General features: G+C 41.0%; 6 protein-coding genes across 9 annotated transcripts; 3 read left to right on the forward strand and 3 right to left on the reverse strand.

Moving 5' to 3' along the window:
- Window positions 1-5,414: 5,414 nt before the first annotated feature.
- Window positions 5,415-50,032, forward strand: phactr3b (phosphatase and actin regulator 3b). 2 transcript variants are annotated; one of them, XM_029502146.1, is made up of 14 exons: window positions 5,415-5,505; window positions 16,570-16,575; window positions 22,365-22,523; window positions 22,693-22,767; window positions 22,881-23,021; window positions 24,841-25,071; window positions 25,149-25,356; window positions 26,424-26,614; window positions 28,277-28,430; window positions 45,994-46,049; window positions 47,709-47,770; window positions 47,980-48,120; window positions 48,783-48,859; window positions 49,286-50,032. In XM_029502146.1, the coding sequence occupies exons 1-14, from the start codon at window positions 5,415-5,417 to the stop codon at window positions 49,299-49,301; spliced, it is 1,608 nt and encodes a 535-aa protein (XP_029358006.1). In that variant the 3' UTR covers window positions 49,302-50,032. The 2 variants fall into 2 exon arrangements, with proteins under 2 accessions (XP_029358006.1, XP_029358007.1); XM_029502147.1 differs by lacking the exons at window positions 5,415-5,505; window positions 16,570-16,575 and adding an exon at window positions 19,039-19,173 and having other exon boundaries at window positions 49,286-50,030.
- A 435-nt stretch (window positions 50,033-50,467) lies between these two features.
- ppp1r3db (protein phosphatase 1, regulatory subunit 3Db) lies at window positions 50,468-56,236 on the reverse strand. Its single transcript, XM_029502167.1, has 2 exons — window positions 55,970-56,236; window positions 50,468-55,789 (listed from the first exon to the last, which is right to left on the reverse strand). The coding sequence occupies exon 2, from the start codon at window positions 55,768-55,770 to the stop codon at window positions 54,856-54,858; it is 915 nt and encodes a 304-aa protein (XP_029358027.1). The 5' UTR covers window positions 55,771-55,789; window positions 55,970-56,236; the 3' UTR covers window positions 50,468-54,855.
- A 306-nt stretch (window positions 56,237-56,542) lies between these two features.
- LOC115043524 (solute carrier family 41 member 3-like) lies at window positions 56,543-73,500 on the forward strand. Its single transcript, XM_029502076.1, has 13 exons — window positions 56,543-56,743; window positions 58,149-58,262; window positions 59,935-60,003; window positions 62,468-62,748; window positions 64,262-64,369; window positions 64,679-64,750; window positions 67,386-67,530; window positions 67,636-67,782; window positions 68,100-68,244; window positions 68,327-68,406; window positions 70,865-70,999; window positions 71,291-71,439; window positions 71,531-73,500. The coding sequence occupies exons 4-13, from the start codon at window positions 62,554-62,556 to the stop codon at window positions 71,702-71,704; spliced, it is 1,350 nt and encodes a 449-aa protein (XP_029357936.1). The 5' UTR covers window positions 56,543-56,743; window positions 58,149-58,262; window positions 59,935-60,003; window positions 62,468-62,553; the 3' UTR covers window positions 71,705-73,500.
- A 6-nt stretch (window positions 73,501-73,506) lies between these two features.
- LOC115043525 (carbohydrate sulfotransferase 11-like) lies at window positions 73,507-96,550 on the reverse strand. The gene is made up of 3 exons (XM_029502077.1): window positions 96,093-96,550; window positions 85,662-85,738; window positions 73,507-74,967 (listed from the first exon to the last, which is right to left on the reverse strand). Exons 1-3 carry the CDS (start codon window positions 96,184-96,186, stop codon window positions 74,122-74,124), a joined length of 1,017 nt encoding a protein of 338 aa, XP_029357937.1. The 5' UTR covers window positions 96,187-96,550; the 3' UTR covers window positions 73,507-74,121.
- A 9,678-nt stretch (window positions 96,551-106,228) lies between these two features.
- Window positions 106,229-118,512, reverse strand: txnrd3 (thioredoxin reductase 3). Of its 2 annotated transcripts, XM_029502498.1 has the most exons (16): window positions 118,123-118,509; window positions 117,375-117,435; window positions 116,223-116,332; window positions 114,896-115,003; window positions 114,605-114,677; window positions 114,375-114,494; window positions 114,115-114,257; window positions 113,584-113,699; window positions 113,031-113,256; window positions 112,706-112,798; window positions 111,795-111,871; window positions 110,549-110,705; window positions 110,348-110,455; window positions 109,678-109,773; window positions 109,443-109,577; window positions 106,229-107,433 (listed from the first exon to the last, which is right to left on the reverse strand). In XM_029502498.1, exons 1-16 carry the CDS (start codon window positions 118,237-118,239, stop codon window positions 107,371-107,373), a joined length of 1,803 nt encoding a protein of 600 aa, XP_029358358.1. In that variant the 5' UTR covers window positions 118,240-118,509; the 3' UTR covers window positions 106,229-107,370. The 2 variants fall into 2 exon arrangements, with proteins under 2 accessions (XP_029358358.1, XP_029358359.1); XM_029502499.1 differs by lacking the exon at window positions 110,348-110,455 and having other exon boundaries at window positions 118,123-118,512.
- A 2,195-nt stretch (window positions 118,513-120,707) lies between these two features.
- bin2b (bridging integrator 2b) lies at window positions 120,708-128,677 on the forward strand. Of its 2 annotated transcripts, none has more exons than XM_029502273.1 (12): window positions 120,708-120,926; window positions 122,005-122,085; window positions 123,345-123,399; window positions 123,840-123,934; window positions 124,933-125,028; window positions 125,113-125,220; window positions 125,307-125,392; window positions 126,259-126,334; window positions 126,414-126,496; window positions 126,652-127,318; window positions 127,468-127,560; window positions 128,210-128,677. In XM_029502273.1, exons 1-12 carry the CDS (start codon window positions 120,834-120,836, stop codon window positions 128,318-128,320), a joined length of 1,644 nt encoding a protein of 547 aa, XP_029358133.1. In that variant the 5' UTR covers window positions 120,708-120,833; the 3' UTR covers window positions 128,321-128,677. The 2 variants fall into 2 exon arrangements, with proteins under 2 accessions (XP_029358133.1, XP_029358132.1); XM_029502272.1 differs by having other exon boundaries at window positions 120,709-120,926; window positions 128,207-128,677.
- The last annotated feature ends 6,575 nt before the right edge of the window (window positions 128,678-135,252 follow it).

Raw genomic sequence — 135,252 nt, forward strand, 5'->3', positions numbered from 1 at the left:
TTCAGTTGGTTGAGTAGTTTTACAGAGAGTGAAGTGTTAGCTTCTCCAAATCTCTATCCCTTTCTTTGTCCTCTAGTCAAGCAGCCTTTGACTCCAGGCCCCTCAGCTTGTTTGCTCGTGTATTCAGACAGTGCACTCTAAACAAGTTCTCTGGCCACCTGGCAGCCGCTCACTGCTCAAGCTATTGACTGTGTGACAACATTGCATGGTATCAGGGGCCGAGTCAAGTTGGACACTTAGTGATTCTTTATTACATGACTGTTCCATAAGTCTATAGTCTTTATACATTTATAAAGTATAACATTTTTTTTTATCAAAAAAGAAATGACTATGAATGCAGACGTGAACCTCTGTGTTATTGTTTGACTCTAGATTCCACGTGTTTACTGTGATTTCCCTGCAGTCACACGTCCTCTCTTCTATTTATGAAGCGAGATTCATTTAGTTCGAAGAATTTTCACTTTTGTTTTGGGTTTTATTTTCCAGCAGCAGCAGCTGTCAGATGATTGAGCTGACGCTAGTCTGTGAGAAGTTAGCATCTTTTTGCATTTTTTCCCCTTCCTTTGACTGAACCACGTCTAAAATTCACAGTGTTCTGTCTGAACTGTCAAAGACATAACTGTAGTGACAGTAACACTATCATACTGTCTTAATCTTTTCACATTCCTTTCCACAAACATTAAGAGAAATGCTGCCAAGGTACACAAAAAAATAAAATAAAATAAAAAAACACAAAAAAGTCAGCTTGTAAATTTGCTCAGGTGTTGAGTTGTGGGTATTGCATTTCTGCAGTTGGAGCATATTTTCATTTTTCTCTAGGTCACATGTACACTACACCACATATCTTTTTGCAGTTTTTTGATTACAATTCTTAAAGACAGTACACCCATATGCTTTTCTGCACTGAGCTCAGAGATGAGATGGTTTTAATCAGGATCTTGTGAAGAGCTACCATCCACTATGCAGCCTGAACACATTTTCTTTTCTCAACAAGGAAATGGTTTAAGGAAGAGGGCCTGTGGGCCTTAAAACCAATGAGCTCCAGATGAAAGACAGTTGCTCTAACTCTCCCAGTCTCATGCCAGTTGGTTCTTAAACTCCAGATTTCTTGATTATGCAACTGACTGGTCATTATTCATCCTATTTCTTTCAGACCAACAACACCCACAGCCTCCACTCCAACTGTTTGTTTTTCTCTCCTCTGTGTAAACAGTTCCTGGTCATCCTTGACTGTTACAACAGACTTATCAGAATGACTTTGTTGGATAAATGACCTTTACTTCAGGTTTTGAACACGTCTTTCTCCAGAGGCTTTAATGTGACCTCACAGGATGACACGCCAAAGCCACACCCCCAATGTTTCTAATTCACACAGACACCCAGGAGACCGGGCCATCTTGTCGGTGTCTGTGGCTGGGAGTGGTTTTATAGCACTGCTCCACCACTCGCTCCCCAAGTTATACTGTCTCATTCAATCCAGCTCCCTGTCTCTCCTGATCACTGAAAAGGCCTGTGGACTAGAACGTAAAAACTGTGTCATGGTCCCCCTGAGTCGGTCTGACATGTTTGTGAGATTTCCTTCTGAAACTCGTTGTGTGCTCTTCCCTCTCCAGGCAGACAATCCACCCACACAACTCCCTTCACTCCCTGAGTGACAGTGTGTCTCAGTGAGTAAGACACCAATGATCTGACTTAAAGGAAAAGATCAATCAGTGATCAATGCTGAACACTGAATGTAGGTGTTAAATTAATCTGCTCCCACTTACCCATCACTCACTTCAGCTCCATCTCCTCAACCCTCACCTGTGAGTATAAAATAGAATCTGGTCCCAGGGCCGTGACAGCTCTTGTTTCCTTTTCCTTTCATCTTGCTCTTTTAGAGAAAAGTGACAGGTCCAAGGAGAGAGCTGGTTACTCATGCATAATTTGGTGACATTATTTCTGATGTTGCATGATTTATTAAATAATTTAATCAGACTGTGATCCCTGCTCCTACAGCAGTTAGATCATGCTCAGTGTTGGCTCTGGCTGCACTGCAGGTACTGAGCTGTACCCGTCGGGGGTGTCATATATTTGTATTTGGGTTGAATGTGGGTTGTGACATCAGGTGACCAAAGATAAAAACATCAGGTCATGGCTCATCAATTTGACACAGAACACAGATGACCTTGATATTTTTTCAGATTTATGTTGTGTTGCTAAGTAAATCCACAGTCTTCCAATTGCCTCACTCCATATTCAACCAAAATTTACCATGTCTCCCACTTTAAAGTCATTAGAAGCCAGCATCTTTCTGATGTAACAAAGTAACTTTGGCAAACAACGTATGCCAAAGTCATACTTTAATTTTAATATGTATTCATACTATTGCGACTTGATATAAAATTGGTTGGTTTGGTTTATTGGTTTTATTGTAAGACCAGACACAGAATATGTATTGATATTGACTTCAGTTGACTCTCTTGCACATGGATCACCAGAGAAGAGAGGCAAGTTTATTTAGTAGAGAGGGTAGTGAGCCAGCTGCTTGAGTACAGTATGTTGTTACAGGAACATTTTTGCACCCAAACATCCCAATATTGTTTCTCTAACCCACACATTTCACATAACATATTGGTTTACAACTTGTACCCTGTGTTGTGATCTGCAGGCAGTGGCAATGTCCCCAGGCAGCTGCTGGCATTTGGCACTGCTGAGCCAATAAATCAGCACATGTAACAAATCAAGCCCATTTAGTGGACTCACATACTGTTCAAACGGGGTACTAACAAAATATATGTCCTTGTCTTGTTTGATACTTGTTAATTGTTAAATTTAAATTGTCTGCATGTTATTCCTCCACATATCTGTCGAGGATAAATCTATCAAACAGAAATGGTATTTTGAATAGTGAAATGACTTCTCAAAGTTCTCTTAAATATTATTAAGGATAACTCTTACCTCCCACAATACATGTCTCCATGTCTCACCTTTTCTTTGTTTGTTATTTGGTCATTGCCATCTTGGTCTTTTTTTAAACTACTTGAAACCGTATTTGGAAGAAAAGGTGGAGCTGAGGAGACTTGAGAGCTGGATCTGACTGTAATAGTCAGATTGTACTGCCAATCACATGGTAGCCACAGCCTGATACAAACCCTCTTTTTTTTTCCTCTAAATGTGGTCATCCTTTAAAAAATGAACATCATGTTTGATTGAAGAAGACTTGAAACTAAAGATCGAGTTCATAAACTCATAAGGAAAACATTGCACTGCTCTTGTGGCATATTTTTGATACTTCTATTCTTACTCTGTTTTGGATTTTTCAAATCAAGTTTGGTTGTGCTGTATTCTGCAACATTATTCTATGTCACTGTTTGTCTATTATTATTATTGTTGCTGTGCCCGTTAACTGCAAACCAAATTTCCCCTGGAGGGACAATAAAGCTCTGAACTGAACTGAACATTGACTGAGCTAATAAATCAAGTAAGAAGCAGGAGCATTTCCACATACACTTCAATACAATCAGACTATTTCTTACAGCCAGTGAAATCGCCCCCTGATGGCCATTAGATTATGAAGGTTTATGACAATTTAGCAGCGGCTTTATTATTCAGAGCCAGAGTCAACATCCAGGCTTTCTATACGTGACTGAGTTAGTTATGTTACATGTATCATCCAACAACAACTATGAGTAGTCTTTCTCCTTTGTTGTACAGTGTGAAGCTACAGTTCTGACAAGATAAAAACAGAGACACATCTCACATGGTGCCTTGAAGGTAGTGTTCTCGGGGTCTCTCATTGAAGGCTGGATATTTTCTTACCCAGTCGTCTCCACTCCACTGTTATATAATGACTTCTGTGTTGCTCTTTGATCTAAATTGGATTAATTCTGACATTGTTGAGTCATCATTTTAATATCAGGCACTACAATATAACCATATGTCAGACCAGCAGACTGATCAGGAGCCAGATGGTAAACTTGCTCATAGGCCAACATCCTTTATTCAATGAATGTGGAAGACTCAGTGGGAAAATGACATTAACAGACTCCAACATGTCAAAATATCATCTCAAAAAGAAAACAAATCAAATGATGCTTTCAGGTGCTCTAGGACATATAGAATTTTGTAAAAACACGACTCTATTACCAGTAAACATCATTAATGTAAAACATTATGGAAGAAAGCCAAGTCGGTATTATCAGGAAAATCTACTTTGATAATCAAAAGTAAAAGCTCTCAATGCAGAAAAACACTCCCCAGCAAGCAGAGTATGTCCTTATTCATTGAGTCATTTTTAAACAGCACATAGTGCTACGGCTGGTGAAGGAGGATCTCATTTTTTTGACTGCTTGATTTCAACCCCAATCACAATTACCCAGGGATCAAAGTAATGTCTTCAAATCTCAAACATATTTAAAGAATTCATTTCAAGCAGAAGTTAATTGTCAGATTTTAGAAACTGAAATCATGCAGTGTTGCCTCTGATGTATGAAAAATCGTTCAAGGTAGTAAGCTGTTATCAAAACAGCTGGCAAAGAATTTTCGATAACTGGCCCATTTATCAATCAACTTCAATTTTATTATGTTCAAATTATCCTCAATTTGTATATGCTATTTAAGACTACAGAACACTTCATATCACACACATCTTGTACCTGTACCACTGGATTCTAGCTCTGGTTTTAGCCGCATTGAGATATTGCGCCTTATCATTTTGTGTAGAAATGCTGATGAGTGTTTAGTGGGTCCAACTTGCTGTGGACTTATCTGTTTTCAAGCAGTGCAGCTAACTGAGTGTTGGTTTCTTCAGCTTTTTTTCACCTTGGGTGGCCAAAGGTGGAAGACCAAGATCACTGTTCACCACTCGAAACAGATTTTGGGGTAGCTGTAACTCAACCCTTCACATGCAAATGATGCTAAAATGTCAAACTCATGTCTAACAGGATGAAATGGATGTGATGGCATTTTAAATCCAAAAGGTCAGCTGCGGTTTATTGAGACATGTTGATGTGTGCGCCTGCTCTTCTATGTCTTGGTTCCATAGTCTGACATGTAAGGTAAACATAAGATAAGGTACAGTATTAACGCGCCAGTGAGCCAGTAATCCAACTAAACCTCCAATGTGGAGCTTTGGTCAAAAGGCTCCTAACTCCTAACACTGAAGTGGAAATAGACCTGTAAATGAAAAAAAAAGAAAAAAAAGGAAGGTGGGTGGGGGGGGGGGGGGGGGGGGGGGGGGGGGGGGTTGTTTCCGAGCTGCACTTGAAGGCGGCATGATGCTGAGCGCGTAATGGATTTCCCCAGCACTGCTGCCTGTCTGGGAGCCGCAGCGGTCCAGCCACAGTGAGGCTGCTCCACCACTTGATGCTGGTGACCTTGGCTGACGGTGGTTCCGCCTTTCCCTCTCGCATCTTGCTGCTTCTCTGTCAGCCATGGCATCATCGGACGGGGCGGACGAGGACTGCTTGCTGCAGCGGGGCAGATCCCAGAGTGACCCGAGCAGCATCACCGAGGTCCGCCTGGGTGAAGAGCACAGGGCAGGTAAGAGGAGAGGCGGCCGGGGGAGGGGTGCAGTGGGAGGGCTTGACGCATGTTGGACATCTGTCACCTGCTGAGGTTGCGCTTTTGACAGGGGTCTGGATCAGTGTGAGCCCATCGCACCGATCACATCCACCCTCGTCCCGGTGCGTTTGTGTGCAATGAACGTAGGTTGTGCTGTAAACGCGCGTCATTTACTCTCCACTGTATTTGTGCCCACTGTATGGCTATGCCGTGCTACAGGCTCCATGTGGAACTGCTGTAAATGCTGTGCCATTTCCAATGACACACTGACTCTGGGACATTTTGTGTCATGCCACATTTCAGATGTTGTCCAACTGGTGTCTTCCCACTTTTCCAGCATATCCATTTTATTGCCACAACAGCATCTAATAACTGGCTCGTTTTTGCTCGTTTGCAGAGCAATATGCTTCACAGACCAACCAGGCTGTCTCATTGCCCAGTTTATCCTTCCTCGTGTCATCGGGCTGTCACCTACAGTCCTGAAGAGACACCATTGCTGCTCACGTCTTGCATGATGTCATTAATGCAAAGAAAACTACATGTCGTGAATGCCTGCAATTTTATAGTGCATTAACAATATCTGGGAAAAATCTTTGCAGCATAGAAGTTGCCATCACACATAGACTGCAGTATGTTGAGCTGAGAGCTGATGAGAGTGCTGGTTGTGTATTTGGCTGTTTCCATGGTGATCCAAATGGCAGAAGGTAGCACTTGGCACTCCAACTGTGAGCCGACATGGTGTTTGTCTGCTGCACTTACTGGTTGTTGTGTGTGTGTGTGTGTGTGTGTGTGTGTTGTTGTTGTTGTTTTTTTTTTTTTTTCGTTTCACACAGTGATCTACAGCAGCCGGCCATTCAAAGTGAAATGCCACTTAGTCTGTGAATCGTGTTTATCTGTGGGATGGGATTCACAGCTCCACTGGGAACTGCTGGGTTGGCTTTTCACCGCTGCTCGAGCGCTACCAAGCAGCAGTCATACGATATGCTGTTGGGAAAGCTATTGAACAGCAGATCAATATGAAAACATGATAAATCGTTCATTTTAAGTTGCAGGCCCTTGTCATCATTGTTTGACATCAATCATCACCCACCTACTGTAGACTCACAACTCTGACAACAGGGGAAGTGATGAGTTGCACAGCTGTTGTATCTGCATAAATGAAGGGCTCAGTTACTGAATCATAGTCTGATGTGTGTGTGGGCTACAGCATAATATATGAGACAGTACATACATACTTCACACTTTAGTTTCCACTTGTGTGTTTCTGAACCTCAGACCATTTCACAGGGCCAGCTATCTTTAGATATGAGGGGCCACAGCAGCACTGCAGAGAGGATCTTCAAGTTCTTTTGCCAACGGCAGATATTGTTGTGTTCCTGCCCTCACTTTCCAGCTCTTGTCACGTTGTCGTGGTTGTTATGGTTATGTAACAGCTTTGGTGTATGGGTAACTCTTGAGACCACGCTTGCAGGATTGTCTTGTGATATATGGCGTTCATTACGGTTTGAAACTGAATGTCAAATTCTATAAGGTCCTCCCTAAAGCTGACGTTTCCTGTGCAGCGTCATGCAGTAAGGGCTCGGGCAATGCAGCAGTGAAAATCCGCCTGTCTTCCTCCACCCCCCATCCCCTCTGCTCGGTGCTAACCCTTTCCTAGCCCTGGCACCCCTAATGCGGCTTTGATCCCTGGCACCTGAGGAAACTATCCCCATTAACAAGGAGAAAAGTGGGAGTGACAGATCTCTGATGGAGGCGTTATCATGGCACCCAGCTGGGCAGTGTCATATTGAATTAGCTTCAAAGCGGACTCAGCCTAACATACTGTACAAATGACTTATTCTTCCATTGTCATGCTCTAATAATGATGGAGGAAGAAAATGAAGTAGTTTTTTAATGGATTGTAGTTTCAACCAAAACAGAAGTCACTTGTCAAATAATCTGTGCTGGGACTGAGTTTTCACTTAATGCGTAATAATCAGATCTCCATGCTACTCATTTGGTTGCCATAAAAAGCACACGGAGCGCTGAGGACGTTTAACCTGAATAATGTTCCCCGTATTGCAGCCTAGTTAACAATGCATCGCTCCACCACCGAGAGTCAGAAGCCTGAGAACAAAAACACTGTGCTGCGGATTCAAATCTCTTTACATGTAGCATTTTACAGATCCGTTGAGAAGCAGGCACACAGGTTACATCACCACCTCTGATCAAGATGATACAGAGCAAGACGTGCAGCCAAAATGTTATAGCCCAAAGGTGGCATACTTTCAAATTTTGGTATTAGCAGTCACTGGTGAACTGGGTGTTTGGAGCTTTCATCTTGAGAAAGACTGTGCTGGTACAATGTGACACTTAATGTGCCTGCAGACAGAAGTTGGCTCCAGTTTACCCAACTTTTGCAGTCTTCTGGCAGGGAAAACAAGAGCAATTTGGAAAATTGAAGCATAATGGGTGTCGACACTAAAGTTGTTCACCTACCAATTCATGGCCTTTGTGTCTGGTTGACTCAAAGCTATAAACAATAAAATTTTGTGTAAGTACAATGTTGGATGTGCTTTGAAATGAAATTACAACAGCCGTAATCAAAGTTTTATAGTTTACAGGCACAAGCAGTCACTCAAAGTGACAAACTGACTGAAGCATTTTCAAATTGAAAGTGTGGTGGGCATTTGCAAGCTGCTGTAAAGCAAAGGAGCAAAGGAGACTTTGGCAGGCTTAAAATGTTGAAAGCAGCATAATGTAAATACAGATGCATTTTGAGACTAAAACACACACCACCGCAGACTTATGGAGACCTCTGGAAATGCTGTTAGCCTTTCTAGAAAATGTTTGGAAACTCTAAAGTTGCCTTTCTGTCTAGACGGGCAGAAAAGGACACTTTCAGGAACAATTAACATTGCCTTATAACAGTGAACTGCAAACATTACTGACCTTGTCTAGTAGCTCTTATGTAATTAAATTCTGCCTTTTAACACCAGTTATCTTCTGTTCTTCATTCATGGTACATTCTACGAACAAACTGCAGAATAGACAGTAAGCGTTTTAAAGTGTGTTCTCGTGAATGAAGATTGTCTCTGACATGGAGCTACACCACTTGTCTGATAGGTAGTTTTCCTATTAAAATGAAAACACAGTGTGGATGTAGTTTGCACACAAAAAAGTGTTAGCCTGTTAATTTTGTTGCGTGTGTTGTATTTACAGCTCGTTGCAGCTTTGGTTGTTGAATGAAATAAATTAATGCAAGTCCAAATGATCATTTTGATTTTAATAACATTATGCTAAGCAAGTGACCTGAGAATATCTGATAGTTATACAAGTTATAAATACCCACATTAATCAGGCTTATGGAAGAGAAAACAAATGTTAGTGGGATCATTATTACACAAAGGTCCTTGTTCAGTTGTAACCTGCTGTGCTTACGTTGGCTGAGTACAAGAGATTATGAGCAGCATTTCAGGTGTCCACACGAAGTGGTTTATAAAAACCGGCCTGTTTTCAAGCTGAATGACATTCTGCTCATGTTTTTTGTCTGTCAATCTTTGTTTAAACAATATTCTGGATCTCCGCCAATAACTTTGCACCATGAAATAAAAAAGTGATAGCCACTACACATAAAACCTGGTAGTTCCTAAATTTAAATGGAATATTACGGTACAGGAAATAGATAGGTTTTTGTTTCCCTGGTGAGCATTTTAATCAAAGGTACCAGTGAAGCAAATAATAACAAGAATTAGAGTATCGTATAGGGAGTAGTCATGCTGCCTGATGTCTTGCTGAAGTCACATTGCCGTGGCCTTAGCATCAAATTGTGTGTGTTTAAATATAAAATTGATGGTGATGGCCAGTCAGTCGCTGGTGTTGCCTCGGGCTTGCAGGACTGTCATCTCTCGCACCCTTCATCTCTCTACTTCAGCTGATGCTGTTGTACTAATCTGACATGCTGCTCTCATATCAAAGACTTTCTCCCTGAACTCCTCCGCCATTCTCCAACGACTGCCCCTCTTACCCCCACCCTCCCTTCCTCCCCACCACCCCGCCCTGCCTACACATCTCAGCTACTGGCAGGCCTCAATTTAGTCCTCACATTCGGCCGGGGGTGGAGGTGCTGGTGGGGGTCTTATGAAGAGATTAGGATTTCTTTTATCTGAATCAGGGTGTCTCATATTTTATTAATGAAGAAGCCTATGCATTAGTCAGTGTGCCTCAGAGCTGTTATTGAACAGAGAAAACAGCGAACCTGGCACCTGGCAGCTCACTCCTACATGCATGTTTATCTCCACGAGGAACATGTGCTAAACCTCTTCACAGTCACGAGTCATTTCATTAAGAGAGTCATATCAGATGAGACAGAATAAGCAGGTGCACACTGTAGTCGCTAAAACAGAAAAACAAGAAGGTACGTGAAATGGCCCGCTGTGGACCAACTGCAGTGGACCCCAGGTCTCTGAGCAAATAGGAAGAAAACAAGATCCTTAGCCATAAAAGTCGTCACTTCCATCAGTGACCAAAAGTCAGATTTTCCATGTCCTTTTCTGTAAAAGCAAGAAGGTGATAACATTTTATTTACATAAATACATTAATTTTTCATACTGTTTTTATTTTAAATGTGCAATTTTTCAAGGCAGCATAGGAACACTATAATGAATCAGCTAATTCAAGTGATGCCCCAAATGCTTTCCTGTTGTACTGGTGTACCCAGGCATGAAATTTGCAGGCAGATCTTGTTAAGCGAAGCAAATACAACACTAAATAATGGCGAACATCACATCTGCATGCTAGGAAAGGTCCAAAAATGCTACAAAGTGGGGTCAAGAGCAGTTAAAAGGTGAAACAGCGGATGAAACTGTCACCAGGGAGCTGTACCTGGCAGATGGCAAGATGTTGCATAAATGAGGTAAGCAGTCACTGTCAAAATGAGGCAAGCACTGCAGTCACCTGACCGCTCGCAAAGAATGGGGACAAACGGTTTGTCCAAGGTCGTGCTGGATATAGAGTGGACCGACACTTTCTCAGGGCTACTCAGCACTATACTGCAAGGTTAATAAGGCACAGGCTTAGACTAATAATAATGAAATAATTTTAAATCCATAATCATAGAAACTTCGGCTGCCCAATTTCATGCCCCACTGTGGGTATTTTTAGAGCTGATGCAACTCTTCATTGTCTTTTTTTTTGTTTTGTTTGGTTCTCATGTTTGTTTCAAAAGTGCAACATCTGAAAGCAGTGATAAGGAATTTAGTACGGTTGGGCAGCATGGCTATGATTAATGTGGAGCATTGCAGAAGTGATTCAACTCTATAAAATGAAAATGTGATTTTGCTGAGATGGTTCCTTCAGTGAATTTTCCTCTACCCTTGAGTTTTGGTGCAGCATTGATTCTTTTACTTTTTATTAGCGAGCCAACGTGCTGTGGCTAATTCAAAAGTACCTTTTGTGCCAAGTCATCACTCATGCCCTTATACACTACGCAGAGACGTCCCTGGGTCCCTCTGCCCACAGCGCCCCAGGGAGTAGTGGAGCAGGCAGGATAAAGCATGATGTCACCCTTCTCCATGCACTAGCATGCATTTCTAATAGAAATGCATGCTAGTGATTAGTGATTAGGTTGTCGCATTTTATTTATTCAATTAAAAGTGAATAGTAAAAAACTATAACCCAGGGTTGCCTGACGCGATGCCACTTGAGTTAGCATCTGTTGGGTTTGAAAAGATGGGATGGTGGAGAAGGAGCAGAGCTTTCTTTTGGGCCCAAAACAGTTTATGACATTCAATCCAAAAATCCATCAAATCAGCAAAAAACAAACAAACATGTAAATCTACATACATACAAAATGGTTGGCTTTAAATGAAAAACTCATATCATTAAAACTCTCCTCAGTGTCTCGTTTTAGTCATGAATGACAAAAAGAAGTAGCATATTGCCATTTGACCACTTAGCAGACGCAGCTGGAATATGCCAGAAGTTCATGCAGAAATTTGTTAGCAAACAGTATTTTGTTTATTATCAGCTCATAACAGAGATGTTAACATTCACCATGTTGTGTTTCTGGCAGCCCAACCAATTTTAGTTTGACATTTGTTTTTTATGAAGGTTCATTAGCTCATTTTAACTTTGGTTTAATAATTGCCTGATGGCAGGCAAGCAGCATAAACTGTAAAGTTTTTAATTGGTGATGAACATACCTTCTTGCTGAGGCAGGCTGATAAAAGTGGCGAGTGCTGAAGTTTTGGCCTTTGAAGAATAAAGAAGCAAGCTGAAAGATGCTCGTCGCATGTGTCGCAGTAGCTGAAGGCTGCTGCAGCATCAGGCGATAGTTGTAATTAGGAGGAGCACCCAACACATTACGCATTCGTTCACTGTTAATATAAATGTAATGTGAAAAAAATCGAACCAATAAATAAATTGGGCGTGCAGTAGAGGGAGGTTCGTGTGATGCAGCGTTTAAACCTTCGGTGCTGAAAGGATAGGTTAGCCTCATCATACATGGATGCACAATTTGCTGCCAATGTGAGAAGCCATTTATTGTTCTACAATGAGTTATCTCTTGTTTCCTTTCCTCCAAAATCTGAGAAACATTAGAAATGTTTGGCTGATGCCAGCTGGTAGTCATTTGCCAAAATATCTTCAATGTGATGTTGTTGTTGTTTTTTTCAATTTTTTTAATTAATTTATTTTTTTAAAGCTTTGTTGTGATTCGACCATCTGCACGAATCAAGAGCACATTGTCTGATATCACAGGATGTAATTACCATCAAAGCAGTATCTTACATTAATGTGCAAATTTTGTTTCAAGGCAGATTTTACCCTTTAGGTGAATGGGAAAAAAAGCAAATGAATGCAGATATTTTTGTCTCAGTGTACAGATTTGAGTGAACAGAAGGAGAATTGGTGAAGCTCTACTACCCCCACCCCTGCTACACACACACAAACACACACCCACCCACACAGTCTCCCCTCCCCCAACAACCAAACAACAAGAATGTCGCATGTACAGTATTGGACTTAAAAATGTATTCTCCTGTGTGTTAGAGTTAAATAATGATATTAAGAATTAAGCTGTGGTGGTGAATTCATAGCCAAAAACATTGAGAACTTGTGTGTATTGATCTGCATATGACCTACTGTTTTCACTCCCAACAGCTTTGCTCTTTTTCACGCCATTGTTCTCCATGAAATACAGTTGAGCATTGCTGCCTTTATGGATTTAAATTGATGTTGTTCTGCATGCGTTTTGTGTCCTAACAGGGATGGCACACACTTGGTTTAACATGCTTGAATTGCTGTGGCATATTTGCAGCAACAGAGCATGCTCCTGAGGGTGGCTGTGATATGCTATATTTCAAGAAACCGGGTTTACTATGTGTGTAGCAGAGTCTGAGATCTACCCAGCGACTGGGTCAGATGTGTTGGGGGTAGCTACTTGACTTAAGCTGTCTACCATTTACACATAATGTATCTTTTATGAATGCTTCATGTGCTGACCTAATTCCTTTCAGAGCCAAGTAAAAGCAATATGTTGCACACGAGAACACAGCACAACATCCAGCTGATCTCTTTAACATCCTCACCACACAACAAGGGGGATAGGAAGGGTCAGGCAAATGGAAACCAAGCTGCGATATGATCATTTCGATGCCCGAGAAAGGCAAGTACAGAGGCAGTAGACCACCCCAGCAGAGTTATTTTAAGCTGTTTGTTTTTACAAAATCTACATTGCATCCCACAGAGATGGTGAGTGGAATGAGCACCAGAGAGGGCTTTGTTACAAAAAGAGATACTTTGCTCTCTGTGGCACATGTAATTAAAACTACTGTGAAAGCCCAAAGTAGGAATGGAGAGACTAATCACTCCAACTGATGTGAATCTCCCAGCAGTGTGAAGGAAGCGGACAGGGGAAGTGGCAGCTGCAGAAACTGGTCTGGATTTAAATCTGGGCATCCCCCTCCAGAATTAAAGCCTGATGAGTGAAAAAGAAAGCTTCTAATCAGCATGAGCTGCTGTTCTGATGCAACTTCAGCAAACCCTGTGAAATTTAAAGGGAGACAAAGATTCCCCAAAAACATTTATGTTACAAATATGTAGCTTATTCTTAATTTTCTTTCCAACCAGCTTCACTTGTTGTAAGGACTGCAACATGACCTGCTTCGTTTCACCACACAAAATAAGAGACAAAAAAATCAAAGCATTCGTCTTGTGCTCAGGTACCTAATAGAATTTATATTTATCTGTAAAAAAAATCTGCTACGTGTATAATATTTCCTGTTGATCAGTGGTGAGAATGGAAGATTCATGTGGAGGTCAAGGTTGGTGGTATTGATCAGTCAGATGTCGGATCTACGGCCTTCTTCCAGGCCCATTCTTAAACCTTGCTGTGACAGAGAAACATGGTCATATGAATCCTTTTAACTAAACTGACAGCAGTGAGAAGGTCAAAGTGATCGGGAGAAAGCTGTTTTCACTGAAGCGTTTCAGTACTTTATGGTAATGAGGCATGACACAGCTCAGCAGCAACCAGTCACGATGTAGAGGTGAAAACTTTTGTTCGATCAAACGTTGGTCGTCAAGCACAACTGCAGAAAAAAAACTGGTTGTTGCAGTGGTTGGTTTTCAATCTCTTTATGGTGCGCTTATTCATTTACAATGAATAGATAAAAAAAAAAAACAAACAAACATAAAAGGGTTAGGGTGAGATAAGGTGTCTGACATTGTGGGTGTTCCTGGTGAGTTGTTGTCTTTAATATATTTTGGGAAAGCAAAAGGGGATTGATTGCTAACAAGAGTCATAGCATGAAAAACAACAACAAACAAACTTGCTGGTAGGTTCTTCTACATCCAAGGGCCCATGACCTTCAACAGCATCTCTGATAGAATGGATGGACTGAATGTTTACAGTTCTCAATTCATCCAGCCTGGATGTTATGAACAGCGTCGTGACATGTACTGTATATTATGAGTCATATGTAGCAATTTTGAAACACAATGTTAAAAAATGGCCTTCTGCTGATGTGTGTTAGAGAAAGCATTGGAGTCCGGGATGTCTTACGCTGAAGATGTTTATTAATGTTTGATTAATTAAGGAGAAAGGAGCATTCATCAGTATGCTGTTCATTCACAGTGCCACCTCAAATCTGAAGCAACAATCCCTGAGGATATAGTTGTATACTCTAGAGAGATGGTTAACCTCCATAATTAGTCAAATACTCCAGAAAGAGGGAGAGGACGGATATGTGACTACGCATTTGGCTCATTAAACCATAAATGAGGAAACAAGTGCTGGTTTTAAGAAGACCAAGCTACTTATTACTGACCATCTCAGGCCTACTACTATCAGGCTCCAGTAGTATCAGCAGAAACCCACAGCTTCGTCAGGAGGAGTGGCCTTAGTGTCTCAAGGCCTGGAAGATCAAGACCTCAGCCTCACAGTGACCTCTGACCCTGAGTCAGTTACTCATCAGGAGAAAACTCCCCCACAATGGGGGCTGAAAATATGATTATGTCACATAGTGGAGAGGAAAGACAGACGATTGCTGTGTACACTGGTGAACTGTTTACAGTTCTGATAATCAGTGGGTGACTTTCCGTCATCTGCTGAAGTGAGGAATATTTGCGGGTTCAAGCATTCTCTGTTTTATGTGACTGTAAACTTAATATGGGTATTGAATTGTTCACTAATCTAAGATGTCACCTTGGGCTCTTGAATGTGATGGAATTCTTCATGCTTGGTTCTGATAAATAAAGGAAAATGATCAATGAATAATCCTCTTACTAAATCTGATGAACCTGGATTCCTCCCAACCTTGAAACATCCCCTTCAGAGGAATCCCAGAGACTGCTTTGTTTGCAGCTCACATTCACTACACAGTGGAGGCTGTGTCTTCCCCTCTGCTACAGTCCCCCTATTTGTCACTGTGACACCGCATTGGCTCGCAGGCTGCACTGGCTGTGACTGTACCTGATGAATGATTCAGCAGATTTAAAGAGGGAGCTGTACTGGAGCGGAGCAGCACCAGGCTTTATGAGCATAAAATGTATGTTTTATTTCTTCAAACTGGCAACGGTGCCTGAAAGCAGCGAGCTATGCAAGTCTGTTTAGGATTTAAATGTCAAACGCATCGCACACATGCCGTATCTGATGATTCATCATGCACTACGCCTGACATATGAATCCTTAACCGTTGCAGAATATGACTGCTAGTTCCATAGCTCTGCATCAATGTTTCGAGCTTATTAAAGAACCATCTGTAAAGGAATTCATCATTAAATACTCCATCATTCTTTTTTTTTTTTTTTCAACCCTGAACATAAGGATGTCCGGACATTAATAACTGACCTCTGATACAGTTACTTTGTACCTACTCTGTGAAACAGAAACAGATTCTCTCCCATCACTCACAATGTGATTACTTTGCCCTTGAGATTTGCAATCAATTGTAAAGTGCTTTGGTGCAGAATGTCGTACAAACGGTCACTCCATAACTGTGGGTTGGAGCGGTGATATACGGCGTGTTTCTCCATTTTCCTTCATCTCTCCCTTGTGACCACAACACTTACATGCCCTTCCCGCCGTCAAACACACACACACACGTACACGCTTCCACTACGCATTACTTGGTGCACTTTCCAGGTGTCAAACAAAGACCTCATATCTCTGACAGCCCATAGACTTTTGCTTCCTCATAGGGAGAGCTGTTCGGGAAGCAGAGAGAACATCCATACTTCAGCTCAATTAATGCAGTTCTGGCCTTCATTAAGGTCTCGATTGGAAAAACACTGGAATTGCTCTAGTTTGCTACGATAACAACAACAATAATAATTAAATCAAATTAAAATACCAAGAGTGGTTGTCATTAGGTTTCGCCACCATCCTGAAAATACTGACTGCATTTCCCAGTCACTGCGATTCAACCCATGTATGTATTATACATATATCACTTGATTTGAGGATTTGATCTAAAATTTTGAATATGTATTCATAACAGCTCAGTAGAAAAAAATCACAACTTTTCAACATAGGTGTAATAAGAGTTCCCAGTTGTAGAGCCCTGATACAGACATTTTCAAAACCAACATTTTAAGTTGGTGCATTGGGACAGAGCCACAGCAACATAATGGCTTAATGTACGGATACATAGAGAGTTTAAAAATTAAGCAACTTGCTACAGAAACCAATTAAATATTGTTTGAGGGCGTGCTTGTACGTAGCTGCTGTCCTTGTCGTTTTACAATTTTTTTGCCACAAGCCTGTCTTAGCGAGTGAGAAACAGCAGCTACAATAAAGTGGGCTACACAACGTAAGCCGTATAAGCAGGGAGAAATTATGCAAAATAAAAAAATCCACAGCCAACACACACACAGACTCGCGCAAATAATATTTGCATAAACTCTTCCTGCTGTTTGACTGTTAAACAAGTGTACAAAGCCTCGTTCAGTCTGATATTACATTACAAATGTCAGCCTGCATAAAAAACCTGCTCACATTAGGCATAAAACAACCTCATGCTGATCTAGCCATAAGCTCATTTTGGTTTGTCACACGCTTGCTATCTATAAGGCATTTCATTTAGCTGTAATTGCCACTATGGTAGATCTTTAGCCATATTGACTCATGTATTATACATTTTTCGTGTGGGTGAAACTGTATCTGTCCAGACTGCACTGATGTGTCATATTCGTATAAGCTGCGATGAGCATTTATACAGTGATGAACACAGAAACAGCAGGAAAAGCACATAAAGGGCTCCGTGTGCCTGAGTACTCCAGGCCCATGGGCCAGCATGCACAAAAACTGGTCCAGGTTTCAAACATTTAAGTAGATGGCAGGCATCATTAATGTTATTAAAGTCAAAAGTGTTTTTCCTTCTGGAACAAAAAGGAGCAAGAAATTGGTTTGTTATGTTCACGGGAAGACTTTAAAACTGTGATTCTTTGCTTTTAACATGTGCACCTTTACTCTTGATAAATATTTCCCATCTGACCCTGCTGTAAGAAGACGGCATCACTGCTGCTGCTTGATTTTCCTTCATCTTCAAATTGGCAACCTTGAGGTCATTTTTCACTTTTTTATTAACTGGCCACAGTTTGTTTTCACAACCTTTTGGCATGGTGTCCATGCTTGGCCATATTAATTTAAAAAGTCTTGTAAATATTGACTAAAATTCATGTTCTTTGAGTAGCCCACACCACTGGTTTTATTCTTTGTTTACTGCTTATGTGTCCCTGAGGAGAAATCTAGCCTCTGACTTTTATCATCTCTGATGTAACTCAGCCCTTCCTGCTTTTAATGTATGAGTGGCCCTGTAGAAAATCGATCTTAAACCACAGTGGTTTTGTTTACACATCAAGTGATATTGCTTTCATAATTAATCTGTGCACATTGAGTGCATACAAGTATATAAAAAAAAAAACGTACCATATGGTATGGTATGTAAGAGATTTTGGACAATTCCATGCTCCTAACTTTGTGGAAACAGTTTGGGGATGGCCCCTTCCTGTTTCAACATGACTGTGCACCAGTGTACAAAGCAAGGTCCGTGAAGACATGGATGAGAGAGTTTGGCGTGGGTGAACTTGACTGGCCTGCACAGAGTGCTGACCTCAATCCAATGGAACACCTTTGGGATGAATTAGAGCAGAGACTGGGAGCCAGGCCTTCTTGTCCAACATCAGTGTGTGACCTCACAAATGCGCTTCAGGAAGAATGGTCAAAAATTCCCATAAACACTCCCAAACCTTGTGGAAAGCCATCCCAGAAGAGTTGAAGTTGTTATAGCTACAAAGGCTGGACTGTCATATTAAACCCTATGGATTAAGAATGGAATATCACCTCAATTCATATGCGAATCAAGGCAGGTGGGTGAATAAGTTTGGCAATATAGTGAATCCATTGTTCATTAATGAATAAGTGAATCAAGCTCATAAATCGATAGCTATAATTAAAAACTGTTTTGATAAATTATTGATTCTCTGACTTATTTTTCAAGGAACAAGTGTCAAACAATATTTGCTTCCATTATCTCAAAGATGAAGACTGGCATCTTATCTTTGATCCAACTGAGAGTAAATTGAATATACTGGTCAGACAGAAGACGCACTTTTAGTTTTCATATTTGGCGAACTAGTTTTCACCATGTTCTAATAAACTATAGACAAAGCGAAATAAAAAAAAAATGCCATACCAGATTATGTTGAATTTAACTGAGAAGTCTTTTTCAAACCTATTCCTCAGGGGTTGTGTCGTCTGTTGTCTTGGATATATTTCATGAACCATGACGTGTGTGTGTGTGTTACTGTACTGTATGTTTTGCAGTAGAGGATGACAGTGTGCCAGTTTATTTGCCCTCCTCCTCCCGGCCGGAGGGGCGGGGCTCACATGGCACATCAACAGTAGCATTTAGCTGCAGAACGAACGCGCCCTCCCGCACTTTAGTTTCTCTTCACTCCGGACACCTCGGCCGCTGTGAAACCGTCCCCCCACTCCCCCCCCCCCCTTTTTTTTTTTTATGAAGCGGATGTCCGTCGACAAAGTGTCGTTACTTCTCTGTCTACCTCCAAAGTGAGCAGTCTCAGCGGGAGCATATGATGCGGTCAGGGAGAGCCGCAGCGGGACTGAAGCTGTGTGTCCTGTGACATGTAAGTCTTACCGGAAACATCCACTTCTGGCTCAGCGTTACACTGATTTAAGGCCGGACATCTACTTTATTTGGTTTAAAAAATAACGTTCATTTAATGTGTCTGTGGGAACATATGGTACTTAGTGCTGCTGTTTCCACCCAGGACATCATTATGGCACAACTGGAATATTCATATAGTGATTTGTGGCCTGCAGAAGCAAGCCTTTTTGTGATATTTCCTTTTCTCGGTGGTGATATCACTGTGTCCAATCTATTATTTTATGGAGATGAGCTTAAATCCTAGTGATGGAAACAGCATTGAAACTGTGGCATCAGTGAGAGTGACGATTATGATGATGATGGGACTGTGTTTAGTCTTCCCCAGCTGGCTCATGATGTGTTGGTAACTCAGGAGCTTGACTTGGACAATTAACTCTCTCTTTCCTGCTTGAAAAGACGATTCCTCTCCTGCGGTTGCCAAAAAAAAAAAAAAAAAAAGACATGCTAATGTTCACCCAATGCTCTTAACACATTACCACTTTGATCAATATTTCAACATAACTTGCAAATTGCGCCCTGATTTACATTATGCATCATTACATGCTGGGCCGTGATTGGCTGCAGCTCCTCGTCTGTCCGTGTGGCAACAGCCTTCCAATCCACCCAGCAACTCCCTATTCCTCATGCCGTGGTGGTTCTCTGCCTCTGAGGGCCCTTGGTGCAGCATCCAGTGTGGTAACCATGGCAACGGGAGCCTGACCCTGGGTGTGCTGCTACTGTTACCATAGGCTTGACCTGAATTCCTCGCTGCATCCCAGAGCAGGCGCACACCGCTTGGGCAACTGACCTGCTTCTGATTGTTGATGGTCAACACTGTCGAAGCCGCCGCTGTTGATGGATCAATAAATTCAGCTGGGATTGGCCTGAGTTTGTTATTCAGTACTATTCCGTGTCTCTATATGCATCAGCCGGTATCCCAAGCCTTGTTAGCTTCTATGAAAAGTTGAGTTTTCCACAAGAAATCGCTGCCAGATGCTGGTAAATGTGCTTCATAGGAAGTTAATATTTTGTCACTATTTGCTGATGGTGCTGACACTTCAAATGCTTAACAGATTCGTCAGAAATGAAAATAGACACTGCTGCTGCAATGAATATTTGTGTTGAAGATCTGCGCAAACATAGCACCTGCTTGAAAGTGTCAAGTACTTGCACCGATTTTGGAGGCAGAGAATATTTTTCTGTTTGGATGGGTGTTATCAACACCCTCACCATAAAATCCATCAACCTGTGGAACAGCACAACATAAATGATAGACTTCCCTTACAGTGGCTGATAATGTAAGTCAGTGCATGTAATTCATTTCGTCAGGGATAAATGAGCAGATGTTGTTGGTTTAGATGTTAGTGAAATTGATTTAGAAGATGAAAGCATTCACAGCGCAATCCCTGCACAGCCCACCGCTCAGCTGTAGGCTCCCTGAGGTGTCAGCTCTTTGGTGGAGCCAGACTGTGTAGGGATGCCTATTTCTGTCCTTTCTCCAAGGAGCACCCCCCCCCCCCCCCCCCACACACACACACACACACACACACTCAATCCAGTTTTCTGTCTATCATTTTGATTCCTCCTCTACAGCTTACCTTAGAATTAACGAAGAATAGCCATTGGTGTCAAGTCTATCTATGGAGAGAAAAATCAGAAGATCTGAACATGGAAATCATCCATCAAAATCAAGTAGCTGCCATTTTCCATGGAAAATAATGCTGTTGATATCCAGTTTGAACTAGAGCCTGACAGTTACACAGAAACATTGGCTGATATTGGCCGATTTATAGCAACTCCAACAAGGTAAATAGCCATGAAGAAATGGGGAGCCAAAGGTCATTGCTTGAGCTGTTTAATTTCTGGCGCTGCTGTTGTGAAGTTTGTCAACCAGAGGATTCTTATTCCACTGCTGACAATACACTCATCTCTGTTTGAATACATCACAGTTCAGTTGTGTTTTAAATACCTCAGTTTGTTTTGTCTAACAAGCAGTCAATGATATGAAAACAGAAGACCTGCTGAAATTGCAAAGAAAGATTTCATTTTCATTTCTGCTGATATGAAGACAATGTGATAATGTCGACGGATCTCGGATTAAATTATCACCACAATTTGCTGCACACATCGCTTCCAGCTTATTCAGCTGAATTGTCCTGGTTTACTGTTCCTCTCTAAAAACCCAATGCAGCTGAAGAGACTGATATTATCCCTCAGGAACTGGTTGAGACCAAAAACAGAGACCTACAGTATAATTCATGATTGTCACACTGTAGCTGCTACATGTGTAAATACAGTAGGCAGCTGGGAGGAGTTGACATGTCAAATGATTAAAGAAAAAACAGTTTTGACTAATGAAAATTGACCAACTGATTAATCTAGTTTAGCTGCACTCTTAATAGTTCTTTATTTGCTGTGTCATTTTGTGCTGTCTGAAGATGTCTGCCATGGATACATTGCACTTTTAACTGCACACCTACGGATACAGTAATGTAACGTTGAAATATTAAGCTCTCTAAAAATACTGCAGCTGCAAGTCTTGTCAGTACATAAAAACAAAAGCAAATACAGGACAAAAACACAAAGTTAAGCAATCAGGACTTGGATTCAGGCTTTCAGGCATGTACCAGGAGTCTGTCACTATTATAAATTGTGCATTACATTTTTGAGCACAGCCTGCAAAAGTTTTAAGTCTGTTGGCCACTGATGTCTGTGCTGATCTCAGAACAGGCATTTGTGCAGAGGCTGATTTTATTTATCCTCTGTGTGTCTTTCAAGGCATTTTCTTTGTCTTTCTCCCTTTCAAAAAAAAAAAAAAAAAAAAGTGTTCCATTGTCTGCATGTTTTTGGGGCCGGGAAGGCCTGGCTGCCCCGAAACCATGTGAGTCACTCTCAAACAATGTGATTCTCTGTCTTCTCCCCACCACTTGATGCTCCTCAGAATTAGACTGGAATCAGCAAGGCATTTACAGCCAGTGACCCACATTTGTCTTTCTCACTTGATGATGGGATGTCGGAAGTATCCAGTCAATTGTGTTAGAGGGGATTTTAGAGTTCTTTAGTCCTCTCTACACTGAAGGGCTGATTGCTGTCCCTGCAGTCTGTTTCCGGGCTAGATTTTCTTGTTCCAGCTCATTTTAATGCAGCTGTGCTTGTTTTGTGTTGATGTAGATGGGATGGACCAGCAGAGGGTGCTGCACTCAGGTTGCCTGGTCTCAGGGGTTCGCACACCTCCCGTCCGCCGCAACAGCAAGCTGGCCAGCCTGGGACGCATCTTCAAGCCCTGGAAATGGAGAAAAAAGAAAAACGAGAAGCTGAAACCGTCAGCAAGTGAGTATGATGTAAAAGTCGCGCTGGGAATAAAAAACAAAAATGCAATGGATGGTTTGGGAATTACACAAGGAGTAGAAGCATGGAGAGTTTCTTTACAACACGTTCCACATGTTTTCATTCCACGTGCTGTTTGTGGACTGGTTACCTAAGTGTTTGTGTTGTTTAGCTGTGGAGAAGAAGACAGCTGTACGCCAGAAGAAAGACGACCTTGTCAGGAAGAACCCCGGGGAGACGGAGACAGGTGCAAAATGAGACATGAGCACACACAGACATACACACATTTGTCTCCAGGCTGATCATAGCTCATTTGTTTAGCCACATGATGCCCAGCTCAGTGTGTGTCTGCGTTTGCAGAGGCAGATCTTGCTTGTGGGGGTAATGGTGAAGATCCAGACACGCCGACTCAATCCGACGGTGAGGACAGAGACGAGGAGCCTCTGGCACCTCTGGCCAGCACCAGTGAAGACCTGGGCAGTGATTTGGAAGCTTCAACAGGTAGAATGTGACAGTACCAGCAAGTGGAATCAGGGCATGATCAATATTTATATATAATTAGTTTCAAATGTTTCAAATGTGAAATGTGTCACTCCCAGCGACTGACCTCTGTGGCCCTGCAGTTCTTTCCTACTTCATTTTGCTTTTTTGTGTCATTTCCTGCAGCAGCAGATGAGCAGTTTTCAATTAAAAAAAAGAAAAAATAAATAAATAAATTGAAGAATCGGTCAGAAAACAGAGGACGCAGAAACACTTAACAAATAGTTGGTGAAAATTAGCAGCTGAAGAGCCACGTATTTCCCTCAGGAGACGATAATGGGACTAAAATAGAGTCAACATTGGCCAGGAAAAAAAAAGACTAATTTTGCTACTTCACATCTGCTAGATGTGTAAACAGACTGAATTCATAAAGTGATACAATAGCACTGGCATGCTTGAAACTTGCTACAGCCCCCTCCAGTGGCCAAATGTTGAATTAAAGACGGGCGAATGACTTGAAAGATCTCTAGACTGTGACCTATATTTTTCCCTGTTGACTGTAAGATGAGTTCACCATGTGGGGAGAGGTCGGGTCGTTCTGATAGGTCCGAAGTTTATCCTAGTTCTACCACAGACTGAATATTCGCTTTATTTTAGATAGATCGAACTCTGGGAATTTGTCCACTGGTGACTAATAAGAAATCGGATTAATAACGTTCTCAACTTGAAGTTTGCGGTTGTGTCGGTGTTGTAGTTGACCCAAATTATCTACCAGAGACTTTTGTCATGTAGGTGATGTTAAATGTTGTGGTCACACATAAAATAAACAAAAAACGGCTAAAATCCAAGGGATCCATATCTATGCTATGTGCGTATATACAAAAACTGACAACATGCTGATGATGCACAGTGGGGTCCAAAGGTCTGACACCACTTTCCAAATCACCTGAAAGGGATTGGATTTATCATATACTATGATGGTATTTTCTGGGCTGTTTGCGATTAATGATTTGTTCAAGACTTTGATATGGAGTTACCCATGAAACTAAACCACGTGTGTTTAGACTGTGACAGGAACATGAGGATCCAGACCCAAGACCTCAACCCCTCCACCTCTGTACTACCAAAGGTCAACTTTGATTAATGTATAGGTGGTATACAACCATGAAGCCCTTTTTCATGTCAGTCACCATATCTGGTGCAAGTTTTGTAACCATTACCAATGTATTTAATTCCTTTTTTTAGACATATTCATTGGTGGTTTTATATTAGCGCGCTAGAAATAATCAAAGGAAATAAATTAATGTTACTAAGGTTGAAGAAAATCTCAAACATCTTGAGATGGAGCTCTGGCATAAAGTAACAATACTGTTGTGGGTATACATCATTGATTAACATCAGCATGTTGACATGCTTTATATTTGCTCCTCTGAGTGATTTAAACTTAAAAAAAAAAAAAGACTATTAAAAAATAATGATTGTTATTGATAAAATTAGGTATTCTGGTCTGTTAAAATGGCTGTTTGTTAAGAATGTTTCCTGGTGTACTTGTTTTTTCTACACTATGACTGTAATTATCCACTAAGGGGAGACATAGACTTGCTACACAAACTAAGTCTTTGTGTTACCATCGCTGATGCCATCCGTCCATCCATCGTTGACTGCTTTTCCTTTTCCAGGTCACGGGTTGCTGGTTCCTTGAATCAAATTTTCTTTATTGTCATTATTGTTGCAAAGCACAACGACGATAATAATTGATAAACTCAGGGCAGAATAACAACAACAACAAAAGAAAAAACTAAGGGAGAGGAGACACAATAAAAGCAACACTTCATTTCAGGGCATGATGTGACTGAAGATTCAAAGATAGTGGGAGACCCCAGTCAGACTGACGATGGAGGGGATGAAAGCACTTCACTGAGCAACCCCAGCGAAGAGCAGTCGATGGGGAAAGCGGACACTGTCGAAGGGAAACAGGATGTGACAGTGGTCCAGCCGCAGAGACGAGCCAGCACCCCTCCGCCACCCAACCTGCCAGTCAAACTGCTCACCAGACTGGGCAGCCTCGAAGGTAAGTGTAGCAGGATAGTGGATGATGTATAGCCCCCCGCATTGCAGCAGTCTCCTGATGGCTGGTTCCCTCCTTAGGTGCTCCGCCAGTGCCGGTGAAAAAGTCCCCAGCCACCTTGCCCAGAAATTTCACACTTCCCAAAGACCCTCATGGCTCCTTGTTGAGAGGCAGGATCGCCACTCCTACTGGGTCCCCCCACCTCGGGGCATTACACCCACAGCTGTCTCCCAGCTGTATAATTGAGGAACTGCACCGTGCCCTGGCCACCAAACACAGGCAGGACAGGTCAGTGTCTGAATGTGCAAAATTTCTTTTTTGATATATTAAGTTGTTTTTATGAGATTTAAAGGAACTTTTCAATCGCCTTTTAATGTTTTTTTTACAATTTTGAAGACCAACACAATATAGACAGTAAAAAATAAGCATCACAAAAGTGGCAACCAAAAGCGATTTATCTTCAGTCTGTTATAACGTTTTTCTTCACCACCTAATTATTTAAAGTAACAAAACATATCAAAAAAAATATTTTGATATGGTTCCTTTTGTCCCAAAACAATTCTACAAAAATTGTACAGCAGAATTGCAGTAAAGAATTGTTTTTGTGAAGACAACTGTATTTCATCGTCAAAATTGTTAAATAGCTAATAATTGACAGTTTCAGTCTCTGCTGATAATTTCTAACTAGTCAGCAAATTTTTCTGTTAGTCAGTGATTTCTCTCAATATAGATATATATACGTGAATTCAAAAATTATCATTAAATTTTTCTAATGTTGCTCAGCCCTAAAACCTAAAATAAAATCAAGATTTTTCCTTCAACAAAATAAAATTTTCAGCCCAAAATCTACTAGTAATCTACTAGCAATGCTCCAGAGCAATTTGTTCTCAACATTTCATTTAAATTGCGAAAAAATTCAGACCAGAACTATTCACAGTTTTTAATCCCACCAGGAATTAGGTTTGGACAAATAAATGTATGGGTGGTATTATGTTTATCAAAGTCACTGTCACATTCAAGCACATGTTAAGGACCATTAATAAAGTATAACCGCAGTGGCCTGGGTTTGAACCCGACCCATGGCCCATTACTTCATGTTACACACTCGCCCTCCTTATCTTTCTTGATTCTCTCTTTGTAAATATAAAGAAGGTATAAAAAGCTCCATGAAAGCCCTACATTGTTGACCTTTTCTTGGCTTTAAACTGAAATGTATGGACGTTTGTAACAGTTTAAGGTGCAAACTGACTCAGCCAATATTTCCCTGGATTTGAATATTTAGTCTTTTCTGAACCAGTCATCACACAAATGTGAGGTTGGAACTGACAGGTTTATCTCCTGCTGTGTGATCTCAGCTTCCAGACAAAGGAGGCACGTTCATCTCCCAAACGGCGGCTGGACGGCCGTTTGTCCCGCACATCCAGCACAGAGAAGGAGCCTGTGCCTGAGCCCGAGAGCAAGAAAGAGTCTGATGAGAACAAGGAGAACTGGCGTCTGGACGAATACTTGAGTGACCAGGACAGCTGGAACGAGTCTGTGATCTCTGGTAAGTCCCCGCAGACTAGCTGAAACATTTGCTTCACCGTTATCCACCTCCTAATGTATAAAAGCAACAAAATCTGGGCATTCCGTCAGTGGATAATGAAGCAGCATAATCTCTGCTGATATCTGTTTACAGTGAGAGCATGACAGGGAGATTTACAGTGATGACAAATAGCAGACTTACTGGTGTTAAATTTCAATGACTTGTCAACATCTGCTCTGGTGGCCTAATTCTTGTTCATTCATGTGGGTCATTGGTGCACTGTCACATGTCCTGTAGGGTAAAAAAGAAGGTAAACGGATAAACTAATAGACGTGGCAGATGTGCACACCACCAGCATGTGATTCAAATATCTGCTGACTAGCTAGCGAAGCATGTGGCAACAGAATGAGTGTGATGTGTAACCAAACCTTGCTTTTTACCCCCACAGTCTGACATAATAAAATCAATGAGTACTGTGTGATAGTTTTAAGTTAACCCCACATATTGACTGATACCGTAAAATGCGCTAGTTTTGCCTTAAAGAAAGAGGAGAAGAAGAAGCATAATGTTTGCATGATCAAAACATGGCAGTATATGAATCACAAAAGGTTGTAATTCTACAATTACCCTTAAAATCCTCTCCTCTTGGAATTATTTTATGATTATTCTTTTTTCTGTCGAAATAAATGTTGGGCAAAGAACTTTACGCCTCAAAAAATGTATTATGTATCTTGAGTTATTATCAAAGAAGGTTTTCTAATGCAGTTGTTAATCTTTTGGATGCATGGTGGAACCAGGAGAGTTTCACGCTAATATAAGCTTTAAAAAAGATCTAACTGTGAGTCATGTAATTGGAATTTTACTTCTTGGGCCCAGGAGGTGGGGATCTAATGAGCTGCATGGTTTCCTGTCTCAGGTGGGAGACATGACCATTGCTTCACTTGTTGAACCTTTGTTCTAGAAAGCCCCTGCCCTCGAAAAACTTGCACAATGTTAGATGTCGCAGTCTCACCAGGAAACTTAAGTGACTCACACTTAAGCGGCAGCAGCCACCCCGCTGTGTAAATTCTGCTTTGTAGCAGGCCCTTGAATGCCTGTGAATGTACTCAGAAAAACCAAATCCTGGATTAAAACCTGATGCAGTGTGCAATATTTCCCCCAAGCACAAAGCCAAAGCTACACAAGAATGGCATGACAACAAAAATGTTAATGTTGAGTAATGACAAGAGTCCAGACCTCAATTCAGTCTAGAATTTGTTGCTGGATCTAAATATAGCATTTCAGTAATGGTCCCTACCACAGCAATTTAAAACAAATGCAAAATTCAGGGTGCCAAGAGGATGAAGACCTTTATACTGATATATAATGCATTTAATGTCATTATTGTAGTTTACAAATATAACACACATTTTCAGAGCATGTAAGAAGCATGTATGTATTTCATTAATGAAGTGTTAAGTTGTTGATTACAGTTGCCTAATCATCACTATGTGGCGGTGAGCATCAGTTCATGCTGGTTGAGCTGCAAACCAATGCGGGACATTTTATTCGATTTTTATCTGACCTTTATTTTACCAGGTAGATGCTCGAGATCAGAATGATCTGTTTTAAGAGCATGGCCTTGTGTCTCCAGAAGCATTCACTTATTCTTACCGCCTGTAATATTCTGCACAACAACTCCAGGGACGCTCCCGCGCAGGATGAGGAAGGAGCTGCTGGCCGTGAAGCTTAGGAACCGGCCCAGCAAGCAGGAGCTCGAGGACCGCAACATATTCCCTGTCCGCAGCGACCAGGAGCGGCAGGAAATCCGCCAGCAGATCGAGATGAAGCTGGCCAAGTGAGTTGCTGTGGCCATCAGCCCCCCTCCCTCACATCCTCATATTTGTTTTGTTTTGTCACTTGTTGTTACCTACACTTATCTATCCCACTTCCACCATCCTTAAACACCTCTTATCCAGGGTTCAGCGGCACATGAATGAGTTTTTAGGCTCTGTTTTTTAACAGCTTGACTGGCTGACTCCTATATACAATAGGAGGCTACATTTGTGGTTTAAGTGCAGATTGTCTAGATATGGTCTTGGTTTTGATGTTGGTTTCTATAGCTTTACAACCAAACCTGGCACGTTCTAAGGGCAGAATGAAATCGAGAACCTGTTCCCAGCTTGAAATGACCCAAAGAACAAATGGTCATTTTTTCGTTTGTGTTTGTGGGGCTGAGGCAGCATGTCAAGCACTGAACTACAGAGGTTTTGGTAGACACTATGGGCCTGCTTGCCGTTTATTTACTAAACAAAGATAATAATAGGGCCAGCTCTTGGAGCCTTTCTCTCCCCATTAATGTTGAGAAATCTCTTACATTTCTAAGGTAATAATGAATTATTTAGTAAATGTGACTGTTAGACAGCCTACTCCAAATGTTTTACAAATATCCACTTGTCCAAGAGCAGACTAAAACAATGTTAAATAATGTTGCTTTCGTTGACGATTCTTATCTACTCCAATTGAGTCACTACACCATGTCCTGCTGTATATGTATATACATGGTAAACATATCTAGCATAAACTCCTTAGTTGCAAGTGGAATACACAAGAAAAGTCAGACATTATGCAGCCTCTGTAATAAACATAACAAGAGTAAGCACAAGACTTCATTGGGCCCCCAGATACTGTATAACAACACATCACAACACAAGACCTTCCAATAAGGCAGACTTGCTGGTTTGTTCCTGCAGCATAGAAAAGTGCCACATAAAAATCTAGGAAACTGCCAAGTACAGAGAGTTTTCTCAGTTTTTGACAGACTTTAACAGCACTGATTTGGCACAGAGCTTGAATGTAAGGGTATCCCACAAGCATGACAATTATGTAATTTTGGAAGCAATCTTAAGCAAATCTTAAGCTAAATTTAGTCGAACCTCTTACTACACTTTTATCACTTTATCGACTGATATGAAGCGACATTAACATGGGTTAGCATTTGTGTCCTGCAGTGGCTGGGGTATTTTCCTTTTGGTCAAGAGGCAGAGGCAGCTGCCTTTGGTGAGAGAAACAAGATGTTGCAGCCTTAATACATAAACAACAAGCTTACAGATCCTAAAATGAGCTGAAATTATGGAGTTATTTATTATTTGTTTTCATGTTACACTATTATTGACCTTTTCCACATCAAAAATAAACCTGCATTAATTGTTAATGTAGAAATATTGACTAATGCAGCTTTAGACTTTTACTTTTCACCATTTTGACCTTTAAAATTCTCATCTACATACATTTTGACACTAATGCACTTTTTTGTTTGCTGTTCACTTCCAAACCTCATCTTTATGTTGGCCTTCTCTGGGACTGGGATAGAGCTGTTGACTACCACATAATCAGGGCATGATACCCTCAGTAAACTGTGTAGTTCTTATTAGCCTTCATTAGACACCTACACCCAGCTAAATCCCATGCACTCCCAATTAATCCTACCTTTATGAACTTATTCAGCTTTGCAGTTATTAGCATATCGACAATCACGGCATGGTATAGCAGAGTAAGTAGTCAATTTTAGATATTTTAGGAGACCAAAAAGGAGAAAAAAGCGCCTCCTCATTCCAGTCAGTGTGTATTTTATTACAACCCTGCTAACTGATCATTTCTTATGAATAGCTTTTTTCCATTGAGGGTTTTCCTCCTCTTTTCTTGAATATATTTTTTCTGGGTCAAGCGGGTCTGATTTTTCGAGTGTGGAAAAGGATTTTGTGAAAAGCGGAGGCAGAACATAATCTTATTTGTTGAGTTACGTAAAAAGCAATAGGCTGTTGTTATGGTGACTTTAATAGGATTAACAGTGGAATCATGTTCGTTTTTTAAGGAGTAATACTGCAGGAGGGTGTGCTGGCAGCCTTATGCAATGCTCAGAATGGGAGAGGGAGGGTTCAATCCTCTCACAAAAACAAATGGCTTTTTTGGCTGTTTGGTGACCTCATCCTGAAGCATGTTGTTGCTTTTATCATTTAAACTTCTAAATGTCATGTGTGGGTACTGGACAGTGAAACCTGTAGCTCTCCAGGCAGCTAATGACTGTTAAGAGTTGATGCTTTCCTTGCTGTTGGCACTTTTCCCTCTGTGGACTATTAACACATTTGGTTGTCTTTCGTGCCTTTGTTAAAATAAGAAGTTGCGATAATGGCCTGTTAGCAAAATGTTCACACTTCGCTGGCTGCCAGACACTCCTGTGTACGTTCCCTTCAGGTTGACCCATTTTCAGCTATTGAGGTTTGGTTGAAACAGATGCCCTTTTACACAATGCGTGCCGATCAAATAGCAAACGTCTAATAGCATTATCAAATGCATTGTTGCACCAACAGCAGTCATCATATGAGGATCTGGTGACTTGATTTGAATCATAAGAACATCTTGAACACATTATATCTGCATTACGACATATAAGACCAATACACACTGGTGCATTTTGGATCTGGTATCTGGTAACATGTTACGATATATTTCATCCATTTATTTGAATCAGCAACTGAAATCGGATCGTGGATTGAAGCGATATTAAATCTCAGATTAACACAGTAAATGGCAGTGATGTTAGATTTGTGATAGCATTTCCTGCTGTACAAACTGCATGATGGCTGCTTATCTGCTCAAACAATAGATATAATAATTCACCAGCAGCCAGTTCATAATGCATATTGCTTGATGTTTAATACCATTTCTGTATAGACAGCATTTTAATTTTTAGCTGTTTAATATAAAGCCAGATAATAATTAGATATTATGATATGATATATTCAGATAAATAATAGTATCAGGCCCTCTTTCGCCTCTTTGCTGAGTTTGTTTTTTTTCCTTTTAGGGGCAACTTATGCTGATATATTTCTTATGTACATATTTTTTGGTGTATAGGCAGCTGTTCGGTAAATGCAGTGGAGGGGAAAAGTACTGAAATGTGGTGCAGTAGACGTTTTCAAGAATGCATTTTAAGTAAAGTACAAGTACCTTAAAACAGTGAGCAAGTTGGCGTCTCTCCACTTTGGGCTTGGGCCACATCCCCACTGATATGGTTCACTTTCACTGCTCTTATCCACATCCAGCACAACAGGAAGCTGTTTTCGATGAAGAGGCTCTGAGAAGCCCACAGTAACATACTGGTCCTACACCAGATGGCAAAATGACAGAGGTAGCATGAGTGAGATGAGCGAATGTTAGAAGTTAGGTTGGTCAGAAAGAAGGGACCATCTGATGGATGGGCAGCTTAGCCGCTGTTTGCCCACGTAATACCATATCAACATTATTATGCGACATTGCAGTGTATTGGTGATGCATCTATAACCTGTTGCACTGCTCCCAAGTGGCAAAAAAATAAATAAATCTACTCCTACAGCTTTAAGTTGGCTCAACAGTGAATACAACAACCTGCAGCCTCAGCATTGCTTTTGCACAGTAAGTAGTACTGTCAACCCAACAGTACACAAATTTCACTGTTGCATTATATTATATTATTGCATGATATGACACTGTCTCTGAGGGTTTGCTCAGATGGATAAAGTGGTAATAGTAGTCTCTTAAGATTCATATTAAATATTTATGGAACTGTAATGTTTGTTTACTTTGTACAGATTGTAGTAGAAATTAATTGCATACAGCCTTCAATCATCTCAATCAGAGGTAAGAATCACATAATTTATTATCCAATTCATGCTGTTTAACACGTGACTGAATCTCTGTTTTGTGCTATTAAAACACATGATGTCAGTCTCAGGGGTCTGTTCCTGTTTGCTGAGAAGCAGATGGTCTCGCTACAGACGTCATCACTGAGGAGTTTCACAATGAGCTGATGTTTACAGTGGAATCTGCCTGTGAACCAAACACACCCACAGACAGTGAAGAGGAGACTTTGTAGTGGTTACTCCCCCCACTGAGTGAAGCGTAGTGAACACTGTGGACCAGAGTTGTCCCTGTGAAGTTACTGAGTCGTAAGAAGTCAAACAAGCTTAAGTCAGTCTTTCATCATCATGGAGCATCTCCAGTAAGGAAAAAAAAAACAAAAACTTATCATCACAAATGACTGTATGCTATTAAACGCTCCAGATATTTTTCCATTGGCACAATCAATGGAAAACTCTTTCCATTTCATATTAAAAACTATGACGGGATAAAAAAATTTGATTTTTTTTTTCCAGTTAACCATTGTGCCCATTGTGTATGTAGATGTCAAGTTATGACAATATTCTCAAGAAGGCTATTTTGAGTTCAAAAGAAATCTAGATGATAGATGACTTTAAGTGTGTTACACAGAGCCCTCTACATCCTGCTGCTGCTGAAAGTCCACACATAGCTGCCAGGGTCAAATGTTTGGCACAGACCTTACAAAAGGTTTGGTATCCTTTTTGCAGGCAGCGTGGTGCTGCAGTGTACCTCAGGGAATGAAGGTTCTGGGTCGAAATCCCAGGTCTGGGGTCTTTCTGTGTGGAGTTCCCTCTGGAGGCCTGAGCATCCTCCCAGAGTTCAAAGACATGCAGGTCAGGGATGATGCAAATGGATGATGTAATGTGACTGATGCTGATGTGATAGACCTGCGACCTGTCCATGCCCAAAGTAGGCTGGTATTAGCATGGATAGCATGGATAAGTAATATAGAAAATTTGGCATTAAGAGGCCAAATAAAATAAATCCTTGGCCCATGGTTGAGCATTTAAGTATTTAATGTGAACTTGACAACAGATTTATATTCAAGGAAATTTTAGATCCGAGAAGAAATTCTCAGAAGCACATTGATATTTGTCTGAGTACTCGAGAGATAAATTCATCTGGATAAAATGAATTGAACTATAGTCTGTTATAGCTGTCATAATGTCCTTGAAGAAAAAGTCATCAGACAGCTTAAGTCAGTGCATCATTTTTGAAGTAGTGGACCCAGTGAATTCCAGGGGGCTTGGCTCCCTATGTACCTTGGGTGTGGTTTTCATTACATACCCAGTGCCATCACAGGTCAAAGCAGCTAATTAGAGAGAGAGATAGGTGGTTTCCACTCCTGCTGGACCATGCTGAGTGGGAAACAGGACAGCGAGGGTTTGATTAAAAACTAATTAATTGACAGCTAAGCGTTTCACTCCCTGCTTTATAACTCAAATATGAGGGATGAGGGGGGCAGGGTGACATTTACACAAGCTCAGTAATAAAGCTCTGAAGCTTCATTGAGCCTGGCCTCACGTTTTTTTCACACACCCTTTTCCAAGGCATTTCACAGATGCATGTCAATCTGGATAGCGGATGTGTTTGCTTTGGATGAATGTGACGTTATTATAAACCAGCACTGTTGTGTAACACACCTTGCTCCATTTGAGCCTCTCCGTGTGCACATGGACAACTTCCATCAAGCCACGGTGGAGTAAGAAAAGGCATGAACTTCATCGGTGAACCTGCTTGACGGGCCACAGCGAGCATAATAGCCTGCAGCCTATGTACACTACCAGTCAAAAGTTTGGACACACTTTCTCATTCAAATGAATAGGAAAGTGTGTCCAAACTTTTGGCTGGTAGTGTAAAGCGAGCTCCTGATTACTCTTGCATAATGGAAACAGGAGGTGATCAATCGTGTGTCATAATTGGAAGTGTGACAGAGGACAGCTGGGTCGTGGACAGTATGCTCACAGTGTTGGCTGAGGACAGAGGTCAGAGCAGCATGTCTGTTTCCTGCCGATGATACACTTCACTGGATGTGCAACATTTCTCACTATCTACAAATCACAAAACCAGGAAAAAAATCGCTCTGTCAAAAAAGTTCCTCTCCAGACATATTTAATCTCATCTGCTAGGAATATATTTTTTATTAATGCAGGTTTTTATATTTAGTATTATGTATTATTATTACTGACTCGGTCACCCATGCAACCTCCTGCTACTTTCAATACTACTTATTCTATCACTTAAAATAGTCCCCACCAAGCATTTTTTCCTGTTTGAATAAACCAGGATGCTTGTTTCATGAAATTACTGAGCCTTTTTTTTTTTTTTTTTTTTTTTTTAATTAAGCAGCGTATCTATTCTGAAAGATTAATGTCTTCATCTGGAACAATTTGTCTTCAACAGATAAAGAAAGGACGTCACTTAGTATTGAAAGATGTTAATAAGAAGAAATTTTTGGTCATGGTCATTTCATTTAATTTGTTTAGTGTCTGTCCAGATAATCCAGACAATCCAATAAGAAGATGTGACGCTGTGCTATGCCATTTGTTCCCAGTACTCTCTCTTACTTATCCATCCCTGTTTTTATTTCACTGTAAGGAGAGGAGTGCTTCACACAATGTTTCCTGTGTCCTGATGCGTCCTGCAGTGACAATTATGTATCTCATTTATTAACTATGAAGTGCAATGCAACAAAACATTGCAACATTGCAAAACAGCACCCAAGACGCAGACAGAAAAATCCGACGTCAAAGGTCGTTCGGAGCATGAATCTGGCTTTACAGCTATTTACAAGCGGTTTTTAGGTTTTATCCTGCACACAGAGATGCAGACTAAAGTTTTTAGACAGTCCAATCAGTTTTTGACTCTGTGCAGCAACTAAAAGCTTTGTCTCCTGTCCAGACGCTGTGTCTGCAGGCTGCCTGTGTTCTCACAGGTGCTGCAGCACTCTGCTCCAACAGTGAATGACCACAGCATTGGCTGCTCAACTAGAGTTGTCCACATGAACTGAGTCAGAGCTGTGGACAGCTGAGGCATGCCATTGTCCGGGGTGACGGCACCATGTGCTCGTCTGCCAGCGTCTCAGTCCTGCTGACCACGCGGTCTGCCGGAGGGTGTGACGAGCCCCTCCTGGCAGCTCCCACAGCAACAACAAAAGCCAAAGGGACCCTCTCCCGTAGCCGCTCTATAAACACCCATCTTACACCATTGTTTGTGTACATGCTGCGTGAATCATACTGAATCTGTCACAGTGAATGAGTCGTGCTGAAACTGAACAGAGTGGTGTTTGTGAAGGTGGCTAACATGCTGTGCCCTGTCTGAAGGACTCAAAGCAGTGTTTGTGAAAGGCCTTGGGTTGTGCAGCTATTTGTACGGAATCAGGAACAGAACAGCCTTCATTGCGGAGAGAGAACAATCAGTCTCTCTCACCTCTTGAGCAGAGCAGCGGTGATGCTGAGGCATTTATCTTGAGTTTTCCTGTGCAGAGCCAAGAGCAGATGAAAATGAATGGAGACATTATGCTCTTATTTCACAGTGAACTGTTTTAAAGCTGAGTTTTAAAGCCTAATTTATAAGACTATAAGATCCTCGGGGTTGTATTAAAGTGTCTAGTAAATATCAGCAAGAATAATCAGAGAATAAACAGTCTCAGAATACCAAATTCAGAATAAACCCCAATGACTTACTTAACTCTCGCAAAACTCATTATGCTGTTTCCATTCGTGCTGTGGTGCCACACACTTTGCATTCGGTATCGATTCACATCAGTAGAGCGCAGAGCGGCACTCTGCAGCAGAATCCAGAGCAGTGGGCTGGCCTGGGACAGCAGAAGGGAATCCTCAGTTTCTAAATTTAGCTCTCTTGGGTGAAATACTGCAGCAGCCATAATCAATGGCCCGTCTACGTCACAGCCCAGCGCGCCTCCCCTCCGCCCCAGTCCCTGCTGATGCAGAGGCTGCATTTTCTCTCTCCCCATCTCCCCCACAGCTTGAACTGTGTCCGAACTCCCCGTGAGAGCTAGTCATCAAGTTTTACAGCAACTATCTACTTCTCCATCCCTGTCCTCTGTTCCAGGCCATCGTGCAGGCATCCTCAACTTGTGCCCTCAGCTGAGGATGTCATTATGCAAAAATGTCACAGTGAGGACCTGCCTTTGTAGCACACTGCTGAGACTTTGCGGCAGGCTGCTTGATCCTCTGAAGCTGCGAGAGGGTGGTGATCTTGCATCTGATGACTGCAGTAGAAACCTCTGAAGCATCACTGCATTGAATTCCCAATAGAAATGTGTGGCTGCTATTTTAAGAAGGGAATCTTTTTACACTGCATTGTTTGTCACCTTTTTAGGTGTAATGCGATAATCCTGTTGGTGACCGTGCTAGAGCAGGCAGCAGTAATGTAAGAGTAGGATATGAGCAGATGTATTGTCTGAAATTAGCCTAAGGGAACATTAATATAACTGACGTCAAACTTTACATTTACATGAAACCAAGAGTTTTACATCATCAGTGCTTGGAAGGGTTTAACAGATAATTACACATGTAGGTGCAGCTATCCATTTTAAACTTTCAGGCATCAGGGTCATAAATGGGGACAAAATGCCGAATCAGAGTTTGGATATTAGCTTGCTGCTATAGAAAGGAAGCATTGTCCAAAAGATGATGCTACACAAACTGTGCATATGAGTCCAAAGGTTAAAGAACAGAAACCACTCTACAATACTCATGATTTATAGTTGTTTACATAAGATTTAACCAGATTAGCCTGTCTGAGCTTCAGTCTAGATAGTATGAAGTTAAAAGGCAAAGCTGTTTACAGAAGTTGACTGAGGCAACAAAACTGTGAAACTCATGCGGATGGATTTATGAAATTATATAATTTATATCAAGATATGAAGTTTCTCTCCAGGCATATTTTAACAAATCCAAACATACTCTATATGCTTCGACTAGAAGTTAAAAACTGGGGCTGTTCAGTGGGGAGCGAAGATTTTGAGACCTTTCATTTACTTTAATTGATCTCGCACTTTTGGACCCCTGACAGTGACAGGAGTGACAGAGAAAGAGGAAGGAAGAGCACGAGTGGTAGTGATGACAGGAGCCCAATCACTATTCGCCCCAATCCCTTGAGTTTGAATGAACAAATAATTGGACAGGGCAGCACGGCGGCATGGTGGATTATCAGGATGTCCCAACAATTCTCTGAAAAGCTTTCAGTTGATTCAGAAAGCTGCTGAACGAATATTAATAGGAATTAGAAAAAGAGATCACATTTTTCCTGTACTGGCTTCTCTTCATTGGCTCTCAGTAAAATTCAGAGTGGAGTTTAAAATCCTTCTCCTAACGTACAAAGCTCTCAGTGACCAAACTCCATCATATCTCAGAGAGCTCAGTTTCTTATTGTCCCAGGAGGTCGCTTCACTCTCTGGATGGACGTTTACTTTTGGTTCCTAAAGTCTCAGAGAGTAAATCAGGAGCCAGATATTTCCGCTATTCTATGGAACCAACTCCCAGTATCGGACTCTGACACAGCTTTCAGGATCAAGCTTAAAATCTTCCTTTATGACAAAAGCTACAGTAGTCTGTGTTTTGTCCCTCCTGTCCTCTCTTCCTGTCTCCATCCTGCAGGTGCTGAATTGTCTCATGCTCCTGCTCAGTACCTGCTGCTGTAATACTTACCTTTAGTTATCATTGCACACTACTACTCACTTCCTGTTATAGTTTCTTTTTCTCCCCTACTGTTAATATCTACTAGTGCAAATTTAGAACTACCAGGTTGCGATCCTGTATGTTTTGTTTGTATTTTCTATGGCCTTTTTGTCTTCTCCTGTTCTTGTACTCTCTCTATCCCTCTACCAAGTCCCGCCTTCTTCTCCTTCACGCTCCCTGTCACTGTCTCACTCTCTCACCGCCTCTGTTTCTTCTTCTCTCTCTCTCTCTCTCTCTCTCTACCCAACCAGTCGAGGCAGATGGCTGCCCCCCTTGAGCCTGGCTCTCCCAAGATTTCTGCCTCTTAAAGGAAGTTTTTCTTTGCCATTGTTGTCATTGATTGTTTTTGGAGGGACAAATTGGGTCTCTTTAATAACTCCATAAAGAGTTTGGTCTAGACCTGCTCTATGTGTAAAGTGCCTTGATTTAACTTTTTTTATGATTTGGCATGAGCTAAATAAATTTCATATGATTTGATTTGATAGTGGTTTGCGCTGTTGTCTCACAACAGGAGCGTCATGGGTTTGGTTCCCGGCCTTTCTGTGGGGAGTTCGCATGTTCTCCCCATGCCTGCATGGGTTTCCTCCAGGTACTCTTGTTTCCTCCAATCGTCCAAAGACCTCATGTTTTGGTTAAGGTGACTCTAAATTGTCTGTAGGTCTGAGTGTGAGTGGTTGTTGGTCTCTGTGTGTCTCTGTATGTTGGCCCTGTGATGGGCTCTTAACCTGTCCAGGGTGCACACTGCCCTCACCCAGTGTGAGCTGGGATTGGCTCCAGCACCCCCCCCCCCCCCCCCCCCCCCCGTGACCCGGAAACAGATAAGTGGTAGAAGATGAATGAATGAATTAAAAGAATTGAGTATTTTTGTCACATAGACCCATTTCTGCTGACACCACAACTCCCTGTGTGCACAGCTGCCGTCCATCTCTGCTTTGAATATCTATTTGTATACAGTATTTCACTGGCCACTAAGCAGCTGTCTGTGAGACAGGAGTATTAGTATTTAGACAGCTCAATGTGTAGAGGAATAGTCCAGCCCATTGCTGAACAAACTGAAAATGGATTGTACATGCTGTATTAAATTCAGCATTTTCAGCCCATTAAGTCCAGACAGAAAGTGTCATTAATCAATTTAAAAGAACACTGTCTGTAGGTGTTGTCAACCCATCCTCTTCATTCACTTTTATGTAAAATGATATCGCTATCAACTGTATTCAGCACAGTCACAGTTTCCAGGCAACCAAGGCTGTCAGATGGAGTCTGACTGCTCTTCCTTGTGGAGTTTCATAATCCCTTTCGCCAGAGATGAAATATTAATGCCTGCTCATCTCCGGCTCCCCCCACCTCTTCTTTTTTGGGGGGTTTCCTCCTGTTGCTAAGAGAACTCAGTGCCTTCTTAAAGTCCAGAAATGTGAGTGCCCCACTTTCAAAACAGTGAAGAGTGTCATTCGTTACACAACAAAGACTTGGCCTACTTGGGACAGAAAATTGTAATTGTAATTGATGCAGAAACCTGGCCCCTCTGACCAGCAGTCCAAACTGTGCTGCCTATGGTGAAACAAACAGCTTTAACCTATGATGGAAAAAAATAGCTGCTTTCATTTTTACCTTTTCCCACCTGCAGGCAATTCATCTTCACTTATCTGTTTCCGGGTTGGGGGATGAGTCTCTCTTATCTATTATATATATGTTGTATGTCGGACCTGCAAGAGGTATGGCTTTTGTTAACTGGAGCGTATTTTTAAGAGTGGGCAGGGCCATCAAGTCAAAATGATTCATCGTATTACAGCTATGGAGAGAGAAAGGAGCTGGGGTAGTCCACTATCTATGGAGGATGTTGCCCCTGTGACAGATAAAATGGCCAAGATCTGGATATCTATAATGGCGATCTCCGTTTATTTTGACAAAAGAGGTGAATAGCAAATTCATCTGGCCAGTTGTGATAAAGCTATTTAGCCTACAAATAATATGTTAATTAACTATCGATAGAGCTTGTCAATGTAATCAGAAAAGATAATACATGAAAATATTTAATATTACAATGTACAACAAAGAAGGAGAGGCAGAGGACACCCTATTGTCCAGTGTATATTGGTATACACAAATGTTCCACACGCTGACACTGGAGCGCTAAAAGTAAATATACAGACGTGCATAATTATAGCCATAACATCACTCACATTTCAGACATATTATAGCACATACATTCATATTGTACAGTGATATCAACTGTTCTGCATCTCCAAGTGCTACTGCTACAATTTTACCGTGTAAGTTTCTTTGTTTATTACCTGAACAGCTCTGCTTGTAGAGAATCTGCAGAACGATAAATGTGAAATAGGTGTTATTGTCAGTTAGTCGCAAGTTTACACTAATGAAGATCTTTTAGCTCCTGGCTTTTTCAGATTTTCAGTTTGTGTCAGAAAACCCTCCGACCATCCGCCTCAGGATACTCCCGTACTCAGGATAAAAACATGCTAGCTGAGGATTTACAAAAAAAAAAAAAAAATACAATGTGTATTTTATGTTGTCGTTGTTTTCTCATGAGAAGTGCTTCTCTCAGGATGAGCGCCTCTGATTTCCCATCCTGCCTGTATGGTGAGCAGTATCTCAGCCCGGCATCAATCCAATTATAGGACTGGAGTTGGCAGATATTGTGAGGTAGTTGGAGAGACGTAAGCAGCAGTTGAAACAGCCTGCACATATATGGCATGAAGGAAAATCCTCAAATTACATATTGCCACTACAATAGACCATCCCTGTCCCACATGCAGTAATTACCATCATACAATGTTTTTTTTTTTTTTTTTGGGTTCATCTCTAGCTGCGTTGTACCCTCTAATTGAAATGTCAGAAGTCTCAAAGCGAAGCTCGTGCTATATAGGGGTTAGAACAGAGGCGTGACTCGTGACAATTTAGTTTGTTTGTCACCCACTGATGAATTTCACAGTCTATAAATAAACAGATACAGTGGGGTACATATTTGTCCTCCCTGTCTGGCCATTGTCCGTCCTCCAGCATTGATTCTGGCTTTCCAATTGACTGTAACATAGTTCATTATGCAAACAGAATTCAAAATTGATTCTAAAGAGGTTACATCTTCTACTTTGGCTAATGGACATCCGTTGGTTTAGGGAATCAATACGTGTTAAGGCTTTTGAGGACAGTTGGTGTGTAAGACTTTCAAACTCAGATTATTAGTTTTGCCAGTAGTGGGGGACTAATGAGGCAATGTTGGCCTATTTCTGCTTGATGGATTGCTGTCTAGTTCTGTGCAGACAGTCACAGTCCCCAGAAGATGAATCCAACAGACTCACAATACCCAGAATGTTCCTCTAGCATAATTTTGTTGAAATGACAGTGGCTTCCATATAAATTGCCATTCTTTCGGCAAAGATATTCATGCTCCCCAGAGGAGAAATCCTCAATTAGCTTTGTCGATCTCTGGCCTCCATCTCTTGCACTACTGTGGGATAACATTTGCAATATTCCATTGAAATGCCTTCAAACACATTGCCTGAGTTGCCGTGTAATTTAACATAGACCTTCATGTTCCCTGAGGATGAATTGCGACGACAATCTGTATGTTAGCGTTGTTGTAAGACATTGGCTCTTTGTCTTGGCCCCTAATTTAAAACATTATTGGTTTGTGGCTTTACCACCACCTGGGGGTTCTTTATGGTTCAAGTTTATGTCCTTCTGTTTATCCTGGGATGTTTTTGTCAGTGTGAAAGTTTGTGGCTTATGTATAGTAACTTACAGCATTCAACGAAGGACCTATTTTCAGTCGCCTCCTCCACAATGTCTTCCCAGCAGGTCGTTCAAAGCTCAGACACAATTCCCTTCTTGATCTGTGGACTTGGGCTAAAGGGCAAAGCGTTGGAGAGAAACAAGTTGCAAGATATGCCATTGATTCTTGGTTTTATGTCTTTGAATGTGTCCCAGTTGTCTGTCATCAAAAGCATAGCAAGCCATTGAACAGAGAGTGTTTTAAAAAGGCACTTACTTGAAATTGAACACTATGTAATGGGTGCAGTGGAGCATCAGGTGATCCGAGCAGCATTGTCCTCAAGACAAGTCTTTCATATTCTTGGGATGTAGTAACTGTGGTAGACATCCAGGTCAACACTTAAACACAAGCAACTTACATAAACGCCAAGCTTCTGTCAGGCTAAGAGGGTTCCTTTAATTATTCCTGGCAACTAACCACCACCCGCCTCACCCTGTAACTCCCCCTCTGCACCCCGTCCCTCAGGCCGTCCTGGCCTCACTCAGACTCCAAGTCTGGCCGTGGCGCTCCTGTCCCCGGGCTCTGTCACTGAGTTAAAGGAACAGGGATTAGGACACACCTCAGTGGGCAGTAGCTGGCCGCTGCCCGGCCTGTGGCGCCTGACTCATCCCATTCTCTTCCACATTTCATGGGCTGACATTCCCATCAGCCCTTGCTCTTACAAGCAGCTCATTGCTTTGACATGCTGGTGAGTTCTACAACAAACAGGGAACTTTTACCTCTGACCAAACAGAGTGGGTGAGCACTTGTGAAGCACAATCCTCTGCGGGAGGCTGTGACTAAAGGCCCCATTAGGATCTATTGGCAATATATACACAGGCTGACTCACTCTTGGTTTTACTGTATTTTGATTTAGCATTTTTCTCCATAATTCACAGCACCTACATGTTCTAATGTGAAATACATCTGATCTCTTTTGAGTGCCGCTGCAGCAGATTTGCTTTACTTTGTGAACTGGGGCTAATGCTATTGACCTGACATGTTTTCTGCTGCCGACCACACATCCTGCCATAGCTTTGCTCCATTTAGCACATCGACTCCCCTCAGCTTTCAGTACTGCCATGCCTGTGCTGCTCTTTTTTAGACTTCAGTGCTACCAGTCACAGCTGAGGCCCCTACAGCACAGCAAGCTTATTTTAGGTGGTTATTAGTCGTCGGCCTTTGACATAGGTGATTTCCACCAATGCAGAGCTCTGTCATCCATTTCATCCTATCAGGTTGTTTGGGCTCAGATCCTCATCTGAGCTCTCTCTGAAAATTACATTTACACACAGCTGCCCATTGTGCGCTTAAGCTGTAACTTGAAAATGAGATAATTCATCCTGATTGGCATTTCTGCCCCAAAGATCCTCACTATACACAATGTAAATAACTAGCTGCAGGAGAGTGACTAAATTTGAGGCACTGAGAGAAGCAGGTCCAAATCTATGAAACCAATCATGCTGAATTTTTTGTATCATAATTACCCATGAGCATGGACACACTGACCAAAGACTCCCCATCAAGTTGCTCAATGAATTCATATCAGTTGAATAATATGATCTGCATCACTTAAACAACAGCAAGAGAAGCTGCTCTCTAAATGTTTTCTTCACAACTCCGTGCTAATGAGAAAGAGTGTTCCACTGTTGTCGGAGCTTTGCAAAACCCTAAATCCAGATGAGACAGCTCAGCAGTAGCAGCAGTGCTGTGAATCGCTTTTTAACATTTGCACACTACACACTGATCAACAATCACATATGAGATATGAAACAAATTTTATTTCACATACTGATCCATTGGCATATGTCCTGGGGCAGATCACCTTTTTGGTGCATTTTTCCCCCATGTTGTTCGCTGTGTGTGTCCGCACACACTGCCCTCGAAAGTTGTGGCCAGGAAGTAGCAAGGTTTTAAGAAAGAAACTGTCTGGATACAACATATTTGAAGAATGAAAAGTTTCCCAAGGACTAAGTGTCCTGGTGAGACACCAAATACAAAGATAAACTTTGCTTAACAGTGGCCCTGAAAGAAGAAAAGCCATACATCATTTTATGGTTGTGCTCAATCAACCAGTCAATATCTCATCTTGTTTCATACAGGGTTGATGCTGGCCTAAACTAACTATTTCTAATAGCATTTTTTATTGGTTAAATCAGTTGATCATTTTCAAGCATATGCAAGGCCTTTCGCAAGCGTAGATGATAAATAGTGATAAATATGATGAACAAGTCCCTTTTATTCTACGTGCCGTTGGTACAGGGAAGAGTAAGTCATTTTAATATACTTTAAAGATGATGTGGGCTGTGGACCTGGACTAAAAAACTGTCTGTCCACCTCAGTAATTTGGAGGATGGGGGCTAGGGGACACTTTGTTCCCAGTCAATGTAATGGCCCCTTTTTGAGTCAGCACTTTAAGATCCAGAGCTGGTTAGAGCAACATCTGATCTAATTTTCTGCTCTCTCAGTTGTAGGAAACCACTGCCGCTGCTGGTGGTGTGAATCATACCTTCACCTCTCAGCTGTGGTAGATAAATTTTATTAGGAGTTACTTATCCCTTTTCTCATGTGAGTCTAGACTGATTGCTGACATTTAACCTGTTTTTTCAGGGAACAGGTAGTTCTGTACACTCAGCAAAGGTTTGCAGCACTTTATTGGATCTATACTTGGTTGGAGGGCTTTTGTTTTTGTTCTTTTTTCTTTGCAACTGAGGGTAACCAGAAATGGCCTCAGTTCTGCCTTGCATAGAGCATAACAGGATTTTCAGGTTGGTGGGCAAACAGATATCTTTCACTTTATACCTTTTGAATTTGGCAATGGAACTTGGCAATGGCAATGGAAGTTATTATGCCAGAGATCAATGAAATCCATGTCTGTCCATCTTTACTGAAATCAAAGCAGTGAAAACATTTATGACCTAAAATAATGTCCTACTTGGGGGTTTAGTACTATTTTCTTTGCTTATATTTTGCTCATATTTTACTGCATAGGAAATTGATCCTGCTCTTAAATATCAGTTGACTAAGCATCAATTAAGTGGTATAATGGTTTTTGTGTTTTGTTTTTTTTTTGTTTGTTTGCTTGTTTTTTCAATACATAGAAATTGGTCTTCAGGAAAATGAAAATGTAAATATTAAACATATGTTGCCCATGAGCCAGTTGAAGAGTTTTCTTCCCAGTTGCTGTTACTGTCTTGTCAGCTGTGTGGTAAATGTGGTGGCCATGAGGGTGTCGGGGGTGGAGCAGGGATGCATCATGTGGAATCCTGTAATTCGGGTGATGAGGAAATCTGAGAACCGACATGAACTAAATCTGGTTTTTGCTAAAACTGCCTTGTCTTGTTAAACGTGTGGGATGAAACTTAATGCCAGGCATTTTCTGGTGTGAGGTTTCCAAATGTGAGGAATTTAGTTTTGTCCATTTGCTTTTGGCTGAATTGCCTGGTAAATTCGTGGATTTTGGACTTCTGGCCATGAGAGTTATTCAATGACAACAGGGTGCATTCTGGGAAGTTGTAATAGGTTTTATTGATATACTAAATCTGAAATAACTAATAGATGAATGAAGTAGCACTGAATATTATTAGCCTGCTCATTATCTGATGTTTATCTGTGCTTGTTTTCATCTTCATGTCCTATCACAAACTTCACGTGGGACACATGTGCTCTGATTATTCAAAGGCCCTAAAGACTCAAACATGTTAGTTTGTTTTCGTGATATAAAGATCCTACTACTCCAGCAAATCCCATGACTGCAGCGGGTTTGTGTGTGTGTGTGTGTGTGCTCGCGTTGGGAATCTCCTCCCCGTCACAGTAGTTGTGTTCATATGGTAAGAGGAGGCAGGCGCTGCTGCACCGCTCAGTCCGTTCGGCACGGCTCAGAGCGCAGCATCTTCCGCTCCGCCTCTTTGCAAACTTCTTTGGACATCCACACCGAGGAGAAAGTCTCCCTTCTTCCCTTCAGTAACCTTGGCCCTGACGCGTGCTATAAAACGCACAGCCTGACGTTTTTCCCGATGTGGAGCCTTAAATGTTGTAAAAGCAAAACAAGCCGCTTTCCGGACCCGACGTGGGACGCGGTGTTTGCGTTTTGGATGTGCGGATCTTGGCGCTGCGCACACCGGCACAAGCATCCGAAGTGCTAGTAGCGGAGAAAAAGACTTTAGAGACTTTGTGCCGAGAGGAGGACGGCGTGGCGGGGGGGCTGGAGAGATGGTCCAGAACGTAATCCTGGTATTTTTCCGCAGGAGGCTGAGCCAAAGGCCCGCGGTGGAGGAGCTGGAGAGCCGGAACATCCTGAAGCGTAAGTAGTTCATCCATCCACAGCCGTGAGTCACTCACACGGAGGTCCTCCTTTTTATTCTTTGTGCCGTTGAGCAGAGCCCATTAGTTTTCATTTCATTTAAAGCAAACAGTAATTCTTGTAATATTCATATGCAGGCAACAAAGTATAGGTGAATGGTTTACACCGACATCAAAAGGATATTTCAAAATAAGACATGTTTATTTGTCTCATTATTTACAAAATTATTCTTTCATAATATAATTTGAGAGGAATCAATACCTGTACAACATATCTCTCAACCAGTACGTTGATGGCAGAAATGGCGATATATTTACTTTCATTGAAACTAACTTGTATAGATGTTACTTTTCAACTTTTTTTTGTATCGTCTCCAATGTGGCCTTTTCCTGCTTTTGTCCTTTTGATATTATTGTAAAATGGAATATTTATTGGTAATGACCTATTGTTGAGACAAAAGAACTCAGGTAACAGTATTTTCTGACATTTTACTGAGTAATTCATGAAAAAAAATCCTTGAGCACTGGCCTTTATGAAGGAGGTTAGTACCTAGCTGTAAAAGGTGGTAGCACTCAGCGCTGTTAATGTGTCAGATTTCTGAGAAATTGACAAAAATGTTGAAAAATGATAAGGAAAGTTTTATCAGATGGACACCAAACCTGCTGTAGTGGATGGCTTTTCTGTAGCTAATTTTCTAGGCGTGTTCCCAACTTCCATTGTAATCCTGCTGATTTACTTTTATATGAGTAAAAAAAAAAATAATAATAAAAAAAAAAAAATATATATATATATATATAAGTGTGTGTGAGATATGAGTCTCTATATGGAAGAAATGCTGCAGTAGTAGTTCTGGTTATATATTCATGTTCATGTGTAGTGTAAGCTCGTGCTTGACTCCTTAAAATGACTGGAACTCATTGTTATAATTTAACTTCCTCAGGGAGGAGGTGTCAGATTATAACACATCAATCTGTGGAGCTAGTCCCACTGTCCCTGAAAGCTCAGAACAGCTATGAAGCAGCCGTGTGAGGAATGAAGTCCCACATTAGCGCTGACTGTTTTGGCCACCTGTGGGCTCTGGGCAGCTGTTCCTATCATCTCCGAGCCCATCGTGTTCCCGCTAAACACACCACATTTGGCAATAGGATTTTCACTCTGAGCCCCATCCTCTGACAAAATGAGAGTCTTTAATAAAACCCAACCAAAGAGTGAAGCAGGTGCCAATGCTCGTGTTTAAGCTGCCGAACTAGTTCAACAGCTTAAAATATTTTTTGGAATGGAATTGAGAAAGAGATTAAAAATAAACAAAGTAACATCTAGTGATTTTTATGCATCTAATAAAGATAAATCCTATTAGTGCTTTAATCTGCCTGTGAGCCACTCTTTAACTCACTCATTGCTAAACCTGACTTGAAGTCAGTCCATGAGTCCTGACCTCAGCACTGTCAGTCATGAATATTGACTGTCAGGAGGATTGGACATATTAGCGCTGTTAATCACAGACATCTTCAACTGTGCAGTTTCGTCAGAGACAGAGAGTTTACCTGATGTTCAGGATAGTGACTGAGCTCACCGGGATGATTCCTTTCTGATATCCATCACTCAAATAGTTCTTGAGCTGCATTTGGTGATGATATTTGTTTCCGCTTGTGCCATCAGAGAGAAATGACCAGACGGAGCAGGAGGAGAGGAGGGAAATCAAACAGCGGCTGAACAGAAAGGTAGGCAGTGGTGGCAGCTGCAGTGATTTTAGCTATCACCCGAAAATGTCATCACTTTAATTCCTCATTTTGTCCCCACATGATTCAGTCAACCAACCTAAACCGTAATACCCGACCTGCTTCTGTTTTTCCACATTTAGCTGCTATGGCCACTCTCTTTATCTTCATCTTTTACTGATGAGGGCTGAATAGTTATGTCTGTTTTCCAGTTGAACCAGCGGCCCACGGTGGACGAGCTGCGGGACAGAAAGATCCTGATCCGTTTCAGCGACTATGTAGAGGTGGCCAAAGCTCAGGACTACGACAGAAGAGCTGACAAGCCCTGGACCAGACTGTCAGCTGCTGATAAGGTAGTTGGAAAGATAACAAATAGTAAAATAATTATCACAGATGTCTCCATATTTTGTTATGTGTGGTCGGTCCCTCTCCTAATGGGAGGGCCATTGTGGCACAGGCTGGTGCTGTCAGACGCTGCTCACTCAGCACCCTCAGATCTGCACTCACTGCCACTGAAACTGTAGTAGCTACAGTTTAGAAATGGAAACTGTTGATTCTAGAGAATTCGTCATTTTTACTTGTTTAATCCAGGTCACATTGATTTAATTAGTTATCTTATTACAATGTACAATAGTCTGCAAAGTGAAGCCAGAGCCTTAGAGTTTTCATCCTATCTAATGACCACCAGGGATGATCAGATTGTATTGAAGTCTATGGGAAAATGGCTGTACTTCTCACTTGATTTTTCTGATTAATCATGACACAGGCATTAACTTGCATCATGACCCTCATTAAATGACTGAAATTTAGTATTTTCCAGTGAGCGGCATGTCTAATAGAACCCCCTGCCACATACTACTCTCCTACCTAAGAGGCAGTTGAGCTTATATAATCGACACCTCGGCCACAGATGCGTCTGCATTTTCATCATGCCCTCGTTCGAAGTTCACCACCTGAGTATCTGTCTATGAAGGAAAACACCTGGGCTCACAACGCACGTTGGTTTTGTTCACAGGCAGCAATACGGAAGGAGCTGAATGAGTTCAAAAGTAACGAGATGGAAGTTCATTCTTCAAGCAAGCATCTGACAAGGTGAGCGTGAGCTCGACTCGTTATATATTGTTTTGTTTTGTCCTTTTTGTCCGTGTTATTATTAGCGTGTGATGTCTAAGGGGGGCAGTGTGACATTGTGAAAAAGACTCAAATGTGCATTTCCCAGCAGTCCAAGAGCATACATCCTGCAGAGCAAAGCATAAATTTAGCTGCAATCAGGTTGCACCCCATTGCACTAGCTCTGCATTGTTATAAATGTACACCCATATTTAGTTCATTTTTTGCTTATGTCAAGCCCGTCTGTATCCTAAATTAGCTGGGGTTGAGCTTATGTAAGGCCCCGCTCTTGCAAAGGTGCCGATGGCTGCTGTTAAGAGCGCTGGCCTTCAGGCTAATAATAGAACTTCTGATTGATGAAATCCTCTGTTAGCCCTTACTCACTTTCCCTTTTTTCCCCTCCTGTAGGTTCCACCGGCCATAGCAAGGTTTCTTCTGTGAAGAGTTGCTGATACTTGGTTCTGTCAGTGAAGACCTTGCACGGAGTCTTCCAGTGCCCTGGCCCACAGTCAGTGGGTGTCCTGATATTTGGGTCCAGCAAACCTTGGAGGCTATGTCTCTAGAGATGGAGCTGCCGGTGAACGGAGACGCATGCAGCCAGCTCCACTTCTTGCTCAGAGGAACATCTCCTTAACCCTCATTTCACCTTCTCAAGAGGAGCAGGAAGGATCAAGGTCATATATTTGCCATAGATAAGCAGAGACTTCTTTTTGTAAAGAGACTTTTTTTTTTTTTTTGTCCTTTTTTGATGCCACAGGGGGAAAATGTGCATGTGACCGAGTCAATCAGTCCCACTCCAGTATCAGTAGTCACATCCCCGAGCTGTGTCTGAGTCTCACTGATTCAGTTGATGATGATTTCATATCGACAGTGTAAATGTTCTTAAAAGGAAACCCTGTCTGTGTACAAGACAAAATCCCTTTGTAAGCACTATTTATTGTCTGCACAATACAGGTTTTCAATTTGTAACAAACTTTGTTTTGTCTTGTGTATTGTGTTGTTTTTGATGTGTTTTTCAAATCACATTTTAACCTCAAGCTGAAATGTGTGAGACTTAAAGCCTGGATTTGGATGTGTCAGAATTGGGGTGATAATTACTGACTAAGCATCACGAATGGGCTTTAATCCCATCAGATTTATTTGTTATTATGCTCCAGTAAGCAGATAATAAAATTGTAGCCCAGTTCACCTTGTTGCATCACATAAAACAGCAATTAGTGCAGGCAGTGACCTGTTTCTTAGCACCGTGGTTTGTTTTTCTCTGACAAATGAGGGCAGGCATCACTCGCTTGGCATTAAGCAGGTTAGTTAGGTTAAAGTCTCTCATGAAAACAAGTTCACCTGGCTTTATTTGTTCAATTTGGAGCAAGTGGTGGATCTAATCGCTGTTTGTGCTGAAGCTTTGCACTTGCAGAGGTTAGAGGAACAGTGAGAGAAACAAGCCTTTGTGTGTGGCTTACTGAGCCTGTTATTCCCAGATAGGGACATTAAAATAATGCAGATGCATGTGAGGCCACCGTAAAGCTTATTTCATTAGGTGGAAGCCTCTTACCTGACATTATATAAAAAAAAAAAAAATCCAACCAAGCGTGACATGGTGATATCTTTGGGTTGCATTTGTAGGGCAGTTTTTAGCTTGCGCTCTGCCATCAACATGCGTGTTACGTGAGTCACAGCCTCCATCCTGGCACCTGGTGGAGGAACAGATGGCCGCTCCCGTTTAAACGTTACTGTACTCCAGGACCACTCGCTGTCTGGAGTAATAGAACGAGCTGCCACTGGGCTGACCAGAGCTGTGGCGGCTGATAGTCGGGTCCAGGACAGCCCCTGGGAACCTGTGGAGACGCGTGGGAGGAACAAATGTTGATGTCATAGGTTTGAGGGGGAAAGCCTGACTTCCGGGTGTCCCTCAGATGGACAAAGGATTGAGGATTCAGTTACACACACTCAACATATGTTCTGCAGTTTGAAGCCAAGTGCAGCCGTGATGACTCTCCTTTTAAAAATAGGCCTTGGATTAAAAAACAGGCTATAGTCCAAAAGGACTACATCTTTTTATATTCTGGAAAACAGTTGGCCAGTAATTGGCTGCATGGTATATGTATAGTAGACAGCGTCACAGTTACTCAACACTGATCACAGGAATTGTTATTCTGTATCTCGAGTTAGCAACAAATCTGTGCTTCAAAAAGTCAATATTCACACAAGGAATCATTCACATGGTTGATGAATGAATGATGAACAAACATAACAAGTGACAATTCTTTTATGCCAAACAGGCCATTATGGTGCATCAGTGATGTAACTCAATCACTGGTACTTATGCATCAGTTTTTTCCATTTCAATCGCAGCCAGTCCCTGGAGCAAACGTCACTATTGAGCATCATCTTGGCTCCTAATATGGTCTTTTATTATATAACAACTAGCGACAAACACAAGATGACAGCCCCAAATAAAGGCATGGCGCTGGGAGGCCGTGTGGATGTATACCCTGACAACACAGTGATATGACAGCCATGACTGTGAGTGAAGAACATCCATACAAACGAGCACCAGGCAGCCCTGGAGGAGCCAATAGGGGACCTTTGTTTTTGTTTGTGGTGCAACTTGATTTCATTTCAAGTGCAGAGGAGTCACACAGCATTAAGCTTGTTTTTGCTGCATTGTTGGGTCACAGTTTACATACGCACCCCTTTATCTACCATGCCACATAATAACTGCTACAGTAGAGTAAGTCACTGTCTGCGAATCCAGTAATTACAAACAGCCTACAGTATCCAAGTACACGACACAACAACAGAGTGTTTCCAGGTCATGCATCCCTTCGGAGAGATCATAATGTGCACATCTTTGGGGAGTGCCGCTGTTGGAGGTTGTATTTTACTTCTAAGATATTTTCTACTGTGATCAATAATGGTCAGTGGTTGAATGGAACTAAGGACATTCGGTCAGTTTAGGGGACATGCAAGACATGAGGGGTTTATAAAATATGGCACAGCCAGTAAAGCACTTATAATTGTTTAGAACAAGAAATTATATATGACTGTCAGAATATCACTCTTGCTTTTTCATAGTAAAACATCTGGTCCTTCATTTAACTAAGACTTTGACTTAAATTGTAACGAAGCAGCTTTTTCCCATGGTGAGTGGTTTCACCACTGGTGATGGAGGAAGGAAGGAAGATGATGTCGGCCCGTTACCCATATAGTGTAAAATACGACTATTTAACTGGCTGGTTTCAAATAGAGGGGGAAAAAGTCTAAAAACAGAGCTAACTAAAGTTGGAAGTTGTTAATAGAAGCAGTTGCATGAATAAGTACCCTACATCAAAATTGTGTTACTTTTGGCTAAGGCTCTATTACATTTCAGAGGAGATTATCAACTTTGTTTTTAATTCTACATGGCAGTTTTTATTAATTTTATAAAAGCACGTTATCAACTACTGAATGCACTTTTCAGTAGTAAATAAATTAGTCAAGAATTTACTTTAGGCGGTATTAAAATGCACTTTTTATAATAATACATGAGTAAAGGTAATCAGGTAATATAATCGATGCATAATTGCTGCCTTAGAAATATTAATGCCATCTATTGGTGCTTTTAACACGTGTCTTAGTTTATTTCATTCAAGTACAGGATCTGAGTACTTCTATTGGAAAAAAAAGTGACACACTTGCTGCAGATTTGAGCCATAGCACCATCTTTTGTCCCACAACCGTAACTGCCAGAAAGATGCACACAAATCAGCATTCCCACAGTGAGAGGTCAGTATAGCTGTTGTTTAAAGAATGTCAGTCGTCCATGTATATGCACAAAATTGTACAAAACAGAGGTTCAGTGAAATTTTCCTACAGAAATGACCACCATCACCTTTCTGTATGTGTTGGTTCCCTACAGGAAATTTTCCCATCATTGTGAATTTGAAAAGTTGACTGTTTCTGAGTGATTTTTACTCCAAATGTGAAGATGAAATTTTCTTTCTTTGTTAAAAATAAGTGCGAAAAAAATACTTAGTGAGCTTAGTCAGATCATTTTCAATGTTTTCTGACAGAAGTTAAATTTGAAAAACACAATTTGAAATTTATAAAACAAGTTGACTGAAAATGACTTTAGTTGCTTACTGTGGATTGTTATACACTAAATGCTGCCTCTAATGGAAATTTTTGTTTTTCTTAGTGGTGTGTGGCCTATAAAAGGCTTGATATGCTCAGTTAGTTATGGTGTGGACAGCTGCTCTCATGTTTTAAGTATGCCATCAGTTGCAGGAACTGATGCAGATGGAAGAACGCCTTCCAATGAGCTGAAATCTGCAGGCTGCCAAATTGTCCTCTGGAATCTGGGCTCTCATATCAGTGGAAACTTTTTGGTGAAAGGTCAGTTACTGCCACGGATCTAAAGGACCCAGTCACAGTGCAACACATGAGCTACCACTGTTTCCTTTAATTCCTCAAACGCCAAACAAGCTCCAGAAAATGAGGTCAAGCCCTGGTGGTCGTTGCAGAAAGTAAACAAGCTGCTCAGGTTTCAAACGGATCATTAAATCTTTTCCCCTTGCATGAAATCAGCAAAGAATATGGATTCATTACTTTGTTTCATCACTGTTTTCCCCTAACTTAGACTGTCAGTCATTAAATTGGGTCACCAGAGTTGACATAGCGCAAAGTAAGCAAATTCTTTTGTTGTTATTTGCAGAAGTGGCAGGGATATAGTCAGACAAGTTCAAATATTTAGGGGAGTTATTCCCTCAGTTTCACACATGAGGGTCAGTTTACTTGTCACAAGGGCATTCCTGGCTTGAGGCATACGCACACACATACACACAAACAAAGCAGTTTTAAGTTGGAGGTATGAACTTTGAAAGAAGTGGTGGTGTAATATCCGAGATCTTGCAGTTCTAAAGTGCAACATCAAATCAATGGTGTATCCTACTAAGAGTGAGCAAAAGTACAGAGTCCAGCCAGATGTTTTGTTTTACCCATATGGCGTGTTATATCAAGCTACAATTCGTCCGTTACAATCTATTTTGTAATGAAGTCAAGCATAAGCTGCTGTTGTTGAAAATGAAGTCCCACAGGTGGACAGTGTTCGTTAACTCTGAAGTCTTTGCCTTCACCAATATAAGATCTGTCTCAATTCTTATAGCTCTGGCATCTTCTCATCCGAGGTTGGAGAAAGAAATCAAATCTTGACTTCAGCAGTGGTCTCACATAGCCAGGGTAAGAGACGGCATTTCTTAAAAACTAGTCACAATTGTCATCACAGCATAGGCAGCATAACAGAATGTCGGCTGTGTGAAATTTACAGTGTGCGGGCTTGCTAGCTTGAAGATGTAGTAGAGGGGATTTCAAAAAGAGGCAAGCAGGAAGGGAGGAGAGTCCCACCCTGTGTAGACACCCATGGAAGGCCGAATGCAAACAGCCTACATCTACTGAGTCAGCCTTATTTATGCATCGCTGCACCAAGAATGAGTGTTAACCTTGCCATTTAGCTAAACGTAACAATACTGTGAAGACTGTAATCTGTCATTACAATGAAATGTCCAGAATTCAAAACACTGTCTGAATCTGATAATATCAAAGCAAAGGCAAATCAAGCAGCGGGTCAGTGCAACACCATTTACCGCCACTTCATCTTGCACAATCGTCATTAATCATGCGACAGCATGTAAGCATCGTTTGAGATCGAATGATTGCAACTTTTATCTCGATGCCTAGATGTTTCATTTGTAGCAATACCTAACCTGATTATATGCTTTGAATCTAACATTTGAATCTGAGCAACATAATGTATAAAGGGGCATAAAATAGAAATGCTTATGTAAAGTACTCAAGGTTTTTTTCAACTGCTGGAGTAAATGCTTGCATACATCACATCACCTTTAATAGTAAAGTAAGGGGAAGATTTGGCAGCAGTGAGTGTACAGTAGTTCCAGTGTGACTTCTTGTGTGCATTTGTCGACGCTCCCTCATGTGGACGCTCAGGTGAAATGCAGCATGCTGTCCTCACACTCCCTTGGCACGGCCACCTTGTAGCTGTGACATGAGAGTTTGTAATTTTGCCCATTGTTGTTGTCCCAGTAATCAGATCCCTTTACGTGGTAGCAGATGGCAAATTCCAAGATCGCTCCAGGCTCCAAAATGAAAGGTGGGACTGGCAGACGAAATCTGAAAGTATCTGTTGCTGGAGCGTTGCCCTCCCCGCACTTTGCACTCGATACCCAGACTGCCGTTGTATGTGTGTGTGCTCTCCAGTTGGTGAAAGAGTAATGCACGGTGACCTCTTTTTCATAGGCTAAATTAAGTACTTGTATAGTGCCTGTTATTCCCTGCTCTGAACACAGGACCTGCTGTAGACACACACTCTGAGCGCACAGACGCTTCAGAAAGTCCGGCAGAGCTCCCATATTTTCAGGGAAACAAGGTTTGAGGTAAGGCAGGGACAGTTCCAATGACCTCCCAAAGGCCAGCTCAGAGCTCATCAGTAGCCTGAACATAACATGATGGGGAATCAGGGGGTGGTCCTGAACTTTGAAAACTTTCACTTCCTCTAAATCCAATCCCAGTGAGTCCACGAAGCGTACCTGGAGGCTCCGGGGCTCTTTCTTCCTCTCTACAGACAAAGAAAGAGACTGAGATCGTCTCCTCATGATGGTCTTCACTGGAGGATCGCTTGGCACCTTGGGCTTTGACTTGGACTCATTTACCGAGGGAGCTCTCACACTGGGAGGACGGATCCGAACAGGAGCTTTAGGAGGTTGAGGCTTTGGATCATAAATATCCCGAAGGCGGATGGTGGTGTTTTTAGTGCTGCTGGAGCCATTTATGAAGTGAATCTGGATCCCACTCTTCTCACCACAACCTCTCTTTTGCCATTTATCACAAGCCCCGGCCATGTTCACTACATAAAATCACCTTGAAAAACAAGCAAACCAATGCACAACTGAATCACTTAGGTTTTCATGCCACTATCTGTTACAATCACTCATCTCCAGTCCAAATAGCAACCATAACACAACCACTAGTTAGATGCTTCAAAATCAAATCTTAATCAGTGCAAATGGTGAAGCAAAACATGTTCAAGACGGACCAAACCTTTGCAGCAGAGCTCTTCTGCTGTTGACCTGGCTGACTTCACTGTGTGGAAGTTTCTACGGAACCCGACTGCAACTGGATGACGGATAGGAGAAAACTGCCTTTGCCTGTGAGTGGTAATAAATCGCCACTGGAAGCCCAGCACAAAATCTTGAGCAAGAAATAATGAAGCAACTGTCATCGGATGATCTGAAGACTCACCCACCAGGATCTACTTACAAAAACTTCAGCGACGACTAGGCATGGAAAAAAACTGTGATCTGTGGCTCTCACCCTTGACACATAATGTGAGACCATAACTGGGGATGGGTGGTGGAGAGGGAATATTTATAGCAGGTGGTGTTGGGCTTGGCCTCTGTTCTTTGAAGATGCCATTCTTGCTTCTGTATAGTTACTGGGTTAAATGGCTGAACCCCACAGTCAGACTGCTATCTATTTACAGCCATGTTTAGATTTTATCCTGAAAAACACTGACTGCTCAATTCAGTGTGTGGTGGTATAACCAACCTAAAGTGGATCAGTTGTAGAAAATACTATGAAGGAAGAACAGCTGTTTTATGACAAAATATGGATTTCAACTCTCCAGCAGCTGCCAGCAAAGACCATGGTTGTAAACTGTTATCCAAGTCACACTCACCGCTAGTCATGTCTGATGAGACCCAATGAGGGAGCATCATCAGTTTGTGTCTGCGGAGGTCAAAGTCCTCAATTCCACTTGATCCAACAAGAACGGGACCAGACGTGTCTCAAACCTTGCTGTCACATGGAAGCCAGGTGAGAATATAACCTTTTGGAAATTAACTATATTTGTGTAGCTGTAGCCACAGAAGACAACAACAAGAGTACAAAAAAAAGAAAAAAGAAACAAAACCTAAAATTCGGCAGTGTCAGGGGTTGAATCGTTAGTGGGCATGTCATTGCAGCACCCCAGATTTGATTCTAGCCTGCTGCAATCATTCCCGTCTCTCTCTACCAATTATTAATTAAAATAAGAATAATAATGAGAATGAGAAAAAAAAAAATATGATTAAAAAAAACACTGCCTCTGAAACGCATTGGTTGAATTGTTTCAAAATGTGTCACTGCATGTTAATCTTTTTTAATGTTTTGCAATGTTTTGCATTTATTATAAGGGACTGTGAGATTTAGTTTGTCTCCAAGAGGACAAGGCCTCAAGAAATGAAACAGATACTTGGTAAGCTTTATTGCTCAATATCTTACTTTACTGGCATGAGGGGAACCTGAGGCAGCCAAACCTAACCTGACCCAGAATTAGACTTGGTTTGAAATGTGGTCGACTTGAAAAGAGATAGCACAAGCATCTGTAACAAACAGAAGTCCTGTCACTCGGGAGGCTTCTGATTTCCCTAAAATGAGCTTGGCTTCAGTGGCCTCGTCAAAAGGACGATATGTTTCGAAGTTTTTCTTCAAAGTTGAAATGATATGAAATGGGGATTAGACTTCTCTGGAGTTCAATACTTCTAGCTCGATGTCCACGTGACTCCATCTACCTTATGACAACAAAAATATCCTGTTAACAACAAAGCCCTGCTGGCATACCAACTCATTTTTTACATCTGGGCTGCATTGGCCTGCATTTGGGAAGATGTTGGGACACTCGGTCCACGTGTGATGGATCGGGGGTTTTAAGGGGTTATTTTGAAGCACGAAGGGCCTCCCCTTAGTTCATTTTTTAAGATTTCAAATTGAAAATGCTGTTATATTCAGCAGAAGTCTCTCTCAGGGTAAATGAATGTCTCTTTACTTTCTGCCTCCAAACTAACCCTCCTTCACTTACAACTTCTGGATCTCTGGATCCTCTGGAGGTCTAGGAACAAGTTTGTTAGCGAGGAAGGGAACTATTTGGACTGTAGACAAGAGACAACATTGACAGGAGTGCGTGAGAAGAACGTCTACTGTCACTGTAGCACACATGTGTAACTAATGGTGGAAATATGTTTTGTGTTATCCTTTTCCTAATTCAACAGCTCCAACTCTAGATGATATATATCCTCCCTGAAATTCACAGACAAACACGGACACAACATGCTCTCAGCCCAAGTGTAAATCACAAAACAACACAAAATGCAATACAAATTGTGTGGAAAAGAGTTGTTGGTATAAAAACAATAATTAAAGGCTTAAAATGTCATTGACCTGCAATTTTTATAAAACACAGTTGTTCTAAAGGCCCTGCGATGGCCTGGTGACCTGTCCAGGGTGTACCCCCGCCCTAACCGTGGGATTAGCTCCAGCAACCCCTGCAACCCAGAAACGGATAAGCCGTAAAAAGGTGAGCGAGTGAGTGAGTAAGTGGCCGTTGTTCTAGACGTGTATCCAAAAATGATTTTATATCTAGATTTTTTTTTTTTTAACAATTTCCCTCTGTTACTGAGTCAGCCAGCACCTGACCTTATCATGCAAAGCTAGTGCTATAATTTACAGCTACAATACAATATGTACTTTCTTCTTCTTCTTTTTTTTTTTTTTTGTTTGTTGAAAATTATCATTGTGTTTTTTTGTGTGCGTGTTTGGTTCCACCAGAGCTTTTTTTATATATAATTTTTAAGATCTTGGTCACCATGCACTCTCACAGGAAAGACACTCGCCCTTCTGCAGCAAATCTAACTGGATCGATGCCTCCCAATCAGTTTGTAAGGTGCACCATATAGGGTTAGGGTTAGGGTTAGGGTTAGGGTTTAGGGTTAGGGTTAGGGTTTACAAATTCTCCACACATCGCCACAAATTCTCATAGATATCAACACTTCAAATAAAACACTAAAAAAATTTGACTGATGATCAGATTCATCAGAAGAATAAAAGTGATTCTTCATCATCTGATATCATCATCTTCATTTGTAGAATTAATCAAAACCTCGAGTATAAGAGAAAATGCTGTTCTGTACTAAATCTGTAGCCCAGGAACGCTGTCATCATGCTACTGTGGCCCTAGGCTAATAAAAAAAACATGCTCCTTTATTCTTCTATCTGCTGTAACAGTGAATCAACAGCACCATCATAAGGCCAAACTGGAAAAAGGTGGTATAGCCTGGCTCATCTCCAGCATTCAGCGTTTGTGCAAAACATTTGTTTTTTTCACACACTTTGTATTATCGCTTCCTTGAATTAAATAAAAACACATAAATTTTACCAGCAGTCAATACCATATCATGGTAAGATAAAATAGACCCGTTCAGGGTGTGACCCCCACCCGCCCAGTGTGAGCTGGGATTGGATAAGCAGTAGAAGATGAATGAATGGGTGGGTAAAACTGATTTATTAAAAGGAAAAACAAAAACACAAACAGAGAGACACAGCTCATTTTGTGACTTATGATGACAGTTTCACAAATATGAAACTGTATATTAAGCATCTAGAGGATAATCTAGTCCAGTGTAAAGAGTTATGATGTGAATCAAGTCCAAACTAAACTAAACTGAATAAAGATTTCACAAATTTTAAAATGGATCCCAGTCAGTGTTGCGTCTTGACGTTACATGTCAAACACAGTCTCAACTCTCAGAGAAGAAGAACGCTCAAAAAATGAAAGAAAAAGAGGTAATCAAACGGCTGCTGCAATTAATGTACGTATGTATGTACATGTATTGCTTGATAACAGAAGAAGTAACTAAGTTAAATAATTATTTGTTGTCTTTCTCTAAAAGCTTGATAGTTGGGGTAGCCTTTTTTACACAGCATACAGTAAACTGTCACTTAATCCAGAAATGTACAAATGAATCCTGCGCTGTCATCGGTAATCATCAGTATCATGAGGACAGGTTGACAGATGGAAAGACAAACAGTGTTGTTCTCCTCTAGGCAGCACTGTTGTTTGTGCAACGCAGATGTTTGGTGGTTTGCAGCGAGGGAGAGCAGCCATGAATCTCAGCAGCAGCTGCTGTCTTTATCAGAAAGAAAAACTCCACATTTCCTCAAGAGAGTCATTCAGAGCCATCTGCTTCCAGGTGCTGCCTTCATACCTGCTGGCCGGTCTGGGCATGGTGACGGCCGGCGTGCTGCTGGACCGGGTGAAGGTCAGTGACAGCTCTGTAACACAACAGTAGTGCAAAACACACTACAAAGTCATCTGCACCTAAATTCCAATCCAAAGAAAAAAATTTGGACATCTTTGATTGCATTTTGTTGCCATCAGTGCTTGTTAGATTATATCCTAAAAGGCTGACAAAGGCCATGTTTGTAATATGATCAAATGATTATTTCACATGCAGAACATGAAAAGGTGTCTCTGTCTCTTTGACTCCTGATTAAACTGTGTCTGAGGTGGAAGGACTGAGCTGTGCTGGCAAAGGTTTTGAGGTCACAGTGGTCTGTAAAGTGACCTTGCCCCATGGGAGTTGGTAAACAGGTATCACAGATTAATGAAATAGTCCCATGCATCTATATATAAACCAAGAAACAAGGCCATTATTGCAGTTATATAAAAAAGGAGACTCACTGGCAGAATTTGGTGTGAATTTATAAACATGGTGTTCTTGTTTTGTTGTCTGACAACAGAAACAGAAGAACACATCAGTAAAAACTATTATTGCGAATTCAGCTTTGTAACAGTGTAAGTCGGTCCAGAGAGGAAGATAGAGGCAAACAGATGAAGGTCTAAAACCAGCTGTCATTGTGGTTCAGTCAGATTTCTGGTTTTAACTTTTTCACTTACACAATAGAGCTGCAATGAATCATCACTGAAATGTGTTGACAGAAGCTGAAGTTGTATGTGAACACACATTATGCAAGAAGGAACAACAGGCTCAGGAATCTGAAAAGGCTGCCTCACTGCTGTTTATTTTGCGACTGCGACAGTAATCAGGCTGTGGCCAAACATCCTACTGCTACTTTGCTGATGTCAGTCACAGTTTAGCAAAAGGGAAAGAAAACTCTGGTCGTGTCACAGAGTCATCTGTCTTCCTACTTTCTATGTGCAAGCACCTCAAAATGTTCAGTTAGGTCTCATTCTTTAGAAGTTGTTGTTTCATATGCCTAAATATCAGGCAGGAGTCGGGGGGGGCTGCAGACATGTCTCAAGGACACCTTGCAGCTGAGTCACTGTTCGTCTGTGTGTGTGTGTGTGTGTGTGTGTGTATGTGGTCTTAACTAAGTGTTATGCAAAAGCTTGTGTTCCTCCCTTATATTTGAGCAGAGAACAAACAAGAGCACAAAACTCAGAGTGAAGTGTCAGAATGGGACACAATTTTTCTGCTCCAGTTTGATTGTGCCTAAAGGCTGTAGGTTATAACTAGGAAAACATCATGAAGAATGCAGAGAGATAAAAATAACAGTGACATCACTGAGTAAATCCAGGGGACAACTGTGTCCTTTACAGGCAGCAGCATCAGTGACAGGTACAGGACCTGCTGCTGCTCAGTGTGCGTCACACACGCATGGTGAGGGGGAGGAGGAGAGCAAAACTGCAGTATCCTCTGAACTGATCTAAAGAGAAGAACACGGGATGAGGACAAGGAAAAAAGAGCCCTGATACAGTCTGGCCACCTTCTGCAGCATCAAACTCTCTCACCCACACACACGCCTCGTCCCTCCCTCCACCACAGAGCACCGTCACGTCTCATTTCCCTGTCTGGAATCAGAGGGAACCCCGCAGCAGCAACATCGCACTCGCTGTATCTCTCCCGTCAAGCCTCCAACGTCCCACATTCCATCACTGACCCCCTCGCACAGCTCACAGCCTGGACGGACATCCTGGTCTTCCCCTTATCAAAATGGGGAAAGGGCTTCCAAGTGGTCAAGCTCACACGGGCCACCAGCACAGCGGCGAAGAGCAAGAAAAGGAAGTGCGGAGGGAGAAGGATGAGAAAGACCGACAACACAGGAGGGCTGAGAAGAAGCTGCTGGCCTTCTGGATGTCCTTGTCCCACAGGACCTGGACCTTCTTCAGACCCCGTGAAAGACCGAGCTTCCAGCGCTCTGCCTCGGCAGCCCGTCTGCTGAAGAGTGAGGCATGAGCAGAGAAAGTGTGTGTGTGTGTGTGTGTGTGTGTGTGTGAGTGTGTGTTTGTGTGTGTCTGTCTGCGTCTATCAGTAGCAGAGTGTTAGAAAAGGCCTTACAGACCCTGCTGTCATGTCAGCTCGTGAGTGTGTGCCGGTGTGTGTTCTGTCTGTCGTGTGCACGATCGATTCAAGTGGATGAAAGCAGCTTCCTCCAACCACTCCACCATTTGCTGAAGTACTTTGTGTTGCTACCGTGTGGGGATGGGAGAGACCGGTACACCAAGGGGACAGCAAGCTTGTTGAGTCCTTCTTTGTAGAATTTCTCTTGCAAAAAAAAAAAAAAGATAAAAGAACAACAGCAAAAAGATAGCAACAAAAGATTTAAAGATTTAAAGACCACCTGGGCCTCTTGGAAGAGCCTAGAGTGAGAGCACAGCACAAACGAAAGGAAGCATTCTCCACCTCGCCAGTGTTTCCCTCAGTGAAGATGGATCATCACATCTTTCTCACATTAACTTGAAGAATTCTGCACAAATTTCAGGTCCAACTTTTGTGATACAGAAAAAGTCGTACCTCCCCACCGGCACAGGGCTTTTCCAGACAGGGATGGGTTAACAGGGATCAGCCATGGTGGTGACCCATCTGGCTCTGGAGCTGCGTTTCCACAGCAAGAAGCTGAGGGGCTTCACGTGCAAGCTGACCCGCTCAGCCCACGGCCTCCTCCCGGAGAGCTCATGGATCATTGCAGCCCAGGTCCTGGTGCCATACCTGGTGTCCGGTCTGGGCATGGTGGCAGCCGGGATGCTCATGGACATAGTGCAAGTAGGAAAACAGTATTGCAATGTTTGTGCATGTGAGATTACTGGTTCTATGATGAGACTTGTGCAAGCACTAACATTAGATGCTAGATGGATGTTATGATTCCAAACACCTAACGTGGCGATATTTTACATTTTTTCTTCATCACCACTGTTTCCCACAGTGGTGCTGAGTTGCTGGAAGGCAACTTCCATCTGCCTCAACAGAAGATGCGACATTTATATTATCTGTCCATCATCTGTTGGTGGTTCTAATTAACAAAAATGCACTTTGTTAAAAAATCTGTTCAGGGGTTCTTGGCAAAATTGACATTGACTGCATTTAAAGGGTGATTCCTCCAGCAGAAATTAGCTCAGAGCTTTTTGTACATTTTCACATAAATGACATCTCAGGACAACAGGACAAACAGAAGAAATAACATTATCAGAAACTGTGACTCGAGCCACCTAACCGCTCTAACCTTGTTCAAACTCTTGTAAATATCACACCAGCAGCGTGACACGACTGAATTATGCAGGAGGTCAGCCAGCAGCTTGTTGAAGCCCGACAGATCAGGTTTCATGAGAGTTTCAAGGAAATACCGCTTATGAAATCCATCAACACTCATGGATCAAAAGGTTGTAAGGCCGTACTGAGAAGTTTTGAGAAGCGTGATCAGACATGTTTTATTACACTGTATTTACACTTGCATTTAGTATGTGGCTTGAAAGGGAAAGCAATGCCTTTTAACATCTTTGGAACTCTGTGAAATCTGTCAGGCCTCAGTAACTTGCTCCTTGCATCTGCTTTAGGCAAATTTAGATTATATTAACAACTGTAACTGTTGGTAGAGTTGCTTTGTGGGTAATATAAACACCAGGTGTTGAAGATAAAAGATAACATTTGATTTTGATTCCCTGCATCATAAACCCAACAATGTTATAGGAATGAAATGGACCTATTGAAAATGTGGAGAACTCTTTTAAAGCATTTGCTTTTCTCAGTAAAAGTACAAATGTTCATGACTACATAGGCAGCAGCTGTTTAAAAAGGTAAACTTAAATGTTCTATATGAAGATTTTTTATAAATGCCCTTAATTTTCTATGAAAGCGATGTTTGAAATTGAGTACTGGCACAGGAAAGTAGTTCCTAGAGTGGAGTGTCATTTATTTCTACCTGCGGAGAAACTCTAAATAAAACCTGTACAGAAGGAAATAGCTCATGTGAAATAAGCAAAGCTGCTTTAAATAGGCTAAAGAGCTTTGCAGAGGCCTCACTAACTGTTGGAACAGAATTCAAAGGCTCCTTGTGGCACTGGTTCAACAATGGAAGTGACATTTGCAGTGAGGTAGGAAGAGGCACATTGACCTTGGAAACGTTTGGAATTTTGGTATTCTTAATCATTTTAAAATGATATATATCACTAGGTTAAATGTCCAATCAGAACAGAACATCTTGCTGTGTGTGTCTGTGTGAGTTTGTGTGTGAGCTGTGGGGACAGAGCGAGCACTAAAAGGCTGCTGTGGTGTTTTTCAGCACTGGGAGGTGTTCACAGAAATCTCAGAGGTGTTTATCTTAGTGCCAGCCCTGGTGGGGCTGAAGGGGAATCTGGAAATGACATTGGCATCCAGACTATCTACAGCGGCAAGTGGAAACACACACACATACACACACGCACACACACACACAGAAAGGGACTCAAAAAATGTAAAAGACCTTTTATTTTTTGTGTTTTTTTAATGCTCATTCAGACGCACTTTAGACAAATCAGATCATTTATCAGGGTAATTCTGACATATATCACACCAGCAATGCAAACAAGGCTTGTAAAACATGTACTGCTCATAAGTTGTTGGAATAAGACAACATTTTCACTGTCACACTTTGATAAATTGATGATAAGCAACTTTGAACTCCATGTGATATGTTACATTGAGTCATCTGCGTCCACAGGCCAACATAGGGCAGATGGATGAGGCTGAGCAGCAGTGGAGGATGGTGTTCTGTAATCTGGCTCTCATTCAGGTGACACACACATCAGCGTTATTAATAACACACTTCACTATTCTGGCTTCAGTTTAACTTGAGGAGTTCACCACTCTGACCTCTCTAATGTATTATACACACAAGATGACAGTGTGAGGCAGTAGCACTAATAACTAAAAACTGGATCTCCAAATAGAAATCCAAGTGGAAAAAACAAGTCAAAGCAGGACAGAGGTATAGAAGGAAGTCCATCGATTTACTCCCCTGTCAGAGCAGAGCGCTGATACCATACACACAAACACAGTAAAAGCAATTAAAGGGCCATACAGGGATGATTTTTCATAAGTTTTCAGAATTCAAATTAAAAGCAACTTTATAGACCAAGCATGTTCACACATGCAAGGAATTTGACCCTGGTTTCCCATTGCTGTCAGTATGCATAACATAAAAAACTAAGAGTGAGGTAAGCAAAGAAGAAAAACTGAACAAATAAGTAGAGAATGTAATTTATAAAGAAGGAAATAGTACCAACAACAATAACGGTAACAGGCAATGGATTGTCTGGAATGTACAGTATAAGTGAAATAAAGTGTAGAGGATGGATAGGCCTGTACATTCAAATCTATATACAGAAAGTATTCAATTTCATTTTTCACTCTATATTACATTGCATCCATTTGCTAAAATAATTTAAGTAGATTTTTTTTCCCCATTAATGTACACACAGCACCCCATTTTGACAGAAAAACACAGAAATGTAGACATTTTTGAAAATGTATTAAAAAACAAAAACTGAAATATCACATGGCCATAAGTTTTCAGACTCTTTGCTGTGACACTCATATATTCAACTCAGCTGCTGTCCATTTCTTCTGATCCTCCTTCAGACGGTTCTAAAGCTTTGTTAGAGCCCGGCTGGGTTTAATTACATTGATTGGACCAGATTAGGAAAGGCACACACCTGTCTATATAAGACCTTCCAGCTCACAGTGCATGTCAGAGCAAATGAGAGTTGTGAGGTCGAAGGAACTACTCGAAGAGCTCAGTGACAGACTTGTGGCAAGGCACAGCTCTGGCTGAGGTCACAAAATAATTTCTGCTGCACAACCCAGTGGCATCATAATCCTTAAATGGAAGATGTTTGGGGCTACCAGGACTCTTCCTAGAGCTGGCTGTCTGGTTGAACTGAGCAATCAGGGGAGAAGAGCCTTGGTGAGAGAAGTATAGAAGAACCTGAAGATCACTGCAGCTGAGCTCAAGAGATGCATGAAGAGATGAAGTTCTTGAAAGTCAACCATCACTGCAGCCCTCCACCACTCAGGGCTTTATGGCAGAGTGGCCCGACAGAAGCCTCTCCTCTGTGCAAGACACATGAAAACCTGCAGAGTTTGCCAAAAAACACATGAAGGACTGCCAGACTGAGAAATAAGATTCTCTGTTCTGATTAGACCAAGATTGAACTTTTTGGCCTTAATGCTAAGCAGTATGTGTGGAGAGAAACCAGGCACTGCTCATCACTTTTGCAATATAACCCCAACAGTGAAGCATGGTGGTGGCAGCATCACGCTGTGGGAGGTTTTTCAGCTGCAGGAACAGGACCACTGGTTGCAATTGAAGGAAAGATGAATGTTGCCAAGTACAGAGAAAACCTGGATGAAAAACTTTTCCAGAGTTATCAGGACCTCAGGCTGGGCCGAAGGTTCACTTTCCAACAAGACAATGACCCTAAGCACACAGCTAAAATAACAAAGGAGTGGCTTCGGAACAACTCTGACTCTGGCTGGCCCAGCCAGAATCCTGACATAAATCCAGCTGAGCATCTCTGGAGAGATCTGAAAATTGCTGTCACCAATGCTCACCATCCAACCTGACAGAATTGGAGAGAATCTGCAAGGAGGAATGGCAGGGAATCCCCAAATCCACTGACTATGTAGTGACTGTTAGCTCAAAAGGGTGCTTCTGATCAGCACTGAGGAAAGGGTCTGAAAACTTCTGGCCACGTGAAATTTCAGTTTTTGTTCTTAAATTTGCAAGAATGTCTAAATTTCTGTATTTGCTGTCAAAATGGGGTGTTGTGTGAACATTGACGGGGGGGGAATATCAACTGATCTTAGCAAATGGCTGCAAACTAACAAAGTGGAAAAAAAAAATTAAGGTGGTCTGAATTTTTTTCTGTACCCACTGTATTTCTATATATGTATAGATAACTTGGATTACCTGGTTATCCAAGCATCCTTTTGGGTGGTGGATTCTACAAACTAATGGAGCTGACCTGGACTGATTCAGTGGATTTTAATGGTGTCTGCATAGTAATATTTGAAGTTGTACCTGTTCAAACTATTGTGGTGCTGAATATGGGAGAGGGACCGGTAAATATTTCATTTACAAATAGAAACGAAAGATTGCCACGGGGTAAAGGTAATATTAAGATCCAGTAACAGTTATACGCAGGACATTATGGTGCAGAGATAATGTTGGTGTAGGATGACGAACTGTCCCCACTGAGTCATCTCCAGTCAAAGTCAAACTATTAATAGAATAGCAATAGGCCCGTAATCTACTTTTCCATGTTCTCAGTTTCTCAGTTCAGAACTTTCTGAAATTGTTAGCTAGCTTCAGAGTAGTGGAGATAAATTTTGCTGATGGAGTCCTCTGCTCTGTCCCTCATGCCAAGGTCCAGGCAACAGTTGTGGGCTTCCTGGCAGCAGTTGCAGCAGTAGGTCTCGGCAGCCTGACTAAGGGGAAAGTGGACGTCACCGAGGCTGCTATCCTGTGTGCCAGCAGCGTCACCACTGCTTTCATAGCTGCACTGTCTCTAGGTCAGACAAAGGGACAAACTGCTGCAGAGAAATAAGAACCATTGCACTGAATACAACGTGGGGTCGAGCAGCTACGTTTCTGAACCTTGTCATATGCTTTGTCAGGCCTGGTGATGGTGGCTGTAATCATTGGTTCCAGAAAAGTGGGCATCAACCCAGATAATGTGGCAACGCCCATCGCCGCCAGCCTTGGAGATGTCATCACTCTGTCGCTGCTCACTAGAATCAGCAGCTTCTTCTTCTGTTACAGAGGTCAGAGGTCACACAATGGATCTGGAAAGATCCACAAATGACTAGATTGCACTGTTTACATTCCCATTGATGATCCACTTGTGTTGATGTGATGGAGTAGTTTCTCCAGAAGAGGGAAACAAAGTCCACATTCCATCCATGTAGACGTCAACATCAGCAACACAACAACAATCTCTTCTTTAAGTCCTCCTGCTGTTTTCTTCCTAACCATCATACTCAGAGTATTACATCAATGTTTTGTGTTTTTTCTTCCAAAAACAGAAACAATTCTGCTGTCTGATTTCTCCTGTGCTGATTACTGTCATATTGTCCTGCAGACATGTGGTACTTGCCTCCTGTGGTGTGTGGCCTGTTGCTGCTCCTCATCCCAGTTTGGGTCATAGTTGCCTTTCATGCACCTTCAGTCAGGGTGGTCCTTCGGTCAGGCTGGCAGCCAGTCATTTTGGCCATGTCCATCAGCAGGTGGGTGCAGCAAGCTTAGGATTGCAGCATTTCCAAAGGTGTCCCAGTGTAACTCGTGCACTGTATGTTGACATCTTCCCAGCATTGGTGGCCTGATACTGGATAAGACGGTGAGTAATCCAGACTTTGAAGGCATGGCAGTGTTCACTCCAGTCATCAATGGTGAGTCAAATCTTCTTTTTCAAAAGCAATCCCACCCATCACACTTAGTGGTGATACTTAACTTGCTCCTGCTATTTAGGATTAAATATAAAAACTTTGTTTATGTGCCATGATATTTCGAGCAGGTGTATGGATATGCACGTAAAGCCTTTCCCCAAACATACTTGCATACTAACCCTAACCCTGTATGTCTCTAGAAAAACCTAAAAAAAACTAAACTTAACTTCATTTAATTTTCTATTATGAAATGTGAAAACATTTAGAAAATCGGCTGGAAGCACAAACATGCCTGGTAGATGCTTCAAAATGGTTAGTGTCGTTACCATAGTGTGTGTGTGTGTGTGTGTGTGCGTGTCACCTTGTTCCTGGCAGTGGCTGACTGTAAGCTCTTACCAAGCTCTCCAATTTTAAGGGACTAAAATCTTTGATATTTGGCACTTAAACAACATTAACTCAGCCACTTGGTTTTCAGAGTGAATTACTTCCCTGCTCTGCATTCAGCAGTAAATATAAATTCCAACATCATTAGATGAATGGTGAAAATGAAATCTAAAGTACTCGGTTACTTTTTAAGATTAAAATCTTCAGGGTCATTACTTGCAAATGCACATTAGAGTTTTAGTCTGTTTTAACGCCTTTTGACATGGAGATTTCTGAGGAGTTAACCCACAGGTGGCACAATAGGACAAGTCTACACGCTTATTTGATCATATATGTGACTGGTATTTGATAGAGATGTCCCAGCTGGTGTGAGCAACTGTGCAGGAATATTATTCAAAACTATGGAGATATCCCATTTTCTTTAATTGCATCCAACTCATGTTGATATTTTCCTGACATTTCACTGGTAACGTTATGAGGATACTAAAAGAAAACGGACTGCTTTTCTCTGAATCATCTCAGGTGATCTGTACTTTGACATATGTAATACATCAGGTTCTTAGCTGAATATTTTCCACGTAAAGCCTCTCAATCAAAAACTCTTATCTTGAAGAGACATGTCATTCAAGGTGGGGAGTATTTTCAGGTCACGTGCTAATAAGATAGAAATTAAGGTACAACAGAAATGGGGAGAAAATGTCGGACAGTTAAACCAAATAATTACCATTACCTCTATCTTGAACAGCTCCAACAAAAAGCTACTCGTACTGAGAGATGGATCAGTAATATAATGTATAATAGTATACTGACTGGGTTCAGTCAGTACTTTCAATGTTGATGGTTATACCACAGTAATTTTGACTCTGGAAATAAATAACACTTTTACTGAGGTAAAAGATCTAAATACGTCTTCCATTTAAAAGGGCTCCAGAGATGATGTAAGGATAATAACTGAGAACGCTTTGGTAGAAAAGCTCTCATTGTGGATGTTATCCCTTTAATTGAAGATGAAACGGTTTGTGGCTTCCTTCCTCTTTCATCTGCCCCAAGGACAAAAATGAACTGATTCATCTGGAAGAAGAGAAAGCAGAGCTGGGATTTGGGGTTATGTGTTTCAACAGTCCTAATCCGGGAAGAATGATAATTAAGTTTCATAATTAGCAACAAAAAAAGCCTTCTGGCGACTGGAAATCGTTGTATCACAAAGGACCCTGCAGTTTTCAGTGTCACCCTGACAGTGGTGAGTAGTAACAGTGCTGAGGCTAAAAGGCTTCAGAAATGAATTGTTAATCAGACATGAGGTATTGCACTTGAGCAGTCTCTCCTTCCTGTCAAAGGAAGCTCTGAGAGGCCAGATCTTAACTGACTGAAGTTCATCGCTCACAAAGCGGCATACTAAGTAGAGAGCGATAACAATGGTCTTTACATAAACCGCAAGCCTGATCAGAATGCCAACTATGCATTCACTGGCCCCCGTTTCCGCAGCATCTCTGCCAACCTCGGCGCGACCAAAGACTCCTGCATGTGTTGCCATCCCAGGACAGGAAGTACATTTGCATTCGAATTCAGCGCTCTCCCCTCCTGCCCTGTTGACCAGAAAAACTCCTCCTGTTTTGTCCAAATGATCCATGTGCTTCAAACCTCTGCAAGCCAGGAGGTTTATCCGCCTGAGGGAGAGTAATACTACAACCAATATGACACACTATCCAGACTGACTGTTCCAGACCTTAAGAGAAATAAGTCCCATGGGATCCTTTAATTTAGGAAAGACTTGATGGATTTCAAGCAAAATTACTTTTGGATGGTGAACCGTTTTTCCATGCTTGTTCCTCTACTCTTATTCCAGTGACTGCTCAGACTTTTGTATGGAAAAGAGAACAATGGTAGCTGATGATGAAGCAGTTTGTCCAGTATGGCTGTAACGTAAAAATCTGCCATATCAGTATAAAAGCAGCTTATTTCCAGACAAATCTTGAAATGCAGTTATAGATTTTATCACCTTATTACTTTGGTTAGATTTTTATTGTGGATATGATGATTACTGGTCATTAATCAGTTCTTACTTATGTTTATGCAGGTGTAGGGGGAAACCTGGCGGCAATCCAAGCCAGCCGAATGTCCACCTATCTCCACTACTGGAGTGTCCCAGGAGCACTTCCATTTAAAATGAGTGGAAATGGACTTGGACCTTGTGCTACCTTCTGCTCCTCAGGTTAGGTGGAGAAACAAATACATGACTAAAAATTTCTGAGGGTGTCTGTTGTCTGCTGTACCAGAATAATATTTTACAATCAAATAATTTTATAATAACTTGAGAAGACAACAAGATGGATGCATCAGTCATAGGTTTTAGATTTACAAAACCCCATTCACGATGCTTCAATTAATATTCCTTAACAGAAATCAGCATACAACAAAAGACCTACAAAAGCGAAAGACAAATTTTCAGAGGTTATCAGAAATTGAAAACAGAAGTAGACGCAGTTCATTTGTCTTTTCGCAGAAGTGAACTCCACATCGGCCAGAGTCCTGATCAGCCTTGTAGTGCCAGGTCACCTTGTCTTCCTGTACACCATCCAGCTTCTCCGAGCAGGCCATACCGCCATCACGCCCACCTTCATCATCTGCTATCTAGCTGCAGCTCTGCTTCAGGTCAAATTCAAGTTGTGTTCATTCATTAGATTTCTTCCAATCTGAGATGTTCTCATTTGAAACATTGAATCCAATAACTGTCATTATCCAGGTGGTTATATTGCTTTACGTGACCAGACTGATGGTGTGCTGTCTTTGGCAAAGGGGCCTGGATCCAGATAATTTCTCCATTCCCTACCTCACAGCTCTAGGCGATCTGCTGGGGACTGGCTTCTTGGCTCTGAGCTTCAGGCTGATTCTGACATTCGGTGGGACTGGAGTCTGACACAGCCATGTGGGCATGCACAGCCTGAATGTACTATTTCCTATATGCAAGTGTCAGAAGCTATATCCAGAGGTGAAGTTAAGGATATAAGGTACATAGGAGGCATTGTATTTGTGCCTAAATACACATTTGCTCTGGTTGGGACATTTGGAGCACAGAAAAGAATGTTTACAAGCACATTGATTCCTTTTTCCAAATAAATAATCATGTCTTCTATCCTCAGATATATTTCCATGTTCATAATAATCTAAGTGTACAGTTTAGACCTCACATTATTTAATTCCCCTAATCTGAACATATTAGTCCGGAACTTTTTGAATCTGTGTCATTACCTAACAGACAAATTGTGCTGCTGGCTGTCTTACACCATACCGTTAGCACATTGGCTGGTTTGGATGACTCAATATCCACTGGTCATATGTGAATGACCGGTCATATGATTTCAGTCTGAACAGCATTTGTGCCACACAATTTGTGTCACAGTATTAGCCCATCTACAAAGGAGGAGGAATGGGAAAATGCTAAACAGAGACACACAGCCACGACTAGATTGATTTATTTATAGATATATATTTTATTAACCTTTGCAAGCTTTCTTATGTATTATGAGTGTAGATATCTCCTATTTTACCTAGTTTAAAAAAAAAAGAATAGTCTCCAATTTAGGTTCTAGGTAAGCCAGTCAGCAATGATTATTCTTTTGCTTAAATTCTGTCTGCAACACTGAAAGATTGAGGGAAAACCAGGATGGGGGTAGATTTGAAGGTACTGTACAAGCTGTAACTGGATAGTTGAATATATATAATAATCTCCCACCATTGGATGCAGAATAGAAAGCTGTTTTGCAAAAATGTAATGATCCCTCTATGACAATAGTTGTTCCATATGTACAATTTTCCGTGCTCGAAATACCAGCTCATGCTCACGACTGAGGCACAGATATTTAACTGTTAACTGGTTGCCAGAGGAAAAGAGGAGACAACCGCACTTGGCATCAAGAAAAGAGAATCTGAGGACGGAGCAGACTCCATATCAGCCTTTATAGACTGTTCCCTGGAGTTTTACTGGCCTTGATATCAATGCAACCAAGCTTGGCTATGTAGAAGCATTTAAAGTGAACGACGGGGAAACTGTAGAACTACTGTATTGTTAACTGTTGACACATACTGTACACACATTGTCAGCTATTAAATGTTAGGAGGCAAATGATTGTATCAAGGCAATATTATATAACGTGTGTAACTGTATATTAACATAAACCAGATGCTGTGGGAGGAATGTTTGATTTCATTGTTTATTTTAAGTAGACTTGTGCCTTTAAACCGTAATAAGCCTTCAGTTCCCTGATAAGTTTGGTGTTGAAGAATTTCTATTGTATGTTTTTTGTGCAGCACGGTGCCACTGAATATATCCTGTTGTATTTCACCGTCTCTATGTTAATATGTTTTCCAGACATAGACGATACAGATATTTCTTTGTGCTATTTTTGCTTACCAGTGATTCAGTAAGCATCCCTCTGTATGGGGCCTTTTCATTTGTTTGATATGCACTTTTGGAGATGTTTGTCTTTGCTCTGAAAATAACATCCAAAGATAGTAGTAATCTTGTTTTCACAGTGACAGCAAGCTATAATAGACTGTAGTGCAATCTCATTTGTAAAAAAAAAAAACCAACAGGGAAAAAACAAAACCTTTTAAATGACATCTCTGCAGATTTTTGTCATTTAAATCAACTGTGTATTTGTAAGTCATGATTTTGTGAAGGTTATCTGCAGAAGCTAGTGTCAAGAACTGGGTTGGGTCAATGCAAAAAATAACATTTGTGTTGAAATGCATTTATTTGAAAACTGTGAGAGAACTAATATCTATTTTGGTTTGTATGACTTTGTAGAGTCAGAAATAACAATAAATAAAAACAGTATCACAGTTACAGAGACATCTCTTACTACAGTACAAAAAAAAAAAATAAAACAGTCACAGTTACAAAAGTTCTTGTCTGCTGGGGTCAAAGTAAGGCCCACAATTAAAGGCACACGTTTGGAGTCACTGTCCAAATGTGATCTTAATACTTTCATTATGTTGCTGCACCTTGTAGAGATTACTTGTGTGCATATTACACATTCAAGACAGCAGACAGTCAAATGAAATGGAACCAAATTTGAATATTTCACACATTCACTCATTACAGTAAAATGTAATTTGCCCTCATTTGGCAGAAACGTTCATATTGTGATGGAAGATCTTCTCTTATTTGCATCCTCTGTGTGTGTAGAGGTTCTTCAGCTTCATGTTGTACGTCATTGTCTGTCATATCTGTAATAAGGCCTACATCAAAGGAAGCATCTCAAAAAAAAAAAGCAGTACTTTTCCAGGCTTTATTATTCTGAAAAGAGTCCCTGGATGAGTAATGTCCCAGCCTCATCTAAACTTGAGGTAAGCTGGTATAGAATAGTTGAAGAGCAGGAAGTCCATTCGATAAAGGTTGTAGAGTTTCTTCTGGTAGAAGGGGCTGATGTTTTGGAAGAACTGGGCTGCCATGTCTCCTGTAGTCCTGGTGCTCTTGGACGAGGTGGGGAAGCTGACCTGGTCTTCCACCCCGGCCAGCTGCAGCACATAGCGGGAGTCCTGCTCCAGCGTCTCGTATTTCCCCACCACGTCGTAGTGAATGAGGCAGGGGTGGCACAGTGAGTGCACCCGCTCCCAGTGCTCATTGAAGGGCTCCTCTCGTTGGGTTGCCGGATCAACAAGGTAATACACAAACTCCTCAAAGGTGACATCATTTCCTCTCTCCAGAGCCTCTGGCAGGGGGTCTGGCCTGTGCCGCCGCACTATCTTTGTCCCATACCGTTTATGGAAAGCTGTGTTGTAGCTCCGTGTGAATTTGTTGCGATACGCAGACACCAGCCGCTCGAAGGGTTCACGGACAAAGACGAACTTCAGGTAGGAACGTAGGCGCTGGTTAATCTGGGAGGTGGAATACTCTGACAAGGTTCGGAGGTTTCCTGAGACATGGGCCTCGTTTGCAGGGATAGCCAGTGGATCTCTGTGGGACCCTGCGGCACCTGTCAGAACCATGAGCACCCGCTTCCAGTTGGTGCAGGCCACTTTAGGGACATAACAGTACAGCAAGCCATGCTTGTCGTCCACAATGACATGCTTTAGGTCTTCAGGGATAAGGACTCTACGTTTGCGGGTGTAGGAGTGGCAGGCTTCCTCCAATAACTCCCGTCGGCCCTGATGGATTGCCTGGATTGCAGATTCAATCTGCAGGGAGAAGGAGAAGAAGAGTTAAACGTGAAGTACTATTCTTCTGTAATAAAACCAAAACATCAATTCATTTTGAAAAGATTTTTCTGGGTTTGGTTTGTTCGTTATTGCCAATGATTATCATAAAATTGTCCTCTGAGTAGATTGCTGAGAATTGACATCAATATGGGATAATGAGATGAAGCAAAATGCAAGCAGAAGGGTATAAAAAAACCTCTGTGTTAAGCAAACCAATCAGCTACTGAAGCGCATCAGTGGTTTTCTTGTTAACTGAAAACCCACATTTTAGATTTTTCAGCGTAAGGTTAGTCTTCTTCCTTTCATCCAGTTTCTTACATATGATAATTCTTTCTTACACAAGATAATGAACCTCTCTCTTTGGCCTTGTGGAAATTCATCACTACCTTTGTCATAGCGATGATACTCCCGCACATACTCAGTCAATATTAGAAAGAGTGCAGTGGCTGAAACTTGATATGACATCCACACATCACAATCACGCACAACTCTATACAAATGTCCTTGGTCCCTTCGTATTCTCGAAATATCCTGCCCCTGGTGTCTATTTTTGAGAAACATGTCTCCTTTCACTGTTATCTGGACGATGCCAAAACTTCTTTGCCCTTCAAACCAAGGAATAAAGGTTCACTGAGGCCCTTGGGCCCTTGAGCCCGGTTTCCTCCCAAAGCCATGCATGTATAGGTTAACTGGTGACTCTAAATTGACCGTAGGTGTGAATGCGAGTGTGAGTGGTCGTTTGTCTCTGTCTGTCTCTGTGTGTTGGCCCTGCGATGGACTGGCGACCTATCCAGGGTGTACCCCGCCCCTCGCCCAGTGTGTGCTGGGATTTGCTCCAGCAGCCCCGTGACCCGGAAACGGATGCGGATGAAGATGAATGAATGAATGAAGCCCTTGGTTGACTGTCATGGGACATAAAACATGAATGAGCCAAAACTTTCTCCACCTTAATGACAGTAAGACCAGGTCATAGCGTTTGGACACGACCCTCTAGCCTGTAACATCCACTTGCCAGTGACAAGGCTCATGGCTGTCTTACCACTGCTACTAAATTTGATCCCTCCTAACGACCTAAAGGGGGTTAGGGTTAGGGTTAGGGTTCAACTTTTGACAGGAAAGAAAAGAGGGGTGCCGTCACATTTTTCCTTCAGTGGCTTTCTCTCAGTTATATGAATGTTTTAAAAATTTGCGAACTTTTGAATCTTTTAATGGACTGGTACTGCTTCACCATCCTGATTTACTTCTTCTCCATATCCCAGTGCAAGAGATCAGGTCAAACAATCAGTTGCTCCCAGATGTTCTCAAATCTAGGCTTAAACCAAGGCGACTGATCCTTTGCAGTGAAATGCCCCTTACCTCTGAAATAGCCTGCCACTCCATATTAAATCTGCCCTGACTGCTCTTCTCTCTCAGTTTCTATCTGAGTTGAGAATGCTTTACAAATGTTTAAAAGTTAACAATTACTATTTTCTTGATGTACTGTGTATTGCTGCCTACCTGTCATACATTTACTGGAAGCATTTTCTTCAACTTTTGTCATTTTACATGCGATAAATGTGATGAGATCACTTGCAAACAGCCAATACTGTTACTACTGTAATTCTGAGTGGGCACAAATATATTCTCAGATACTGCACAGTCCATCCCTGCCATCTGCATACAGTCTTAATAAAATCTCAGGTCAGCCAGTTCAGCTTGGCACAAACCCCTTTTTTACTTCTTCCATTTAATCAGGCTTGCTGACCGCTGCAGTGGTCAGAGCCCCAAGTCTCTCACTTTGACTCTGTGTGGCTCTCTGTATTTACTGGCAGACCCTGGACCACGAAGGACACTACAGACTGGCCAGAGTGTGTAGAGCCAACATTTACTCTTCTCAAAGCAGAACTTTGTGTAGAATCTTTGTGCAACACTGTCTCTCCACCTCTGACTTCACTCTCTTAATGTGAGCACAATTTCCTTAAATTTTCTTAAAATAGCAGAACAGACATATTAACCAAAAAAGAATATATAGAGTTGACTTGTTGATGCTAAAAAAGCCCAAGTCAAAGTTTAGCTTATTTATATATTAAAGACAAGATTCACTAAGTTACAAAATTCATAGATCACAGATGCTGGAATAATCAGGCAGGCTGCTCCAAAAAGGGTCATTAGATTATAAAACAGACACTCAAATAATAAAGCTGCAAGTTTCACATCTGAAATCTGTGATAAACAAGTTCTTTTCTTAAAAAAAAAAAAACAAACATGTCTATCATGACTGCGTATATTAAAAATGTGAACTTAATATTTTTATATCAATGCAAATTTTATGGCTAGTTTTATGATCTCTGGACCTGTTCTTGTTTTTGTTTGGTAGTGTTGTCCTGTGAGATTGCTGTGCATTGCCCCTCTATCTTTTTCTTGAATGGAACCCCTGGTGATAAAAAGCTGTTCATGACTCTCTGTCTGCCTGACTGACATGAAGTTTAACTACATTTCTTGACGATGAGAGAAATATGACATCACTAAAGGCTGGAGCAGTCAACAATTGCACTGATGATTGGTCATCAGCCAAATCATCATCCACTGACAACTCCATTCAACCCACAATGTGCTATTTTTGTTCATTCTCCCAGCTCTCATCCAGACTTTTTCCAGCTGCTTCAGTGAACTAACTGACCATAACCTGCTCAACAGCAGACAGATGTTTCCTTCAGGGGTTGGAAATTACAACAGAGTTAAATGCAGAATTATGTTACAGCATTCTGCATCCCTGTTTGTGTGAGTGTGTGTGTGTGTGTGTGTGTGTCTGTAGGCGGAGTCCTGGCTGCCGTTTCCTTATTTGGTCCCTGGGGCCTTAAATTGCACGCCTAGGCACCAGGATAGCTTCTCCACCCTTCTAACTGCAGCACAGCCAACTTCCTGTGTCTCCATTTTTCAGATTTGTGAATCTGTTGGAACATGCGTCCTTATTGGTTACAGCAGCCGTAGGGCTGAGAAACCCTTTCTGAGACGTGAGCTTTGTGATGCTGGCTGTGATGATTCAGACATTGAGAGAGAAATGGGGAGCTCACCTTATGTTATGTCTGGAACCGCCCTAGACCCTGGGGCGTAACAGTAAACATTGAATATTTCGTGTCACTGTGATGATGAAGTTGTTTAGTACTGTAAACAAAAAAGTTTTGATGAAAACAAAGAAAGAGCAACTTTAAATGTAGTGCTAGTATAACAAGTGAGTGGTTGTGTTTCTCAGAGATTGACATATTGAAGTGTATTTTCTCTTTTTTTCTGTCTGTGTCTGTCTAAGGTATATTTAATTTATTTACCCAGCCGTACTAGGTGTGTAGCTTTATGTAGCCAATAACGATCCAGTAGAACGGCTGACATTCACATGCTGTACAAATATTAATAATATACACTACCAGTCAAAAGTCTGGACACACTTTCTTATTCAAATGACTAGGAAAGTACGTCCAAACGTTTGACTGGTAGTGTATTTAAAATCTCACATTAATCCTATTTACTGCCCGTTTCCATCCTGTGTGCTGAGTAGCTTCCTCCGACTGGGGAAGCATTCAAGTGGAGGGAAATAAAGAAAATATCACAAGCAATTAAAAGTAAATGATGTCTGCTGGAGCGGCTTTGTTTCTGGCATCTACACCTTCCATCTCCTCACAAGGAGATTTAACTGGGAACAGCTGTTGCAGAGCCACTTCAACCTGCCTCCAGCTAGAACATGCACATGGATGAAACCTAGAAAAGCTGTGGGGATTTTTAAAAAGATGAAATGACTATTGAGGGCCCCACTCTGAGTTGTTTCTCAGACAAAATCCACTTTATAACTGGCCAAATAATTTCAGAAAAACACTGTAATAAACTTAACCACAGGAACAGTTGCTTTGTGATGAAGGGTTACTTTTTAAAAGGCAGATGGATTTATCTGTGTTTTTATTTTGTTCCAAAGCACAGAAAGGCTGAAAAGTACAAATTTAATGTGTCGGCAGTGATGCAGTGACTGCTGCAGTATTGCAGCACACTTTTCTCTTAAGTTCCACTTTCCATAGTGGGAGAAAATAATGTCTGCCTTGTTAACTTTCTGTTTTTCCATGATGATTAACATGATGATTATGATGACTAACCCTAACAACAACAACAACAATAATAGTAATTATAATTATAATAACAAAATTAAAAATGATAAAACAATCAGACAAAAATCACTATTTACCCTAGCAGTTATAGCAGCGACAGGACAGAGACAGGAAGAGAATGGAAGATGGTTGTGTTACATTCATATTTGTGTACTCTCATAAGGAAGCACTGTTTTGGACATGTTGTAGACTCTGGGAATCCCAGCGGGCAGTGAACTACAATTGGCCAGTATGGAGGAGACAGAGGCGTGGATGAGCTTTTTGGCATCAGACGCGGTGAGTGGGATGTTGCACTTCATTTACATCTTCATCTCCAGGTGCCAGAGAAGTTGTAAGATGTCAGTGCATGTGAAAGTTTAGAGTGGGTATGGCTTTGGGGAAGAAGCAGTTTTGAGTCTGTTTGTAGGAGCCTCGATGTCTGCCCGAGGGCAACAGGTCAAACACTTGGAAACCAGGGTGCGAGCTGTCTTTGATGATGTTCTGTGCTCTGCTGAGGCAGCAGGAGGTGTTAAAGTCTGTCAGGGTGGGGTGAGGGCAGCCAAAAACCCTCTGCGCTGCTTTGGTGACACTCTGAAACCTCTTCCTGTCTCGGTGCAGTTCCCATACAATGCTGTGAAACAGTACGTCAGCAGGGTGGTAGAAGGTTGTTCTTCCTGAGGACCCTCAGGAAATATAGCACATGATGTTTTCTGTCCATGAGAGGTCAGCAGAGATGAGGACACCAACAAACCTGATGTTAGGGACCCACTCTTCAAGCTCAGCGTTGATGTGGCGAGAGGCCGGTTCTGTTTTGATGATCTCTTTTGTTTTTGTGATGTTCAGTGCCAGATTGTTCACTGAACACTGGGCTGTTAACTTCCACACTTCCTCTCTATCCAAGTCTCACTTATTAAGGCTGGTTGCTTAGAAAGTCCCTTAACCAGGCACATGTGAGAGGAGGGAGGCTCTGGGTGGTCAGCTTGGTGATCAGAACGTCCAGGATGATCTTACTGAATGCCGAGCTATCTCTGCTGTTTGTCCAGGTGGCTCCGCACAGAGTGGAGAACTACAGTGATGGTGTCTTGTGTAGATCTCTTCTGGCCGATAAGCAAACTGGTGAGGCTGAAGGGTGGGGAGCCTTTGTTGTGCTGAAGAACCAGCCTTTTGAAGCACTCCAGGATTATTAGTGTGAAGGCAACAGGGAGGTAGTCATTTATGCTGACTGTGGGTGACTTCTTTGGCACTGGGATGATTGTGGCTGTTGATAGGCAGGGGGAGATGCCAGCTGGGACCAGGGAGACGCTCCCTGGCTCCCATGCTCCTTTACAGTGGGGAGGGGATTGGACCCTGGTCGGGGTGTGATTGGAGTGGTTGAGTGCTGCTGCGGTGACTCAAAGCGAGCACCTGTTGTTACATCACAGCTTCTGTAATTTGTAATGTTCTGTAGACTTTGCCACACCTGCCATGAGTTATTGCTGTAGGTCTCTGTACTCCTGTTGTAGTCCACCATAGCCTTTTTAATTCCTCTTTTCAGATCAGCACGCCACACACCACATCCACAGTCACATTTCCAATGCAGAACTTGTATTTCAACACAAGCTGCACAACGCCATCAGGGATCCTTGGGTGATGCCAGCTTTCAGTAATAATGGCAGCACAGCAGTCACAAATGTAGCGATTCCTGCCAAGTTGTAATTCCAGGTTCTCCGTTTTGTGCACCACGGATCTGGTGTTGGAGAGATACATGCTCATCAGGTGTGGCTTGTGTGGTTGCTTCCTTAGCTTAAGCAGGACGTCAGCTCTTCACCCAGGATTCTGCTTTCTTTCCCTCTGCAGTCTGCGTCGCCTTCCAGTCCTGACAACACTCCATGGGAACCCAGGTGGTCTTGCTACTTCAATTGGTATGTTGTAAGCATGATGGAAGTCGCTGGATACAGGTACCTGGTGTTGGTAACCAATGTCCAGAAAGCCCTGGTGAGTGAAGCAAGTGTTTGCCAAAACATTTGCACACCAACAAGCAAAGACAAGATGAACAAAATGCACAAAAATGCAAAGAAAGGGATAGCCTCGAGCCACTGAGAACTTGTTCCCTCCCATTTATCTAGTGAGATCAACAGCCTCCCACAGAAACAAACTCTAATCTATCAGTGAGATAGGATTTAAGCCAATTTAGGGCAGCACTAGAGTCCAATAGTGATGAAATTGGTTGAGGAGAATCTCATGGGCCTACAATTTAATAGGACCTTGGGGTCAAGGGTTTGTTTTTGGAGAGCTGGTCTGATTAAGGCTGTTTTTAGTTTAGATTGAACATGGCCAGCTTGGAGACAGTGGTGATCAATGGCCTAATGGCAGACACATTGTTTACTGGCCTATTTAGGACTCTCCTTCTCACATTAAGTACACACCACCCTAAAACCCCTATCCTTCACCTTTCCACTCTCTCTATAGAGAGACTAACTAGCAACAAAAAATCAGAGAAAAATTAAACCACCACACATGAACAAGATGACTATTTGTCAAAGCAGAAAAAGAATAAAAGCATTGGTATAAAGGGAGCAACGGTTGGTTGGACAGGCACGGATCCTTGGATCTGTGTCAGTTTTCTGAAGCCAGTGTGATCAAGCATGTACACAGTGAGCGTCCCTCTCTGTGGTTGGACAGCAGTCTCTGTCTAGTATGTCCTTGTGTGCCAAGACTATTATTGTCACTTCTCATGTAGACAACCGACTGCAAGGCTTCAAAGAGAGTCTTTCTGAAATTATGTCTCATAGCCTGTCTTTGCTGTGCTTCTGTGTGCGCGCGCACACACACACACACACCTCTGCAAAGTGCATCTTTCTCCTCATTGTTATGCATTTTAACAGGTTTGCATGAACAGACACGTTAGCCTGGTATCGTTATATATTCTGATGGATTTGCTGGGGTCACGCTCTCCGTGACTGTCGGCTCTGCAGGAGAAATTATCTGCTTCTAAAAATGAAGCATAACCACAGTGCATGGGGGATTTACAGCAGCCACAAGGAAAACTGCAGTGGAAAAAGACCTCTGCATCAAATACAGACTTCTGTACAGCTATCAGTTTTATTGAAATTATTCAGTGAACACGATATATTGACTATTGTTAGGAATATCCACTTGGTACCCAGTACAGTACTTGGTACACAGTAACATGTTTTTTCAGGTGCAGAGGTTAGAAAAACTTAGAGAGGCCACTGAACTTGGTTTTATTTATTAATAGGTTATAAATAGGATCTGATCTCCATCTAAAGTGATAGACAGACACAATGTGCCTATGCCATCTTTGCTGAAATTGTATCTGGGCTCTGACTGGGCCAATCCAATTGGTAGTTTTTTTTTTTTTTTTTTTTGAGTTTGTGGTAGATGTTGAAACAACCTTGGACCAAAATGATGGTGGTTACTATCCCTAGATTGAGAGGAAGAAATGTGTTTTGGGGAAGTGAATGGATGTGTGACCTCCCCTGTGCCTATGACTGAAGTCCTGTTGAGCTCCTGATTCTATGTTTGATAGGCAGGGAAGGGTAAAATGGAGTGTTCAGAGTGCCTGTGTGACTAAACATGATTGAGCAAATGAAGAATGAATTATTTGTCCTGCTACATCACCCAGTTACCACTGAGCCTGAGCAGGTGGACAAACACCCCCACATTGTCCTGCAAGATAAATGTGGGAATTCATTTTCCTCTCAATAATGAGCTGTTCATACTTCCTCCACCTTGCTTCAACATTGGGTTTCATGCTGGAATACATTTTTTCTTCTGCTTAAATAATGCAATGTTGTTTGTTTCACATTCCACAAAATTGTTTTCCCAGTACTGCTGCTCGGGACGCTCTTTAGTAAATTTCATGTTCAGGATGATGTCGTTTGGTGGCGTCCCACCATGGAGACACCATACACCATAATTTACATAGACATGTTAATTGGCACCAATGAATCCTTTATGCCTTTAGCTGTTCCCCCGGATCTCTGTTTTAACTCTCCCTTCATGTTGTGCTTGTGAGGTAATCTCATCTGAATTCCCATTTCAACAGAGAGAGGGCACGGAAGCCAGTTCTTCCTTAAACTAGTGAATTTTTAAACTCTTCTGACATTTTTTAAACTCTTCTCCGTTGCCTTGTGTCTCATGCCAGGCCTGATTCACATCAACTGATAACCCCTATCAGGGTGTGCAGTTAACCCATGTGAGAACAACTGAAACTCACATCTTAAGTTTGAGATTCATCGATTGGAGCGCGAATCCTTAAAAATGAATTAGTTTAACATAATATTCTATACAAAATATATGCTATTTTTTACTTTGGGGTCAATATTTGCTGTGAATTTGCTAAGAAGGATAAAATGCTACTGCAATCCATCCAGGACTGACTTGTTTACTCTAACCCATTTATTGAATGTAGAAGCTAGTTTGAGTTTTTCAGAGCTAAACTGCCATGTGCATCATGTGGATGCTGGATTTTTCCAGTTGTATTGAACTAGCAGCTGCTTCTTTTCCCATCTTTATAGACCACTCTAACTATAAATGCTGTCAAAAAAACCCCAAAACAAAACCCTAAAAAAAACCTGATTACCATCACATAAATCTACCTATGTTCAACAATCAGCCTGTCACATGGTTAAACAACCAACCAACACTTTATTTTCTTATCCCCTCCCCCCAAAAAAAGACCCTGTAAACACTGCTCAGACAATGATGTCATCCCTGGGTAAGAGGCAGACGGCAAACATTATGAATTTACAGACTAGCAGCAGAGGCAATAACACAAGTATTTATTGTGTGAATTATGCATTTATTTGCCCCAGAGGTTCACTACAGCCGTGTGCACTGGACACTCATAATCTCCAAACCAAACCGAGCTTCAAATGGGGCTCCCAGTGGCTTAACTGGTGGGATATGTCCCAATAAAGCACAGTCATTACTGCAGTGGTCCGGGTTTAAGTGTGACCAGTGGTTCTTTGTTGCAATCTTTCTCTACTCCCTACTTTTATTATAATGAAAGCAAAGAAGAGTTGAGTTTTATTCATAGGAATCAAGAGCACACAGGAGACCACACAGATGAGAACACTCAGCTGTAACATGAGGATCGAGGTAAAAACCCTTATTAAAACCCCTTATTATTAAAAATGTAGATCAATGCTGGTGATAGTAAAAAAGCTGTGACAATGGAGAAAAGGTGCCCAGTCAGCAGCTTACACTATAAAAACTAAGCCTGCAAAATGCACCGGGGGCTTATGAACTGTGATCATTTAGTATTCCCAACTTTTGAAAAGCTACATATGACAATCAACAGCGATCCCATGGCAATTTTACAATATCTGTCAATGCAAGTAATATGTAATGAAGCTGACGTGGTATTTTGTATGAGATTGAAAGTTTATCAGTTCATGGTTTATCACAAAAATTATTTGGAAAAAAAAAAAAAAAAAAAAAAAAAAAAAAAAAGAGAGATGTGTTTGTTTCTACAGATGGCAACATTTGTGAGCCATGCAGCTGATTCTGAAGGTCAAAACTACTGTACATATGAACCAAGCAGTCAGTTTCAGTGTTTCAGAAAGTTCAGAAAAATGCGGCAGACTGGCATTCCCTGGTGTCTCAGCTCCACACATGCCCCTGGCCTTTGTCAATTTGTGCCAAGATGATAACTGCAGTGCAGCCGTCTCTAAGCGTTTTTTTTTTTTTATCATAATTTCCAATTCAAGATTATGTGATTGTAGGAGAATCAGACGCTGGCTTTCCCAGCAATATTATTATTGTGATGGAGGGACAACAGAAGTAAAAAAAAAACGTGGATGTATAAACAATGTGAAATTATTTTTGTGCTTCTGTTCTTTATCTGTGCAGCCAACTAGTGTACAGGGACACCGAGACAATTTCTTACTAACTTTAGAGCTACTTCTGTTTTCTTGGTTAGGATCACCGTCACGGCTCGCTGGTGCGCATTGAAACTGTACTTGTCTGTACTGTACTTGTAATTGCTAGCTTCCATCATAAACAAGCACGTATTTGAAAATAGACACAGTGTGCACGTAAATTTGGACTTCAGTACTTTTTTTGAATTGATTTCCAGAAAGTTGCTTAACTTGTGACGTGCATTCCTGTGGCTCCAGCTTTCTTCAGCAGGTCGTTGCATCTGTTTTCCACAGTTAGCAGGGCTTTTAACTATCATTCAGTTAGTTTATTCTTCTATCGCTTCTCCTCATAATCCAATCTCGTTTCACTCTCACTATCCTTCATTTTCATTTTATTTAACATTTGACCAGGCCTCCTTGTGATTAATATTAACACTTATTATTTTGGTATCCAGGCTTCAGTGTCAACAACACACAAGGAACCAGGACTCTAAGACATCCATCTCTCATTAACTTTTCCAAGACTGCTTGTCAGTGACAGCTCAAATTGAGGTCGCAGTCCAAAAATATGTGCATATATTGCCATAAAATGTAAGCCTGTATTCGCCTAGATAAACATTTAGAATATGCAGAAAGAGTATTTCCTAAACACGAATGTGATGTTACAGGTTACAGAGTTATGGGGGGATGTTGGACTGACCTGGTCACCGTCGTAAAGCGTCTGCAGAGGGCTTCTCCTTGACTTTTGCCCACTGCTTTCACCAACTGGCTCTGAGGCTGAGAACAGACAAACAATTAAAAGTTAATAAGTACTGAATAAACAAAAGTACAAACAGCAAACCCCCAGGCAACTGGCTCCACTGGCACAGACAATTTTTTTTCATTGCATCCAAATAGAGGTTTTAAAGATGATTGCAAAAAGTATGAAGCCACTAACAGAGAGCTCAGCAGGGGAGAATATTAAGATGTACCTGTTTTTAGAGTTGTATTAACAAGGATATGACTAGAACATAACAATCTTCAGGATAAACAGCTGAGGGGTACAGCTATTTTTTTCCCCACAACAAAACCAGGTCATGTACAGAAGACTTAAAATACCAAAAATAAATAAATTCAACAATGACAGAGTGAAATACATCACACACTGTTCCATACACGTTCTTTTTGTATGTGCAGTGTTGTGTTCAATTAATTATTTTAATTGAAACTTAAGGTTGAAATTTGCCTGGAGCCATGCTCAAGCCCAGAGGTGGGTGGTGTGCTACACAGCACAGCAAAGCAACAGGCGTCAAAACACTGAGCAGAAATTACAGTGTCAACTAGACTAAAAATAGTGGCATATGAAAAATAATGCAAATTTTATTGGCTTGTTATTGCTAAAACTTTATCTGAACCAGTGCAGCTGACATGGCAGATAAAATTAGGTTGTGGTGCTCCGGAACGTGCAATTTTCAATAATAAAAAAGTTAATTTTGGCTGAGTCTGTGGGTGGAGGAGCAACAGCAAGAGGGTATATCGAGAAGCATTGCTGGGTAGGCCTAGCTATTGTTCGCAGTGGCATGAGATTGCATGACTTCACACGGTCAGCACAGTGCTGCTGCCTGAACCTAGAATTTCATCTGGGCAACCAAGGTGAGTCTGAAGCATCTCACAGGCTGTAGGGTGTAGCAGCTTTGTACTTGCTGTGTTAATAATTGTATAAACAGACTGACCCCAAAATGTATTTTACAATTTCATTACTGTCTAATGAATGGAAAATAACACATTTACAGAATGGGAAAAATTATATGACAATGCATTGATGAACAGATTTTTTTTTTTTTTTTTTACCCAGCCCCAAGCCAGGGCTGTGTGTTAGCTAAAGCTATGGTGACTGATTTGGGTCATCTTCCATCATCCTTATATCTTCCTTGTCTGAAGCTATTCACACATCTCTCCTGCCTTCCTTTCACATTGGGCTAAGGTTATAAATTGAATTAGGAACAAAAACCACTCCAGGATAAAACACTTGGGAATAACTCTGAAGCACTAGAAACTTTGAACCAAGGTCTGCCTCCAGGTTAGATAGGCTGCTTATTCAAACAGTCCCACCCCCAACTTTCCGTGACAAGAGGAAATCCCCTAGTCCCCAACATGTCACTTTGAGAATGAACCAATTTGGTCACTGGTTTCACTGAATATGCCTGAGACTTGCATGCAGATTGAGCATTGTATATTACTCTAGAAAGCATTTGGAAACGCTTGCTTTTTTTACTTCAAGTTGAATGACAGGATCGATACATCATTATATCTGTCCACTTTGCATAGAGCTGAAGCTGGGAGAGGCTTACTTTAGGTTAGCATAAACACTGGCAATGGATGGAAATTTCCTGGCGCTGAAATAAAGCTCAGTTACATATTAGATGGACTATTTCTCAGCATGGAGCATTGACTTTTACTTGAATATCACTTACTGCATATGCAAAATATGTGGTCGCCTCTATTAGTTCCCTTATTTCTTTTTCCGCTGAGATGAAAACAAGCTTTCTGTAGGCATATAGCACAATGAAATGTCAGGCCCAACATTTGCGTTGTGCTGCGTGGGTCTGGCCCATATGTTTCCACATCTGGAAAGTTTCACTTTCATCTGCCAGTATTGACTGACAAGTGAGCAGTTTTCTTTGTGTGTGCCAGAATGAGTGTGGCTGTGAAAGTAGCATCTCATAATTATGCTGTATATGAGCCAGATTTTTGTTCAGACTTGCAAAGAAAACCTGTTTTAAAGATGGTACGCAGTTCCTTCAAAAAATAGTTAAAGACAAGCTTGTAGAAGCTGCATAATGACTGGCAGCGGAGGAAGGGAGTTGGCTTGGCTCCGTCTGAAGGTAAATACATCTGCTCGCTAGCATCTCTGAATCTCACCAACATGTTATGTTTAAGTCATTCAAACACCACTGATGGTTCAGCTTCCAGGATGCTAGCTAGGTTAGTGAGCTGCAGTTGGCTGTAACCGACCGATTTTATCAAATTAAGCACATGGTCAGTCAAAGGAGAGCATCCTTCTTTCAGTTGTGTGATCATTGTAAAAAAGAAAGAATCTAACCAGCCTCTGCAGTTACTAATTACCACAAAGACCTTGAGCTTCTCTTGTATAAACTAAAAAAAAAAAAGTTTATCTTCATGCTCATTAAAGCAATACTTTTTAAAATAGTGAAGTAATCAATTGCAAAAGGCACTTCAGGAAATTGCCCAATTCTCCTCCAGATTTATTGTTGCCGCATAGATCAGATGTGTCTCATTTCCCAGAAATTTTGTTTTCTTGTTCTTTCAGTGATAATGGCTACATGCAGAAACCTTTGGCTCAGCAGCACACAGGATCCGCATCAACATTTCTCGCTTGACAGACGGGCAGAGATGTTATTAGAGGTGTAACGGTACGCTAAAGTCAAGGTCTCTCTGTACCTCGGTTTTGAGATCACAGCTTGGTACATTTTCGATTCAGAAAAAAGGAGAAAAAAAAATTGATCTTATTTTTCCACATAAAACGGTGAAAACATCAAACATAACAATTCTCTGAACAAAGGATGGTTATCTTTAAATAAAAACATACCTTAGCTCAGCGAATGTAACTGCAGTAACGCTACTGCTTTGCGGTAGCATCTTTACATCTCAGAACACAAAGAGGAATTGGTGCAGAAAAGGGGGAACCAGAGCTAAATTGTTTGGTTTTGGTTTGGATATATATATTATAATTTTAAGAAATAAATTCTATATTGAGATATAAATTCTTATATATCGCACAGCACTGCCTGGTTCTAGCTAGTAAAATAAAAATAAATGAAACAAAGATCAATTAAAGTGCAGCATGTAAAAATAACGTAAGCATTTGAGCCATATGAGCCTCATGCTCCTTTGTGCTAACGCTTGCTGCTTGGTATGAATACGTATAATAAGTACTGTAACATCCCCTGTTGTTATGATATCCTCTTTAGTATTTGGGTTTAAATGAAATCATTAGCTTGAGACAAAACAAAAGTTCCTCAAGTGCTTTGCCAAAGCATTTATAATAGAATAAGGCCAGCTGATGTTGCAGCAGATATCTCTTAACAGTTGTCCATCAGCAGTGTTACTCAGAGCATTTCAACAGAAAGAACGAGTTTAAACTAGTTTAATGTTTGAAAAGAAAACTTGAGCATTGAACCTTTTCTTCTTTGATGCGGGTGTTGAGAACTAAGTAATGTGTTGTCTGACTACAACTACATTTAAAAAAATGCAAAAGATTAACACTTAATCCATTAATCGAGCATAAAATTAAAACAGCGTGAATTCAGACTGTCTTAAAATGAGAGAAAGACTCTAATAGCAACCATGTTTCTGTGTGTGTGCCTCTTTCCTCACTGTGGTGTGATCAGACCAGTCCTGTGTGCCAAGCTGCTTATAAGCTGTAAAGCCAGTGGCACAGTAATGGGGAGAACAGGCTGCCGATGAGACATGTAAAGTTATGACCAATGAATATGGTTCAGTATACAACGCGGACCTCACCAGTGAAATTTCATACTGAGTTCGTAATGATTTAGCGTAGCCTGCCTGTGACATGCTGAAATGAACCCAACAGCTCACTGAAATGTGCACACTGCATTCGTGGGTAACTGATAAGGATGTAGAAGCCTAAAAACCGAGATTGAGGACTTGATATCTTTTGAACGTAAACTAAAAAAGCAAAAATGCAAACACTTTAATTTGTCTTCAATGATTTGTCTTCATTGCTTCTCTCAACTCGAGTGTATTTACACCTTTTTTAAAACTCCCTTGAATATGATTTCAGCCTGTTGCAGCTGGTTAGTTGGACGGATTTAAACTTGGCTTTTTTCACAGAACAGACTACAAGAATTACAAAAGTCCAAATGAGGTCACGGCATACAGAATTAAAATAACACATAATTCTGCAGAAAAGAAGAATTACTTTAAAGCATATGGTAATACCCTGATTAAAACTGAGGATGATGAAATGAATCTGCACGTATTAAGAAAATACTTAGCCAACAGTTGGCATGCTGCAGCACAATTTGTAAACTACTGTAGCTTCCTCCATTTTGAATCTCTGGTTGTAATCAACAGGAAACCTTAGCATGAAATTGCTTCACCGTTTCAAGTAAATCCACCAACCGCCGCTATGATCATGATTTAAATGCCTGTGGAGTCACAGTGTGCAGTTAATGAGATAACTAACCGCTAGAGCGAGTGTTATATTTTAGAGAAGAGTATAAATTTTGGTGATGATTGCTGATAAAATATTTTGAAACTGCCAAGATGTCATGATTATTATTTGAATAACAGTCATAACTGATTCCCAGAGAATGTGAATGATGTCCTTTCTTAGCAGATCCACCTATGCCAAGAGGGCAAATTTACCCTATTACTGGAATAAACTGAGTGAGAGATGCTGCTGCACACTGCTGCCAAGGAGAGGTTGTTCTCCTCAGCTTCCTGTTACTAATATGAGGGGAGCAACAGTACGCCGATTTGTTTGACCAGTTTTCTAAACACATCACCACTTCCTTATGGAAACTACCATAAAGTCACTGTTGGAACACATTTCCTACAGGACCACTCCCAAAGCCAGTCAGCAGAAGTAATATCTGAAATAATTTAGGAACTAAAAAATTCCTGGCAGTCTGTGAGCATTTCAGCAACAAGCTGAGATCACACACTGAAAGAGTGCATTGTGTCTCACCACTCCTCTGCTAATGTGGCATCACTCGGCGAGTGGGAAATTTACAATCAGCATTTTTCACAAGGTATTTAACTAAGAATAAGATGACTACGTCACGGGAGTCAGATCTTAGGATATTAGTTTGTTCAGGAGAAGCAGATAATGGATGTGCACACTGTGAAGATATATTTTTAGAAAATACAGTAGCACTCCAAAATTTAAGGAAACAGTCACAAAGACACACACAGCTTCTAAAAAGCTAGGGACTCAATCCATGCCCTATTGAAAGCAAACACTGTCTCAGCTGTTAGCTCAAATTCCTCCACTGAGGAGATCCACCGGCCCCACCTAAGGACTGTTCAAAGGAAGGAGTAGTCTTGTTGATTTAACCCTGTCTAGACCCAAACCTCTGCAGCATTCCTCTCTGCTCCTACAGAACCAAGGCCTTAGGAAATGCAAAATATAGAAAGGCTGATGTGTGTACCTCCTGAGCAGGCCATAAATGACGCTCTGTGTTTAGGTCTCAGTGGGAAAACTGGGGCCCCCTGCCCGGGTCCTCGGCCTCTCCTGCCAGAGAGCAGCTTTACTGAGACATGCACTGTACAAGGGAAAGCATAATCCTTTTAGGCCACAAATGTGTGTCTAAGGGGTGTTAGTGCCAAAGCAGAGGCATTTGGGTGGTGTAGTGTCTGTTTATCGAGTCTTTAAAAGAATGCGTACAGATGTGAGAAGAGTCTCTGATCCTGTTTAGAGGCTCAGGGTTACAAGGGGCTTAGGTGCCTTTGTAGAATTGTAGAATTAGCTGGCTCGCTGAAATGTCAGTTGGATAATTTCAGTATCCAGTCGCATCTTCCAGCACACCTGCATTCAAATAGTATGCAGCTGTTGAGTTAGTGGATGTCCAAAGTTGTGTCAAATCCCTGAAGTAAACTAAATGGATTGCCCACCACACTCCAAGCTGTCATGTGCCTTTATCATGAGTTTAAACTAGGAGATAGCAGTCAGTTTGTGGAGTGCACTACCTTTGTTCAAGAAAAACCAGAATTTAGCACAATCTGAATAAAAACAAGAATAAGAGACGAAAATAGAGCCAAGGTGGCAGCTCTGTCGGTCTGGAAGCACTGTGGTGCATTAAGTAAACGCTAAACACACTGGTCAGGACTTTCATGAAATTGGTGGTTGTGCAAACATTTTACCAGTTATTACATGACCTTTTTCTGTGTATTTTCTCCGGTGTGAGATATTTTAATTGTATGGTATGATGATTAGAATATCAACAACAGCAACATCTACTTGGCACTATGAATATCTGGCTCACGTTTTATGACAGTGCAGATATATTTCTGGCTCCAGATGAAAGATGTTCTATAATGAATTTCATGGCAACTGATACATTATTTGTCAAAATATATTTACATACTTAGAGCTAGTACGGTAGATGTACTTAGTTATAAAAAAAAACCCCAAACAAAAACCCAAAAAACCCCAACATTCATAGTCCAGAGCATTTGCTAAACAATCAGTTCTTGCAACTGTATGTCAGGAAGATGAAGCTGGCTGGAACTCCCTCCTCCCTGACCTGTCATCAGATAGCCTCAGATGGCTGAGGGTCTGACAGGCATGGGGAACTGATTGGAGCTGGTATCATATGATTAGGTCACACACTGTTCCTTTGTGACCGTTGTGTTCAGTTTGTTTTTTGTTGGACAGAGTCACATCCGGTCTTCATGAAGGGACCGGCACTAGTCTATCCAACCAGTAGTTTTCCACCGTCAAGCCCGTGTAATATCCAAACCTGCCCTGGAGCAAATGTGTTTCGTACACTGCAGGTGTTTCGATGAAGATGGAGGACTGAACAGTTCATTTTTATGACTCTCTTAGGCTCCAGTCAAGCCCAAACACAGCAGGTATGAGGCGGGCATACCTACTCTGTATGAGGATAATCGCAGCTGCCCCAAGGCCCAGACGGTGCTCATAGATTCTGCTTGTAATTCAATAGCTAGAACTAGCTACCTGATAATCATCAGCTCAAATCTTTATCTGCAAACGTTGCTGACCACACGTCAGTTATAGCTTTGGGTTTCATCTCAAGGGGATGTATGCAGGAAGATCCCGGTAATGTTTAAAACATAGGATACCGCAGTCCAGACCAGCAGCAGCACACAGCCATCGTGCTCCTCACTTATTGTGTCTTTGTAATCTTTACAGTGAAAACACAGCTGCCATTGTTGTAAATATGTCACACACACTCCATCTTTTTGAGTCATTTCTCCTGAGACAGACTCAGAAATTCCTGTCATTTTCAGAGCTCCCATTTTCTGTAAAACTCTAATCTCTGCATTCTGCATGGGTGACAATGCAGAGTACACAAAATGTACCATAAACCTACTGCCCCTATGTCATTATCCTACACTTAAAATAGTCAGTGAATGCTGCATGCAGACCACTGCAGTTGAAAACAAAACTGTTTTACACTGTCTAACCCTGTCTTGGGAGTGCATTCCTGTTATGTTATGTGGCTGCTTTCTTGCAGTGTTATATAGCCTTTGAGCAAACAATATGACCTTTACCCCAGAGAGAGCAGGAGAGGAACGGTGGAGGTGCGTCTGAAACCAATTTAAAATCATTTAAAGCTGACAGGCAAAGTTTAATGGCTGAAACACGAGAAGCTTTCTATTTGCTTTCAAGCTGTGCGACACCAAAATTCGGCAGCCGCCTAAAAATATATTCCAGCTTTTACCATATCTGCTGACCCTATGTATCTTGTGGAGCATGTTCTGATGAATTAATTTGGGATGTCTGTAAGGTACAGATAAGCACATCAGCTGCAAACAGCCGTTCCATCAGGTTATACAGTAAGTGGACTCTATCTGCAGTTTTCTTTCTTTTTTTTTTGTTCCTTTTGGCTTTTGGCTTTATTATTTTGATAGGACAATCTAGAGAGCTAGGAAATGGGGTAGAGAGAAAGAGAATGACTAACGCAAGCAGGAAAGGGTCGGGTCGGCTGGGAATGACTCCAGGGACTCGCCTGCTCAGAGCATTTGCACCCACATGGTACAAGGCCAAACCCTACATAAAGTTTATCTTTGTGTAAACCATAACATCCTTCTTTGTTGCCATGCATGCACTGGTTGCTGTGAACAGAATCAGAGACTGTCAGGTTAGACCCTGGTTGGACTGACTTGCTGCCGTTTACCACTTTTTCGATCCAACATATAAAAGGATGCAGCAAAGTAAATGGATAACGCCACTTATTTTTAAGTGTGGCCCCTGAAAGAATTTCACACAAGTATTTTTTTTTTTTTTTTTCTGAGACGCTTTAATCATTTGATTTATTTGCCAAGACTAAACAAATTCACCAGATCTGTTTTTGCAAAATTCAGCCAGTGAGCTTCAACATGAGATTCAAACTATAGCAGCCATTAAACAATCCATAAAGGGTGAATTACATTTTTTCCCATAGCTAAACCTAAACCTTGGGAGACAAGTTCCTAGAGCTTCCAAGAAGTGGTACCAAATCAATACCGAGGTATTTCCTGGGTGTCGGAGAAGGGTCATTACTGGCCAAGCGGTCCTCACCTACCAGTCCCATCTGGTCAAACAGATGTACTGTCGAATCTCAACCACAACAAACTCTCTGTAGCAGCAACCACCATTTCGCTTTCTGTGAGTATATGTGACTAGTTCAGCTTTTTAAAGGGACTGAAATAGCGTTCTGAACACACATAAGAACAATATCTCACACATCTTAGCTTGTCAAGTACAGTGAGAGCGACGGGCATCGCCACCATTCTCTGCTCTGCAAGTTCTCAAAAGGTTTGAGAGACTCCAGACTACACTACCATCTATGGGGACTTCGTTTTCCACACAGCTTGACTTTTTACAGCAGGAGGAGCACAAGTAGAACAAGCCCCCTTAATAATCGCCATGTTCAAGTGTCTATTCAACTTTCCATTTAGTGCTGCTCATTGTGTCACAGTGGCTTTGTCTCCATAGCATTGTCAGGTCTTGACCTCACCTTGTAAAGTGCCTTGAAGAAATGTATGTTATGATTTGGCAATATAGCAAATAATTAAATAATTGAATAAAAGTACAATACAATATAATGCTGTCACCGTTAATGTCATACATCTTTGATTTTTTTCCCCTTCTATTACATGTCTGACTTGTTTCTTTGCAGACTCAGAGTTTAATATAGCTTCTCCAGAAAAACCAAAGTGTTGTATGTGTGATGCATGAAGACCAGTCAGGGAAACAACATATAAAAGCAGCTACTGTAAATGAAACATCGCCACCCAACACTCACGGGAGAAAGGTGAACAGTGTTCAACCTTTCGAGAGACTCAAGCTTAACTCTACAACCCTGAATGATTCCACACACCACCAAAAATGTACCTTGGTAGTGCTGCGGCACATACCAGCAAATACTTTTCAGTGGTATGTTGTGACAGCATCTCACACATCCAGAACTGACCGACCTCCCTCTTGAAAAATCCTCCTCATAGCACGGGCTATATATGCTTTTTGGCCCATGATATTGCTGGGCATGTCTGAATGAGACCATTGTGTGTGGCAGAGAGGGCCCTGGAGGAGGTGGAAACTGATCTCAGTGAGGGCCAACCCCACCACCAGCCAGCTGTAACCTCTCCCAGCCTTCCTCCACGTAGCAGAGGAAACACTGGGCAAATCAGGCTGGTAATGAAACTGTTCCTCAGACAAAATCTGTGGCTCGTGGGGAAAATAGAGGGTTGGAGAGGCCAACATGATGGCACACAGGAATGATTCACTGTAATGACAGAGTGAAAATAAGACATAATCACTTCTCCAGCCTTTTTCCATCCATTCATGCTGTTGGTGATGACTGTTGGATTATTACTTTGCCTCACAGCAGTGGCTGTGTGTAACATGAATGGCCTTTATTATCAAGACAAGTGGACCAAACCTAAACCAAATGACACCAGCTGACCGTCTGTGGCTTGAACTACTGAGATCAAACCAACGGGCCACACAACACAGACAGACGGCCGCCTTTTGTTACCGTACAGCTTGAAATGAATGGGTTCTATTTGTAAACTTCATTGTTGAAGAAACGCGTTTTATCCTTTTCGAATCTTTAACTTAAAAGAGTCTCTTGAATGTTAAATGTGTTGTTAAGCCTTCTCATTTATTTGACCCTGTTGGCAGATGGGAAATACCTGAACTGAAGCCTACACTTGATGACAAAGGAGTGGTAATAGAACAAGTGGAACACATGTTAACGTTTGACGCTGCTAATGCAGTTCGGTGGCGACAGCTTTTCGTTTTCAGGAAGATTTCTTTGAAATCTTCAGAGCAGTTGAAAGTCCCGCTTTTCACCTAAATTGGGGGTATTTTGTTCCAAGAAAATCGGGTTCGAATCGGCGCTAAAACAGATAAGAGCAACAGAGTGATTTGGCTCACCTGGCTTCAGGCTGCTGTTGAAGTAGAGGATGACCATAACGAAACAGCCCAGAAATAAGGCGAAAAGCATCCGAGCGACTTTAGGTTTCCTCATGCTGAGTGTGCGGGAAGGACCGACTCCTGCCGGGGTTCATGCGAAGAAGAGGGGCTTTTTTTGTTGTTGCTGTTGTTCTCCTTGCTGTTCCGACGGCGGCGCCTTACTTTATCACCGATAAGAGCATCGATCCGGCTGGCTGACCTTTGTCGCTCCTTATTTTTGCGGACATCGTTGCATGTCCAGCCGCCAGCGGGGAAGGAGGGAAAGGAGCGAAGGAGCCGGCCGGCACACACTGACGCTGCCGGAGAGGAGGCGGATCAGGCCGGTGCAGTCCGAGCACAGGCCACCGCTGTGTTTGTGTAAAAGGGGGGATTTATCCGCCTGGTCGGCCGCTTAACCCCTTTCTCCCCAAACACCGACGCGCCGCTCCTCTCCGAACTCAGCTGCTGCGCTCCGCTCGACGTTTCCGGTATGACCCCTCAGCAATAAAAGTCCCAACCAGTGACTGCAGGTTGTGGCTGGTCTAAATGAGGGTCGACGTTTTAAGCCTTCACTCTTAGTTTGATCATCAAAACGATCACTTAGAAACGAATAGACTTCAGTGGCTGTACATCCTTTATTCTAAGGTGAGATGAGTAAAAACAAAGAAAAAAACAAACACAACTGTACTGATTGTGACCAATCTTTTTTAGTTGAATTAATGGAATCACAAATCTTCTAGTTCAGCCTAAACAGACAAATATGCAACTTTCCCTTAACTTTGCCTCCAAACCAGAAACTGAACCAATTTCTGCAGACTTCAGAGCAGCTTGTTTAATAAACTGGAGGAATTATAATAGAGATAACTATTTTAGTTTATTTTTATTATTGCATGTAGGATGAAATCAACAAATGGAAAATTCATTCATTCGTCTTCTACTGCTTATCCATTTCAGGGTCAGGGTGTGCTGGAACCAAGCCCAGCTCACTCTGGGTGAGGGCGGGGTCACCCTGGACAGGTCAGCAGTCCATCACAGGGCCAACAAACAGAGACAGACAGAGACCAACAACCACTCACACTCACACTCAGACCTACAGACAATTTAGAGTCAGCAGTTAACCCAAACATGATGTCTTTGGATGGTGGGAGGAAACCGGAGTACCTGGAGGAAACCCATGCAGGCACAGGGAGAATATGCAAACTCCACACAGAAAGGCCCCAGGCTGGGAACTGAACCCACAACCTTCTTGTCCACAACACTTGAATAGTGTATAATTAATATTGCCATTATACGCTAATGTACTACAGTTCTATTATTATGAAAGGAAACTCTTCACCTTTTCGCCAAAAGAAATGTTGCTAACATGACTTGAGTTTATGGCTTTTACTGTGATGAAGTATTGCATAATATTAATACTTTCGTTTGAATTGACTTGTATTTGGAAAATAAGACACTTCCATGTCTTGTTTGATTATAAATCAGGGAAGGATTCTAAATTGATATTGTAAAAGTATTGAAGGTTTCAGACCAGACAGAAATGTTCACAGTCAGCTGTCAGAAACTTGTGATGTCCCAACAAAGCAGTAATCTTTATTGGCTCAATTCCTGTCTTCTGATTGGCTTACTGGCCTGTTGTCATCAGCACTTCTGAGAGACGCTTTAGAGAGGAAATGTAAAAGTGCTCTGAGAAGATGTTTGGTTATTAAAATCAGTCTGACATCTTATGGATATCGGCACCTCAGATAAAAAGCTGGTGACGGTGATAGACACAACACACACACACAACATTCAGTAGGGTACTGTTTAACACAATGCTTACTAGGTCAAACAACAATACTTACACAAATACGAGCTCAAGTGTCAAGCAATTCCATACTTTTATTTTGAAGCCGGCATGAACGCATATCCTGATGCTCAGTGTGTATATACACACTTTCTGTGTTACAGAGGAATACTTCAACTGTTACATCTGCTGCTGGTTTTCTCCCCTCACCTTCTCTACATTACTTCATTTCTCACTTCTAAATCAATGTCTGATGTGCCTGGCTTTTATTTGTTTAATCACACTTTTTTCCCCCTCTATTTTGAATTTAATGATTAGTTTCTCATCCTTGGCTCAGTAAACTGCGGTGGTGCAACCCTAAACTGAAAAACAAATACGACTAAAGACAAAGTTCAAGTCATGGTATACTTCATATTGAACAACAGGACAGAGCTTTAGCTTCATGCTATTACTGGCAATATTAGGAATGTTAGATATGTTTATGTTCGTCAGAGTTCAGTGTCCTCTTTAAATTACTGTTCAGGTGGCACAGACTCTGATTAACTATAGATACAACACATAAGAAATCACTTTAAAAATTTCAGTATTCAATGCGTAAAAAAATATTTTAGACGATGATGAAGTTGTAAAATGTCTCACTGTAGGTACAATGTATTTTGGAGGGAAAATTAAGATATATATATATATATCTTAATTTTCCCTCCATATATATATATATATATATATATATAAGATATTTAACATTTTAACAAAAGCATTTAGTAATTTAGTATTACTCTGTTTATTCTATAATTTTACTAAGTCACCTCAGTTATATGATGACTGTGCACTGCAGATGCTGTGATTCCCCCAATAAATAAAGCTATGAGTCTGATCACAGTTTAATGACAATGAACTTCTGCTGTTTGCTGTCCTCACCAGCAAACACTTGAAGACCAATATTATCCTACAGTGACAGTCTGATATAACAGAGCTGTCTGTGAAGGATTACAGTGCAAACCCTGGCCTTGTGTCAAGAGCGAGTACGACTTCATGGGATGAGTCTGATGGAACAAATTTGGACCAAACCATAATCTCTTGATCCACTTTGGAATTTTGGCTCCAGCACTCTGTGTTCAACATCAACACATCAGTAAATTTGAGACTAGGTTGAAAAAAGTAGAATAGCTCATAAATAAGAGAATTGCATTTTGAGACATTGTATCTGATGGTGGCAACACAGAGACTGTAGCCTTCAAAGGACATAGCACATGACTCTAGCAAGACCCTCACATTTGGACTGAAATCTGGTGTGTAATACAGCTGCTCCCATTTTGAACCTTCCTGCCCAATGGGGGGTAAACCAGTCAGCGTTTTAACTCCATCCATCTCAAGACACAATCCCAGGTTTAGCTAATTAGAGCACAGAGGACTTCCTGCTGAACTGCTTTTGACCTCTGACCTTCCCTGCATTCCTCATGTCTGTCTTCCCAGGCTTCATGGATCAGATCCCTGGGAGAAGTCAGGATGGGTTAGGAGCCACGCGACTGATCAAACTCTTGCCCTGATGGTAAGGTGGTGTGAAGCCTGTCAGTGTTTGCTGTCTGAGAATGGAATGATGGGTAACTGTTGGTGGGTTAGCAGAGTCAGAAATCAGTTCACATTCTTCCAGCGACTGACTGATCAAGCCAGAGGTGTCAAGTTGAGTCAACCATTGTCAAAGGTTATGGAAGCAGGTTCGGCACAGGAACTGGAAAACCTGCCAATTTAAATCTGGTCTGTGAGCAAAGTGATAAACAACAATAAGCAACTTTTGTTTTGCTCCAAACATGAATGGCTAGTGGACAGAAAAAAAACCAAAAAAAAAACAGGCACCCAAGGGCCAAAACAATCAGGGGTCCCCTGGGCTTCAGTTGCAAAAGAACAGCAAGGATATGAGACCAACACAAAGATACACAAAATGTCTATAAACAGATGCAAACAAAGGCTGGAGAAAGGCATTACATTCCCAGCAGCTTAGTGGTAGAAGGCTGGTGAAAAAAGATTTATCTCCGCTACGCTGAAAGATAAATGAGGTTATAAAATCTTTCAACACTCCTCATGAAAGTGGCTCAAAAAACAATTTTGTGGTCAAGGTTCTGGATTAAGTACTTATTTACACCATTTGGCAGGAGAAACAAGCAGGAATAAACAAAAGACTGATGATATGAATAAAATTAAATGGCTTTTAATGGTAGAAAAGAGAAGAATTTCAATCAGTGGGAAAATTCTCTGAAAGCTCAATAAAAAATCTCGATTTTCAACAGTGACAATCATTATAAAAAATAAAGGGAAATTAATTTTAAACAAAAGAAAATGTATTATATTGGCCTGACAGTTGGAATCAGTTTGGTTTTGTTTCAAATTAAAAAGCTCAGTTTACTACCAAACTGAATTCTTGGAGGTTGTTTATTGATGAGGCAAGAGGCTGAGTGAATTCAGCGCTCCATCTTAATTCTCTCTCACTGTAGGACTTCTACCAGATAAGGATTAGTCTTCACAAACGGTACAAATTGAAGTGTTAAACCTGTATTTGTAAATTCATAAAAGGCAGCGCACTTGTTCCAATAAAGGGAATCATAGCTTTTTCACAACTTTACTTCGAAAAAAAGAAAGATCATGAAATTTAAATAGGTCATTGTGGTCAGACATAATTTGACTGGAGAATAATTACGGTATGTGTTTGACAAGTTATGAAATGTTTCTTTTATGATATTGTAAACAATACTTGGAGCGCTGAAATCAATAAATAAAAAACAGACTGTTGCCATCAATATGACATTTTAGTTAAGTATGATCCATTAACTTGGAAAAGTACACATATCCAATGCTTCAAAAAAACAAAAACAAACCAAAATGTAATGGCTTTGCTCTTTTCATTTTGTTTAAACTAGTGAAAAGAACTCCTGGCAGGAAATGTAAAGCTGCTGTCAGGATGGATTATACCAGTCATACCATCAAGGAAAAGTATATCCTCTGACCTAAGTGACATAATTTTTTGCGCATTTATTAGACTTGGGGCCCTTAATAATGATAATAACATATAAAACGTTGAGGTTTGCGTCATCATGTTATTTACTGCCCCCTTGACTTTAAGCCATTATATCTATCCACCATTCAGAGATCACAGATGATGTTGCACACTTGTGCATGAAAACTAAATTTGCACCCTGGGCATTAAGTGATTAAGTGAATAAGGGAGAAGATGAAATGTATTATTTGTGTGAAAGATCTGCAGATGGTTTGAGACAGAATATTATTTGAGGAGTTGGGCTGCATCTTTCAGTATGCAGGTTGAGTGCATAGTGACACAGAGAGAGAGAGAGAGAACAATCATGTGAATGTAGCAGTGCGCTGTAAGCACACTTTAGCCTTTGTGCTACTAGCAACCTCTGTTTGACCAGCTGTAAAAGTCATAGCACATCACTCGTATAGTCCATGATAAATAAATACATGCACACATAAAGTTAAAAGAAGTGAAACCTAATAAAGAGAGCTCACATTTCCCTGTCTCCTCTGTTCAACAATATGTGAAATGTGGAAACAGTTGCACTGCAGACAGAGAGGAGCTGTATTACCTCTGTGCATCTGATACGAGTCCAAGATTCAACTCCCAGCTGGAGAGCCACTATATATGTTGCAAGCCCATGAAGGAAACCTGCCCTCAAGATTCATTACAAACACATTTTCTGCAGCAGAAGAGGAGGAGGAGGTGCATTCTGGTTTACAGGGAACATCATGTACGAGAAAACCAGATCAGACCAGTGTGCAACTGCCTGTCATTACAAAGGGAGCAGGGATTCATTTGTGTTTGAATGATGTTAATTAACCGAGCTAGTGTCAGTTCATTCTGGCGTAAAAAGGCCGGTGTCGAAATTCATCACAGTAAAACACTGTTTCAGTAGCCAGTTGCCTCCTGTGGGGCTGTAGGATAAAATGGTGGAAGTTCTTTACTTCTGTCATGCTGTTATAAAATATCCTTATTCAGCAAATTGAACTGGAGCCTCATGACTTAAAGGTGAAACATCAACCCCAGTTGCTCCCAGTTCAGCTCCTCCTCAATGACCTTGACCAGGATGACAAACATTCTTCAGAAAAAAAGAAATCCTCTCAGCACGTCTCGGACAAAGACATCAGTGAGACCAGGCTGCCATCTAAAGGCCAGTGGCTGTCAGCAGCAGCATAGTCTGCAAAACTAAACACAGGAACACCAGAGATTGTGTGTCAGAGCAGGTGGAGATCACTTTTTTTCCCCACTCTCTTTATTGATTTTTCTCATTTTGAACATGAAACACAACAGATGGTGATGCAGACACCATACACATTTACACGTTCACGCTTACATATAAACGTCATTTAGTTATATTCACTTATACAGTATATCTCAAATGAAATGTAGGGGATATATATATATGGACTCACAGAGAGGGAATAAAACAATGTAAAAGGAACCTAAACAAAGAAAGGAATAAAACATAAATAAATAACTAAAGTAAAATAATAAAATCAAAAATTCTTTCCTTCTATTTGGGGTTGAGAGCACTTCTAAGACTTGCCATCAGACTATGTGTTGTGGTTAGTCAATAAACTGCTGCCAGATTCTACAGAACTATCTTTCCTGATTCATCAGTAAGAGTTAGATTTTCTCCAGGAGCTGGAGATCTGCCATATGATATATAAGCAATACATGAACACAACATTACACGAGTCATGTACTGCACTGGTGCAAAGGCCCTGATCTCGTTCCTAATGTGCTCCTAGACTTTTGGGTTTTACTCATCATGGTGATCTCACCTTAGTTTCTGTATTACACTGTTATAAAGTGTCAACACTGAAGACAAGGACACCGTGAGTTACACAATAAAAACGAGTATATGATGGAGCAACTGATGCTTCCTTAATGTTTCAGGTGAATGAGTGTCCCTCTAACATGAATCAAAGCGGAGAGCATTTTTAGCTCCGTCCACGCCCTCATTCTCATTTCCTTACAGAAAATGTGAGGGAAAAAAAACGTTTCCTGGTAAGTGCGCCTGACTCTACGCCTCAGGGCGTATCCCATCAATCAGTAACCACATTTAACACAATGTCAGTGGACGTAAAGTGATATTACAGACAGACCTCGGGTTACTCATTGGCAGCAAGCGCAACGTTAAAAAATATCCCAGTCATGATGAGTTCACAGCAACCTAATGACATTTGATGATGTGAGTATGGGTTTCGGCAGCAGCTTGGGATGGTCAGTGAAGAAATGGTATGCGAGGAAACCCACTAGTCATGGTGAGACTGCAAAGTCTCAGGCAAGGCTGCAGCTTCCTTTATAACCAGCTCTCTACACACAGAAGGTATTAGGTGTAATGTGAGGAGGGGAAACGAGTTACCCCTCATGCTGTGTCTCGGTCTTATTTCTAAAAACTGTTATTTTATTTTGATCTGACTGACCTAAGATTCCATGACTTTGTCTACAAAGAGGATTGCAACACACAATATGTTATTAATTTGCATGATTTTTTTTGTGCTTTTTCAACTTTATTATTCTCTATTAGTATTTAGAAATAAAGTGGGGAGACTACAACTAGTGTAAAAAATTGATCTCAGGCACATCCTCATTTATCAAATGGGCACACACACATAAACCTTTGGTTCCCTGGTTATTTTTCTTTTTTGGTTATTTGTTTTCTATCATCAGATTGTCTGAACTGCACTATAAAAGATCAGCCTTGGTGAAGTTCACGTTATATTTATAAACAACACTGAGTCAGTTCTATGCATTTGAATATGGAAGCACAGATTAGATGTGATCAGTGAAAACGATGCCTGGATGCATCATGAAATAAAAAAGATATTATTGCTGCAAGAAAGAGGTGACAAAAGGAAGAAGTGCAGTATGTGGCCGCCCAGAGATGTAAAAACAAGCATGATGCGCCATAAATGCAATACATACATTTGCAAAGCACATGTGACAGCCTGCTGATATTGTCCAACGTGTGCCTAATTTTGTTTTCAGTTACTGCTCAGTTATCAGGCAACACACGTGATGATTTGCTGATTGTAATATTACTATTGTTAGTTCTTCTTTAATGAAATACGTAATAGATCTTGGAATATTTTAAAATAGTGATTTTTTTTTTTTTTATAATTTCAAAAGTCCACAATTAAAATCATCCCGGTCACTTTTGACCTGGAACACAAGTGTTACTTTGTGTGACAGTATGAAAATGTTGTCCTTGGGAACTGTGACCCAAAGTAGTCTGTGATAAACAGTATACTGTGTTTCATCTGAAGAATTCTTAGTCAGAATAATCCACATTTCATGTTTTTTTAGAATTAAAATGAAAGGTGTGTAGGATCGGATACATGAAGCATAGCACAAGAACCTAAGCTGATTTAAAAAATCTAACGCAACAAATAGTTCCAATAATACATTGTTACAGTTTTTATAAAGAGTATTAACGTACCGGTCATTGTTAACCAGGAAAACAAAGAGGTTTAACATGTAATTGACCCAGCATGAGGGCTAAGTGGCTTTACAGAGAGGAAAGACAAGTCCACTGTGGGGTCTTCCTGTTTAAGGCCATAGCTAAGTTAAATGTCTCAACCTTATGGACTGTAGGGTAAAACAACTTGAAAAAAAACAGCATATGCAGGTTGATCGTTGAAAGATATTCTGCAAAACAAAGTTTAAATAAAAATTAAACAAAATATTTTTGAGCTAATGTTTAGTATAAACAGAACTGCCATCAAGCCCTCAAAAAGATTGGTTATTTGTGGATATTGTGAGCACATTTCTTTACTGAGAGATACAAAACGACCACAAGGAAGCGCAAAACAATCACAAAAAGATCTAAAACAACCACAATGACATAAAACCGTAGCAGAAACACAAAAGAACCCATAGAACCCACGATGTTAAACAACCGCTGAAAGATATAAAATGACAACAAAAATATGGAAAATATCTACAAAGGTGCAAAGCAACAATGATGTGTAAATTAAGTACAAAGAGACTTCAAAGAAAAATGTAACTGCAAAGAGCTGTTTAACAAGAAACAAAAAGAGCACGGAAACACAAAATAACCACAAGCAAAATGAATTTTCACTAAAAACAGTCCTCAAATTTATGGAGTTTGGGCATGAGTATTTGTGCTGAAAATAAAAAGGTAAATGAAGATTCAGATGTAATGTATTCCAGTATATTTAATATTACAGTACTGAGGTGTTAAAATTCTCTGATGTACAAATTAGGACATCAGGTCAACCCTTTACACAGTAGTTGTGGTTTTATTAAAGGGAAGCACACAAACACATAAATGAAGACATAAATGTCCACAGTCAACCTCAGCGGACAGTTTCCTCATTCCTTCATTTCCAGCAATAACCTTTGGAGTTTGCTGAGCATTGCTGCAGTAGCTTGAGTTCAGTTAAACATCAGGTTTTTGTGTTGCACCAGAGAATTAGTGATCTCATATGGCCGACAGTCCTCATCAAGATGGACATCTGCCAAATAAACCCATCAAAGCGGGAGTTGTCATGGCAGCCTGTGCAGGTGACAGTGTTTTCAGATGTGAGCCCAACAAAGGCTTCACACCAGCCCAGGTGCTATTGATCATGGCCGCCGCTTGTGGAGGCTGAATAGTCCCACACACGCAGATGATGCTATTATTCCTCCTCTGCTCTCTGATGTCGACCGTATGAATAGGCTGCTGAATTTCGACGGGATTAGTTTGATCCAGTGAGTAGTACTAAAAATATTCCCCACATCATCTCCTGGGTGTTCAAATTGTGCTGCAGCAATACAGACTTTCCACATCAAGCTGAGGCAATTAATTAAAATCATCAGATTATTGTCAGTTTTAAAACAGGAGAGCTGATTTTACAATGCAACTATAGGCTTAATTTCATTTTATGTGATATTAGCTTGCCAGAATCATAACTGCTGGAGACCTGGGGTCATGTGATTGGCTGTGTGCATACACCATGCAAGCAGCTTGGTGAATGTTCTCCATGTATGCCCTGCCTGCTAGCTGTTACCCAGCTTGTGTGCCCGAGGTCTCTGTTGCTGTACAGCTGTAATGTTAAACGAATGATTTGTTCTCGTTTCGTCCATTCTCTCTTCAATTACAGGAAGCAGCTACTTAATCACCAAACCAGGGAGACTATTCATGCCATTTCATTTCTCTTAGAAATAGGAGAGGATGGCGTCTGCTCAACAGCTCTTTGTTCAGTACAACAGCTCATGAAAACATCAGTTAGTCTAAATCTGATAAGCTTCAGGTTGTAGGTGCATTTGAAATTGCTCCAAATTAAAATATGACACAGGTGAAGATGAATTCTTACTTTATTACATCTTGTGTGAGAATTTGTCTACAGTGGTTTGACACCAAGTCATTTAGAAAGATGACCGAAGTAACTGACAGCAGTCAGTCATACTGTCCTCTAGCAGACTGAACACATCTTTTACATACACATAATGCAGAGGCGAACAGCAAGATGAAACAAACAAGTATTAAATTAATAAGAGTAAAAACTTGAGAAAATGCTTTTGTTGGAACAACATTCAGTACAACTCCTGTTTACTTTCCATTGGATTCTTCCTGAAACTGTTGTGATGCAGCAGGTGCAGGTCCTGATGTCTGCAGGCTTTTCCTGATAAGCACTTAGAGAGAACTCAGTTTTTATGCAAAGGGCAGAAAAGCCTGCTTCCTTCACACAGAGACAAACACCGAGTGCACAACTTGATTTTATCTTAAGAGACCTGGTACGTGGAATGTGTGGAATGATGATGAAAGCTCGACAAAAGAGACGTAAACACGTTCAATCTACACATACACACACCAGATTAAATAAGTTTCCATCACAAGTTGTAGCAGAGTTTCAGAACCGTGCATCTTGTCAAATCCTGTGTGTGCCAAATTAAATCTGTCCTTCTACAGTCAATTTCAATGTGTACACAGGGGAGTGAACGCGAAGTGTTTTCAGTTTGGGGTTGGACGAAGGGTTGGGCCACAACCTGGTGATTCTGCAGAGGGACATCGATCCTCACCCACCTCATTATTTTGGGTTACGGGCCAGGACGTCACAAACAGCCCAGACACACATCCACAAGGTAGTGTGTGTTGGTGCTCCTCTGAGAAAAAACACTGTTGGAGCCCAGTAGAAGTATCAGCAGAGTAACCCCGCTGTTCAGCAGGCTGTCCTCATATTAAATAACCTCAGTCAGAGACTCCAGTTCTAAGTCCTGACTTGTTCCACTTAGCTCTTAACTCCCAGTGAGCCTAACCGAGTGCTTTCACTGATTCAGATGCTGCCTGTGGTGCTAGGTTTGTCCTGAGAATCAAACGCTCTGTAAAATGAGCTATTGGAGGTGAGGCTGAGTTTGAAGGCTGACTGGGAGCCAAGATGTCATGGGTCTAGAGGAGGGTCAAATATAAGAGCAGCCTGCTAAACAAGCAGGGTTTAACCTCAGCAGCCAGCCTGGGCGATGTCCCCACCGGAGCGCTTGGTCACCTCCAAGGTGGTGAATATCTGGATGAAAAGGATGAAAAGACAACAAAGTCAAGGATGGCAGCTTTTATTTACAAATTTCAAGGACTAAATTACATTGACACACAAACGTCATTGGCAGAACATTGGGATTGTGTGTGTAATATCCAGGTTAATCAGAAGGACAAGACAATTCACAGTGATGGTCAGACCAACCTTCATCACAGATGAAGATATGTGGGCAGGAGTTTCTCAGAAAATGAAATTTTAAATAATCAAAACATCAAACACGAAGCACTTGATCTGCTTAGTGTGTTGCAATTATCACCACACTACATTAACATAATGAATGAATGATACCAAGATCTGATGCTATTCAAATTAAATATAATGAATGCACGGCATAAGAAACACATTCACCCATTATTGCAGTTTAAAATCAGAGGGAAACTGAAGAGACTAAACAGCCCAATAATAATCTAAATAATTGTTAAAGAGCACCAGCCAGCTTCACTGTCCCTGCTCTTACAGCTCAGTCAAAAAGTAGCAAAATTGCAGGGCAAGAAATATTTGTCAGGTAACAAATACTTTGTGACCTTAGCAATGCTCAATGTGCAGAGTGAATCAGAAGTTTCAGTTTGTTTGCTCTGCAATCTGTCAGGTATTATAAATATTTTAATTTCCATATCAATTTATCAAATGAGCACTGTTGATACATGGTACATTTGACCCAGACATTACCTGAACTCAATACAAGCTTGAATCATTTGAACCCCCCCATACAGTCTGGTCTATATAAAGTCATATTATAGTCATTATAGTTAAGCCTCTTTCCACTGATCCAACGCCTGGCATTTGTTGACTATGGAAAAAGACTACAATTGTCATTCAAAATGACAGATATTCAACTCCAAAAAAAAAAAAAAAAAAAAAAAAAAATCACCCTGTTAAACCTGCCAATCTTAACCCTGCTCTCTCACCTACCAAGTGCTAAGCTGAACTGAGCAACAAGGCACACTAGAATGAGAGTATGTGATGCATCCCACAAATATTTTTCACATGGAGGCTGATACTTGAGGGGGAACTCAAAGCCAGGGATGACCTGTTTTACCAATTTCAAAGGCAGCAAGCAGCTCACTATTCTATGCGTTAGGCCTGAGACACACTGCCTGCATGTGCGTCTCAGAACCTGTTTTTCATTTCATCGCCCACGTTAACGGATCAGAGCAGACACACTGTCTGCATGAGCTGCTCGGCTGCAGCGTTGCTTCATTTATAGATTTGGATTCTCGCCCATTTTTTTCCATGAGACATGAAAGGAAAACACATTAAAATTGACCTGTTCAGAATCATATAGACATCATACAATCAATAATCCATAATGTGTATCAATGTCGCAGTCATAATTTCAGATGTTTCAATAGCATGTATTAAAAAATTCTGTATTTTTTAACTGCTGTGACATATTGACAGCGCCTTGAACTGCTCCATGGTGGAAACCTGCTTCTTCTGGCTGGCTTTTGTTTTAGAAAATAGTCATACATAATGTAAAAATGCATGGCGAAAGGCAGACTTTTTCAGATGTGTGTGTCTCTTGCGCTGGACAACAAGGAACAATAAAAGAAGAGAGAGAGAGAGGAAAAAAAAACAAAACATGTTTCTGCTTCAACTTTTCACTTCGGACCTCTCCTCAAAGATGGATGATGTGGTGGTTGGAAAGCACATTGAACTTTTTGAGTCACAAAATGCACAGTGCACTGCAACACTGCCGCTGTGTTTTTCTAGCGACACTCAGGTACAAGCAGGCAGTGTGTCTCAGGGCTAAGGTGTGCGCTCTTTAAGTTTGTGTGCTTAGTCTAATGAAAAGCAGACAGAGCTTTCTCACTGCTAGTTGAAGTTGCCTCTTTGTTCAAACAAGAAAAAAGAAAAAACGAACAACTGCTAATGATTACGATATTGTTGTAAAGACATTGGAACTATAAACTAGAGAGTGAGGGATGGAAGGTGAAAAAAGTCTCTATTCTGGCCTTCAATGAGAGCAGTGTCCTTACCTCAGCACAGGTTGGGTGGATCCCAATGGTGCTGTCCAGCTGTTCCTTAGTGATTCCACATTTCATGGCTGCTCCGAAGCCCTGTGTAACCTCTCCTGCATTGGGACCCAGGTAGTGGAACCCGATGACTCGATCCTACAAAAGCAGAAACATGATCATTTATGTGATATAGGAGCTCAACAATGGCTGCTACTGTCTTAAATCATGAAACTGTACAAAGAAGTAATGACCATACATTATCGAGTTGATTGCAGATGATCTTGGAGTAGCATCTGTTGTTGTCCCTTCCGGGTACAGTGAACTCAAGAGGCCAGAACATACTGTGGTACACCTGTACAGAGACCAGAAACAGTGATGGTCCACAACTGAAACAGCAACAAACCATATGATATGAATAACACAAGTTCCTCTAAGCTCAAATGATTTTGAGCTTAAGAGGAGACATGAGACAAACCACACCAAAAAAAAAAAAAAAAATCAAAGAGTGGTAACATTTTAGAAATCTGTCCTCAGCCTGCCTGCATGCATGCATTCAGCAGCTCACATTACTGGATGGAAATAATGTAACACAATAAAGAACCTGCATCCACAACCTGGCACACAGTTAACCATGCTGATAAAGCAGACAAGATGAGCTCAGAAAACCCAAACACTATGAAAAGTTTACAAACATAACTGAGGTAGCGGAATTAAAATTAGAGTTTGCTTACATTAGAAGAAATGTGTCTACTGAAGTAAGCGGATTACAAGTTTTCACTGATTTTGGAAAACCAGATTACAAAACTGTACTCTCAACACCTACGGACTTTACTCCAGCCCATCAAGGTTCACAGTAAGGTGAACTACATCTAATGAACTAATCAGATGACAATGTGTTTGAATGTATGTGTGTGCGTGCGTGCTACCTCGATGTTGTCTTGCCCATACAGTTCAGTGGCTTTCTCCTCTGACAGGCCACACGAGCCGTACTCCATTGGGGTGAAAACAGTTGTGGGAACATTGATGTAGTCACACTGCACAAACACACAATCAATTACTGTTGGTCCTCAGGGGAAAATGAAACCTGCTGCCATACAATATCCCAGTGATTGAAGGTCCCAGGGTACCTTCAGAGTTGATCCTCCATAGAGGCGTCGTGCCAACAGCTTTCCAGCCTGGATGGCAACCGGTGTCAGCTCCCACTTGCCCTCCAGAATGTCTCCAATGGCGTAAATGTGGGGGACATTGGTTTGCTCTTCATCGTTAACTGGGATTTTTCCATTTCTAGAGGATGGCACAGAGTTCAGGAAAAACAAGCCATACTTCGTTTAAATGTCCTGCATTGTGTAACAATTTATTTTGGCCCCACTAAATAAATATGAAAACGAAACACTAAATGAAATTCAACCCATAATCACATTTGTCATTTACTAATAATCATTCTGACTGCAAATGACAAGCTCTAAACTACAGGCAACACTTAAATATAGGTATAAATATATTTGGCCAAAGGAACAGTAACAGAACAGTGCAAATACATCTCAAGGTGCCAATCACATAATCTACTTCACAGCAGGATAAAAAATAAATAAATAAAATAAATAAATAAATAAATAAATAAATACAAAATGATCGACTATCTCATTGCCCTTGAACACAGGTGCTGGGAGGCTGAGTTGTTGCTTCGTCTAAATACTACTATGGTCACAAGACTGGGCCATATGACTCAGAGTGCTCTCTAAAGCCAACCTCATGCTGTCTTAATCTCTTTGCCTGATAGCCTGAATGGTTGAGTCATTCACTAAACAGTGTGAAGAAATTATATAAAAAAAAACAAAAACAAAAACAAAAACCTGCAATTCCCAAAAATGTTTTCATCTAAATGCAAAGCATTACCACCCAATTAGATCACTTTAGCTTAACTCTAAAACTCTGGAGTTTTCTAGTTTCCAGAAAAAAAATAAAAAATAAAAAATAAATAAATAAATAAAAAAAAAACAAAACAAAACAAAACAAAACAAACCCCACACACACACCTCTCTCGTTGAGGCATCAGACAATAAAATAAAGACATGAGCACATATAGAATCTTTGATCATTTATTTTTCCCTTCATTAAAACCCTGATACATTTCAGGTCCTTCACCTGACATGATTGAGACACCCCTCCTCCCTCCTATTCAAACCCCCAAGCACACTCACACACCACCCATGCGGAGCCATGAGATGGCAATAACTGCTGAATCATTGTGACTGTACTATGATACTATGAGCCTTAAAGGCACAGGCTGCCGTTTGCAAGAGACATGAACGCATTTAAAAAAAAAAAAAAAAAAAAAAAAAAAACCCACATGCACACAGAAAATACACTTACTTGGAGTTGACTTTAACCCCAATCTTGTCCAGACCAATCTTGCCTGTGCATGCATCTCGACCCACTGCTATCAACACCTTAAGAGAAACAAAAGTGCTTGTTTAGTTCACACACAGGCCTCAGTCAGTCATGCTTATTCTTCATTTGCACAAGGATTACTAATAAACATAAAAATGCATCATATTAATGGTTTAAAAGAAAAAAAAAACAAAAAAACAAACCAAACAAAAACACCCTATGCACCTGGCCTTTGATTTCAAAGAATAATGTGAAATTTAAAGACAAAAAGGCACAAACATATAGCTTGGTATCCATAAAAATATAAAAATGGTGGAGCCCTGAATTGTGAAACAACTGAATAATGAAAAAGTCATCATAATATAATATGAATGAATTCATTTTCAAATCAATGACTTCATCGGGATATATTTTTTATAAAAAAAAAAAAAAAAAAAAAAAAAAAAAAAAAAAAAAGTATACAGCAAAATTACACTGTAAAGAGTAAATATGGCAAAATGTCAACTCAATTTTGAATCAATGATCTGCATTAGTTCCTGCTGTAAATAACACAGCACATAGAAGGGGTTTATCTTTTATTTATTTTTTAAAGCACAATATCTTTCCTAATGCCGAGCCTGGTCTTTTTGTTCAGCATCAAATTGACGACAAAGTTAGCAGCAGTTAGTTCGCTGGAACATGCCTGAAAGCTAAGCTTGTGCTAATTCAAAAAGAGGCTTTGGTACTGATTTAAAACAAACAACTGGTTGATTAAGAAATAGGGTCTTTTTTTAAACTTAAAGTGATGACTTTTATAAAATCTCATTACAAGTAATGATAATTATCTTGTAATCTAGTCTATGGTAACCATAATGGAAGTTTAATGAAAGATGAAATGACAAATCGGTACACACAGTGTTGTACTCGCCCTCGATGAATTCATTGGTTTCTGTGGATTTTGCTGTCACCCTCAGTTTTCCAGGAGTTCCTGCTTCCAGCTCCTCTACCTGGAAGCAAACAAAGATGTGTGTTTATGGTGCAATAAGGTAATAAAATAAACCTTATTACATTCAGGTCAGCCTGTCAGCATCCTTTTGCCTAATGCAGGATTTACAGATTTTCAAAGGTTATACTCATATCAAAATCAGCCCAATGCAAATAAACATGGTTTTAAGTACTTTTACTTTTGTTCTTATACACAAATACACACCCAGACGGATGCACACATACAACCCTCACCTTTACTGGAACAAATTTGCGGAGGAACTTAACACCATGCTCCTCCATGTGCTCTCCAGCACGATTGGCCATTTCCTGGTCAAAGCCCCTCAGCAGAATAGACCGGACCATGATGGTGACGTCAAGACCCAATCCAGCCAGGAAACCACCACACTCCAGAGCCACGTATGATGCTCCAATCACCAGGGTCTTTCCCGGGCAGTACGCCAATGAGAAGAGGTCATCACTTTGGGAAGAACAAAGGCACAGATCAAAGCAAATCAGATTTATTTGTATAGTGCCAAATCATAACCAAGTTACATCAAGGGACTTAACATATAGCAGCTCTAGACCAAAACCTTCATAATAATTATTGAAAGAGACCCAACAGATCCCCCCATGAACAAGCATGTTGTTATGCAGGGGGGTGTGAGCGTGAGTGTGAGAGCTATGAGCAGCTATAAGCAAACAGAGGAATTTGGGCTTAACACAAAATTAGTTACCACATTCTTAAAATATACTCCCCAGTATTGGCGAAGAGAAGAAAAGAAAAAGCCTGACATTGTGCTCTCACCTGGTGATGCAGTACTCTTTGTCCCCAGGAATGCCCAGGTAGCGCGGCCTCTCACCTGTGGCTAAGACAAATTTTGCCGCAGTGTAATATGTCTCTTTCCCCCGTTTGTTCGTCGCCTGCAAGACAAAACACAAACTGAGGCTTAGTGATACCATGGAGGCAGAGCGGTACAATGTACAGTTATGACTGAATCGTTGAGGAAGAAACTTCATGTCAATGATATGGAGGAAATTTTAAACACTTATTAGCTTTGGCTGCAGCTTAGTGATATAATCACAAAGAAGAAGGTAGTGAGGCTTATGAAAGTCTGCTTAAGAAAACTTAGCAAAAATAAGACATTTTTATTCCATGTAAATTGCTCAACATGACTATTGATGAAATCTTTGGAATGGTAATTCAGCCAACTATGTAGAGAGAAAAAGCACAATGGATGATATTAAGTGCTAGCCATTAAGTCTTCTACGGGCTTAACTAAATTAGAAATCCCACTTAAATATTTTTCACACTCATAAGATTTCGGGACTCATCTACCTTGATTTTGTGGGGTTCAATGAATTCTGCGTAGGCGTTAACATAGTTGACATTCTTGTCTCTCAGTGACACCCTGTAGCCCCAGTTTAATGAGCCGATGTAGTTGTTCACTGCCGATTTCATTGTGTCCCAGTTGTGTTTCACTGAGAACAGACAGACCCCCATTAGTGTGATGACAACAAGAGAATGACCACACATCAAACTGGCCACAACAAGCTAGTGACCCTTCAAACTACCTGGTTTGGTACTCGAGTACTCACCTGTCTCGTCAAACTCCCAGCCGTACTTGCGTGCATCCTGCATGGCTGTGCCCAACATGGCTGTCTGGTGCATCAGCTTTTTGGGAATGCAGCCTACATTCACACAAGTTCCACCGAGACCTAGTCATAACAACAAAGCACAGTAACGACACACAGAAATCGTGAATTGGCCAGATTAAATTCAGATAAATACCGTTTCAGGAGTATCTCACTGAGTGAAATGATCTTACCCCAGGTGGTTCCTTTTGGTGTGGGCTCAACATAGTCTAGCACCATGACCTTCTTCCCCAGTAGAGCAGCTTCCTGTCATCAACAGAACCAGTATTACTGCAACATTACATCCATTTACCAATATGCTTCTGCAATCTCTTTGAAGGCTGACATAAAACTATTACTTCTCATAACATCACTTGCAGTTTCATTCTAATTCTGACAAAATCTCAACCACAAAATTGCACAACAGGGCAACAGTAACAAGGAGTCAGCTCAACACTGTAATGAGCTGCCGCTTATCTTGTTACCTTTGAGCAGGCCAGTCCTCCAGATCCTCCTCCGATGACAATCAGGTCATAGTCATAGGACTCATTGTCACCACTCAGCAGCTGCTGCAAGCTGCCGTCTTTGTGAGCCTGACAGAGACATGAACACAGTACTTAGTAACTCAATATGCATAGGTTCAAATATAGTAAGGAATGGGAAGAAAAACAAACTAACAACAAAAAAAAAAAGAAAGATTGTCCATAAAGACCAGATTGATTTTCATTTAAATAATTGAATTTATACGAATGACAGTTTGAGCTCAGTGACTTTTACAACAATAGGGTATGTGAGGCTTTAACTCCATTTGTCTTGCATGACCAGCCTTTGTCCCTCATGTGAGCAGATTTCATTGAGCAAGAGAATGAAGACGCTAAAGAGTTGGTCAAAAACAGATCTGTATGCAAGATGTGCAATATGAAACCATCTGCTTGATATTCGTACCAAAATTTATGGTCGTGTTGAATACCCGGCGCATTTAATTAACTGGTTTGGGGCCTAGTCTCAAAGCAAACATCAATATATGAACCAGGAACAGTTCACAACATTAGTTCTGAGAGTATTGTTTCTATTAAAGCAAGAGTGTAATCACAACTGAAATATCTATTCATACTAAATAAAACTGGTGGGGGGGAGGAAAAAAAAAAAAAAACAAAACAAAAAACACAAAACACATAGCATCAGGACCCTATGAATTGACATGAATCAATTGAGGAATGGTGGCAGCACTGATTTTGTACTTTTGTTTGTCTGTTAAAAATGTGCATACCTGAAAGTGTCAACAACTTTTCACCATTGCCTGCAATTCAATGTGTAAATATTTAGTAATAAAGAGAAACTGAAGGGTTTAGGAGATAATTGCAAGTTGCTGCACCGGGCCCACTGATGCAGTACTCTACCTAAAATCTGCAAATCCAGTGTGTTTGAATAATTCTTGAATTTGAATGTGCCAAGCTTCCCAAGGCTTCATGTATTAGTTGATATGCTTGGCTCACTGGCATGAGGTCTTGGCACACTAAATGTTCAGTCACTGTTGTGTCAAAGTTCTATTGGGTACTCCATTACTCTGTGCTGGAAGAAACTATGCTCAAGTGCACTTCACTTCATGAGTCCTTTTCATGTAAATAAAAAATTATGGGTTTGAACTTTAAAATCAGCCGAACAGGTTTGATTGTTCATTTTTTTGGCATCTCAATGATAAAGTAGCATTTCAAGACAATAATGTAAAAGATAAACATTTGCAGTGATGTTTAGTACAATGATTTGGAGGACCAAAGAAATGACAGTCAAATAAATACATTTGTTCCTTACTTGCATTGTTTTGTCACAGCCCCCAAGGTGCGTCTTATTGATGAAGACATTAGGGACAGTTTTCTGTCCAGTCATCTCGAGCAGCATCTCCTGATAGTTGGTTCCATCCTCTGGACAAAACAAATTTTAATTTTGTTTACATACAAGTTCATAGAGCTGTGGAAAACTAGCCCTTACTTCCTTTTATCTGCTTTTCATATTTCCTTTGGACTGTATTTGAATGATTCAAAACAGGTCAAACAAATATATGGATACTACTAAGTAGCTATGCCTTTTATTCAATATTATACGGTAACAGTAAAAAGCAACCTTTTGAGTATTATTATGACACTTAAGCAGGAAGAGCATGCACTAAAATAAATCTGTATGTCATTACGTTATCCCACAGTGAACTTTACTTCTCCAGTCACTAACAATTGCAATGGAGCAATATTTCAGTTACGCTCAGTCTAACATCCTTCACCCATTGAAACAGGACTGCAACCACTCAAACAAATCTTTACTTCAGAATTGATAACTTATATTGTGATGGGGTTTAAATAGCTGATTATCACCTTCCGTGCCATGCTTCTTTCGACATATAGGCTTATACAACTTGGAAAGACAAAGTGGAGAGGTTGACATTTTGTGAGATATGGCATGAAGCCAACAGATCCACAGTGAATGACTCAGCATGTTTCATCGTGCTGCAATAGAGGACCACTGTAAAGTTGGTCCAAAAACATCCCTCCAGTACTACTACAAAAGGAAGGGACAATTAATCTAGTGTGTTGGCAGAAATATGACAAATTATACACACAACTTAATAACTGAATATCATTTTAAACTAACGTACTTCTGGTCTGTTTATGCACTATTCCCCAGATATGGGTCGTAATTAGATGTGCTTTTTAATATATATATATATATATATATATACGCATATATACATATACATACATACATATACACACACACATTATGGTTAGTTATGTTGATAATGTTAAAGAAGGAAACATAGCGAGTTAAAGTCAAATATTAATGTACCAAAATTGATATTAGTTAGAGGAGCATAAACTGAACTTTGCTTTGGAAGTCCATTATATATGTGTGAAAGGTATAACCCCGTCAAACAGGGCTTCTTCTAACTCAAACGTAATAAGACGATCGTACCTAAGAGATCCAACTCCAACACATTACACTCGACTTTCAGCTCTGTGAATAGGTCTTTTACCTGGGGAAACACAAAAGAAAACGGGACATATTCATTTCCTTTGTGACATGGTGTATATCATTTCAACGGGCACAAAACACTCCGTTGCACCCTGTGATGTTAGCTGAACGTTAACTTTCACACACTTTGCCGGGAAACTGAGGTACGCCATTATTTCAACTAGTCGCAACAGTGTAGAGGTTATCTGACCGCTCGGCGCCTCGTTACGCCGGTGGGCGACAGCATTTAATCACAGCAGCACAAAAAACAAAACCTTAGGAGATACGTTATTAGGTGGACTTACAGACACACTGGTGCTGCTTAGTAAACAGGCCGAAAGCCATGTTATTGAAAATATGACTGCCCCGTTAAGTATTAAGCTAGCTAAAAGCTATAAATTATGTAACTTTCCCACACGCTTGCAGGCTGTTAACCGGCTGACCCGCTGGAAAAAAACTTCACAGCAGCTGGTATTTATCGCTGCGGCGGGTCGAGACCTTTTGTGCTTTTAGTCACTTTTTAACAGTAAACTTTGTATTCACGCGTAAACGTGTCAAACCGGCTGGCCACGTTCATGTAACAAGGCCGAGCCCAGCACTTAGACCGAGCCCGTCTACTTCGCGGGAGAAAATGGAAGTTTCTCCCGGCACAGGCGACCCCCCCCCCCCCCCACCACCCCGCAGCCCGCCACCCTCCGCTTCAACTTACCTTCACACAATACGGACAGTAGCTTTTGCTGAAAACCATCACTTGGTTAGAGTCAATGAGCTGCTGTATCCGACATCTGAGTTCATTCTTCCCCGCGTCATTTTCGACAGGAGGCATTTTGACGGTATTTCCGTCTGCCTGCGCTGGACGAGCTTCGACAGACGGCTGACTGGACGAGGCGTGAACAACTAAACGAAGCCGCTCCGAATCTCTCCGCCACTGCTCGAATATGTCTCGGTCCTTTCCTCCGAGGGGGGGGTTACTAAAGGGCGGCCGGGCAGCGCGTCGGCCGTCAGCTCCTCTTCCTCTGCTGTCTGCAGCACCCGCGCCAAGCGTCTTATTATTACTACACCCGACCCGCTGGGTGCACTCGATTTGTGTCACCTAGTTACCCGCCTTTTACGTTGCTAATGATGGCCAGCACTCCGCCCACACGCTCAACGTCGTGTTACAAAACGCACCTCCCCACAAGACGTCACGTCGTTGCCTATTTGAAAGCGGTGAGAGCATAAAAGTTTTAATCGCCATATATACACACACACGCAAGCACGCGCACACACACGGACACCGGCTCTAACGCCGATTATTACTGACGCAAGAGATTTGAGATTTTTGTCCTCATGTTGTCTTGACTGGGCTGATAAGTGCATAGGTAAATAGGTGGTTGTTTAGCTCCACCTGCTGGTGGAAATATCCAGTAAATCGACTAGTAACAGGTGTAGCGTATGTTCCTACTCATGAGCACACGGACGTTTTTGCACTGTTGCGCAGTAATTCCTTTGCTCCAACTTAATTCCAACGTATTGCTCTGTGGAGTCCCCCGCGTGTCGGTGTACATTCCCATAACATTCTCCAGTGTTTTGTTTTTTTTTTATTTACATAACTATCTAACAAAAAAGTGATCTTAAAGCACACGCGGGGTGGTGATGAGGACTAAAGGCTCAAAATTAGATTAAGCGGTGGGCCCTTAAAACTTTTATTTCAAAAGTTTCAAATTTCAAGTTCGGTCAGTGTCATTTGTGCAACTGTAGTCCCAGCAAATGTTGCCCAAGGCTGAATTATTTCCCTGTCCAAACATGGGGCCAATACTGGTCCCACTTAACCAAGATAGAGGGCCATATGAGCTACTGAGCTTGCTTTTCTTTCTCTTCAGGAACTTGATGGCTACACAATGCCACCCATCTCTTCCCATTATTACTCACAGTTGTATGTTAAATTAATGGTTAAGGGACAAATTTCAGGAGGCTGTCCTCTACACAGGGTAACTTAAATGGTTGATTTCCTGTGTGTTTGGTGATCTCTTCTGCTCTCCTCTGTAACACCAGGCTTGTGGGGGTGTAGTGAGACACCTAGAGGCACGTTTGATCTTTAGGCCAGTCTGTTGTAATCTGGAATTAATAATTAGCTGATAATGATAAGAAATGTGACTAAATTCATTACTATTGTTAGGCACAATGCTTTTGGAAGTACAGTATTTCCACTTACCACATTACCACTGGGTGGAACGGTGCAGACCTAACACATGGCAGACTGCCAGCATAAGTGCTAAAATTTACAGTCAGGGAAGTTGCCTTCTTGGAAGAATTAAATACAAGTTATTTAAAATGATGAATGAGTATGAATATAATTTCCTCTTCTAATTGCTTATTTAAACATCTCTATCAAAAGGTTGAAACTGGAAAAGGACTGTATGAATTAATGTGAAGTAGTCATTCTTATTGGGGATGGTAAAAAGCTTTGACCTAACTTCTGGACAACACAACAATCATCATTTTTTAGTAATATACCCCTCAGAGAAACAGTATAGAGGATAAACTCAGACATTAACAGAGAGTAAACCATGACCATTTGGTTTGTCTGTTTTGTTTTGTTATTGTTTTGTTTTTTGTTTGATTTTTTTTTGTAGATTTATAAACGTTTTGTAGTCATAATAATTGACATTGTGGGCTGTGGATACAGATTTATGCCAGTTCAGTGATCATTTTTTACCTTCTTCGTTTCTGCCAAGTCACACTTTAAGGTGGAACTGTTAGTCACCTAACTATTGTGAGAAATACATGTGTCAGCAAGAGCCAACTCAAAGCAAACAGGGTAATTTAATTCACCGTCACAGTGATGAGGCAACGTTTGTGTTGGAGTTAAGAAACAGGGCGGAAACATTTACGTTAAGATGCTGAGTTAAATTGAGATCGAGTCATTTAAGGTATAAAGGTTTGGCTTTTTGTACGATCTTATGTAATTTAAGTTGTCTAAAAAAAACTGAGTTTTTGAGACGCCGTGAAGGCATCATTTTTCAGCCACTACCGCTCCCGTCACGTTGCTTGATCTGGAACCATCATCAGAGAAAACCTAATCTGTGCTCATAGTTTCCAGGTGATGATGACCTGTTTCCTGGATGACCTCCAGCTGTACAGCAGCACGGAGGACTCATGTCTGTGCCACAGATCGGGACACGCAGAGACACCTCTCGGTAGATCCCTCCACAAGTTAGAACAAGAGTGTGTGGATGACGACGTAAAGGATCTCAGTCCCAGGCGGGCCGATCACCGCCTCTGTGTGTGTGTGCTCGTATGTGGGGGTGTCAGTGTCTTGACATTTGCTCCACCTCCTCGCCTTGAGCTGCAGTTCAGACGCAGTGTGGCAGTTTCTCAAGAGGAAGCAGAAGGGAGGTGAGCGACGATCAAACAGGAGAAACACAACGAAAAGTGGCAATGGCTGAGAGCAAGATGGCCCCGAACCTCCAGGCAGGAGCCGGATTTCTGGCCAAACGGGTCCAGAAGTCTCTGAATCGCGCTCAGGAGAAGGTGAGCCAGAGAAAGTAGCATTGAAATCTCTGGATGGTGTCCTACATACAGTGTCACCACATCAGTATGGGAAGCCACGAGTCTTCAATCAAGATTGTCCTTATGTTTGGTGACATAATGTGTTTAAATTAAACATATATTATCTATAACACTAACCTGAATAGACACTTGAAGAGGGACAAAAGCAAATCTAAAGTTTATACTCACTTGGAAAGAAACAGGCAAGTATGAGAAAGGGTGTTTACTTGTGAATATTTAGTTGTGTAGCCACTGTTTCCTTCCAATCTGTAGCACCGTTATCTCTGTCTGTACTGTGGAAAAACATAATGAAATGCTCCAAGGCCGCAGGATACAATCATGTGAAGCCTAACTGCATGTATGAAGCTGATAGTGACCATGAAGGGAAAAGGAAAGTGTCAATGCGGTCAGTTCAGTGCAAGAAACTAACTCACACACTTCAGGCCTTTTCGTCTGTGTGTTACAAAATTGTCTGCAGTTTTGAAGGATTGCCAGACTCTTAAAAAGATGCACGGGTAAAGCTGCAACTGGACTTTCTTTGTCAGATCACCATAGTGTTGTTCAGAGCTGCGCAGTCTGTGTGTGGACACGAAAGCTGCCACTTCCTGACTGTGCACTTCCTCTCTCACTCATTTTGTGGTCGACTTGTTTGATTTCTCTGCTCCACCTAAAAACAGCAACTGCTGCATCTGGCTGGAGTTACCCTGAAGTTGCAATACTGAAGCCTATTTTTAAGGATTTGGGGTTTTTATTTTAAAATACAGGAAACTGCAGGATACGTAGAAGAAATAATGAAAGCTTTTGTTTCAGATTTAAACATCATTCAGTCTTTCACACACCTGCACGCATTTGACCGTGAAGGACTCTGGGCTCATTAATCACATGTTGCTTTCTTATGATGAACAGTGTTTTCCCAAGATGTCGATCAGGCTGATGTATTGAGCTTACTGGCATACATGTGGGCTGAAAAGTTAATAATGCAGACCATTCTATTGGTCTCACTGCTGTAATCATTGTCTGTCTAATGATGACACTTTCTCGCCCTGTGATCCTCTCCCAGGTCCTTCAGAAACTGGGAAAGACCATGGAGACCAAAGATGAACAGTTTGAGCTATGTTTCCAGAACCTTAACAAACAACAGGTACATCAGCACTTAAGTTGTTCAAAATAAAATTGTTCCCATGGTCAACCTACACTGTTCACTTAAAACACAACCTCAGAAGAAGGTCATCTTGAGTCTAAGCTTTTCATTAAAATGTCAAAACCATTTCTAACACAAAAAAAAACCCAACTCCCAGTTAAATTGATTTATGCTGTAGCAGTTTGTGATTTTTCTGTTTTTGTTGCATTGTGATGGGAATCCCACAAGTTCAGCCAACTTGCCCTTGAAAATAAGAACTACTAAAAATAAGCTGCAACTTTCTAATTTTCTTACCAAATATGCATAAATACTACTTTGGTCTTTCAAAAGATTTAAACCAATGTGACTTTTGAGATAAAACAAAATGTTGCCAGAAGTCCATGTCTTCTTGATTATAAATCAATCATCAATCATTATAGTCTAGATTCAGTATTAACATTGTGAAAGTACCAAAGTGCTCAGTCCACAGAGAAACGCTTACAACTTAAAATCAGAGTCAAACTCAGGATTTCTGGAACTTTATGATGTCATAATGAAATAGTCATAACTCAGTCAGGATTTGGCTTCTCTGAGTATTTATCTGGAATCTGCTATTTTATCAGATCAAAAATCAGCCAATCAGAAAATAATCTGAGATCCTCTCTTCTGATTTTCTGACTGATAACATAAAATAAAGTAAAAAATATGGGATTTTAATTGGATGTCCAATACAAGTCCGTACTCAGAAGTTGTATTGTAACAGCCTTGCTTGGTCTGGTGCGATCGTTAGCCTTTGCGCTAATGTAAGCAAACTTTAAATGAATATGGCTGTATGATTGAGTTCACTGTATTGCTATTTTACAGTTTATTATGATCCTGGCCAGGATCAAGGATGTTAGGCAATGGTTGTAGGTTGAATTTAAAGTCAGTCAGGGCTCATTCAGTGTCAGGGTAGCTGTCGCGTATATTGGAAGGAAAGGATCGGTGAGAAGCAACAGGAAGGATGTCTTACCCAATGTCACTTTCACTTCACATCCACCACCATGTGATAGATATATATTTTTTTGTCATTGCAATTTCATTCAAACTCAATGCAGTTGTCAAGTAGTGTTGTGAATCATTTGGAACTTTACACATCTTTCAGAAACAGACTGCAAACAAACATTTTCTGCAATTCAGCAAAAGATTGAGTTTGTTTCTTTATCTTGGTGAAGTGGGAAATGCTGACTCATTTCCCACCTGATATTTATTTATTTTATTTATTTATTTTCTGCACACAGATCGATGGAAGCAGGTTGTTTAAAGATGTCAAAGCCTATCATACAGCGGTGAAAGGTGGGTTTGGGCAACATAGAGCATTTACAGACACACAACCCTGTGCCAAAAGAGAACCATTTTTTGCTTAGTAGAGTAAGTAAATAATAGGGAAGTGAATTTCTTCTATTCTTGGTTCTTTTGTCCCACTTTTCAATTCTGTCTGCGTTGCCATGTTGTACAATAACAAATTAGATCCTGCTTTAAAAAACAGCAGACGCAGCAGTGCATATGTGATTCATGCACAAGGAACTGTTGTATTTCTCCAGCTCTGTGAGCACCACTCAGGAAACCAGTGTTGTTTTGACCTTCTTGGTGTGGGTGTAGCAGTGCCACAAAGCCTAAAAACAGCTTAATGCCGTGTTGGTTGCTGATGCAAATGATAAGCACATCTATGTGACATCATGATGACATTATAGTATTTTATTTTTGTTGCTACAGTTTCCTTCTCTTTTCTACAGCTGTGCATGAAACTTCTAAGCGGCTGTCCCAGACGTTGCGAGACATTTATGAGTCTGACTGGGACGGAGCAGAGGACCTTGCTGTCATAACAGAAGTACGTACATGTGAATGTGTCACCCACAATAGTGGTGGATGGTGGATCCTTCATATCTCTTGATCATATCTGAGATGTTTCTACATATTGACCGTAGTCTCCCTGTGGTAAATCCGACTCATTTGACATATCATATATAAAAATCTCACAGCCAACAATGTATATCAGAGGAAAACCTGAGACAGGAGAGGGAAGGAGGTCACTGCAGGGCTGAGGGACAGGACTCTGTCTCAGGACAGGAGCAGACTTGAGAAATACTTTTCAAACTGAAGAATCAAGATTCAAAGAGCCTTGATATGGCAGAGGACCATGAACCTGATGGTCACTCTCATCTGTCCCCATAAGGACAACCATTTCTAAATATTAATTCGGATATACTCCAGCTACAACTCTCAGAACTGACTTGAAATTCTGAAATCCTGCTTTCTTTAGACCAGAGAATATTTTTTTCAAACCCATCAGCCTTCACATTTCAGTCACTGAGGACAGTGTGCCATAAAGCAGATGAAGCAAATCAACGAACACAGGGAGGAATCATTGCCTGCTCAGAGTCATATTGCTCCATAAGCAAACTGTTCCAATGTACAATTTAAATTTGTGAACTTTCATGTTTCATGTTTCAAATGTCAGACGCACATTTGCCATTGAATTTGTTTTAAGAAACATCATTTCAATTGGGTCTAAATTTCTCAATCTGATAACCAAATTGCTGTTTTCTTACACATCCCCAAACTTGATAAATGTAATTGTAGACAATATATGTAACTATTTTGACAAAGCAAGCAGATAATCTGCAAATTATTAAAATTATTATTATTTTTTTTTTTTTATTTTGAAGAGCAGGCTGGAAATCAGCCTTAGCCCAAATGAATGAATTGAGCTTTTTTATTCTTATTCAATAGTGGTCATGTGCTTCTTTCTGAAAGTTAAAATAGTGTGAGCATCTTTGTTAAAGTTGTGTAGAGTTTATCATCCTCATGATGCCAACTGTTTGTCAGAGTGAAGACTTGCTGTGGAATGACTATGAAGAGAAGCTCACTGACCAGATTGTCCGCACAATGGAGAATTACACAAGCCAGTTCCCTGAGGTCAAGGTAACGTGAGGCTTTTAAACTTCGAACACACTGCAAATAAAGCTGTCAGTTATGTGCTCATTCAAACCGCAATCTGCTCTGAAGGAACGAGTCGCTAAACGCGGTCGCAAGCTGGTGGACTACGACTCAGCACGTCACCACCTGGAGGCACTGCAGAGCGCCAAGAAAAAGGATGATGCCAAAATAGCAAAGGTAACATTGGTGCTGCAGTACACATAGCACAGAAATGCAGAGTGCTTAGTAATGGAAATGTAAGTTCTTTAAATCACCTGTTTCAGGCAGAAGAAGAGTTTAACAAGGCGCAGAATGTCTTTGAAGAAATGAATAAAGAGCTGAGGGAGGAGCTGCCTGTTCTCTATCAGAGGTACTTTTGCAAAATTACGAATAATAGCAACTAAGTAAATAACACATATTGTTTAGTCTAACACTTTATCTCAGCTTGTGCCAAAATAATTATCATTGGAGAGTTAGACGAGAAAGAGAGAAGAGGAAGGTGGGAAAGATGTTTAAAGAAGGCCGTGTGGTGTACACCATGTCCTCTTATTTTCATCATTGTCAGTGGTTTAGAAACACATGGCTATTTGAAAAGACCATAGACCTGGATGTGCATGTGAATCACAAGGATCTTAGGTGTGATGTTAATCACTGTAACCTGTGCAAGAATAATATGGAAATAAAAAGCAAAATTGAATGAGACAGATACAATTGAGCTGGCTTATTTACCTGCCAATCTGAGCAGATACAGATGCAGATACTTGGAGTACATGTTGGCCAATAAGTAACTGGTGTTGTCTTGTAGAAATGTTAAACAGAGGTTAATGCAGAAACAGTGTTTCTGTTAGACAGAGTGATTCCTGTTGTATGTACTGTAAAATGTCCCACTTGGTGTATTTCTTGATCACAGTTTTTTGACACATACACAGTTCATTGACACACAGATTGTAGCTCATCTTAAGCATTTATGTTTATCTATTGATTGATAAATCTACTTAAATTTATGTATCAGTATTGCTCTCAACTGTGCAATATTGTTGTGGCCCACACCTAACACGAAAATGCCCTTAAACACTATGATGTTAATACAGATGTATTATTTGGAAAAGCTGTTTCCCCTTGGAGTTAAATCCATGTGGCTGCTCTTGAAATGTTGAAAAACAGTGCTGTACTTAACTCGCAATTTACTAAAGAAGGTTATTTAGACAAACAGAACTTCTTTCTTTCTCTCTTTAGCCGTATCGGTTGCTACGTGACTGTGTTCCAAAACATATCAAACCTGAGAGATGTCTTCTATAAGGAAATGAGTGTGGTAAGATCACAGATTATTTTAATTCCACATGAGCGTTGTGAAAGGTAATGTAATGCAAGTTGAATTGTTTATTTTGCAGCTTAACCACAAGCTTTACAATGTAATGAAAAAACTGGAGACTCAACATTCAGGGAAAACTTTCATCATCAAGGGTCTGAACAGGTAAAGAATTGTGTTGCAAATGCTTCCCATCAGCCTGTTTGCCATCTTCCTTCTCTTCAAAGGGCCATGAATGGAAACAAGATTTTTTTTCAGGCTCTTATGAGATTTACAAAATAAGAACAGCAGAAGTAAATCATGCATTTTTCTTCGAACAGCACATCAAGCAAGTCAAAGAAGAGAAAATCCCTTGTTATATCCAATCCCATCCCATGCAATACTGCGTTCCCACCTGACCATGTTTCCATCCATTCCACCAACCAAAATGGAAAAGATGCTGTACCCACCTCCCCTACTCAGCATGCTCAAAGCATCTCTGAAGAGACCACCCCACCAGAAGAGAGCAGCATCTCATCCAAAGACGTCAATTCGTCAGACTCAGACTTCAGCTCCAGTGGCACTAACACACCCAAGCGGCAGTCAGTATGTGACAATGAGAACAGTGATAAGAGTGCAGGGGGTCAACAGGAAGTGGAGGTGGAGGAGGCAGTGGCTGAAGCAGAGGCAGAGCTTGCCACATGCGACTCAGATTACTGTGATGTGGGAAACACAAAGTCAGAGGCAGCCAGTCAGGAAGTGTCCAATCCCGCTGACTCTGCGGACAGCGATTCCCCACAGATTCCTGAGGAGGAGAATGTGAACAAGGAGGCCCAGTCCAAACCTCCACCAGTTCCTGCTCCTCGCGTTTCCTTCCACTCGTCAGACACACACTCCCTCTTACCTGCTCAGGGCCAGGAGGAGACAAAAGAAGTACCAGTTAACCAGGAGACAGCTGAAGCAGGAGATGACTCCACCTCCCACGGTCCACCTGGCTTCCTTTACAAGGTACCTAGCACCTCTATACATACATACAGACGTACACGTGTGTGTGTGTGTGTGTGTGTGTGTGTGTGTATAGTTTTGTTTTATTTTTGCATAAAAAGGTGAAAAATTTCGCTGACAGACTTGTTGTTGTACCCTATGTTTTTCACCAGGGGGTGGCACTGGAGAGCCATGCAGCTTCTGAAGACAACCTACTGCAGTTCGAACAGGGGGATGTCATCCTCGTGCTTGCAGATGCTCAAGAGGTTTGTATGTGTTTTGTCACTTCCCGTGTGGTTCTTCAGAATAGAAGCAGATCGAGTTCCTGTAGTCTGCTTGTGGGATATTCAATAATAAAAAGAATTAAGCATTATATTTCAGATATCAGCTTATTCCCTACACTTTGTGTGTGTAATGTAAAACTACCTCAAAGGAGAAGTTAAGTTAAAAAGAGACCAATATTTGTATTTGGTTTCATAGATAAACATTGTAACATAATTGGTAAACATAATATGTTAATGTGATAACTTAGAATGTACATCCCTATCTATAACAATTATGATCAAATATCTAAAATACTTATTTAATCCTTTTAATAAATATTATATGAACCTTTTAATTGTCGTTTTCAAACTAAACATAATTTAAATGTTCAAAATTGCTAATTTTATAGAAACTTGACTTCATTTTACACAAATCTGTGTGTAAAACAGTGGATTATCTAGAATCATTAGTTATTTATCACAAAGTTGCTTTGTAACTTAAGCTGAAACTCTTTTCTTTCCTTCACGATCAATCCTATAAACACACCAGATTTTTTGTCAGTTTCTTTTGTTGAGAAGTAACTCTCTGTAAAAATGATTTTGAACAACCAGGGTTGATTTATCTGTCTGTGTTGAATGTTTCTTTCAGCAGGAAGGTCTGTTGAAGGGGATCAGGGAGGAGAGCTGGAACCAGCACATGGATCTAGAAAAGTACTCCGGGTTCTTCTCAGAAAAACTCATCCAGCCTGTTGAGGCAGAGTGAGCCAATAGTCACTCCTCTGTCTGTAAAACTTTCCTTCTCCCCCCAACAGTTATAGTGACTCATACTCTGTCACACACACTCACACTCTCCCACTCACAGGGGGAGTGAACCCCATATGTTTTGGGTGCAGAAGCTGCACAAACAGATGAGCACAGTTCCCACGTGGTTACTCACATTTTTATGATGTAGCAACTTTTCGAACAAAAGTGAGCTGCAGAACATTTTCTCAGATGTTTTAAAATATTACAGTATTTTGTTCTTTTGTATTATCAGTTTCTTCCCGTACAACACTGTGAAACAACAACTTTTTATAATGTTGCTTTAATCTTTTGTAAACCTTAATAAAATTCTAAGTAAAAGAAAAAGGGATGTTGTCTTCGTATGCAATTGCCCTGTTGTCATGTGTTCAACTGATCTGTGAACTTTCACTCGAAGACAAGTGGATACCATTTGGCTAGAAAAAAATGTTGCTATCAGACCACAGATAAACGGTGTAGGAAAGAGAAGGTACCAATGTGTACTACCAGAATGGAATGTGCAAAATAAGACCTGAAAAGTGAGGCATGTTGAAAGATTCTCTAACATGAGTATTTAATGGGTTCTCAGACAGATCGGTGTGGTTTGGGGATTGGCTTCTGATATTCACTTCATGGTTTAGACTTGCGTTTGCTGTGGTAAACAGCTGGGGGCTGTCAACATGCCACCAGTGAATCAGTTGGCTGCAATTTTCATGAATGCAATACCCTGACACAAGGCGGAACCGCATATTTAGTCTGAAAAACAAGACAATTACCATTCCTGTGGTGGTTTACGCATGTTAGTGAATCTTCAAAGAAAAACAACATGAACATAATTAGCATTATAAAGGCAAAAAAAGGAAAAAGAGACAGAATTCCTCAATCTCTCCAAAGAGATACCGTATGACTCCAGTGGCAGTGGCAATATTTTAACATTTGCAGTATGCTAACATGCACACAGTAGTTGTGTCCCAGTTCAGGGACTGCATCCTCTGGGGAACACAAATCCATTAATTAACTAAAACAAGCACTCACATTTGAAAGTCTAATCCTTTGGTTTGTTGTCTGTACCCTTATTTTTCCAACAAATTTTTGATAGGCTGAAGGAACCTTTCAAATGGCTGACTGACGGATTGCTTTCCTTTGCTCGAGCCAGTAAGGATAGATGTTTATGAAAGTGTAAGAAAGGAATGTAGATGTTTATACTTGGATTTTTTTTTTTTTTTTTCAGAGAATTATAAGGACTTGGCCTTCCCAATGACTTAAAAACTGAGCATTCATCTAAACATTTATTATTCCACAACTCCCTGGTAACCTCAACCTACTGATGAAGATTGAAAGCTTTATGTACCTGAAATAGATTTTTCAATGAGATTGTCATGATCAACTGCTATTTCCAAGGTCAATAAAAAACCTTTTCACCTTAAACATTCCACAGAGTGAGATATTGAGTGATTTTAAACCCCATAAGCTCAGGAAAGAACCAATGCGCCCAGTTGCTGTCAAGATGAATGGTAAAGTACTCTGTAACTTAAATGGAATATCTAAAGGCGATGCCTTGGAGTGAGGAATAAATGTTGGGCTAAAAGGATGATCCATAGTTTAGAGTTTAGTGCTGCAGGGCTCTGTCGGTCTCCAGCATTGTAGTAAACCTCATTCCACACCATTCCAGCCAAATGAAGTCACCATAGTGACATAGGGACTTCGTGTAGTACAGGCCTGACTTGGATTAGACTCCTCACGCCTGCAAGCAGCAAAATCTTGTGGTTGTTTCTTTTTCGCAATTTTCTTATGAAATGACATCTGGATATTAAGTTGTTTATACTTGTTGTGGTGTCTTACGGCTGTTGATTTTGTCAGTGATGCAAAGAAAACGATTTCTTTTGCCAGAACATTTTCCTGAGCACAAGGCTACACACTTCATGTGGACGTAGACATGGTTGGTTTATGCTTTTAAAGTTCCACTGTGGCTCTTATTAATTGCATTATTAATTTTACTACATTTCCTTACAGATCCTATTCCATCCACATCTTTGTGAATAAAAATATTTTACTTTTGATTTCATTCTTTCATACTGTGACTGGTTGCTGACAGAGACCAGTCATTATTTTAAAATATTTTAAAATAGTGAGACACAGTCCACCACACACACGTCTCCCCCTTCCCTTAGAAATCCACCAGTAACTGAGACTCTGTTATTAATCTAGCTGCCCCGTCACTGAGAGGTTAAAATTGAAAGGTGATATCCAAAGGGGAAGACTCTGGGCTTTATTCCAATATGAATATAATTCATTATTACTTGTCTTTTTCTCAATGAGAGGCCTCTGTCTGGGTGAGGAACAACACTCAAAGACCCCTCTTCTTTCCTGCCGGCCTCATGCTTCCTTGCTTGTTTGGTGTGTGAGTTTTTCCTCAAGGTTTCTCTGTGGAATAGGCGGTGTAGGTTACACAGGCCAACTGCTGTATTAGCTCTGGTCTATTAAGAAGCAGTGTTGTGTTGACAAAGGCAGACAATAGATAAACTTGGATAGGGTCCCCAGGAAAGCTGTCATGAGACACTTGTGATCACGAGAAGCAATCAAAACATTCACTGCTGTTTGTGCACAAGCAAATAAACCAGTTGACTTCATTCACGGATATCATATGTTATGGGGACCATTTTCTCCTGTACGTATACACAGTTCTATCTCCTATTGTACGTGCATTACTGTCTTTGCTGTGAAGATCTATGTGGACCATTGATTTATAGGCATGAACGCTAGTATAAAACAATGAATAAATACATTAAGTGCTGTTGGAAAAGAAGAGGGGTCAATCTCCAAGATTTATTTCTTCCTGTAACACTATTCTTTTTCATACTTCTTTACCTACTCAAGAAGATTAAAGGTCAAGGAAAGGTCAAAGGCCAGGCTCAGACACACAAAAACATATGTGTTGCTGGATGTGAGAAAGGTTGTTACTCAGTGACACCTCAGAGTAGGGTGGAGGCTTTTCTCATACAGGAAGGGCAGTCCTCCAACATAACAAACACAACTTTATACTGTCTAGGCATATGTTCTGCTTTCTTACTATTAACTTACTACTAACTCACACAACTCATCAGTTTTTGGTACCCCAAATTAACACTTTTTATATTTATTACATATAAACATGTTTGTCACCCAGTGCAAAGGAAAACAAGTTGTGCACTGGTTTTGCAACATTGTCGCAATTTAACAGTTGATATAATGATTATGATGACAAATATCAACATTTCATACATTTAGATTTGGTCTCCATCAACCACTGAAATGAAAATCTGATGTGTTCATTAAAAGTCCCACCATGTTCAGCATTTATTGGCTAACTTTGTCTGGCAGGTAGGATACGTTGGTTTTATCAACCGCTACAAGGCAAGACTGATGCAAGCAGTGGGACTGAGTCCAACGGTAAAGCTGCTGCTGCTATTATTTAAAGCTAACAAGGCTCACCGTGACTGAGAAGAACTGCAAAGTTGTGAAAATCTTCCTGTGGGTTTTGTTGCTACCAAGAAAATATTGCAACTTTAAGTCCACAATTTGTGCGTGTTACTTCATCCAGGGTGACTATGACTGCTCAGCTGGTAACTAGCCACCTTGTGTCCTTGCAATATGGAATGGATAGAAAATTATCACGGGTTTATTCGGAGGACGTGCTACAGTCTTGGGCAGCTTATCCTCCTGCAGTGAGTGGTTTATGAATACCTTGAAGGTGACTTAACCAAACACTCAGCAAAAAAACCCCTAACACTCCCACACTTGCAGCCATGTTGTTGTTTTAATTGTGGTAATTCTGCGGCTTCCTGTGCCTGTAGGTGGCCTGCTGCATGCATGTGTGTGAAGGAAAGAGTGCTCTTTCCTCCATCTTTCCCTGGTCCAGACAAGGTGCAGACAGTCCTAATAGGTGTGTGTTATGTCTCTTATCACCTTACTCTGACACAGGAGACTATAGTCTCTGTGTCTGTGCACTAGCCAGTGTGTGGTTGTGTGTATGGGGGGGCATAAATAAAATCTCCCACATGGCTGGCAAGTTGACCAGTGGAAAATTAAACCCTCAAAATTTACAAGCATCCACATTGCAAAATAACAGCAGAAATGCTGCAATAGGTGCTTCTTTTCTCAGGCTTTTCCAATTAGCCTGTAGATGTAACTAGTGTGGGAGGACTTTGAGCTTTTGTAGCTGCAGCATGCTCCTTTTAGCTTGGCATACACTCTTTTTACGCAGCCTTGAGCCAAATCAGTAAAGATCACCCATATGCACATTCTCCCCCACTTTCACACAGTCTCCCACAGTCCACACTAAGGAAGGGAGTCTTTGCATCAGACGGTACATCACTGCTCTTCTGCTTTTCAAGTTCAAAAGATTTTTCTGGAATGTCATAGTTGCCTTTGGATTGGGAACCAATGTTCGAACTGAAAAAAGCAACAACAAAAAAACAACAACTTGAAAGCATACACTATAGACTTCATTTCCAGCTGAGTGAGGTTACAGGCTTCCTCCGACGTCAGGCTCCATTTCCAATGAAAAGACCTAAATCCAACTAAAAGACTCCATTGTCTCATTTGGACAGAAGGACATGTTGGCAAGCATTTGCATTTTTACACATGTGAGAGCAATATTAGAATTAACATGGACTGATGTTTCTGGTTATGACAGATTTAAGTCCAATATTCAAACTCCTTTTTAACTCTGTCTTGGTCCCAACCAACTCCTGGGGGAAATATCTGGCTCCACTGTTCTAGGCTTGTTGCTAACATTGTCTGTGCGCTGTTTGAGTTGAAAGCAACTGCCTGACACAAGGTTGATGAGAGCAGGTGGAGTGAACCAGTCGAACAAGTGGAATTAAAGCCCACATAACGAGCTGAAAAGAGCTAAAATGATCCACAGAGCTGAAAGGAACCATAGAGTCAGCTGCTGAGTCTATCTGGTTCTATCATACAAGGTGAATTCATTATTTGTGCAACTTTAACTATATTACACAGGATTATTGCATCAACAGCACTGGAAACAAACAACACACAATAAATATAATCACATGCTACTTCAGAAACAGGGTTAGTTCACAAAATCTGCTGATCTTTCTGTCAGCTATTTGATCCTGCTCAGGTCACTCACAACAGCAGGGGGCATAAAATCCAAGCATGAAGATGCTAAACTGCTGGTGATGATTCTTTGTGGGCTTCCAACAACAAGCACAGTCATTGCAACAAGTTTTTCACATTCAAAAGGTTATGACATATTTGTGAAGGTATATGTAAAAGAAATATTGCAAGAATTTATTATCATGAGCTAATAAATGCATCTGTCAAGATAAAGTAATCGTTTGACAAATAATAAGAAACCACTGTTAGTTTAACATCATGTAGAATATTATATCAAAACTAGACTTCTGACTCTGTGTTTGCTCTAATCAACTCCAGGTTTTGGATTTGGCATAGACCCAGATTCATTAACATGACTTTATTATATGCGAGTCAAGCTGTACTCATATTAAAAACGTGGTTTATGAATGCTAACATTTCTCCCTGAGTTTTGCCAGGTTTTTGTTTCAAAGCATGAAAACAACTCTTTTAACCTCCTATAATCTGAAGAGTTTAGTTCATTATGGGGTTGAATTGGTCAGACTGTGCAGTGACCTGTGGAACTGGAATCAACTTCTGTGCAGCGACTGATAATAAATGAAAGACAATAAAATAGATGACCACGTATGTAAATTTCCTCATGAAAAAGGCTCCTGGAAAATAATACAGCACATTACGACATCAGCTGGCGTATGTTACTTCATGACGGGGAACTAAATGTTGTATTATCTGCTCCTGCAGGGCACAGTGTACTTCCTCTGTGGCATGTCAAATTGTGAAAACTTTCTTTGTCCGATTCTGTTGCCGTTGGCAGGTAACACATCGTGACTCAGTTTTTCGAATTTGAGCCCCTCTATTCATATGGGCTACAAACGCACACACTTACACAGATGAGAAGACAAATAATCACATACTACTTCTCACTCTGTCATGATAGCTGGTCTGGTTCCAACAGACTGATGACAGACAAAGCTAAAGAATGATGTGTGTGGGTTTTTCAGGTTTAGTCACTCTGTCTTTACCTGCAGAGTATATCAGAACAAAACAACAGCTTTTTCTAGCATAAGCATCATAAAAAGAGTAAAAATGCTGTTAAGCAGGCCATTTCTTGCTAAACAACTCAGTCTTGGTACTAGGTTAATACTGCTTTATAATTTTAGTATAGCTGGAGCTCCCATGCAGGGTCTCAAGGCCAATGGACTAGTACAGGGCTGACGTATAGTTATAAACAACCATTCATGCTCACACTCACACCTACGGGTCACTTTAACATTCTACAGAATTTGACGCAAAGTTTTTATGATATGACTTTAAGCTGTGAAACACAAAACTGTTTTACATGGTTTCATGGTGACCCAACAATTGTTAAACTAAGTTTATTAGATACATTACCATAATGGGGTGAACGTAACAATCTCAGTTTTACATATTTTTTTCCATTTAAGATCAGTTGGCTCATATTTCTATAGCAGATAGCCCACCCATTGTTTGTCAATATTGCACAGCTAATCGACAGTTACACAGTTAGTTTAGTACAACGTAAATCATAAAATGCACCAAGTTATACATAATAAATTACAATGATCAGATCAGACCTAAGTCTCAAGAACTGAGTTCCAATCCAAGTCATGTTTTGAAGACTGAGGGCTGATTACCTTAAAGGGACACAGTTAATCTTCATTATTGCACAATGCAAGGTTGTTCAAATAAACATTTGACATTCTACAGTTCTAAAAAAATATATATTATCTTTTCCACTCATTGTTTTACAGCTGGCTGATCAACAGCCATTGTTTATTGACCACTACCTTTCCA

Source organism: Echeneis naucrates, chromosome 5 (genome assembly GCF_900963305.1).
Source record: "Echeneis naucrates chromosome 5, fEcheNa1.1, whole genome shotgun sequence".
NCBI lineage: Eukaryota > Metazoa > Chordata > Actinopteri > Carangiformes > Echeneidae > Echeneis > Echeneis naucrates.

Coding starts and splice junctions, on each gene's coding strand:
- phactr3b (XM_029502146.1), top strand. CDS start 5,415: ATGGCATCATCGGACGGGGCGGACGAGGACTGCTTGCTGCAGCGGGGC. Junction 22,524..22,692: donor GAAGCTGAAACCGTCAGCAA/GTGAGTATGATG, acceptor TGTGTTGTTTAG/CTGTGGAGAAGAAGACAGCT. Junction 23,022..24,840: donor TGATTTGGAAGCTTCAACAG/GTAGAATGTGAC, acceptor ACTTCATTTCAG/GGCATGATGTGACTGAAGAT.
- ppp1r3db (XM_029502167.1), bottom strand. CDS start 55,770: ATGGCCGGGGCTTGTGATAAATGGCAAAAGAGAGGTTGTGGTGAGAAG.
- LOC115043524 (XM_029502076.1), top strand. CDS start 62,554: ATGGTGGTGACCCATCTGGCTCTGGAGCTGCGTTTCCACAGCAAGAAG. Junction 68,245..68,326: donor TTGGCCATGTCCATCAGCAG/GTGGGTGCAGCA, acceptor ACATCTTCCCAG/CATTGGTGGCCTGATACTGG. Junction 68,407..70,864: donor GTTCACTCCAGTCATCAATG/GTGAGTCAAATC, acceptor ATGTTTATGCAG/GTGTAGGGGGAAACCTGGCG.
- LOC115043525 (XM_029502077.1), bottom strand. CDS start 96,186: ATGAGGAAACCTAAAGTCGCTCGGATGCTTTTCGCCTTATTTCTGGGC. Junction 85,739..96,092: donor CAACAGCAGCCTGAAGCCAG/GTGAGCCAAATC, acceptor GTCTGTTCTCAG/CCTCAGAGCCAGTTGGTGAA. Junction 74,968..85,661: donor CGCTTTACGACGGTGACCAG/GTCAGTCCAACA, acceptor TTCTCCCTGCAG/ATTGAATCTGCAATCCAGGC.
- txnrd3 (XM_029502498.1), bottom strand. CDS start 118,239: ATGCCTCCTGTCGAAAATGACGCGGGGAAGAATGAACTCAGATGTCGG. Junction 110,456..110,548: donor ATGGAGGATCAACTCTGAAG/GTACCCTGGGAC, acceptor GTGTTTGTGCAG/TGTGACTACATCAATGTTCC. Junction 109,774..110,347: donor ATGGGCAAGACAACATCGAG/GTAGCACGCACG, acceptor GTCTCTGTACAG/GTGTACCACAGTATGTTCTG.
- bin2b (XM_029502272.1), top strand. CDS start 120,834: ATGGCTGAGAGCAAGATGGCCCCGAACCTCCAGGCAGGAGCCGGATTT. Junction 120,927..122,004: donor TGAATCGCGCTCAGGAGAAG/GTGAGCCAGAGA, acceptor ATCCTCTCCCAG/GTCCTTCAGAAACTGGGAAA. Junction 125,029..125,112: donor GCCAGTTCCCTGAGGTCAAG/GTAACGTGAGGC, acceptor TCTGCTCTGAAG/GAACGAGTCGCTAAACGCGG.